At 49.0% G+C, this 144,179-nt stretch overlaps 1 protein-coding gene across 1 annotated transcript; it reads right to left on the bottom strand.

The window, feature by feature from the left end:
• Positions 1-27,868: 27,868 nt before the first annotated feature.
• On the bottom strand, positions 27,869-78,808 carry KLF13 (Kruppel like factor 13). The gene is made up of 2 exons (XM_039217192.1): positions 77,834-78,808; positions 27,869-33,886 (listed from the first exon to the last, which is right to left on the bottom strand). Exons 1-2 carry the CDS (start codon positions 78,423-78,425, stop codon positions 33,597-33,599), a joined length of 882 nt encoding a protein of 293 aa, XP_039073123.1. The 5' UTR covers positions 78,426-78,808; the 3' UTR covers positions 27,869-33,596.
• Positions 78,809-144,179: the final 65,371 nt, after the last annotated feature.

Here is a 144,179-nt window from a genome sequence, read left to right as displayed (position 1 = left end):
CACTGTGGACTGATGCTACATATCTCTTAGCTTTCCTTCACCTTTTTCTTCATCTTCTTGTCTTTGTGCCCTACGGTCAGGGAAGTTTCTTTGATTACTTTCTCCCATCCTTCTCCTGAGTTCTTCCAATCATATTTTGAATTTCTGTGAACCTTTTCTTGTTCTTTGATTTTTCCTTTCTTTTGCTTCCTGTTCCTGTTTTGTGAATGCAATACCTCCTCAAAAGTCTCTGAAGTGTTAATCATGACTTTTAGATTTACTCATTGCCTTTGTTATCTCTATCTTCCCAGAACAGCTGTTACTTTTGCTCATCGAGGTCCTTCTCTCGTGTGGTGACTGTTTTCCTTGGTTGCCTGTTTACATGTACAAATGAAAGACAAGACTGATGCATATAGACAGCTGGCAAGGCTTCTGTCTGTGGTTCCCGGGCTTGTTTACTCAGCAGGCCTCACCCCTTCCCGAGAAGGCTGGCTTGAGTTCTGCATAGAGGGTGACTCATAGTAGCTGGCAGCCTTCGCTAGAGGGTGCCGGGACTCCTCATCCCACAAAAAGATCCAACTAATGAGGGTTTTACTCAGGTGGGTACTAAGCCTCTTCCCAAGGTCATTTCCAAGTGCAAACACAGCACAGTTGGGTTCTTGGTGGAGCCTGGGGTTAGAGAGAGCAGAGTGCTCTCCCTGCTGTTCCATGGACAATCCTTGTTCCAACTCTTCTCTCCCTGCCACTAAAGCCCCTGGCAGACTCCTATTCTCCAGCTTCAGACTTTGAGCTCACAACTTTTCCAGGTGTTCAGGGAAGCTGACACCTCTACCCAGGCTACCTCCTGCATACATAGTGGGCTGCGGTCTCCTCAACCATGGTTTTTTAATCAATATGATCATGTCTGATTTTTATGTTCTAGAAACCTATGAAAGTCACCAGTTCCCTAATATTTGCCCATGCCCTCATCCTCTTCTCAAGTCTGCTGGGATTATGTGATGTTGCCATTTCCAGAGGTTTTGGAGAAGGGAAGGAAGTGGAAAGATGCTCAATCTGCCCTCTGGACACCTAAGCTCTCTTGTAGTCTCTAAGTACCAGATACAGACAGCTGTCAATGTACTAGCGGTAATGTGTCTCTGTGCAGGAAGCCTCTTCCTTGACAAGATGAGGGCCATCCCGCCACTGAATTGTCTTAGCTTAGCTACAGTATTCTAGTCTCATGAGATTACTTATAAGGACTGGCTAACCTTTGACATGAGAAACATAATTGACTCTAAACACTCTTAAGTAGTGCATGGGAGAGGTCTATCTTTGGCTGTGGGTGAAAAACAGTAGTGACTTTAAAGAGACAGTGATGTACTCAATGTGGGAGGTAGGAAAGTCTTCTAGGGAGGCTGCTATATGTCGAGGTTTAGGCTCTATCTCTCCCATGCTTTGCTATGTGTGGCTCCCACTCCTAGATCACCACATGGTTCAAGGGGACAGCTCCAGCTCTGGGCATCAGGTCCACATTCCAGCCAGCAGAAGGAGAAAGAGGGAAGAAGGGCTCATCCGCTCCTTTTAATAATATTTCCTGGAATGGAAATCACTCATGATGCTGCCACTCACATACCACTGGCCGGAACTGGTCCAGATAGCTATATGCCAAGCTTGACCCTGAGAGTTCCATTATTAAGGAAGGAGCATATATGATGGGGCCAGCTGGGGGCAGGCACCATGTCCTCTCCATGACTTGACTATCCCCATGGGCCTATATACCATGGGCACTCGAGAAGAGAGCAGGCTGACTATCCATGGCTCAGAATGGTCTGCTCAGTCCTCACTCCCTTTTTTCTGGCCTGAATGTTTGTGCCCACCTTCTCCCAGAATTCACATGTTGGAATCCATACACCCAATGCTCTGGTGTTAGGAGGTGAGGCCTTTGGAAGGGGATTCAGTCATCGGGTGAAGGGTGGAGATTCGTACTCGTTAAACTTTTTTTTTAGTTTATTTATTTATTTTTGAGTGAGACAGAGACAGCATGAGTGGAGGAGGAGCAGATAGAGAAGGAAAGAGAGAATTTCAAGCAGGGTCTGCATTGTCATTGTAGAGACTGACGAGGGGCTCAAACTCACAGAACCGCGATATCATGACTTGAGCCAAAACCAAGAGTCAGACACTTAATTGACTGAGACACCCAGGTGCCCCTGGGATTCGTGCTGTCATATAAGAGGCCCTACCAAGCTCTTGAGCTTCCCCCTTCTGCCCCATGAGGCTACCAATAAGAAGTCTGCAGCTCAAAAGAGAACCTTCACCCAAGCAGGCTGACTTCCTGATCTCACACTTCCAGTTTCCAGAAATATGAGAAATAAGTTTCTGTTGTTCACAAGCACCCAGTCTGTGCCAATTTGTTATAGCAGCCAGAATACACTGAGACCCCCATTTGCTGGGCCTTGAAGACCTGTACATTTTCTCTATCTGGAAACAAGAATTCTGGGCCAGAGTTAATGCCCCATTAATTATTTGCTAGACACCCAGCTTCATTGTGGTCCTTGATTTTAAATATATCACCCAACATTACCCAGACCAGAGTGAAAGCTCTTGCCCCACACTGGTTCAGAGTCTCAACGACATTAAAAGAATCGGCACGTATCTGTCCTCGAACATTTCGGGGGTCAAGGGAGTCTGGTGGTTTGAATCGGCAACAGAGCTGTGGAGCGAAAGTCAATAAACAACTTGTTTCCCAAGGCCTTTGTGTAGCCCGCCCTTCCTCTCCTCCGCTTTTCCTGCTGTGTCCCAAAGGACCTGCGCCCTGTGCATCAGTTCTTCTGGAACAAGTTATGGTAACGACGGCTTTGAAAGAAGAAAACAATTCACAAGTGCCCCTGCCGGTCCCTCCAATGCAAACATTTTCCAAAGTATTTTTCCACATTTTTGCATCTCTTGTTTGGATAAATCCCCATTTACTGCTGATGGCTGAGCCAGAACAGTCTACACATCCCAGTGGGAGGGTCTGCCCCAATAGAAAGAATTCCAGACTAATGAGCTGAAGAAATAAGTGCTTGGTGACGTGCGCACAGAGGACACTGAGCCTGCCTTCCCAAGCTCCACCCTGGGCTTCCTGTGGCTGCTACTGCTGGGGAAACAGCTCCTTATCCACTCTGGCAGTCGGGGGAAATGTGACAGTCCTGGATCTGTGTCCTGTGAAAGGTGTTTACTGGGTCCTGCTCCAGATGGGGACATTCAAGCTCAGTCCTCAGTCCTCTCTTCTCCTACATTAAGTCTTCACTCATCCCCTGACTACACTACCTTTCTGGGGCCTTTGTCTTCTGGGGCTGCCTGGGGGACCTGGGTCTGCTGTCTTGGTCCCACCTCATCTCCATGGTGAATGAAGTGTCCCAAGGCACTGGTTTCTCCCCTTCCATTCCCCTCTAAGTAGTGCTTCCGTGGGAGGGGTCACAGCCAATCCCCAGTCCCTACTTAAACCTCCTCCTTTCAGAGGATGGCAGAGGTACATCTTTGGGCACCATGGTCCCTCCCACAGGGAGGCTGAGTACTGGCCCAGGGGGTTGAGAGGCTGGGGAGTAACAGAGCCAGGAATAAAACGTGTACTCCGGCTCACAGCCTGGCCATCTTGCTCTGCCCTGCTGCTAGCCTTAAGCATAATTGTCCTCAAGGAAACTGCCAGTGCTGAGAGGTCAGAGGCTATGTCTGGACTTTCTGCATATTCCCCACCACTGGAGCCATCACTGCTCACCTGCCTTTCACCTCTCCTCTGGGGTGAATTGCATTTTCCAAAGTTAGCAACAAATGGGATCTTGAACCAACTGAACCTTTGATCTTTGTACAACCAGCTCTGACCATCCTCCTGCAGAGTGGCAAGGGCTATGTCCCCTCCTCCTTAATCCAAGGAGGGTGCCACTCTGGGGTAAGCGATGCTATTTGACTTCTGAGGTCAGGTCACAAATGACAAGACAATTTCTGCCTGGCCCTCTTGGGACTCTCCACTTTGAAAAAAAATTTTAGTGTTTGTATATTTTTTGAAAGAGAGAGAGACAGAGTGAGAGTGGGAGTGGAGGGCAGAGAGAGAGAGGGAGACACAGAATCCGAAAAAGGCTCCAGTGTCTGAGTTGTCAGCACAGAGCTTGATACGGGTCTCAAACTCACAAACCCTGCGATCATGACCTGAGCTGAAGTCAGACACTTAACTGACTGAGCCATCCAGGCACCCCTGGACTCTCTGCTTTGAAATGCAGCTACCATGCTGTAGAAAGGCCAAAGCTGCACAGAGGCTACATGGAAGTTTCTCACAACACTCCACGTCAGCATGTGAGGAGGTGACCCTTCAAGTGACCAGACCCAACCCCAGGAGTCCCCTCAGGCTTGGAGTCCTCCCAGTGAGATCCCAGATGCTGTGAACAGATTCTAGCTTTCCTTGTTGTTGTCTTTCCCAGATCCTAATGCTCAGGAGCATAATAAAATGATCTAAGCTGCTATGTTTGGGGTAACTCATTATCAGCAACAGTAAGTGCATCCTTTCTCTGATAGAAACATCACACTTCCTGTCTCCTCAAAGTCATACGTGGCCATGCAACTTGCTGTGAGCAATGCATTCTGAGTGGAAATGATGTGTGACAGCATTTCATTACTTGGCTTCATTCTTTGCCTGCTCTTCTGGAAGACATGGAGATGCTGCCTCTGGTTCACATTGGACATAGGGCAGGAGGAAAACAAAAGCTTTTTGTTTTCAACCACTGAGATATGGGGGTTGTTTGTCACCACATCATATTGCATCCTGACTGATACACACACTGTTCCAGATGCAGTTGTCTGGCTCAGAGGAGATGATGGCTTATGGACTGAACACTTCGACTCCAGTGTCCTGGTCCCCTACTTGTGCTGTTTCATGGCTTTCCCATCAAATTTAGGGAAGATTCTCTCAATGCAGGGATTACCCTTTTTTACTTTTCCAGAAGCTCTTCAGTGCCAGAAGAACATGCTCTGACCAGACCCAGGACAAGCTGGGCTCACCCCAGTTCTGGTCCAGACCCTGAAGACAGTGGCCTCAAACATGAGGGACATCTGGGTTCAGAGGAGCAGACCGAGTTTGACCATGCAGCCAGAAGAAGGATAGGGACCTGGAAACTAGAGAGATAGGTGTAGGTCCTTGCACTGCCTCCTGGTGGTGTGGCCTTGGGCAAGTCCTCTGTTTATGAGCCTCAGTTCCTTCATTTGTAAAATGGCATGATAACATCAGTGTCTTGGTCTGTTCGGGCTGCTGTAATAGGATACCATAAATTGGTGACTTTTAAACAACAATACAGATCTTCCCTCACTTAAGATGAGATAACATCCCAGTAAACCCATCATAAGTTGAAAATATCTTATGTCCAAGGGGTGCTTGGGTGGCTCAGTTGGTTGAACATCCAACTTTGGCTCAGGTCATGATCTTGTGGTTCATGAGTTCAAGCCCCACATTGGGATTCTCTCTCCCTCTCTCTTTTCCCCTCCCCCACCCATTCTCTCTCTCTCTCTCTCTCTCACACACACACACACACACACACACACAAACACACACAAAGAAGTAAACACTAAAAAAAACTTAAGTCAAAAATACGTTTAATACACCTAATCTACTAAACATTATAACTAGCCTAGCATACCTTAAATGTGCTCAGAACACTTCCATTAGCTTACATTTGTGCAAAATCATCTTACGCAAAGCCTAGTTATAACAACGTGTTGACTACCTCATATAATTTGCTGATTACTGTACTGAAGGTGAAGAACAGACAGGTTGTGGGTATGTGGGTTGTTTACCCTCGTGATCGCATGGCTGACCGGGAGCCGTGGTCCCTGCCACCACCCTGCATCACAGGAGAGCAGCATACTGCAGATTGCTAACCCAGGAAAAGATCAAAATTCAAAGGACGGTTTCTACCAAAAGCATGTTGCTTTTGCACCATCGTAAAGTAAAAAGTAAAGTAAATCAAACCATTGTAAATCAGGCACCTTCTGGATTCATTTCTCACTGTTCTGGATACCAGAAGTTCAAGATGAAGACACCAGAAGATTAAGTATCCAATGAGAGTTCTCTTCTTGTTTCATAGACAAGTGTCTTCTCACTGTGTCCTCACATGGTGGAAAGGATGTGGGAGTTCTCTGGGGTCTCCTTTACAGGGGCACTAATCTCACTCACGAGGGTTCCATTTTCATGGCCCAGTCACTTCCTAAAGGCCCTACTTCCTAATGCCATCATGTTAGGGGGTTAGGATTTTGACATATGAATTTAGGGAGGACACAAACACTCAGACCATAACATAATGTCTTGCCCTTGCAGGGTTATTATTAAGGGGATCAAATTCCCATGGGAAGGGCCCTGCCCAAGTCAACAGCACAGGTAGCATCATTCAATGGCAGCCATTGTTCCTGAACATGTGTTTTTACACACAGCATACACTATCACATCCAGAAGGAAAGGTATAGGTCCCAACGACACAGTCCAAACAGGCAGCCCATTAATTACCTCCTTCACCTCTCCAGACCCATTCCTTGTCTCACTCAGGCAAGCTTGGATGGGCCAACTCCTTGTCCCCAAGGGACCTCCCTGTGTAGGTGGGCAACACATTCAAATGACTCTTTCTATCTGGAATGACTGGCAGATGAGTGACTTAGTGAAAAGAGCATAACTGCAGGATAAAAGATAATGTCTCTTCATTTTCCAAGGTCAGGCTTTAGACTGATTACAGCACCTCCTTCAAAAAGGTCACACAGCGGTGTCAGTAAGGTAATGGCAACATATGCTGCTAAGGGCTCAGGCTGTAATATTGGAGCCAGTTCATCCTCCTTTCTTGCACGTGTCATATCCACTAAATCCAGCCATTGGTCCCTTCACAGTGTGGTCAACATCCAACAACTATCACACACACACACACCACCACACACACTGCCTAAGGACATCTCCACATCTTCCCAATAATCACCTCCTGCCTGGTCTCCTGCTTCCCCCTTCCCCACCTCTCCTTTCTCCACAAAGCAAAGTGATCCATTTAAAACCCAAGCTGGGGCCTCTGGCATGTTTCCCAAATCCACCAAGCAACTCTCCAATTCTCAGCAAACATCAACTGGATGTATGTCCCACAAATTTAACTCAATTCAAATATAACCTATCTGGAGACAGCATTAGATCCCACAGGTTAGGGGTTCAAGCCCACAAGACAGGTCCCTACTTCAAACACCAGTTACTGTTACAGACACAGATTGTCATCTGTGCTTGTGACCACCTGGCTGTAAATCAGAGTTCTCACAACCTCCTTCTTGGTTCAATTAATTTGCTAGAGCAGCTCAGAGAACTCCAAGAGTACTTACTTACAGTCCCAGTTTATTATAGAGAATACAGATGAAAAACCAGATAAAGACCCTCCTAAGATCTGGAAGGGTCTCCAGTGCAGGCGCTTCTGTCTCTAAGGAACTGGGGTATGCCACCCTCTCTACATGTGGAGGTATTCACTGACCTGGAAGCTCATCAAAACTCGCTGTTCAAGAGGTTTTATGGAGCTTAATCTCCAGCCCCCCATCATTCTCCTTCCCAGAGGTCAGTGAGAGGGACTGAAAGTTCCAACTTTCTAATTCTTCGGTCTCTCTAGTGATCAGCCCTATAGTGCAACCACACAGGGGTCCCACCCTAAGTCATCTCATTAGCATAAACTCAGGTGTGTTCAAATAACAGAAGACTCTCCTATCACTCAGGAAATTCCAAGGGTTTTAGGAGTTTTGTGCTAAGAGCCAGGGACAAGACCAAATATGTTTCTTCTTATACCACAGTGCCCGCCACTCCTCTGCTCTCCTCCAGCCTTGGGCCTAGGAGCTGTCTTGCCCACACCTCCATCTCAAGACCTTGCCTTTACCCTTCTCTCTGCCTGGAAACTCTTCTCCTGGATATCTGTAAGTCCCATTAATTTAGCTTTCTCAGATGTTTATTTAAATGTCCTTGTTCCAGGAGGGCTTCCTGGTTAACCCGTTTAAACCTGCAGACCACCCCTTCCACTTGGGGGCCCCTTCCCTTCATTACTGTTATCTATTTATCACTATCCCACCTGACACACAATCAGGTGTTTATTGCCCCTCACCCAATTAAAATCCAAGGCAGCCGGGTGGCTCAGTCAGTTAAGCGTGTCAACTCTTGACTTCGGCTCAGGTCAATGGTCTCATGGTTTCTGAGTTCAAGCCCCACATCAGGCTCTGTGTTGACAGTGTTGACAGTGTAAATCCTGTTTGGGATTCTCTCTTTCTTTCTTTCTCTCTGTCCCGCCCCTGCTCGCTTGCTAGCGAGCAAAATGAATGAGTAAAATAAAATGAATAAATGAATAAAATAAACTTTAGAAAAACAAAATGAAATAAAATCCAAGCACGAAAGTGAAGGCAAGGCTTCATCTTCATCTGTTCCACTATCCCCACTCTGGCGATTCCTGGGAGTCAATTTATGGGGGATGCCCTTTCCCATGGATAAATGTCAGGCAGGGGGACAGGGGGGTGAAGATGGCATGACAGAATAGGACCCAGCCCCTGGCAGACACATGAGAACCACTTGCTGCAGCTTCTTTGGGTGCACTTGGACCCAGCCTGGAGGTCTGAGTCACCCTTTCACCCTTCTCATGGCCAACACAATGGAAAGCCCTTGGGTGAGAGTCAGAAACAGAGTTCAAAGGGGATCACTAAAGCTGTGAAGGGTCATCCAACAAAGGGGCCCTGGAGCCGACAGGGCACAGCTCCCACACTTCCACCCAGTGTGGAAGAAGGCTTGAAACTCAGAGCCAGGCTCTCACCTTCTCCCTGGCAGACCTGGGCAAGACATGTGTGAGACAGAACAGGCCTGAGGCCCCCATGAGCACAAAGGGCTCCTGGGCCACAGGACCCTGCCTGGCAGCGGTAGGTGCCGCTGTGCCCTGCAGCAGCCCCACCCTAGCGCACCCACCCATGGTGAGCCAGCTCTGACTCAGACTGTCCTGCACCCAGCCCACGGATGGGGGTTGGATGGTTTTAGGCACTCTTGGGCCCATCTTGGGATAGAGGGGGCAGGCCCAGGCCTGGACCAAGAGCAGTGGGTGTCAAGGAACCCCCAGAGGCTAGCTTAGCACCTGCATGGGCCTGATGGCTCCAGGAAGCCAAGGGGATTATCTGGTGGTTTGGCACAGTTGACCCCAGAAAATGCAGGGATGCAGATACCCCGCCAGGTGATTTTCCACCCCCGCCCCCTCTCCCCATCAACCCTTGGCTCCTGGGGACCTGCCAGGCTGAGAGGCCCCTTCTATTTCCAAGAGATCTCAGTTCCCTTCAGAGGGGTGTTGGATAAGCATGGCTGAGGGGGTCTTAGCTCCACCTCTGACCGGTGTTGTCCTCCTCCAGGCAGTCTGCATCATCCTCTCCAGAAAGGCAGTGAGGGGGACCTTGGACTCTGCCAGGGACACAAAGGGCCCTGGGGCTAGGATGAGCCTGGTCCTCCCCATTCAGTCTCCAGGGAAAACCTCACTGAGGATGCAGCCCCACCCAGCGGGCAGATCAAAGAGAGCCGTGTGGGCGAGTTCAGTGGGGCTGGCCCAGCGCTTCCAGGCCTGGCTGCCCAGTTGTCCGCCCACAGGGCGCCTGTGGCTACCCTGGCCAGGAGGGGAGAGGGGTACTGTGGTGAGGTCCGCCCTCCTGCTTCTTAGCTCCGCAGCTCTGGGGCCTGGGCCTCTTGCCTAGTCCCTCCAGGGCTGGGGTCTTGCTCCAAAGTCAGTCCTGACATAGCACTGCATCCCCGAAGCAAAGGTGGCTCAGAGGAACCTGTTACTGAGCCCTGGGGACATGGGGCAGCTCCCTTATGGATGGGGCCCAGAGGCCGGTCAGACCTTACTCCAGGGCCTTCCTGGCTGGCAGTCAGGCACCTACATGGGGAGATGGACAACAGCACTGAACATGTCCCTGGAATAGACACTGAACTTGAGCCTGGGAGCATATAGTGGGGTTGGTCCCACAACAGAGCTGTCATGACTCCCACCAGCCACTACACACAGAAGCCAAGAACTGGCTTTGCCTTGGAGGTTTTTCCCTTCCTCTTGTAACATCTGTGAGCAAAGCTCTGTCTCCTTGCAGCCCTGTCCCCTGATGCTTGCTCACTGGGAAGATGCTCTTGTCTGGGAGGGCTGGGATCCCACAGCTTATGGGGGGAGGGAGGGAGCATGGAAAACACCACAATTAGGCCCCACCTCAAGCACGGTGTGCTTTGTGATGGGAACCTGTCCAGGCAAAGGCCTTATCTGAGAGATCTGGCAAATTACTGGGTAGCCATCTGAATGGAGCCTGAGCACAGACGTGCGTGCAGCAGGCACCTTATTAGGGTAATTATGAGCTGGCTCCTTGGCCCACCGATACTGTGTAAAATGTAAAATAAACTAAGGGTTGGCCTATAAAGCCACTCCAAGGTAGTGTTTTGCTTGGGAGGAGTGTTTGCCAAAGGTCCTCTGGCTGAGGCACCAGGGAGATATATGAAGAAATGTCAGGGTGGCGGACCCCAAATAGAGCAGAGAGATCTGCAGACCCAAAACCAGCCTACAAACTGTGCAAACCCCTCCCCCACTTCCTTATCTGTAAAGTTCATCCCTCCACATACATGATGAGCCAGGAATTCCTGGCCACTGGGTTTGGTTGATAATGACAATGTTACTAATACAACTGGCTTTGCACTCTACACAGATTAGCTCATTTAATCCTTGAGGCAAACCCATCCTCTTTTCACAGATGGGGAAACTGAGGCCCAGAGAGGTTAAGGAGCTTGCTGACAACAGTCAGAGCCCAGAACCAAGAAGCAGCCCCAGTCCTAAAGGGCAACCAGGCCTAAGAATTTCTCAGAACAGATAAGCCTGTGGGATGTTGCATCCTGGGGACACTAGCGCCACTCCCTGAGGACCAGTCCCCAAGGGCAGGCTCGTGGGCAGCTCCTAGGTCTGTCAACTGGCAGCCAGCACTGGGAGTCACTGGGAGGGGGGATGCCAGGCCCAGTCCCCAGATGGTGAGTGCTGGGCTGTGGGGCAGGTCGGTAGGCAGGCCTGCTGCCAGACACTCCAAGTCAGGTAATCATACTGGGCACTCGGCCCACCACTGCCCCACATGATCACACCAGCCCCCACCTCCCTCAACACCCTCTCTTGAATTTGAAAAATTCAAGCCACTTGGGAAATGACCCTTGGGGCTGTCCCCTGTGGTGTCAAAAGAAAAATAAGGACATGAAGAAGATAGGTGTCCACTGGGCCCATGGGGGCAAGGAAGGGACCCTGTACCACCCTCTTCCCCAAAGCTTCCATGACCCACCAAGATTCTACATCCAGTCACCTGCTCCCTTTTCCTTCCCAGCACACAATGCCACACTCACAGGCCTGGTGGCTCAGAACCTCCAAGGCTCAGCCTGTCCCTTGATGCCTATGCACTCCCCATGGGCCCCAAAGCTTGGAGGACAGAGATAACTGGGTCTTATCCACACCCACAGCAGGGCCCAGTCAGGATGAGACAGGACCAAACACACAAGGTCAAGGGCCCCTCCCTTGGAGGCCACCAGGAGTCATTCTAAAACTCTAAGTCCTTCCCCAAGGTCCCTGCATCTCCTGTATTCCCTCCACCCCACAGGCCTAGGGTCTTTTATGAAAAGGAGCAGGGAGAGCCTGGGTGGCTCAGTTAGTTAAGTGTGGACTTTGGCTCAGGCCATGATCTTGAGGTTCATGAGTTAGAGACCTGCACTGGGCTCTGTGCTGACAGCTGGGACCTGGAGCCTGCTTGAGACTCTGTGTGTGTCTCTCTCTCTGCCCCTCCCCCACTCATGTGCACAAGCGCTCTCTCTCTCTCTCTTTCTCTCTCAAAAATAAACACTAAAAGCAAGCAAGCAAGCAAGCAAGCAAGCAGGAAGGAAGGAAGGAAGGAAGAAAAGGAGGGAGCATATCAAGTTCTAAATTGGACCTAAGGGCCTTACCTGGCTTTACTCATCTCTTTTCATTCCTCTTTCCATTCAGTGAAAAGAACAAGAGGGCACAGCCTTTCTTTAGTGACCTGTTCTCAGAGTATAGTCAGGACCTACAGCCACAGCAGGCTTGGGAAATACTTGGGTTCTCCCTAGATTTCCTGGGTCAGAAACCCTGGGAGTGGGGCCAGTACTAGGTTTTTAACAAGCCCTCCAGGGGGGTTTGGGGCAGCTACAGTGTGAGAGCTCCTTGCTAACAGCTTCCCTCTTCCACTCTCAGACACCACCACCCCCACTGATTGCCTCAATTGGTTCTTCCTGACTGGGAGCCCAGAGCCCCAAAAGGCTTCTTTAGAGATAATACCTCCTCAGGCTCCTCTTAGCTCTTTTTGTCTAAAAACCACACACTGGCTGATGCCTGAAACTCTAATCTTTCTGAATGTCCCTCTCACCAATGGTGGGACTGGGACAGGTGGGAGGCTTGACGGTCAGATCCCCTCCTTAGCTCACAGGCTGAAAGCCCCTGTCCCATGGTGGTCACCTTCCAACGAGGCCAGAGGCTTCCAGATCTGTCTCAGTGTCTGATCTACTTTCTTCAAAGGCAGTGCTAAGCATCTGAGTGAGGAAAGAATAGAACATTGTGCAAGCCCAGCCTGCCTGAGAGATAAAGAACAGAAAGGAAGTGCAGAGGTGGAGGTGGCTTTCACAGTAAGGCACCTGGACCCCAAGAAGCCACCATAGCCTGCCATGACACCCTAACTGTCCGTCCACTGTCCCAGTTAACAGAGTCAGAACTGATGGGGTGCTCTTTCATGGCCCACTCCTGACTCCTGGCCAATGGAGGGAGGTGTGCTCACCCTGCCTCCCGTCAGCTTCCCAGACTGCAAATATGAGCTGAGTTACATAGGGGGCAGGAGCCCCCAGGAGCTGCCTTACCCACTCCCCAAATCTCAGGGCTAGAGCTCTGCACGTCCCTTTCTCAGCCCCACCTGGTAGTGTATCAGACACTGCCTCAGGCCCTCAGAAGGCATCTATATATATACTTGACATTCTGATTGAGGACACATGAACATCAGAGACAAGAGACAAAAAAATGTTAGACAGCAGGAAAAGGAAAAGAAGATACAGTGACTACCAGTACAGGGGGCTCCCCCAGACTGGGTGGTGAGGGGTATCTGCCAAAGAGAAGAAAGTTAAGAAGGAGTTGGTGGGTGCAGGAAGAGGAAGCGTCCAGCAACACACAGCAGCTAGTACAATCTCTAGATGGCAGCCTCTCAGTGATTCCAGAGACACTTGGGAGGCCAAAGAGGCTGGTTGGGGGTGGGAGGGGACGCAGGAGACAGAGAGCCAGAGAGAGTGGCAGGACCAGTGTGCAGAGCTAGGGTTTTCTCTGAGGGTGGCAGTAACAAATCCAAGGGATTAAGCAGGGGTCACACTTTTAAATGGTCCCTCTGGTTGTGGTGGAGATAGATTTAAGACTGACCACAGTAGACAAAACTACTCTGGTCCTGGAACAGGCAGCCCTGTCACCCTGGGGACCCCCCTGGGCTCCCGTGGGCCAAAGCAGTGAAAGGAATTCTCCCAGAGCCCTTTGCCCCACTCTAATGCAATGGGACATTTGTTTTATATCTTCAAAGGGCACATTTTGTTAATAAAATTCAGAGCTTTCTTTATTTAAAAATTAAAATATTAATACTCAATTTTACAAAGTCCCAGATATAAAGGGACTAGTTCTTCCGCCAGCTTTTAAATTCTCTTACTAAACTGCTTATTTTATACATAAACCTCGCAAATTTTAGTCGTCACTTTGTGGAGGAAGGGCTTTGATTTATGTTTGGCCGATCCACATCTTTTGTTAATTACACTTCTTTACATGTATTAAACTACATTTCTGCATTTAATTTTAATTTGATTTTAAGTACTTCAATTGTATAATGGGAAAAAAAAAAAACCTTCCCAAGTACTTAAGTACAATTTTACAAATCTAATATATTAAAATATACTCACATTCTCTGAGTATTCCAATACTGCATAAGAACTTAGATTTCTGGTTAAAAATCTCAAGTCTAAATTAATTACTCAATTATGGCTTTAAATTCTAATTAGAAAGTTGGCCTGTGAGTCTAACAGCCCAGATTATCTTAAACATGACGAATGCTGGAAAAACCAAAAGCATATGTTTAAACAATATTAAAATTGTGGGTTTCCTTCTCGTAGACATTTGAATCGACAATTCTACACTTTTGTCATCCAAAATAATATTAGAGTTATCTTTCTAAGGAATATCAGGTTGTGTTCTTGGCTAGCAAAACATTTATTGTCAGGAGAGGCCCTGCCTGGTGCCCAACTGCCTGGCAGGCTGGGCCTGACCTATGATTGCTCTTCCAAACCCTTGTCCAATCTGGCAGAGAGCCAGTCTTCCCAATCAAGTCCCCAGACACGAGTCACCTGCCACCTAATTCCTGTCTCTATTCACAGATGTTTGCAGTCCCCACCCTCCTGACTTCATACTTGTATCCAACTGGTCTATGTATTATTTCATTCAGTTCTGGATTCTTTTCCAGGTCATCCTATACGTTAGTAGGTATTTAAATGGTATCTGGCTGACTATCCCCCGGTGACACCTGACTGCTGCTGTTCGATAATGTTGTCCTTTGTGTCCTGGCCATCTTTGCCTAACCAGACTATAGTGGTTTCCCTAACCAGTCAGGTAGACTGTGCTGTTTGGTGGTCCCAGCTCATCCCAGATAGATTTCCAGCAGCACAGACAGGATGACAGGGGTGTCCCAGCCCCCTTCTATGAATCTGGAGTATCTGTCTGTGTGGGAAGCAAGCCCCAGCCATGAGCACCCCCAGAACCAGTCTCCCAGTAACAACCCTACTCACCCACTCACCCAACCTAGGATATTCAGAGATGGACAATAAGAAGTGTTGGTGAGGATGCAGAGTAACTGGAAATCTCATTCACTGCTGGTGGAAATGTGAAATGGTACAGATGGAAAACAAGTCTGGTAATTCCTCAAATGGTTAAACACAGGATTACCACATGACCTAGCAATTCTACTCCTAGGTAGACCTAATAGGGCATATGTCCACACAAAAACTTGTACATGAATGTTCAAAGAAGCATCATTCATGATAGTCATAAAATAGAAACAACCCAAATGTTCATCAACTGATGAATGGATTTTAAAAAGTGGTATATCCATTCATAAAAAGGAATGAGTACAGGGGCCCTTGGGTGGCTCGGCTGGTTAAGCATCCGGCTTTGGCTCAGGTCATGATCTCACAGTTCATGGGTTCGAGCCCTGTGTCAGGCTCTGTGCTGACAGCTCTGAGCCCGGAGCCTGCTTCGGATTCTGTGTCTCTCCCTCTCTCTGCTCCTGTCCCACTTGCCATCTGTCTCTCTCTGTCTCTCAAAAATGAACAAACATTAAAAACATTCTTTTAAAGGAATGAAGTACTGATATGCCTTATAAAATGGATGAACCTTGAAAATAGTATGTTAAGTAAAAGAAACCAGACCAAAAATGCCATATATTATGTGGTTCCATCACATGAAATATTCAGAATAGGCAAATCTAAAGAGACAGAAGGTAGATTAGTGGTTACTTATGGCTGGAGGGGAGTGGGGTAAGAACTAAAGGGTATATTTTAAGGTAATGAAAATGTTCTAAAATTGACTGTGGGGATTATCTCTGAATATACCAAAATTCATTGAATTGTATCCATGAAGTGGGTGAATTGTATGATATATGAATTATATCTCAATAAAACTGTTGTAGCAAAAAATGTGTGCCCAGAGAAATCTTGTTTCCTTTGTTTTCCCTCTGCCTATATCCACAGGACTTCTTTTTGCAAAAGTAAGTGAAGTGTGTGTGTATATATATATATATATACATTTTTAATGTCCCCTACTTTCTTATAAAAGTAGTAATGTCTTATTTTTTTATTATAGTTTATTGTCAAATTGGTTTCCACATAACACCCAGTGCTCATCCCAACAAGTGCCCTCCTCCAAAAAAGTAGTAGCATCCTATATGTACAATTTGGCACCTTACCTTTTTTTTTTTTTTAACTTAACAGCATACCCTAATGCCGACTGTTTCCGTGTCTGTCTTTTCGATGGGTGCACAGGACTTAGTGGTGGGAGTGTCATGCACCACTAGGAACACCCATGACCTACCTGTTGCTCCGTCTCTGTCCTGGTAGTTCCCTGGGGGAGGCTCCAGGTGCACTTGAGTGCTCTTTGGTGGCTGTTATGCACTGCCACGCCCTCCAGCTACATAGCTGGTCCTTGCCGCCTCCAGCTTCTCCCCTGTAAACTGGCTATTGTGGGAGCCAAACAAGTTGATACTGGACAGAGACGTAGAACAGTGTCTGGGACATAATGACCATGATTTAAGTGGGAACTCTTATTATCATTACCCTCACCTTCAAGGCCAAGCAAGCCAATGTCTGGCTGGAAAGCTCTGCCTGCCACCTGGCACAATGCCTCCTCTTTGCTCTTTGAGGGCAAAGGCAGCTGCAACCTCACCCCTGAGTACAGTGGGGGCTGAGTACAGTAAAAGGGGGAGACAAGTAAGGGCATGAGGAGAGGCCTTCAGATGGAGGAACAAAGGGTGGGGATAGTCTAAGTGCATCCTCCTTTGGTCAGAGTGATTCTGGGAGGGGCTGAGATTGATGCGGCAGGTGTGCTCCCCTCATTAGAAGCGTTTGCGCAGAGGCCTGCGCAAAGTGAAAAGCAAACCTTGGTATCTGAGTCAGAAATTTCAAGAGGCCCCAGGCAGGGCTGACTTGCTGTACGCCAGACTCTGTAGGGAAGCCTGAGTGGTTCCAGCAGGTTAGGGGCAAGCAGGAAGGTAGAGGCGAGGCAGAGCTCTGGGAGAGGCACGTGCCAAGTCAAGTAGGGTCTGGCTCCATGTGAGTGGGAAGGGAAGCCACCTTCAGGCTCTCATCAGAAACAGATCCATCCATCTGCCTCTAGAGTTGTAAGGCTCCCGGGGGTTGGGGGGTAGTTGGGGCATAAGTTGTATGTAGCTTGTCAGTGGTGGCTGCTCTTTTAGTCCAGGGAGAAGATGGGGTCTGGAGCCAGAGTGGCCTCTGAGGAGGTGCCACAAAGCCTTCAGAGAAAGATCTGCTTTGATGGTGGGGCCAACAGAATTTGCATCCATCCATTTCCATGTGAAGCAGGGTTTCGCTGGGCCCTGGGCATGTATCCAGAGTTGTTAGCACAAGCCTATGTCTGCTTGCAGAGACCTCCTGAAAGTTTTGGCTGATGGGGCGTGGACAGTAAGAGGGGTGAGACAGGAAATGTGTGTGGATCTGCAGATGGGGCTCTAGGCCCAGTTCCCACCTGAACCATGTCTGGGGTTGACACAGAGCCTACATTGTTAAAATAACATGAACAGGGGCACGTAGGTGGCTCAGTTAGTTAAGTGTCCAACTTCAGTTCAGGTCATGATCTCACAGTTTGTGGGTTTGAGCCCCATGTCAGGCTCTGTGCTGACAGCTCAGAGCCTGGAACCTGCTTCATGGATTCTGTCTCCCTCTCTCTCTGCCCCTTCCCCGCTCATACTCTGTCTCTCCCTCTCTCAAAAATAAATAAAACATTTTTTAAAAATGTAAATAACATGAACAGACTCCACTGAATTTCCAAAATGACACCTGTCTACGTCACTCTGTTTTCTGGCCCACCTATGGGTCCTCGCCAAGACACCCTTGGGGATCTTCTGGAAACTATGGCCTCAAGGGCTCCAGAACATAGAGGAAGGAGTCTCATGGGGTGAAACAGAGAAGCAATGAACCAAAGGGCAGAAATGAGGGATCAGAAGAGACAGAGTCATTGGGATGCCTCTGCAGACCTCTCAAGGAGGGCAAGGGACATGTAGTCATGGACCAGAGAAACCTGGGGATTCTGGGTACAGAATTGGGGAGAAGCCTGGGGCCACTGTCCTCACAGATGGAGCATGACAAGACCTCTAAAGGGCTCCAGGCTCAGCCCCTCACTCCCTGTGGCCACAGCCATGTATGTGGCCTGCAGAACCTCTCAGTGTGCCTTCTGTAAATATGGATGGAGCCTCCTCTCCCTGTCTCTGGGGATTGTCATCAGCATTAAATGAGCTCATGTGAATAAAAGCACCTTAAAATTACAAAGTGCACAGAAGAATGCAAGTTATGATTATTGGCACTATTTCCTGAGACTATGGCATCATTTTTCTATCACATAATAGTGTGTGTGCATGTGTGTGTGTGTTCCAGAGCAGATTATATTCTCAGAACCAGAGGGCTGAAAGAAATACAGGGGGGTTAGAAATAGAAACTGTAGCAGCAAAGGCAGCATTTAGGAGTCCTTGGGCAAAAGCTGAGCGCGGAAGCCAAAGGGGGCTTCCCGGAGGGCAAAGGGCAACGTCAGAGGTCCACCCCTTCCTGGTCTGGAAGTGGGCAGATAGTGCGGGGGTGGACTGGGGAGCTCCTGGGGACACAGGATGCAGCGGGAGGATTCAGACGCAGTGGAGACGCTGTGGGTGCCTGTATGAACGTCTGGTGTTGGAGGCCAACAGGTGTGGCGGGAGCTTGAGACAACACGGAATGTCATCTCACATGGAGCTCAGTGGAGCTATGAAGGAAAGCAGAGCTTCTGGAGGGGTGCACAGTGACGGGCGGGGTCTGGTTAAGAGGGAGAGGCCGGATGTGAGCACCCAGCCTCGGTGAAAAAGCCTCCCTGACTCTAGCCCTGTTGTCACACGACCTGGCACTTTGACACCGTCAACCCACACAGAATCCCGAACCTTCTTGGTTTCTAGAGAAAACCCTCTCACTGGGAGCAGTTCATGAATTTCAGGAATTTACTGGAGCCTTGGGAAGCAAGGGCTCCTCGCCCGGCCCCTCTCACCTCCCTCCCTCCCACACCTCTTCTCCCCTCTCCCTGAAGGTTTCTAGGAGTCCCTGAAGGCTGGGACAGTGCAGTGTTCCAGTGCCTCAACCCACAGCCCCGCCCACAGCCCCGCCCACAGCCCCTAAAGCCCCGCCCAAAGCTTCACCCATAGCTCCGCTGACTGCACTCGCAGCTCCGCCCACAGTCCCCACAGCCCTCACAGCCTCCACAGCCCTGCCCACAGCTCCGCCCACCGCCCTCTAAGCCCCGCCCACCGCCCGCCCCACAACACCCACAACCCTCACATCCTCTGCAGCCCTGCCCACAGCCCGGCCCACAACTCCGCCCACAGTTCTCCACCTCCCCGCCTATAACTCCACCCTACAGTCTCCAAAATTTCCCCAGAGTTCCCCCTACAGACCCACCCCACTGCCTCCTACGGCCCCACCCTACATTACCCCCCAGGCCAAACCACAGCCCCATCTTGCAGTCTCCCACAGCCCTCTACCTAGTACGGGAGGCTCAGGCGATGAGAATCCGACATCCTTTCCCGCTTTGGTAGCCTAGTAAGCGTCAAGACAAGGTGCTTCGAGCTGAGGGGGCCTGGGCACTGCCTGCGGAGAGGGATGCCAGGGAGGGCTGGAGAAGGACAGGAGTGTGGTATGGGTCTCAGAGGATGTGTGAGATTTGACTAAGCTCGGAGAGCAGACCAGGAGATAAGAGGGATAATCCAGGACAGAAAAAAAAAAAAAAAGAGAGAGATAAGAGATACAGAAAGCTGACTCTGTAAGTCTACCTTCAACTGCTATGAAACAAAAAAGGAGAGAACATGAGTTGAGGAAAATTAGCAACAAAATATTAGAAGAAAACATTTCCAGTTCTAAAGAGACACATGGGACAGAGGATGAAGGAAAAATGACCTGCCCTGAGAGATATCTGTATGAAAGCACGAAACAACAGGGAGTAGGAAAAGGTTGCAAACAGGCTAAAAGTAAAAGGTTTGCTGCAAAGGAGTGAGTATCACAATGGCTCAGACTCACATCCCATCAGTAGCAATGGATGTAAGAAGACACTTGGGAAGTAATTTTGAACCTAGTTTTCTATACTTGACCAAATTACCACTCAGAGTATGAGACAGAATAAATATATCTTCACACCTCCAAGGACTCAAAAATATATAAACACCTCACAAATATCTTCCTTGGACAGTTACTTGAGGACATATGCAGCAAAGTGAGAAAGAAAACCAAGAAAGAAAAAGACATGGCCTTTGGAGTATAGAGTCACCCTCCCTGGGGCAGTAGAAGGAGTCCCAGGTAACAGTTCTGCAGAGAGTCAGGGAGCAAGCAGCCAAATTGGGGCAGGAGAAGGGGTCAGGCTAAGGAGGAGGTCTTGGGAACAAAACAGTGGTAAAATCGACGCTACGGCAGAGGCACCTTATTAGTTTGTTAACAAGAAGGAAGAAAGGTAATTAAAAACAACGGAGGAGGGGCGCCTGGGTGGCTCAGTCAGTTAAGGGCCTGACTTCAGCTCAGGTCATGATCTCATGGCTTGGGAGTTAGAGCCCTACATGGGGCTCTCTACTGTCAGCTCAGAGCCTGCTTAGTATCCTCTTTTCCCCTCTCTCTCTGCCCCTACCCCGCTTGGTGCTCGCTTGCTTTCTCTCTCTCTCTCTCAAAAATATATAAGCATTTTTTTAAAAAGCTACAGATGAAAAAATGTACATAATGAAATTAAGTTTCAACTATAAAGCAAACTAAAAAGAGATATGATTTTAAGCTACTTATGGAACAAAGTGTGTTCACCCCATTTGCCCTGGATGCTAAGAATATCCTTCTGTAGGCTCACAGAGAAGGAAACGTCCCTTGCCCAGGGCCTGGCTGTGCAGTGAGTGACACGTGACACAGAAATGCTCACCGCCCTGGCCGGTAGAGGCTCCTGCAGCTGCACCACCTGAATCCACCTTTACTGAACCGTTTGCAGGAGTACATGACTGAGGGGCAGAGAGGGGCAAGAAGGGTGGATGGTAAGGGCTGTGGGACCCTCACCTTCCAGAAAGGGAAGTAGCGACATGGGGGGGGCCAAAGGTAGGGTAGCATCCATGAGAGATAAACAGAATTTTGTAAAGCTTCCTAGGGAACCTAGAGTTCAAACACTCCTCATCATGTAAGCACAGCGTGGATAGATGTAATTAATCAATCCTGTTTCATATCAGGAAGCCAGTATATTTCGCAAATGCTCATAAATCACAAAGCAGGACAGACAAGCATTTCATTGAGGCTTACGGGAATAAATAACAAGATATTTTAAAAGAGAAATGATTAAAAAAAAAGGAGTGAGCCCTGGGGTGGTGGAACCTTTGGTGGGCGGGGCCTAGAGGTGGGTGGGGAGCCGGAGGGGAGAGATTATTTTATCACTAGATTTCCTGGTATTTGTTTTTTAACCTTGTTCATATGTATTACTTTGATTAAAATTTGTAAATGTTAAAAGTGAAACCAATGATTGAATAACTTCCAAAGTCCTTGAACACCATGACTCAACACTCCATAAAGCAAAGTAAACATATTTTGCTGTTTTACTGGCACTTTCTCAATTAGTTTTACAACCATCACCAAATGTATACAGAGCATGTCTTCCTTACTCTACTGTATACATGAAGGAAAAAAAAAGTTCCAAACATTTACCTAAGGGTACAGTGCCAGCTGGGGTGAGGAATAATGAGCCCCCCCAGACCCCCCAGATGGCACCTCCAGGTACCAGAGCAGGTAACCTGGACCCTTCCCTGCACTCAGGGCCTGCATCCTTCCATAGTCTCAGATCAATGAACACTTCTCTCCTTTCAGAGGCTTCCTATGGAGGAGCTCACCTCCTCCCCTCCCCCCCCCCCCCCCCCCCCCCCCCCCCCCCCCCCCCGACCCCACCGCTTCCCTCTGACTGGAGCAGTTCTATTTTTATTTCTTGTGTTGTACAGCTTCTGTCCCAGACAGCAGTCATGCTCCTGGTGCCAGGCTTTGCCCAGCATAGGGGGTAGCCCAAAGCCATCACAGCACACTTCAGGGTGCACATTGCAGGGATGGCCCTCAGGCCTGCCTGGACAAGCCCAGATGCAGGAATGAAATCCTTGGGCCATGTAAAATTGTGGAGCATTTCGCACCTACAGCAAATGTGGAGAAAGAAAAAAACAACCCCTGTAGCTCCCACCACCTAGCAGGTACAGGTGAAGCCCTCTGAGCCACCTGCCCTGACTTCCCCATCATGGCTCTGCACACATGGCTTATGGGGATGGATGCATGAGGACCATGTGTCATTGCCGTGTGTTTCCAAGTGCTCACAAGCATGTCACTCTATGGCAGTGCTTTGTTTTTGCAGTTTGCTTTCTTTAGGCAGCTCTGCTTTTGGGTAAGTTTGATGCACTGGGTTCTGCATTGCACCTTTGCACAGTTGTGCAGACAGCTGCTGGGCACGTCCTTCCTCGCGTGGATGCGTGTTTAGGAGCCCTTGAGGTATGTTTTGCTCTCCATAAGGTCACAGTCATGGACGCTAGTGGACATCTCCTGGGGGGCCGGAAGTGAGCATCCCAGCTTACCTTTGGCAAGCTCTTAGCCTCACAAAAGTGCTATGGTGGTTTTTAATTACTAAAGTTATGCCTGAGTGGGTTTGAAAACTTAAAAAAGAAACAAAAATAAGTAAAGAAAAATAATTTGTGATTTCTACTACTTAAACATAAAACTGTTTGAGCTTTGTCTCTTACCAGTAATTTTTCTATGCATTTATATATGCACACAATATATATAGCTGTAGAGAAAAATTTTTAAATAACATGTAATTATACCTTACAAACTTTTGTAGTCTACCTTTTTTTACTTAATATTATATTGGATACTGGAGATAGTAAATGTCATATAGTTCATTTAAGCCAATCCCCTATTTCTATTTATGCTATTTTTTTTTAATGTTTTGTTTATTTCTAGGAGAGAGAGAGAGAGAGAGACAGCGTGAGCAGGGGAGGGTCAGAGAGAGAGGGAGTCACAGACTGAAACAGGCTCCAGGCTCTGAGCTGGCAGTCAGCACAGAGCCNTGTTTATTTCTAGGAGAGAGAGAGAGAGAGAGACAGCGTGAGCAGGGGAGGGTCAGAGAGAGAGGGAGTCACAGACTGAAACAGGCTCCAGGCTCTGAGCTGGCAGTCAGCACAGAGCCCGACGCGGGGCTCGAACCCACGAACCGCGCGCGAGATCATGACCTAAGCGAAAGTCGGACGCTTAACCGACTAAGCCACCCAGGCGCCCCTATTTATGCTATTTTAAACATTTTGGTGTTTTTAACAGATAGTTTTCTTTTAAGTGTTTTATTACTTAGTATTTGCTGCATTCACAAGTGTGAATGGAAGTGTAATAGAAGTGTGAGTTTTGACCGCCCCGTCCCCACCCTGGCATGTGCTGGTCATTGCTGACATTGGCCGTGTGTATCTCACAGGGTGCTGCACCCCTCGCAGTAGAGGCACCCTCCCTCTTCGATGAGGGGTTTATGCTTCCATTACAGTCAAGGTTCAAGCACTAGCAGCCAGTCTCCCCAAGGTGAAAGGTTCATATAAGCAATTCCCTGGACCGTGGTTGGGAGAGAGCTACAGAGCCCCGGATGGAGCCATTCTCCTTGCTCTGGGTGTCCTGCCCTAGCTGGCCTGCGCTCAGTCTCAGCTAACCTTCCAGAATGTGCTTATAGTTAGAAAGGGTAGGAGACAGACAAAAGACAGGGCATAGCTTACTTTCATCAGAGCCAGTATTCAGTAACCATTTTCCAAAAGCAATAATAAATCAATAAGCAGATCTCATGGGGTGGCTCTGCATGCTGATGACTCCTCTGAGGAGGAAGCCTATTGATTACGCAAATCATATTGATATTTATTGTTGATGCTCACCCAGTGCTCCTGGGGATCTAATAAATAACTCACTGCCCTGCTGTGAGGCTGGGAATAAAAACACTATGACAGGGTAACAGAGACGGGAGCAGAGAAGCAGACTAAATCCCTGAGTACGATTTCCCCAGGCCTCACACTGCCATGGAGCCCGTTTGTCACTGAGGCCCATCTGTCTCCGGTGTGGGAAGTGGATAGTTACCGCTGTGTAGGAGGCTTCCGTGGGGAAAGGGATCTGCTTGGCTGCGGGGAGGGCCCTAACGAGGCCTGAGCCTCCTCACTGCTGGCTACTTGGAGGCTGCTAGTGGGAGTGGAGGCCAGGCCTGAGCGAGTGCACTGTCTGGGCACAGGCACACTTCTGGCTGACTTGGTGCCTGACATTTGGGGCCTCCATGTGAACTTCACAACAAGCGTGTGGCCCCGGGCCAAGCCTGTTTCCCCACTGAGGAAGGCGAGGCTCAGAGAAGGAACTCTCTAGGGCTGTTCAGGCAGTGTGTTCAGAACTGAAAGCTGGGTCTGGCTGTGTCTGGTGCAGAGACTCAGCCTCACTCTGAGTGAGATGGCTACGAGAGGGTCAATAGCTTTTTAATTTTTATTTATTTATTTTTTAATGTTTATTATATTTTTGAGAGGGAGAGCATGTGCAAGTTGGGGAGGGGCAGAGAGAGAGAAAGAGAGGGAGACAGAGAATCTGAAGCAGGCTCCAGGCTCCAAGATGTCAACAGAGAGCCCAATGTGGGGCTCAAAATCATGGACAGTGAGATCATGACCTGAGCCGAAGTAAGACACGCAAAGACTGAGCCACCCAGGTGCCCTGCTTTTTCAAAAAGAACTCCAGTGCAGTGACTAATATTTTCATTGTTATTATTTCTACTTTTCAGAGCTGACAATTGAAGGAAAATACTGTGAAGGGCTACAAAATGCAAGTGGCAGAAGTCCAGTCCAATTTAATTTACTGTGTGACTGCAGGGTTCTCCCACCACGTGGGAGTCCGTCAGGCCCAGAGTTTCTCACTCTGCTCTCCCTTGGCTCAGAGCAGGTGTAGGAAGGCTGTGAGGATTGGGCAGGTGGGAAGATTATCCCAGATTTGCCAGGTGGACCTGCTGTAGTCAAAAGGCCCTTATAAGAGGGAAGCTGGGGGGGGTCAAAGAGGAGAGAAGTTGCTGTGCTGTTGGCTTTGAAGATGGAGGCAGGGGCCAAGAGTCAAGGCATATGTAGGTAACAAATCAAGAAACAGATGCTCCAGAGGGAACCAGTCTTGCTGACGCCTTGAGTTTAGCCAGATCAGATTCATTTCAGATTTCTGACATCCAGAGGTATGATGAGCAGAGGAGAGAATAGATACGTGTTGCCTTAAGCCACTGTTTGTAGTGATTTGTCAAGGCAGTAATAGGAAACTAACACAGGCCCTATGCTTCCAACACCATCTCCATCAAAACCTGCCTGTCCTGTGTACCACTGCTGTGCAATCTCTGACCTGTGACAGTGGCAAAGTAAGTGTGGAGGTAGTCGCCGGGCCAGGAGTAGCCAGGTGCCATCACCAGACTAAACCATTTTCCTCTCAGCAGGCCTTAGGACTGATGCTAATGGTGGGAATTTTATCATGGGATATGTGAGGTTTGATTAGGGGGTACTGAGCCATGCAGGTCCTCAGAATCAATTATGCAGTCTAATATGTTATTCGAGGCCCTCTGTAGTCAAGACCATCCCACCAAACACCAGCCCACACCCCCAACATGACTGACAAGGCCACAAAGAGATAGTTTCAGAGATTTATGTCTCAGTGGGTCCCCCTGGAAAATACTGCGGTCTTAGTTTTGCCTACTAACCAGGCTCCCATACAGAATCCTTTTACCGGCATTTGTGGCCAGTAGCATTTCAGCCTCTGCTTGAATACCTCCAGCAGTAGGGTGGTCACTGCTTATAGGCCAGCGCCAAATGATGGTACGTTCCTGTAGTTTGTGAGCCTTGGCCAGCATCTGCCCTTTGACAATGTCTCAACCAGATGCCACCCCCCACCTGCTCAAAGACAGCACTGTCTGGTTACTCCAAGGCTCTGTGTCCCCTGAGACCTGCTGCAGGTCAGCGCCCGCCAGCCACAGGCTGGATTTCCTGCAGATTCGATGTGGTAAGATGGGGCTGTCTTCTCTGATATAGGCACACATCATCTTGCTGGCTATGATTGGGGACTTGCTGTCCTCCTACTGGCCTGAACATGCTATTTTGAATTCTCACCCTGTTATCCAATAACTTTACTACATTCCCATCTAGGTGCAAATCCTCCCCAACACTGCATGCTTCACCTAACTGACTTTGTAATGCAAGGTCCTGATAAAAAAGCAGAAGGTGTTGGGCAAGGAGTGTGTCTGAGGGCTGACCACTGTGTAACACCCGGTCCCTGCTCAGTTCTGATATCCTATTATCACAGACCCTCCCCCCAACACTGCTTATGTGCTGTTTATGCCACATGCACTACTGCACTTTTTTTTTTTTAAGTTTATTTATTTTTCGGGGAGGGGAGGGGCAGGCAGGAGCAGGCAGAGAGAGAGACAGAGTCCCAAGCAGGCTTTGTGCTGTCAGCATAGAGCCTGACGCAGGGCTCAGTCTCAGGAACCATGAGATCATGACCTAGGCCGAAATCAAGAGTTAGTCACTCACTAATGCATCGGTTTTTTAAATACCAGGAAAGCCTATTGCTTGAATGTTTTTTTCCTTCTATGCTACTGGGTACCTCTTAAGGTCTCAGGACACCCCTAGGGCTTGAGATGGAGGCTTTCTGAATGCCAGGCCCCATTTTCTGGAAAGGAACACCAGAAGGAACCCAAAACTTCTTGCAAACCTCAGCAGCAATGTCACAACCCATGGCTGCATTCGCCCCACCCTGTCAATAGTTATAAAGCATTTGGGCTCCTCTCAACACACAACTATTTATGGAAGTGGATCTATCCAGCTTGCTGCAATCAGGGAGTTCCTGAGCAAAAAGGAAAGGTCTGACCCACCTTCCAGGGAAAATCCTCCAACCAAGACTGGACTCTGCCTCAGCACTAAAAGTCTTTTGCTTGAAAACAGGCCCTTGTTTTACTGACAGGTGCCATTCACTTCACAGCCCCTCCTCCTAATCTATGCTGCAGGGAAGATTTTATCAGGAAATGCCTGGCAATGTAGATGCAGCTTTAGAAAAAATCACCTTTAATTGACTGCAGTGTTTTTCATTTTTATATTTTCCCTTTCTTTGTGTTTTCATATGCTCTCTAAACAGTAGGCGATCACGTAAGAATCAGGCACAGACGTGGATGCTGTGCTGGATGAGCACCTGGCTGGGGGCAGCGAAGGCAGGGCAGCACGTGCACCTTCCCTCCATGCTCTGCAGGCACAGGCCTGGGACCAGCCCATCTCTTCCCACGAGCTACAGGCTTTATACTGCCTGCTGTGGAAATGCCCTGATTTGGGGGTTGGGGTGAAGGAGCAGCCAGGGGGTGCTTAATGATCACAGGAGACTTGAACGAGCTCTGGTATCAACACACATCATGCCAGGCCTCAGTCCCCCAGTCCTGGCACTTGAGGCAGCATGTTTGGGGTCCGTGCCCACAGCCAACCTCAGGGTCTTCCATGGCTGCAAACAGGTTGCTCTTTGGACCCTGGGCAGAGGGGCAAGGGGAGCAGGCATGCATTTGGCCGAGTGACAGTGTAGTCTGACAGACTTTCAGACCCTCCCAGGGTGATTGGAATTGAGAAATGGGGCCGCTGCCCTTGGGGAGCAGGTATTTATGGGGGGGGGGTTCTAGGGACAAGCACTATGCCCTGCTCAGGAACCTGTCATCACTACCTCACTGAGGTCCACCTTTCTCCTTGATGCCCTTAAGGATAGAATTGTCAGGTTGAGCTTTTTGTGGGGGAGGGAGAAGAGCTGAGGGGTGGAAATGTGACAATCTGAAATAGGCCTGGGTAGGTGGGAGGGGATAGCCAGAGGGGCACCCACTTTCTGCAAAGCCTTCTATTCTGTAAAAGGCCTACAAAATTCAGAGTTGGTTACTGCCCCTAAGGCAATTATATATAGCTGCTGGAGTTGGTCCATTTTGGTCCCTCCCCTCTCCCACCCCGGGCCTCTCCAAGGAACCAGCTCTGGCAAATAAAATAATGAATCATAAATTTTATTTCAAAATGTAAACGTCACTAAACATGCATACACGTTAAAACAATAAAATTTACAATTTAGTTAATTTTTTTTCTTTTTGCATAGGACATCATTACAATATAGAATCTATGCCATACAAAATACATACAAAGTTTTATCCGAGCAAGCCAAGGCCAGATTGGGAACTGTACAACTGTAATACTTCACTGTAGTGATCCAGGAAAGATGAAACGTGGCCTTCGGAAGCATGGTGTGGTGCTGGTTAAAAAGAAAAAAAAAAAGTTCCTACAGAAAAGGAAAATGTGTGCTCCATGGAAATGGTCTTGGACCCTTGGATTCTGCCTTGGGATTTTGGCAAATGATTCCAGAGAAGCTCCATCAATGGCTTTGAATGGGGAAGGGGTCATTTGTGTGGGTCTGGGGGTGGCTGACTCATGCACCCAACACACCCACACAAGCTATTCCTGGCTCTGCGGGAACCACAGCAAGCCCCAGGCCCCACAATGCATAGCTCGTGCTGACGCTGTTGAGCCCTTGGGATCCTCGGCACTAGGCACATGGGCTCCCCAGGCTGAGACTAAGGGGTGAAGCCACCCACCCACCATAGGCACCCTGACCAGGAATGGCCGCCACACTGCTCCCCAGGTGGTTTCTGAGCCACCCTGGGAAATGACCCTCTCAACCCACACAGAGGGCAGGCTGGGGAGGGATCCGGCCAGTACACTGAGCCCTTGTGCTCTGAGTGGGAAGGACAATCTTTAGCCAGACCTGTGGCTGTCTAGTAGGCATTCAGCTCAAGTACTTGGTGGGTTTCTAAATGAGAGCATACAGCATCCTGTCAACATGTCACTAGGAAGCTTCCCCTGAGCCCTGGTCCTGCGGTCCACTCCCCTCCCATCCTGCTCATCTTTAAATAAAGTAGTAAGGTTTTAAAGCTGCATGAGAAGGGGAGAGGCTAGGCAGGGCCAGCAGGATGCACTGCCAAGTCCAACGTTGCTACAGGGGGTCAGTAGAAACCAAGAAACCACGTTATGGCCCCTCTACCCTCATGGATCCGAGGCTCACAGCTCCCACCACCAAATCCAATCTTCTAACCAAGGAGGGACGGGACAGTGAGTGGGGGAAGGGCCTCGCCCTAAATGATGCTCAGGCATTTATCAGTAGTAAGCTGGATTGCACACCCAAATTCTGGTACAAAATTCTCTGGAATGTGTCTTGGACAAACTTTTGAAACCTAGCCCTCAGAATGAGGAATATCAGTCATAAGAACTGGCTCTTCCCAGGGCAACCCTGCATTCAGAAAGTGTTAGCCCACACCTTCCATTTTAGCTTTGGAAAATACAGCCACCAGAATCGCATATGGAATCTTTGGATAGCAAAAAGATGTGGGTGACCTACAAAGCATTTCTTACTGGTCTCAATGTGACCGACACATCAGACCCTTTAAACCTTCCAGCACTGTTTTGACTTAATGACTTTTTAAAAACGGGTTTAAAAAAAATCAGTAATATCTGTCAGAAGTCAAAATAATCAGGAGGCCTGGTAAACAAGCCCAAACCAGGAGTCAAAAACAGGGGATGCTATTGCTCAGATCACGCTTTCCTGTTAGGTGGCACTCCCGCTTGCTACGGCTGAGGATGAAGTCCCCAGGGAGTGCTCGGACCCTGTGTGGTCCACCTTAGCACCTGCTTCTGGCAAGAGAGGAGGCTGGGTCTTCTGAAGACTCTGGGCTGGGCAGCAGAAGGCTCAAATGGAGACCCCAGTTCTGCCACACTCCTCTTGGGACCCTAGAAAGCCACCAGCTCTCTCTTCATGTCCCAGCAAGTGGGCTGTGGGCCACCTGTGGCCCATCTGTCCCTATCTCTGAATCACCTTCCACTGGTCTGAGCTGTGACCCAGGGCACGGTGAGATCTGGGGACCCCACTGCCACTGATGTTTGCACCTGAAGGCTGCACCATGGCGAATCCTGCACCTGCCCGGTTGCATGGCCTCAGAATAAAGGGTGGGGGGTGTCCTGCACCTCAAAGTGCCGTAAGTGGGGGTGTGGTGGGATGCAGGTAGGGCACCTCCAGGACTACATTCCCATCAAGGGCATCACTGCCTGTTCCTCCATAGCACCCTACAGAAGAGGACCTGGGGCCCTTTGTGGAAATGGCTGTGTTCATCTGTTTCTTTCTGGATGGCTATGGATTCAGTGGGCATATGGGGAGTCAACAACTGGTCCCCTAACATGGCTGATGCAAAGAGGGGTTTCCTTATTTGGGACATGAGCTAAACACCAGCCCCCTGATGGTTGAGTCCAGGGTCCCTTTCAGGACTTTTTGGAGGGAAACTCTTCCTTTGTTTAGGCATCCTTCATTTTGAGATCTCTGCCCCCTTGGCCTTTGAGAACAAGTCTGCTACAAAATAAAGGTTTGTGTTTTCACTATTATTTCTAGGAGTCCTATGGGTTCCTCAATCACACTGAAGCGGCAAGCATGGCCATAAACCAGAAAAATGAAAGACCCTGAAATAGACCCAGGCTGGGAAGACATTCTACATTTCAGAAGAAAATGCAGGCTGTTTCAGGAGGGTCTGCCCCTTTCAGTGGGGGCCCAAGGGGGCCAGCTTTCCCAGGCCCACTGGCCCCTTCCACAAGCGCTCATTTCATGATGAGGAGATGCCAGTGAGAGCCCATTTAAACCTTGCCGAGGTTCATGGAGTTTTCCCACCCTTCAAGTGAGATGAATTTTAGCCCCAGATGAGTCGGCATGGTCCCACTGGAGCCCCAGGCCAAGTGCCCAGGGGTGCCAGGCGGGAATTCCCTCCAGGTGCCCTAAGTCAGTACAGGCCTGGCCCCTAACAGAAGGACCGCACCCTGCCATTAGACCAGCACCACTTTGGGAATGAAGACACTCTCATTTGCCAAAAATAGCCAATGCCTGCATATTTCTGTTTTAAGGCAATGTTACCCTTCCATCTATCCGACGGAACAGCCCTGGGTCATTTAGAGGAAAAATTAAATTAAGTGCTCTCTTTGGAAACAGCAAACACCCGCTTTCCCTCCCCCACCCCCCACCCCACCTCTAAAACAAACCAGCTCTTCTTTTATTCCAAGATGACTGGGTTTAGAGTCCTTACTCCCCTTCCTATGTGCAGACAGATGTGGGGTTAGAAACCCTCCTTCTGAGATGCCAGCAGGCAGATCACAAGGAGACTCCTGGCTCCTCCAGAGGACAGCACTGTGTGGCCTCCCAGAGACCCACAGCCCCCTCTCCCTGCCTTCGGGGACCCGTGGACGGTGAGCACACCAAAGGACTTTGGAATAAAATTCCTGAACCTGGAATGTGAGTTCCTGAGACATGAAATGTATTCAGAGTGTGGCTTTCTATGCCTCACACGGAAACAACTTTGGGAAGGGCCTCCGAAGGCCTTCCGGGCCTCACTTTGGAACTGGGCAGGAGGATTTTTCACACTGAGCACTCAGGGTGCTCCTCTGTCCAGGTCTCTACAGGATACTCCACCCTCTCTCCCAGACCAAATGCAAGCAGGCAGCCCAAGTGGGGCCTGGCAGCCAGGGCAGTGAGCTCTACATCTGACCCCCTGGCTCTGCTTGGCTTCCATTCACAGCAAGAACAACACTACTGCCCAACCTGGTACCTAACATGCTACTCGGAAGCCACCACCATGCCATCCGTCAATCCCAGATGACACACAGTGGAGTCAGAAAGGGGCACCCAAGTGCTGCCGACAGCAGACTGCCACCCTTGTGGTCACTATGGACAGAGGGTGCCAGTCCAAAGCAGCGGCCATGGGCTGTGAGCACCAGCCAGGCCTGGGTCTGCAGCTTCTCTGTGTTGCACCCCATGCTGTGACAGGATGGGGGTGGAAGCAGGGTGGCCACAACCAAGGCACTCTGGGCCCAGGAAGCCCATCTACAGCCCTCTGAGGTCCCAAGGGTCATTCCTCCTCACCAAAATGAGCCGAGGTCTCTGCAAGATACCCCAAGTCCACCCCAAACCCACCCCCCCAACACACACACACACGCACGCACGCACGCACACACACACTGTCCTGAGGGCTTGTATTTACAGGCCCCAAATCTCAGGAGGAAGGGAAGGGTGGTGCCTGGGCAGCACTCAAGTGGAACCTCCAAATGTCTGCTGAGGCACGCCATGCGGGAGCCCAGCCTGACCGCTTCACCAGGGCTCAAGGTTAGGGCTCCAGGAGAAACTGCTCAGCTCTCTGCTCTCCCTCTCCTAGTAGAAGAACACTGGCGATGGAGTCCCTGGAGCCCTAATGCACCACAGGCAGAGTGTGGGCCGAGGCCTCCCAGGCAGAGGGGAGAAACGGGAGGAAAGGGAGAAGTCCAGGGGGTGCAAAGCTCATGGAGAAGCTGGAGGTTTGCTAATTCTGAGCTGGGAACACGGTGGGTCTGAGCAAAGTATTTCCCACAACTTTCCGTCTGGTGTTCCCTGGGGAGCAAACAGAATGCACGTTCTCCGACAGCATTTCCCATAACATCTGCTTCACCACTCCCAAAAAGTTCCAAGTCACAATGTTCCGGTCTCTTGCTACAGAACTGTCTCTGTGAAGCACCGAGTGCTGCCACATGCACGGCCATACACATGGGGCCTCTGGCAAGGTGGCCCAACAACCTTCCCCACTGCTTCCAACAAAGGTGTCTTGATAGCAGGGCGGGTCCAGGAGAACACAGGAACTGGAGGCACCAGAGACACTTTCAGACATCTTTGAAGAACACCAGGATTCCCAGCCTCTATTTTCCAGTCAGAGAACATGATAAGAGTGAGAGGTCCCCATGTACCTTCTGCAGGACACAGACTAGCCGGTGTCCCTGTGCAGAGCATGCGACTCAGGCAGGCCAAGGGTGGGGCAGGTGTGACCCAGCTCCTGTCGCATCGGACCTCGGATGGTGCTTGCTGGCTGGGGCTTGCACTTCTGCTCCCAGTGCAGAGAGGCCCAGAGAGAGGCTCCTGGAGGCAAGGACAGGGAGACTTGTACGGCCCTGCAGAAGATGGGCGCCTCTGTGGTCTCCCCAGGTGGAGTGCTTCTTTTGCCCGGCACAGCTTAAGGCATCCCTCTGAATCATCTATGTCCTGAGCCCGGCCGGGCTGCTGGGGCAGAGGCTGGTGGCAGGGAGACTCGGGGCCCCCTGCTGAGGAATCTAGCCTGGAAGCAAATGTCAGTGACCACGTCCACCCAGAACTGACTGATGGACTAACCCACAGGCCAGACGCTGAGCTCCACCTGCATTGCTCGGCTGTAGTCCCCAGTGTGTTCCCGAACCTAACAGAAAACTCCAGAGTGCAAATCTATGTACAGAATAAGGCGGCAGGAAGGGGGTGTCCTCACTGACCTCGTGGAACATGTCCATCCCTGAGAAAGGGGGGAGGGGCTCAACACCACTGAATCTCACCTTCGTGGGTATGTCTATTGTGCAATTTGTGGATGATGTTTTTTGAAAATTTTTTGTTTTTTTTTTTTTACAAATTTGACACCTGAGGTGAAGAAAATTGTCTGTTGTGTTGTTGTTATTGACTCCAGAAAGTTCTTTCTTTCTTGTTACAAAAGGAAAAGACACGGCATCACGAAAGGAAGGGCGAGCTTCTGCTCATGGCTGTAGTAGGGGCAGAGGGTCCTCAGCCTGCCCGGGGTAGGCGGGGCCCGCGGAGGGGAGGGCGGGGCCCCGCGGAGGGGTGGGCGGGGCTGTGCTGCAGCGGCCAGAGCTCAGGGCGAGCTGGCCGGGCTGATGGTGGGGCTGCTGGCGTCCGAGCGGCTGTAGTCGCTGAGGGAGCCGGTCCGCGAACCCCCGCTGCGCCGCTGCAGCATGCCCGGGTGGAAGTTGGCGTGACGGCGCGCGTGCTTCGTCAGGTGGTCGCTGCGCATGAAGCGCTTCTCGCAGATGGGGCAGCTGAACTTCTTCTCACCCGTGTGCGTACGGTAGTGCCGGGCCAGCTCGTCGGAGCGCGCAAACTTCTTGTTGCAGTCCTGCCAGCTACAGGCGAAGGGCCTCTCACCTGCGGGGCGACAGGGGAGAGCATCAGTCCGATCCCGGCCCTGCCCTCCACGCGGCCTGCTCCTCCCCACCCTAACTGCCTCCCCTCCTTCTCCACCGGACTGTGACCAACCCATCGGGGCAAACATCTGCCATGCTGGTGCTCTCCAGCCAGAACCGGAGGAAGGCAGCAGACATCTCCCAGGATGAAATGGCAGCTTCTCAGTAACTGTGGTAGCAGGGCCCAAGGCCCAAGGCGGTGGCAATCCCAAGCACACGGCAGTCAATGCCCCCCAATAGCCTGTGCAGCCACCCTTGGCCCTAGCCCGAGGGGAGCTCAGGCCCATCTTCAGTCCCTGAGATTAGGAATCAGGAGTAAAGGGTCTACCGCCCAGGGAGGACTTGCAGGCCTACCAGGGTCCAGCTGCCTCACACTGGGGTAAGGGAGCCGCACTCTAGAGCCCCACACCCTCGCAGGGCCAAGAGACAATTCCCAACCCTGAGTGCTCTACCACTATTCGGATCCTCCTTCATCAATCACAGGAGGAACCTGGACGAGGCAATTTGCTTCTCATATTGCTCTGTCTCTTACAGACGTTCCAGTGTGGCCAACAGGCAACAGCCAGGAGAGCAAGAGGCTGCAACAGGCTCTTGCAGACCCAAACACAGTGACAGACAAGGGTGGATACCCAAAACACTCCTTGAGAGGGGAAATAACAAAGGTAGACTTCAATGAGGACCTCACCCCCTCCCATCCCTCAGAGCAAGGAATAGGCCATCATTTATCCAGGCAAACTCTGAACCACACACAAAAAAAATGACATAAACTGCTCAGGGAGAACCAGCAGGAGCTCCTGGTACCCCAGAATACAGCCCTTATGATACTGGGCATGGCCACAGAGCCACTCTTTCCATTCTGTCTCTCCCCCTCCCCCTCCTCCCTGGCCCTAAAGCCTTTAGCTAGTCCTTGAAGCTGGCCCACCTGTGCCCCGTAGAGGAAATCCATGCCACCCACCCTAAATGAGCCCATCAAATTTAAATATAAACAAACACTCAAGGATGGCCAGGTGGCCAAGGAAAACCAGCAGTGCAAAAGGGAAAGGCCAAGAGCAATAAAACAAAGCTGACTCCAGAGGAAAAAGAGTAAAGCCAGGAGACAGAAGAGAATGTCAACCTAAAAATTCAAATTAGTATTCTGAGAAAATTTTCAGACAAAATTTCATGCATAAAGTGAACACAATACCATCAAAAGGAAGTTCAGAGAACAAAAATGGTGTTTAGAAATTGAGAGTATTATTGCCCACATAAAAATTTCATAGAAAAGCTGGAAATATACTGAAGGAAATATCCCAGAAAAATGGAACATCAAAAAAGCTCTGAAAATATGTGAATGTTGTAGTGTTCTCTGCCTCCTAGTAATGCTGGAACTAAGAGCTATGCGTGGCTGTATTGTTCTTACTGATTTTATAGGGGTTTTTCGGGGAGGGGGAGGGTATGGGAGGGATTCAAAACCAAGACAGCAAACCATCATTTCCCAAAACTATCTGATAGTTACAAATGATAGTTCAGAGTTACAGGGAATCAATCCTAGGGGTGCAATATATTTAAATAATTTATGTTCATTAGAAAAAAGAAAAGAAGATGGGGCGCCTGGGTGGCTTAGTCGGTTAAGCGTCCAACTTTCGCTTAGGTCATGATCTCGCGGTTCGTGGGTTCGAGCCCCGCGTCGGGCTCTGTGCTGACTGCCAGCTCAGAGCCTGGAGCCTGTTTCAGAGTCTGTATCTCCCTCTCTCTCTGACCCTCCCCTGCTCATGCTGTCTCTCTCTCTCTCCTAGAAATAAATAAAAAATATTTAAAAAAAAAAAAGAAGAAAATGGAAGAGAGTAAATTACCAAAGAGACAAGAAAATAGTATCTGTCAGAATCAAAAAACAGAAGAATAACATGGAAAGGGCTGGCAGAGACGTGGGAAGGGTAGTAAGTAAAGGCTCCTGCTGCAAGAATTTCTGCAACGCTGCAAGAATTTCTTCAATGTCAGAACACTGGGTAAAATGAAGAGAGCACAAAACTTATTAGAAAGAGGTGAGAAGCAAACACCAAATCATCCATGAGGGAATACCAAAATTATTCTAAATCACACTGGATGCTAGATGACAAAGAAACAGGGTCTTCCAAGTTTACCTCTCAAACTCCAGCAAAAAGAGGAAAAAGAAAAGAAAAGAAAAAACAAGAAGTCAGAGAAGTTAGTGAAAAATGAAAGGGTGTCACAGGACATCAGTAAGGCAGAGACCTGGGGGCCACAGAGGCAGGATTCACAGGGGGATAGTTCCAAGAAGAAGGTGAATTCCATGCATCAGAGAGTATGATCAAGAGGATGAATAAACTTCAGGACATGGTGAAGGTACATCATTCTTTGGTTAAAAGAAAAAAGATAGGCAATTAAAAACTCCAGGAAAAATAGAAGACATGCCAGAAAACTGGGATCTAAATTTGAAGCAAACTAAAGTGCTACAAGATATGAGCCATCAGGGAAGAGTTCTGAGCCAAACATTATTCTATGGCTTTTTGTATGTTATATTTATCTTTCACAACAACTCCAGGAGGCAGCAGGAGGGAATGAAATCCTACTATGGGCCCTGACATATGGAAGCAATCCTTACACAGTCATGGTCATGTGAACTCTAGCACTAGTTGTCAGTATTTAGAATCAATGTTATAGACATAGCCCATACAACTGACTCATAGCCCCAGTAGAGAATGTGAATTTAAAAGATATGCACAGTCAAAGGAAATTTCTAAATGAGGTTAAAGTTATAAGGATAATCAACAACAAAAAATTAAAATAATAATAAACCCATCAGTTCAGGAGGAGGTGGGGGCAGGAGTAGGAATAAATTTCATGGCAGGGAGATAACAGATTGTATATAAATCTGATACATCAAGGAACAGTAAGAAAAAAACCAAAAAACATATAATTTATTTATGGCAGTAACTATCAAGACAACTAAAATCAGAGCAGTGTTGCTCTGTGGGAAGTGAGGCCACATTGGGAACAGAATTTTTTATTGTTGTAAGCTCTTCTGTGTTACCTGTCTTTTTAGAATTGAATACATTGTTAATTGGTTCTGGGGTGGGGGGGAATCTTGTCAACAAAAAAGTTTGAGAAATGCTACATGCTAAATCCAGTCTAGGAACTTCACAATGCACACTGGTCATTAAATGTTTGGAAAGATCCAGCATTAAACACAACAGTTTCATTTTCACGTGACTAGGTGCTGAGTTCAAGAGCTTGGTGTGCCATGTGTGACAGATGAGGCTTAGACCTGTCCTCATAATGTATTCATGTGTGTGGCCTCAGATAAGCACCCCATTGCCTATGGTGGGGTAAAGAGTGCCCTCCAAAAAGATGTCCCAGGCCTAATCCCTTGAACCTGTGATCTTATTTGGAAAATAAAATTTGGATCTTATTATTTGGAAAAAGGGTCTTTGTAGATACAATTAAGGTAAGGGTCTTGAAATGAGATCACAAATGTCCTTTAGAAAAGAGGAGAAAGGGAAAGGACACAGAATAGAGGGCCAAACGATGACAGAGGAAGGGATTGGAGTGATGCATCTATAAGCCAAGAAACTCCAAAGATCGTAGGGCAGACCCCAGAAGCTAAGAGAGAAGCATGAAATGGATTCCATCTCCCACCCCCACCCACCCCATTTTGCTCCACCCCCAGAGCCTTCAGAAGGAAAAGAGGTAGGCAAGGTAGTGAGGTATAAACACCTTGATCTTAGACTTCTGCCCTCCAAAACAGTGAGAGAGTGCATTTCTGTTGTTTTAAGCCACCCAGTGTACGGTAATTTGTTATGGTAGCCATAGGAAATGAATATACTGCCACATCCTCATAGTGGAGTACACATGGTGACTCCATGGGCTCACATACAACCAGACCTTGGCACTGTGCCTGACATATGCCTAATGCTACCTGTGAAATGTTAGCTATTATTATTGCTCTTATCCACTAGTTTTCACACCTGTGTCTTCACAAATTTAGGCCCGTGGTGGGAGTAGGGGAGGACCAATACAAATTCAGACTCACCCTTGCTTTCTAGTAAGCCCTGGGCCCTCATTGGGAGCTTATCCTTTATGTTTGCAGCTCTGGGAAGCATGTGAGGGGTACAATTATAGACAGGTTACAATGTTCTATGGGCCACAGAAAACTGTAGCATCCAACAGGATGGGATGCTGGGACCAGGTAGCCCGGAGTGGCAGAAGGCAAGGAAAGTCTAGCATCACCCCTAGGCCAGCACACAGCTCTTGATCCATCTGGGTATCAGGAGCTCGGCATTTTTATTGAGCACAGACTTGCTGTCTGGCCCTGGGGACAGGGTCTTTAAGCAGACAGAGTCCCTCCTGTTCTATCCTTAAAAAAAATTTTTTTTTAATGTTTATTTATTACTGAGAGACAGAGAGACACAGAATCTGAAACAGGCTCCGGCCTCTGAGCTGTCAGCACAGAGCCCAACACAGGGCTTGAACTCACAGACCACAACATCATGACCTGAGCCGAAGTCGGACTCCTAACTGACTGCCACACAGGCACCACTCCCCCCACCCCCAGCCCCATTCCGTCCTTTATACCTCTGTCAGCCCATTCCAGGAGGGCAGATGGCAATAAACAGATGAATAAAACACTTAGAAGTTATGATTCATATTGGCTAGGAGTAGCACCAGGGTTTGGCTGGGCTGGCCTCTACATGGTGACATTCAAGCAGCACCCAGGAGGCTGATGAGGAGCAGCCAGAAGAATCGAGAACAGATGGGGGAAAGGTAGCCTGGACAGGGAGACAGAATCACCCACAGTGGCATGCATACTTGTAGTGAGGGACCAAAAATGTATTTGTTTATGTGGGTTATATCTACTGATATTTATCATGTTAGAAATTAAAACTGAAAACCAATTTAAACAAGCACACATTCTTGTAGCTGTCAGGGAGATGTCATCACACACATGTAGCTTCTGGAATATTCCATCATATTCTTTTTGAGAGAATAAGGGACAAATAATGTTATTATTTTGAAAATAGTTTTGACCTCGTGGCCTCCTGGAAGTGTCTCAGATACCTACAGGTGTCTCTGGGCCGAGTGAGTATACCAGGGAGTGGACCCAGGATGGAGTGGGGGCCCAGCAGGGAGTTGGCCCCACCGGACTAAATGAACCGTAGCTTCCCTCCTGTTGGGCTCAAATTCTGCATCTGCCACCTCTTGGCCATGTGACACGGAGACACAGCAGTACCATAGGGCCACCACAAGGAGAGTGCTCAGTCTAGCTCGGAAGTGACACTAGCCCTCAAAGGGCAGGAAACCTGATCAGGGATTCCAAAACCCGGAAGGGAGCTCAGTCCGCATGCAGCATCCTGCCTGGTGCCCAAGGCTGGGATGGGCCCACTCCAGTCCCCCTGCCCTCACTTTCCAAAGAAGACAGGGCTGCAGCTGTGGGACAGAATGGTGAGAGGGCCTTGGGAGAGGGAGGGAGAGTGAGAGCAAAGGGGTAGAGGTCAGGTCTTGTGGGGTACAGGGTGCACAGGGAGGGGGTGAAGGAAGCTGGGTGGGAAAAGGCTGGGGTCACTGTAGGGAGCTGGGGAGTGGCCAGGGTGCAAGTGGCAGGACTTTGAGACAGGGATAATTGGTCAGTATAGGGCGGGGTGCTGCTGGTGCACGGTGAGGGGGGCAGCTGGGCGGCGGGGGCGCCTGGGCCAAGGGCTCACGGGGTACAGGGCGGGGGTTACATAAATGTTCCTTGGCGCCGCAATGAGGCTGTGAGAGCGATTGCCTCATCTTATCAGGAACACTGCGTCCCACATGCTCCTCTTGCCCAAGCCACAGGCCTGGGCTGGGACAGTATGTTCCTCCCAGAAGCCGCAAGAGGCCAGGCTGAGAGCACAGGGGCTTTCCTCCGACCCAAGCCCCTGATGGAGCACCCAGCCCAGGGCCTGCCCCCTGCCCCCTTCCCAGCAGCCGCACCTGCACATGCAGCTTGAGAAGTGTGCATGTTCCAGCTCAGGCTCTGAGCCATCAAGAGACTCCCTCCTGCTCTGACCCCTGTCCAAAGGACATGCTCCCAATTATCTCAATTGCACCAATGAGTTTGGGCCAGACTGCAAGCTCTCATAGGTGAGTAGGTCTCTCCTGGCTCCAACAGCATCTGCACACGGCAGTTGTCAGCTGTGAGCCTCTTGTGGGCAGTCCTGGGGGGCCTTTTGCATTGCTCCCAGTACCTCACACAGAGCAGGATCCAGAACAATGTCTGTAGACTAGCGCCTCTTCTGCCTGTGGCAGTAAGTGCCCTCCCCTGTTGGCCCCCTTGGCCTCCTTCTGGCTCTTCTCAACTCAGGCTGGCTGTACCAGCCAAGGCTCTAGGAAGCCTGGCTGAGCTCCCCTCTGTGGAAGAAGGGAGGGGACCATCTCTGGACAGGGGGACCCTGGGAAAAAGGGTAGATGGATCCATCAACTTAACAGGGGTGCCTAAGATCACATGACCAGACCTCAGTGAGCACAAGGAATCCACATGGGTGTGTGCCTGGAGAGCGATGGTGAAGGGCAGGTCTGGTCAGAGAGACAGAGGGAGGCTTCCACAGAGATGCACCTTTTCCCAGGCTCCCAGGCTGCAGTACCCCGGTCCTGGAAGGAATGGGCTGTGACTCATCAATAGATAGCTGTGTTCTGTGGCCCTTGGCATGGGGCCAATTCCAGCTCCCCCCACCTCAAGACTGCCATGTTTTTCGCTCCAGGGAGTCCCTCCTGTTCAACCTCCCATTCTGGGACAGCTTGGGAGATGGCCAACCACTGGGGCCAATCAGCTGCCAGCCTCCAAGGAAACCCAGGCCAATAGGCAGCTTCGGGGTCAATAGAAAGGCCTGTTCCCATTATGGAAAACAGACTTCCTTTCTTTAGGAGGCCACTGGCTATTCCACTGGTACTGAAAATGCCCCTGGTTTATAGACCCACATGAAGCTGACATGTGGATGCCCTTTCCTAGGAAGCTTCAGCTGTAAGCGCTTACCAGCTATGGTGCAAGTGGAGGAGGTGAAGCCCCACTCAGTGGGGACCCCTCTTGTCCTAGGACTCTGCCTGTAGCCAAAGGGGCTTTCTGCATGGAAGCAGCCCCTGCACCCCCCACCCCCACCACCTGCACTCCTACTCATTTGTTGATGGCTTCAGGGGTTGCCATCTCGCCTGTTTCTACTGTAAGGGTTAAGTGGGAGCACATACATGCTCAAAGGAGATATACCACTATTACCAATTGGGGGGTTGCTCCTAGGCTCCTGAGATCCTCGGGCAGGGGGCTCTCCTGAGCAAGTCAGTGGCAAATGACACGTTAGAGCCCCACACCACTTTGTGTTCATCTTTGCTGGAACAGCCACAGCCAGGGTCTTGCCCCTGACCCAGGTCACTCTGGTCTCGTGCTACCGTTATGGGCACACAGGTGTTGTTGATCACCTGCTACCTTATACTCCTGCACAAGCAGAGGGGAGATGGCACCTGGCTGTGTAGCAACACACAGCCTTGGGGGCACAGTTCAAACAAAATCTGCCTTCCTACAATAGATGCAAGTATATTTTTGAGGTACACATTTTAGGTACTGTTTTGCTTTATTTTGGAATAGGAGAACTTGATCCTAAAATTCATACAGAAAAACAAATAAATAGAAACAGCTAGGAAAACTCTCAAAAAAGAATACTGTGAGGGTACCAGACTGCCAGGCATTCAATATACTGCCACAGAAGCTGAAAACTGACGGATGGGGAGGGGCGGCCAGAACTAGACCCAAAAACAGTGGTAAACACGCTTAGCACAAACTGCCACCTCAGATGGGCGGAGGGGAGAAAGTCCAAAAAATGTGTAAGGACAACTAAGTCCTTTCTGGAAAGAAAGTAAGGACCATGCTAGGATATAAGTTCTTTCAAGGAATCAAAGTCCAGTAGCCATAAGTGAAAAGACTGAGAAGTCTGACTACAAAAGTATAAAATACTTCTCCATGGATAAAGCGACCATAAGCAAAGGCAAAAGATAAATGACAATCTAAGAAAAAAATATTTGCAGTTCATATCACAAAGGCCTAACCTCCAATATAGAATAAGAACGCAGAAATTAAAAGGAAAAAACCAACACCCAATAGAAATATGGGCAAAGGCCATTAGGCAGTTGATCAAAAGAAAACACAAATGACTCTCAAACATCTGAAAAGATGCTCAACCTCACTCATCAGGGAGCAAATACCAACAAAACCACACTGAAATCCTACTTTTTACCTGTCAGAGAGCAAGGACGCAGGAACGAGCACTCCCACACTTCGCCAGTGGAAGTACAAAGTACCCCAACCCCTCCAGAGGGTGACGTGGTGAAGCTGACCCCAATTACAAATGTGTGCAACCTCTGACCCCACAAAACAACTTTTGGGAACCTACTCTATAGACACACCTGCACACCTAGAAAATGGGAAATGTGTCTGGTCATTCAATGCAGCAAAAGCTTCAAAACAATTCCTGTCCTCTGGCTGGGGCCCGTGAAATAAGTTATGGAACTCCCACATGATGGAACACTATGAAAAAGAAGTAGAACGGGTTTTCTGAACAGATGCAGAGAGACCTCTAAGGCGGTACTGTTGAGGGAGGAAAGCAAAGCTCTGAGCAGAAGCAACGGTGAGTGTACACGTGTGCATTTGTGTGCAGAAAGGTCCTCTGGGAGAATACAGAGACTACCTGGGGACAGAGGGCTGGAAGGACTAGGGAGGGGGTGCCTTGAAAACTGCATAAATCTCCTGGATTTCAAAACACGCAAATGTATTTACCTATTCAAAGAAGTAAAAACAAGAATCCATAGCAAACTAGGAAATGTTTGCCACAAATAATGCAAATTTTTTTAAATGTTTTATTTATTGTTAAGAGAGGGCATGAGTAAAGGAGGGGCAGAGAGAGAGAGGGAGAGAGAGAATCCCAAGCCAACTCCACACTGTCAGTACAGAGCCCAACAGGGGGCTCGAACTCCCAAACCCAGAGATCGTGACCTGAGCTGAAGTTAGACATTCAACAAATGAGCCACCCAGGTGCCTCAATAATGCATATTTTAAAACAGGAGCTGAAGGAACAACCCTGTGCGAGTTCCTGGCCAGACTCATTCACACCACATGTGGTCGTGCATGAGCCTCAGCACATTCCGAATACAATCCCCAGAGCTTCCCTTAAAATAGTCTCCTTAGAATGGGGGAGGGGGCAGGGGAGCTCCTTGGAATATGAGAAATTCAAAAATAGCAATGAAGTCCAATCTACCTTTCTGGAGGGTGCTCCTGGGACAGGACCTCCAGGGCTTGAGACCCCAGGTCACTCTGCAAAATTATTTTGCTGGAGGGCGCTCCCTCATCAATGGTTTGACAGACAAGGCAAGGGAGAAGAATCTGATGACAGCAGCAGATCCAGAGCTGTAACTCTAAGTGCTAGAGGCTGCTTCAGGCTCCTATTTACCATGCTCCTGTCGTAACTATCCCTGGGTCTGCCCTCACAGGACTGAGGAGAACCAGCCTCGGTGGCAGGGCCAGGCGCTGGCTGCTGGTGAGGTGCTGCCAGGTGAGTTCGTCCAGCTGTCAGGACAAAGACCACAAGTTCAAGGCAGGAGAATCAGTCCCCTCTGCCAGGGACTGGTAAGGAGGTGGGAACTAGGGAACGGCTGCAGGCCGTTCTTTGAACTCTTTGAAGAGTTTTTCTCTTGGACCAATAGAAAGGAAAAGGAAGGGAGGGAAGAAAGACAGAGGGCCAGGCACGGGTGGGGTGGGGGAAGTGGGCACAGTACAGAAAAGCCTCCGGCAGGCTGTGCCGGGCTGTGACGTGTCTGGGGTGGCACCAGTCATTGATGGCCACATGGGGAGGTCCGCAGAGACTCATAGAGAAGCCAAATTGCTCCTAGACACAGACAAGCCTTCCGCCAACCTGAGGCTGCCTGCACTACCCAGTCCCCAAAGAAATGAAAATCATCAAGGTCAGCCAGGGCCCCTGGGAGAGGGCATGGAGCAGAGCAAACGACCCCCTTCCTGCAGCCATCTGCCAGCATGCACAACCAGCTACCTACTCTGTACCCCAGGGCCCCATGCCCACACCCAGGGCTCTCTAGGCAACAAGGGAGGGGCCCTTCACTTTGGCAACCATTCTGTCCACTTCCTCTTCCTGTATTCCCCCTCCCCCAGTCTTCATTTCCTCACTCCCATCCTCTCCCCTTTGCCCCCTAGGGGTGGTCCTGCTGGCAGGGCCCCAGCCTGGCCCCAGCTGCCCTGGTGGTGGGCACAGTCCACAGTGCAGACATCTGCAAGCACAGAGCTTTGCAGGGATGCAGCCTTTACTATTGGCATGCGCAAGCTCATGTGACTCTACCATGAGGGACAGGAAGGTATCAAGATCTCAGATATGGGGACTAAAGATGGACAGTCAACATGACCTCACCAAGGCCACCCTCCCAGAATGGCTGGCCCTCCCAGTCCAGATTTCACTTAGAAGAGGACATTCTCACAGCCTCTCCCCACCATGGAATAGGAAATGCTCTGACAAGCTGCCCAAGTTGACCTCGGCCATTAGCATCCCGAGAGGTAAGAGCCCAAAAGGGACCGTCAAAGCCAAGGGCCCATCTCATAGATAAAGGCACTAAGGCTCAGCACATACACTGTAAGGTGCCACCCTCGTCACCTTGGGGCCTCCAGCTTCCCAGGGAAAGGAGCTTCCCAGCAGCACCCCTGGCCCAGTTAAGCTGCACTGGCCACTCTGCCTGCTGGGGACCTTGGCAGGCAGTCACCAGTCCCTCTGCGGCACGTGGCCACACCTAACGTGTGAAGAGCTGGGCAGCTCCTTTCCAAGAGGCCCTGCCTGCCTGCCTGTCTGAGGTCTGAGCACAATGAGGCAGTACGTGGCCCCTGGGGAGCATGCGCTCATCTCCAGACCCAGCACACACCTGGCCCGCTCCAGGTACTCAGAGCAGGGGGCCATTTCCTTCAGGGGAAAAACATCACAAGTTTTCAAACAGAATATAGCAAAACAATGTATTTGTCAGAGTTGGTTTCATAAAGCAAATAAATCAGAATAAAAATAAGTAAGTCATTTTTCTATAGTCCTAAAATGCTTTTAGTTTTTGAAGGAACTAATGAAGGGGGGAAAAAACCCAGTCACTGACCTACCTTTTCTAGAACAGCTGAAGAGCACTGAGGAACTGCTCCAGACATGCCAGGAGTAGCCTCTCCTTCAGTAGCCCAGGTCACCAGACCCCAGCAGAGCCTCAGTCACTTGGACAATTTATACCCAGTGTTTTTCAGGAACACTCTTTTATTCAAAAGAACCACTTGCAGAGAACAGGCTACTGGAACAGTAAGCCAGAGGACTTGCTCCTCAGGAAACTGGAGTTCCTGGCCTGGCCATCTCCCCACCTGGAGAAACCCAGGCTGTTGTGGAGAAAGAGCATTTCCAGGGCCTTTTGAGGCTCAGGATACCAAGGCCAGCCCCTTCCCTGTCACAAGGCCTGCCCACCACTTCTCGGAGCCTGTCTCTTCCTCCTCACAATCTGCTTAGTACTCAGCCCTGATCCTATGTCCTTCTCCAGCCTGGCCTAGAACAGGTCACTAAGGGAGCTGACCCTGAGGACACCAGCCAGGGAGAAAAGCAGACACCACTCTGCATTCCAACCCCCACAGTCCCCCAGAGTAACCCTACTTCAACAGCTCTGCAGGGGGACGCTATGATCCAACGCTACCTGGGTCAGCCTGATGCCAAGGGAGGGCTCGTGATAGCTGGGGCAAGCTGCCCACCCCTGAGGTAGGGTGTGGGAGACTAGGTGCTCCTTGGTGTTACCCCTCATGTGTTGAGGTTAGGAAAGCAGACAAAGGAAGGGTTGGCATGGAGGCTGCCTGCCTGATCCTCTCTAGAGTCTCATAAGTCACAGACAGGGGCCCACTTATACATAGTCTCATTCCAACCAAGAAAACAGACCTCAGAGCAGCTAAGCCCCTCTGTCCCAATGCCTGTAGGAAATGCGCATGCCTCAGAGCCAGAGCTGCAGGAAGGAAACACAGCCATTATCTTGGGAAGACAGGATTCACATGTGACTGTCCTTTCTGCATTCCTACACTTTTCAACTGAGCTGCTGTTTGCTATCAGAAAGGGTACAGTATGTTATCTCACGAAGTCGAATGTATACACATCTATCTATACATGTGTATTTATGGATATAGATGACAAACTTCTATTCTGAAATAATAATGGCTCACCCAAAGCCCAGCTCACTAACTGGGCCCACTACTATAGAACCCAGCACCTCAGGCCTCTGGTGAGGGAGTAGCACTAAGTTACACGCATGGGTGCACGTGCCCGGAAAGGTCAAAAGACCACATGCCAGAAATTTCATAAAGGTGTTTTCCCCCCTTTTGCTAAGGGTTACAAAACACATTTGAAAATTTCCGTTCCCAACGTCCCATGTAGAACAGCAATAATAAAATACTAATGATTTCTGCCAGCAGGCAGCCAGAAGCCACCCCAGACAAGAGCTCTAGAGGTCTCCTATCCACTTCACACACACACATGCACACACACACATATTCTCCTGAAGGGACATACAGAGAGATCAACTCCCACCGCCAAATACTTCCAGATCTTGGACTGCAAAAGTCGTCCAGGTGAGCCAATGTGATGAATGGATTCATGTGACACGACCCCAAAGAACAGACATGTCCATTTCTTTCCCCTCTATTCTGATGGTCACATCACAATGTGTCTCCAAGGGAACCCAGGAGCGCCTTCCCTGAGCTGAACAGAGTGACTCATGTCAAGCTCCTTGACCACCTTTTCCTTTGCAATCTCAAAGGGAGCATTCCCCTGCTCCGAAGGTAAGAGGGCTGTCACCAGTCCTGTTCTGGGAGTATGCGATCTACTGCACACAGGCCCTGTCAAGCTGTTGACAGCCCAGGAATAACATTTCAGTTGTTCTTTTCAGAGATTTTCTTAAACTACAAGGACATGAATCTGGAATCCACAATTAAAGATTCAGGCCTATTTACTTGATAAAAATGTTCATTTGAGGCTGACCACAAGTTAAAGGAAGCTCATATTTAGAATATGTAAAGAACTCTTAAATCTCAACAATAAGCAAACATCTGATTTTAAAAATGAACAAAGGATCTGAACTCAACCAAACAAGTTGTTGCAGATGGCAAACAACTATGTGAACAGATGCTCAATGTTGTCATTAAGGAAATGCAAAGTAAAACAATGAGGAGGCACCATACATTTATGAGAATTCCCCAAATTCTCCAAAACCGACAATACTAAAAGCTAGTGGAGCAACTGGAACTCTCTTTCACTTCTGGCAAGAATGTGGTGCAATCATTTTATAAGACGGTTGACAGTTTCTTATAAAGTTAAATAGAGACTCACTCTACAACCAAGCAACCCCAGCCCTAGGCATCTAGCAAGTGAGCTGAAAAGCCATCCACAAATGTTTATAGCAGATTTATTCATAATCAGTGAAATCCACAAGTAGGCACTTTCTACAGGTAAATGGATAAACAAGTTGTGGTATATCCATACAATGGAAGACTACTCAGTGATGACAAGAAAGGAGCTATTGATTCACAAACACAAAAATGGTTGAATCTTAAACGCATTTTGCAAAGTCAAAGAAGCTAGACCCAGAAGTCTATATATTATATGAATCCATTGATACGACATTCTGCCAAAGGCAGAACTGTAAGAAACACAACAGGGATTGTCGGAGTTGGGGAAATCAGGAAATGGCTGACCTCAAAGGAGAATTTTTAGAGTAATGGAACTGTCCTGCCTGGTCCTGGAGTGGTGGATACAAGACTGCACTTGTTAAAACCCAGAGAACAGCTTATCGCAGATTATACTTTAACGTATGATTATACTTTAACGTATGCAAACTTTGAGCATGTAAAGGAGGTTGGGGGATCCCGAACAGAATACACCCTGTGACAACAGATTCTGACCACATTACAAATGTATGACATGGCCTCTCGGAAGCGGGTAGGGAAAAGCAGCTGACCTAAGTCATTTGGGAAAACAGTGTTTTGACTGGAAACTGAAAGATCTACAGACAAAAGCAACTGTACTTAAGCTCTAATTTCTCACGAAAGAAACAATTATGAAACTGCTTTGCTTGAATGCTGGGACTGTGACCACATGGTGGATGGTAGGAGCCGGTGTCTCACTGTTGGGAGACAGAGGTTATAGATCAGCAGGGGAAGGTGGGAATGAGTCCTTCCTGATGGGCTGCCCCACAGACTGAGATATCAGTGTAATGTGTGCTTAGCTCAATGTGCACATAGAGGGCCACATGGAGAAATTATTAAAGGTATGTGTGTGTAAATGGGCTGGGACACAGACATGTTTCCTGGTTCTGTCCACTGGGAGGGGCTAGAAGCAGTGACACCCCAAGAGCAGAAAGCACACCCAGATCTTGGTTTCTAAATACCATTTCCAATAAAAGAAGTCAAGTCTCCTTAGAGAAATGGCTGATTCTAGGACTAGAGCTGGAAAAATACAAGATGAACTTGACTTATCTTATTAATGCCAGAAACTAAGGAGGTACACAAAAAAACAAAATGATGGGGATGTGTCAAAGGGACACAGGAGCTAACCTGATAAGAGTTCCTGCCAACATTGAACCAACTGAGCAACAAAATATCAGTGGTAATCACGTGGATAATGTTCTTCTACTGATATGACGTGATGAGAAAGGCACTTCACCTCTGGTATTTCTCCCCAAAAGCCATAAACCCAGTGTAATCATGAGAAAAACATCAGACAAATGGAAACAGAGGGACAATCTACAAAATATCTGGCCACAACCCCTCAAAACTATGAAGGTCATGGAAAACAACGAAAGTCTAAGAAACACCACAAGGAACCTGAGAAGGCATGACAACTATAATACAGGAAATAAATCAGAGAAAACCTATTTCACTCAATTGTTGTGATCGCTACAGCAGTGACCACGTAGTTCATTTCTAAGTAATAAGTCAAAACTTCTTAGCCACTACAAAGGGCTGATACAGCCTCACTTGTTGGAGAACAAAGTAAATGCTTAACAAAGTACATGATTTCTGAGGTTCTTCAAGTACTTCGGGAGCACCGGCTCATACAGTGGTCACCTTTGCCAGCTGGACACTTCTTGGATCAATGCTCGCCCACCTTGAGGACAAATGCACAGGAGTCGCCCACCAACTGCAACAGTAACAGCAAAGTGCTAGCTTGTCCAGCACCCATTCTCTCTGTCTTCTTTCCCCAGAGAACATGACTTCAGTTCGCAGCAACAATGCACTAGGTAAAAATGGTTTCTTTCTGACTCCCTTGCAGCTAGGATTGGCTTTGTAAACTGACCGTGGCCAAATGAGCTCTGGATAAGCTACTGGATAGGCCTCGTCCTGATAAAGAGGACCATGTGCACGCTGCCCTTCTTCCAGCATGGAGAATGTTGCAAGGTTGTAGGAGAGGCAGCTGTCATGATATGATGGGTGGAAAGCACAGCCTAATTCACATGTCAACAATGACTAAAGAGAAAGAGATCATGAGCCTCCATCTCTGACGGCATCCCAGAGCTGCCACACTGGCCCTGGATATCTACTTTGGGACCTGTACGCAGAGAAAAAGAAACCTAAAGCTACCAACCTTAGGTTTAGATTTTCTTCTTCCCCTGGGCAACTGTCGTCTTGTGAGTTGTATTCAGTTGCTTCAGGATTGTAGCTCTGGCTGTAATTCCTGGATAACACTGTTGGATAATAACCAAAGGGGGACACTGGCAGCTGGAGGAACTGGACAATTTGGCCCATGCAGAGGTAGGAGGTGGGAAGGGATTCTCCTGCTGATGAGGGAGGTCCTCATCTTCCCCTCTCATCTCTCCCTGGACCTCCCTCCACTGGCCCACACGCCAAACAGGAACTCTGGATAAAGATAGCAGATCACCACCTTACCATGCCCAGATCACTCTAAAATGAAAGGAAAGGCATTTTAAAGGACTAAGTGAAAGGGAAAAGAGAAAACAATAGTAATTTGGAGGCTGGAAATTAGAGAGATGGTGGAGAAAGCAAAGCATGCTACCCTGTACAATGTGACCTCCCACAGGCTGGCAGTGGAGAGATACTGGGGCTAACAGAGGGGGCACCTGAATGTTAAAGAAGCACATTACAGCCTTTTGTCTACTTCATACACAGCTGCCTGCCTTACCTGTACCTGTCAAAGAACAATTTACTGTCTCATTGGGTAAGGGAAGACAGGGGATCTGGACTGGAGACCACAGACATGGCTCAGAGCAGGGCTGCCTCCTGAATGGGGACCTGAGAACAGCTCACTTACTGCATGCCATCACTCTCAGCCTTCTCCCTACCCAGTCCTCCGAGGCCATGCAGCCAAGACAACATCCCCAGGTAGGGATGGAAAGTCCCCGAGCCCATCTGTGCACCAGGCACCAAGGGTCATCAGACAGAAGAGCTTCTGACCTGGACGGTTGGGCAAGAAATCCAAATCAGCAAGCAGAAAAGGCAATGCAGAGGACGCAGAGGCTATGTGATACGCGGAGGAAACTTCCAGAGTTGTCGGTCATCCTCGGTGGTAAGACACAGCATCCATGAAGTAAGGACAGGATGCTTCTTATAAAAAAGAGATCCAAAAACCTGAGTCCGAAAGTAAAGACACAACAGGGGAATATGGCAGAGGTCAGGGTTGAGAGAACACTAAGAGAGTCTCACAGAAAACAGAGCGAAAGACAAGTAAGTGGATCATAGGAGGAAAAGGGAAGGGAAGGATCAGCCAACTGTTCCAGCTCCAGATAAAAGGAACCCAGAGAGCCCCAAGAGTACAGAAGGTGGGCCATCATCCAAACTACATGCAATAACGAGTCCCAGAAGCAGAGGGCATTTGTGGCCACACTGAAGGGCCCACTGTGGGACACAGGGCCTTGGACCCAGCACTTCTGCCACAACTCATTAGGCTAGGAGTAAGACTTTTTTAGACATGGAGGTCTCCACCACAGGGCCTTCTTTGCCTTCACCAGAAGGCAGAGGCATGGGATCAAGGAAACAGGGCCTCAAAAATGTGTGTGGGGAGGGGGTGTCAGGACAACAGCAATGGCTAGTCCGGGAAGCTGCTAAAGGTCTGGAGAGGAGACCTCCACACCAGTGAGAGCCGCATGGCTACAGGGTATGGGGACAAGTCAAGGATGACACACTGAGAAAACCAAGCAAAAGGAAATATTAATTCTATGGAAAAGAAACATGTGACACCAGGGTCACCGTCATTAGCATTCAGTTAGTCGGAGTCATCTGTAAACACTGAATCCTGCTGACCTAATGCAAAATACCCGACTCTCCTGGGGGTGGCCAGAGGTGGGACAGGGTGACAGGGACCTCACTTCTCATTTGCCACCATGGGAAGTCAATACATGATGTTCAAAGCTGAAGCACAGAGCAGGGATCTCATGACCACGCAGGGGAGAGCGAGGACGGTAAATACCAAAAGAGGCAACTAACTGAAGAAGCCAACAGCGGCCACTGCTGGGAGAGGGAACATGAGAGCAGGGCACAGCCAGGCCCCTCTTCATCACAATAAAATGCACAGAATGATTTGGTCCTTAGGCTACATGTGTTACTTGGTGTATTACTCTAATATTTTTAAAATTATTTTTAATGTTTTTATTTATTTTTTAGGGGGTTAGGAATAAGTGGTAGAAGGGCAGAGAAGGGGAGACACAGAATCCAAGCAGGCTCCAGCCTCTGAGCTGTCAGCACAGAGCCTGACATGGGGTTTGAACTCGTGAACCACAAGATTATGACCTGAGGCAAAGTCGGACTCCTAACAGACTGAGCCACCCAGGTGCCCCGAATATTTTTTTAAATGATTTACAAAATGGGATAGATCTAACATCTGTGGCAGCCAAGCATTTCAGTGGAGAACCACCTTGCTATCCCCATCACCCCTTCAGAAGCCGTGGGAGGGTGTGGGCTGTTGGCATCCAAGGGGTGTGGGTGTAACACCTGCTTTGCTCCTCCCCATCCCCTTGCACCAGAGGAAAGCCCTTCTTAGGTAGCTGGGCCTCCTCCTTCCCTACTGTGTTACCCTAATAGCACTTTTGTTTATCTTTGTTGCTGTCGCTTTTGATTTTGATAAAAACCTGTGTCCAAAACCGTTCAGCCCTGGGTAACTTCTTCTGCCTGCAATGAAGCACCCGTGTAGGGGTGTGGCCTGCACCACTTCCCAAGTCTAACAAATGGTCTGGGGTGACTTTAGGCTATGGCTTTCTTTATTTCATGTTTAATTAGCACTATTCTAGCATTAGACACATTGGACTTCCATTTAATAACGTGTGGCACTGAAATATTAATAGATAAAATGATACGTGTCTCGGATTTCCTTGAAAACAATGGGAAGGATGGAGGGGCTACTAGAGCTGTGGACGTTTGTTACATGCTCCTCTCAACCGAGGTGTCCACCTGACGCTCTCCCTACTGTACAGACGTGGGGTGCAACCACATGCCTTAGGTCCAGCCTGGAGGCCGCTCTGCTCGATGGATTTTATCCCGCCTCTGGCTCTCCTGAGGCTGCTCTCTGCCCGACCTCCCGTGGGCAGGTTGACGCCCTGCAGGCCTGGCCAGCACCCCGGACTCGCCACTGTCATTGGTGCACACAGGTCCTGTGTTGGCTCCCACGGCTGGCAGAGCACAGTGCACCAGGGTGGGGACTGGGCCTGGTCTGGGCCCTCCAGCCTGACGCTGTCTCCTGGGCCCCACCGTGGCCAAGATCCATGTCTGACCCGAGACTGTGCATGTCCACTTGCTCCTGGAGTCCTGGAATTCTGGGAGCCTGACTCTCAGGGGTCTGTGAGCTATGCAGGGCTGCACAGGTATTTTTTCCAAGAAGCAGCCTGGTTTCTGTTTAAAAGGAGAAACATTAAGATAAGAGTTCTTCTTCTCTTCTGCATGTTAGCACCCTGTGGGTGTTGGGTTCTTAGTGAGAAAGAGGTTCGGGGAAGGGACGTCAGGCTGTCCGAGGGCTCCCACCCACCAGGGGTGAGGAAGGCCGGCTACATGGAACTGCCCTGCGCAAGCTGCCAGATCACTGTGGGAACTCTGGCCACAAACACCACAGCCCCCCTTCCCGGCAGCTATTCTTGGTCTGTGTCTCCCTTTGGTGGGGGGGGGGGAGGGGGGTGGAGGATAAGGGTGGAAATGATCAGAAGCTAAAATTAGCAAACGGCAAACAATTGAGGCCAGGAATCTGAGGTCAGCTGAGGATAACGGTTTGTTTTTTGCGGCCCTGAGGTGGTTTGAGCAATAAAGGGAATTGAAAATGAAAACAAATCTGGAAGCAGCCCAACCCCTGCCGGGACCAAGGCAGACACTGGGTCAGCTGGGGGTAGACCAGGCCAGATGGCAGGGACTTTGCTCAGCCCAGGACCCTTCCAGGGCTCCCCGCCTCCCATGGGACTTCCTGCTAGTTCCCTGTGAGCTGGTCTTCTACAGCCAGAATAACCTACAGCTGTGAGTTACAGAGGTTCCGAGGGTTCCCCAGGCTCTAGTCTGGTTCTGAATTCCACTCCTGAGAGGGCTGGCATGAGCAGCTGTAACAACTCCTCCCCCCATCCCCCACCCCCCCAGCAACTGTGCCGTGTAACCAAGGCCACCAGCCCCTGCTCTGGTCCTGTGGGTACTCCCCTTTTAACATGACCCAGCAAAACTGCCTAAATCACCAAGCAGGCAATCAAGCCCAAGGAGGGTCTGTGACATGCTGGGTCACATGACCACCAAACAGTGGAGCCACCCTGAGCCCAGTTCCCTGCCCGGTGCCTCTGCCCCACTTTCTCCAACCTTCTTCCTCTGGAAGGCCCACCTACACACTTAGGGGAGGCACCAACAGAGTCCCTGGCCACAGCAAGGCGTGGCTGTGAGGCCAGGGCCCTGGGCCCCAAGTCCAAGGGACACAGCAGTTTTAACTCCTGGCTGCCCCAAGGTGAGCCAGCTGCAGGATGGTCGCAGAGAGACAAGGGGAGGATGGCCCAGCCTCAATGCCACTCCATGGTCAGGGGCTGCCTTCCCCCAGAACTCCCAAGTAGCCAGTCTGGAGGTCCACTGCCCAGTGGTTCTGGGATTCTATCTTGATGCTCAAAGCAAAACCAGGACCTGGAAACAATGTCCTCCCTTAACTCCTAGGATACTCAGCTTGGCTGTGTGATGCACAGGACTTAAAACAGCCTTTGACTAAAGCACACAGGAGCCTAGAGACACCCTGGCCCTGAGGATGGGGCTCCTGTCCATAGGACAGAGCAGCTACCCAGAGGCTCTTCCATGGGGCTGGACCACGGGCTGGAGCCACACCCAGCGGCACCACTGCAAATGTGTGCTAATCTCAACATCACCAAAGCTGCCACCAGACCTGTTCCCAGGCCACACCTAGGCCAGGCAGGACTCACATGGCTTGTGTTTGACCAGGCCTTCCTCACTGATGGGTCAGAATAACATTCTACTGTGGGGACTGGCCTGAGCTGCGTTTATATTGCCAGTAAGCTCTGACCAGAGCCCAGCTGGCCACCATCCTGGCCGCCAGGTTGTATATACTGAGCAGGGCCAAGGATGCAGGGAACCAGGGGATCTCGAGGGGCAGTATCAAAGTTCAGGGCTGCCTTTTCTTATCTTGTCCCTCAGGGCACATGCAGGGCCCCAGGCAGATCCTGGAGCTAAGTGGAGGGACAGAATCCTCTGGGCGTGGCTGGAGCCCTAAAGATGAGAAATGCTCCCACAGGTACCTTCCCAGGCTGGACACTACTGTAGGAAAAACTCACTCTTCCCTGACTAGATCTCAAGGCCCTTGGTGTCTAAAGCCACACCATACACCCTACAAAAGGCCAGGTAGAAGAGCCAGTCAGCACCTCAGGGATGTGATCATGATGAAACGTTACCATGGAAGAAAAGTGCGAGTCATAAGAGGACTTCCATGAAGCAATCCAAGTCTTTTTTTTTTTTTTTTTTTTAAGACAGAGAAAGAGGGCACAAGTGAGCAAGGGGCAGAGAGAGAGAGAGAGAGCAAGAGAGAAGGAGGGAGGGAGGGAAGGAGAGAGAAAAGCGGTGCTCACCAGGGGCTCATGTTTTTACCTGAAGTGGGGCTTGTGCTCACCAGAAGCAGGGCTCAGAGCTCACCTGATGTGGGACTCATCAAATGTGAGATCATGACCTGAGCCGAAGTCAGATGCTTCACGACTGAGCCACCTAGGCGCCCCAATCCTGAGTCTTATACTAAATACATACAGAGGCAAAAATGTTGACGGTGGTGCAATTAAAGTTATTGATATTCCTTTTTGTTAATCTTTGTCTTAATACTTTTCTGTTCCCCAAATCCTCTTTCATGAACATGCTCAACTTTTACAATCGGAAATGAAAATGAACACACTGCACTCAAAGCTGTCCCTCAGCAAGCCTACTTCTTATGAGAAACAGGAACACACACCAGACCCCCTTCCAGAGCAATAAAGCCCAGTCCATTCTATGGGTAGGGCATGCATTTTCTGACTGTTGTCTAGACCCAACTCAGAAGCTGTCACTGGTCCAGGGGTGGTGGATTTCGGTCATCTGGAAAGGCAAGTCATTCCTGGAGACACTGTGGGATTCCCCACTTGGATGTCCACCAATATCCCCATCCAGTGTCCTGATTCTCATCGTCACCACCATGTCATCACAGGAAGGCCATGACAAGCTAGCTGTAGCCCCAAAAGTACTCAGGGCCTTGGGTGTCAGCCTGGCCACGGGGCCTCCTCTGAAGCCCGCCTAGAGGGCTGTACCCAGACCAAAGTCACCCTGTGGATCCTTTGATGTCAGACCAAAGGTCGCCTTACACGCTAAACCGCACTTTCTAAACACTGTGTGGGTGAAACAGGTGCAAAGCACTAGGCCCTGGGCCTCATTTACCCCACATCCTGGGGGACACAGTTCCTTACACCTCAAGTTTAAGCATCTGATGAAAACAGAACCCAAGGGGAGTGTCCCTGCCTGGAACCTCATACACTCCACCCTGAGATCTGTAATGAGATGAAGTTCCCATTGGTCCCCCTGTGGCTGAGGCAGAGGAGCCCAGGGCAGGTTCTGGCCTGGCTCCACCCCCTCTTCTACCCTCCCCCAAGCCAGGATCCCTGGGCCCTAGAAGCCCACTCCCCCACTGTGACTTGGGCAGACTCTTCCCTTTCCAAGCTTGTAATTTGCATATTGGCTTGAAAACAGAGACCACAAGCCACACCACCCTCCATGTTCTGGGAGGTCAGGGGAATTCTCTGCAGGGCTTCACTTGGTGGAGAAGAGCCACATCACCCACAGAAATGTTCACAAATTCTGTGAGAGCTTCTTGGAGGACTTGGCAATTTCAGCAACTCTTTGAGTACTTCTGGTTCAGCCAAGGACACATGGCTGATCACTTGTTCTACCGTCTAGCTTCATGTGGAATTCCAGGGACATCTGAACTCATCTGTTTTTTGTTAATTCGTGCCCAACTTTGCACTGCCAGGAGGGGTACTGGAAGTTGTGAGTACCCCCCCACACACACACACCCTGGGGAGCGAGGCATGAAGGCACCTCAAACACCCAAGGACCCCTGCTCCTCATTCCTAACTCCCATCCTTCTGACCCACATTCAGCCCCCAGAGGCCTGGTGGCCACCCATTTCCTCCTCACCACCAGCACGCTCACATAGGAAGAGGCCTGTGGAAGTATCAGAGGTGAAGCAGCTGAGCAGAGGCTGGACACTGCCAACGCCTGGTTGGGGCCTGGAGACTCAGGTCCAGGATCAGGCACAGCAAGGGGCAAGTGCACTTTGGATTCCTGGTCCCCATGATCGTTCACTATTAAGCCCACAAAAGAGCCCCCCCCACCCCTGCAGCCCAGCAGGGCACATGCTTTCGAAGTGGGCCAGGCTAGTGGGTGGCCCAGCCGCTGTCAGCACATCCCCAGTTGGACCATTCCCAGCTCTGGGAAAACAACGCCAAAGCCAGGACCTGCCCAAATCAAGAAAGCATTGGGCAGCATTTCTACGTTCCCTGGGATTCCTCCAAATGGAATTACAGTCACAGACCATGACTGTCCAAACTCAGGCATGAAAAGCCCCTGCAAGTGGGGGCAGTGGGCCCACAGGGAATACAGCATCCCGCCCCACCCACATCTGTGTTCCTTGGTTCCATTGGGCCTCCACAAATGGCCCTGGACAATGCCAGCACCAACATTGGTGGCTGAGGGTGTACACCAGGGCCCAAGGCACAAGGGCCTGGCATGCAGTCTAAGCCCTGGGCTCCCAGAAACAAAGTTGGTAGTGTCGGGTACAGGCAGGCTGTGCACCATTCTCATGGTCGGCCATGTCGCAGGTGCCAGGAGGGGCTTTCTGGAGCTGGTGTCTGTGAACTACAGGTTCACTGGCGGTGAGAACAGGGCTGAGCAACAGTGCTCATACATGGAGGTAAACCCATGTACGCTGCTTACAGCTTACAGCTCTTTTCTTTGAGCTCTTCTATATTTTCTGAATTGTTGCAGTTCATGTATCACTTTCAATAAAGATATGTGTGCGTGTATGTGCCATACATGACATTTTTCTTCCCAGAAAGCACTCAGGTTGGGTTGACACATCCCAACCCTTGGGTTCCACTGTCACTTCTACACAAAGTCAAATTCAAGAAACTAGCAGGAGCTGCCCGCCACTCAGGTCTGCTTCTGCTGCATGCTCTTTCTTTTCTACACTTGACCGCTCCTGTGGTCATCCTGACAAGAGCTAAGCAGCATGTCCCACATGCCAGTCCGGTGCATTTTCCACCTTCTCCACCAACAGGAAAGGCTGAGGTGGGTCCTACCTTTGGAGATAGATGACAGGTGCCCAGAATGAGCAGAAAGAAGCTGCCAGAGTTGAGGCAGATCCTCCAGGGTTGGTCAAGAAGGTGAGGTGGGAGATAATCACACAGGAGACAACAGACATGACCTTTGGAAACACCACTTTCCTCCTGACATGCAGGCCATCCTCAGGAAAGGTAGGGCAGATGTTGGCCTGAGGAATGTGCAGTCTGGGAGAAGCCAACAAATGCTTGAATGTTCCACCAAAGCAGCCCACAGAGGGGACATGCACACAGCCACAGGGCCCAGAAGCCAGGGGACATGGAAGGGCAGGACAGGCCAGACACTGTGACACCCACTTTCTTCTTCCCTTGGTTTCCCAATCATGTGGCCTTCCCGTCTCTTCTCCCCTCTTCTGGTGCTTCCCCTGCCCAACGCAGACCCCAGGGGTGAAGCGCTGCCCCAGGACATCTCTCCCCACTGTCTCTCAGGAGCCGCACAATTCTATCTCCATGCCCCGAAGCTGGTCTCTCATTGCCCTGCAGATGGGCCCCCAGACTTCCCACAGACTTGTCCTTTGCTACCCAGACTCTGTCACGCTCCCCACCCCCACCCCAATAAGGGGTCAGCTCCTCTCTGCTCCCACACTGCCCATGGTCAACTTCCACACCACCACCTCAACACAAGCCTTGCTCAGAGCTTTGAAAAGACCAGCCCTCCACCCACAAACACGAGGGACACTTCCAAGTCAGTCCAGCCTGGTCTCAGAGAAAGCAGCCACCTGGTGTCCCTGGACTCCCAGGCAGTTTCCAGACTCCACTACAGAAGCCTTCTCCTCAGACTTGGTGCTGCCGGCACAGCTCAGCAGTGGGTCCAAACCCCAATTCCTTGCCTAACCAACCTAGTTTCTTGAGCCTGCAAATCCTCCTACCTACTGAGCTTGGTGCCCTGACCCAGACCTAATCCCACCACAGACCCAGCTGAAGGCCAGTAGCCAAGGGACCGGATAGTCCTACCCAAAGCCCCTCCTGTGCCTGACCCCCCCAGGCTGCCCCTCTCCCCTGGTATCCACCCAAATCACCACTCCAGTCTGACCTCCCTGACTTCAGCTGGCTGCTGACCCCCAACTCTAACTGCATTCGGGAGGGTGGTACAGAGTGGAGGACAGGGTGGGCCAAGCCCAACTACTGAGGCCTGGCATTTCCCTGTCTAGAAACTGAATGGTTTTGAGGCACAGGTGGTGTTTTCATTTCTTCTTCCAGTTGAAGATGATGCCTTTGCAAGAGAAAAGAAGGTACGGAAGTGAACCACTGTGACAAAGCAGGTCATTGCCTCATGGGAGGCCCGCCCCAGAGCAGAGGCTGTGGTTGGGGGAGAGGCAGCAGGAGTCTTTGTGCCCCTGGCGTGGGAGCCCCTGAGACCCTGAGAGGCCAGGGGACCATCTAGGACAGGAGGAGAAGGAAGAGAAAGGAAAGGTGGCAGTGGGTCACCAGCAGAACAGGGGTGTGGGGGCACCAGGCTCAGGGCCCGTGGGAGACGAGACAGAGCCACACTGTGACTGGGGGATGGCCAGAGCAGGACCAGGTGTGCAGGCTTCCCTCTGCATGAGGGATGACCCAGGCTCGCACAGTGAGGGGCCCACAGCTCTGCTCATGAGTCAGGGGGATGGGGAGAGAAAGCTCCAAGTTTCAGAGAAATGAAGAGGGTGTTATCTGGAACCACAGATGGGTGATCTTCCCAGAAACAACAGAGTCGAGATCATCAATCTGGGGTTCTATGCAGAACAGGCCTGGATTCCTATGGGGACAGCCTGGAGACTCATGAGGGGCAGTGGGTGCATGTGCCAGGACTGGGGCTCATGCTAGGCACACATGGCTACTCAGGTATCATATCCCTTTCTGCACACAAGCTCCATCTGAACTCTGGGGAAGGTCATGAGAAATGTCTGCCCTTTGATAGTCTTCCTTTAGAACTGGGATCAGAGCATGTTTATCAGAATGTTGTTATTGTCAGTGCCTGAGAACTTTACCCATGGGGTGGCAGAAGTGATGAGCTGGTAGGAGTGTGGGGGTGGGGAGCCACCAGAGCCCCAAGGAGGTCAGCCCATTATAAATGGGTGGTGCAAACAGGATTTCATGTGGCTAAAGACATTTGAAGATTTCCACCAGGTCGGCTGAGCAGACACTCTGGGTCAGAAGTGGGCACTGGCCCAGAACTGCTGTGGGCAGTCCTGTGACAGAGAAGTTACTACCCACCCCCAGCTGTGGAGACAGCGGACTGGCACCACTGGGCACAGCAGCCTCAGGCTGTGGGAGACCCAGCATGGCATCAATGCGATGATGCCCCCAGGCACAGCACGCCCATCTGGGGACATCAGGGTGCTGCTAGTCACTAGAGAAAGGCAGCCACAGGAGCAGCTCACCTCTTTGGCTCTCCTCACACTCGTTGAGGTGCTTCCTTTCACTTCCTGCATGTCTACTCATCACATGCTGCTAGACACACAGTGCTCACTCAGGTCTAGATCTGCCCCAACCGCCAGTGCTTTCTGAGAAGGCATCTGAAGAGGGAAAGACCTGACTGAGTGGGATAGGGGGAGCACCCACGGTGAAGGAAGGGCTGGAGTGAGGGACACAGACACCCCCCAGCCCACCCCACCCCCTGCCCCAGCCCAGGGCAACATGTGAGAATGAGGTTGTATGGCACTGGCCTCACAGACACCAAGTCTTCAAGGGGCAGAACCAGCCAGAGCCAAGACCCTTGCGGCATTCAGGAAATGAGTGACAAAACCCCATGTCCCACATCCCCCACCCTGACACTGTCTGCTGACACCCCACAAATGCAGCTTTACATACCAGTCCAGTATGGGCCACTGGCAGGGCCCACCCCACCCCACACCTGTCAGCCTACTGCCTTGACCCCTGGCCACCTTCTCTCTCCCCTCTTGAGAGCCTAGTGCTTCTCAGCCATCCTGCACAGTGGGTTGAGTGAGATCCTCCTGCCCACTGTCTCTTGACCTTGTGTGCCTCCTGTCTGCCACACTCTGCCCCATGCTCTGGCCAGGGTCTCATCACTACCTCTGCCTGTTGGACCCCATGGAGCCCCAACCTAATCACCCTTGATTAGAGCCTGGGCAGCCAGGGTGACACCCTCTGAAAAGCAACAGGTCACTGACCACAGACCCCAGAGCCTGCCACAGACCTTGATGGCCCAACTCCTTGGCCCAGCCCCAAGGGTTAGCCTGTACCTAGCCTGTGGCCTTGAGGGCTGACCTCCATTCATCTCACTTCCTTCCCCTCCAAGTCACTTAGGTACAGAAGCAGGACCCTATGCTAGCCTTGGGACAACACAGCGAATCCCACTGGGGACTGTCTTCAGGGTCGTGGAGTGCCCAGGAGTGCTCAGTGACAGAAGGCTCCACAGCCCAAACCCGTCCAGTGCCAGCCAGAAATCCTCCCCAGCTCTATCCTACACTGGAATCCATGGGATTTGGATGAAAGAAAGATTCTACTACTTTCAGGAGGAAAACAAACAAACAAACAACAACAATAACAAAAACCAACCTGTAAACTCAAGGACCAGAACTCATTCCCCACATTCTTGGGACAAATCCTGTGACCACCATGTTTGGCCCTGGGGTAGGGTATGGAATGACAGCACAGACTCCAGGAGCTCTCCCTTCTCACTGGTAGGAATAGGTCCCCTCAGGCCAGGCTCCTGAGAAGGGGGTGACCCCTCACTCCACTCCAGTCCATGACAATGGGGCAAGGGCTGAAGACCCCACAAGGGAAAGGTCACCAGCTAGGGTACCGAGGAAACATGTTTGGTGAGTGCCAGGGCTGCTGCTGGTTCCTGGCCTTGGTCCTAGCACCCCCAATCCGCTCCCTGGAACCTCTGCCAATTGGATGCTTAGAAAATTCTGAGCCACGGCCCACTTCAGGTGTCAACGGCCTGAAAGTTCGGGCGAAGGCAGTGATGAAGACACTCAGGAGACGCTTCTGCTGACAACAGCCCTGCTGCAAGGGAGGGTGAGACCAGGTTCAGGCGGCCATCAGGACAGACCTGGGGTGCCCCCATCAGCACAGGCAGGGCTGGGAGAGTAAGTCTCGACCCTGCAGTTGGAGTGACAGGTTCCGGACTTTGCAGGCACAAGGCACTGAGCTGAGGTAGTTGGGGAAGTGTTGCTGAGTATTTGCCCAAAGGAGTTGGGGAGCGTCTTAGTTTGTTCAGGCTGGCACAAAATACCTCCAACAGGGTAGCTTACAAACAGCATAAATGTACTTCTCATAGTCTTGGAGGACAAGAAGTCCAAGATCAAGGCTCCAGCATGGTCGAGTTCTGGTGGGGGCCCTCTTCCAGGTTCATAACTGGTGCCTTCCCACTGTGTCCTTAGAAGGAAGAAGGGGGCAAGGGAGTTCTCAGGAGCCTCTTTTATAAGGGCACTAATCCATTCATGAGGGCTCATGACCTAATCACTTCCCAAAAGCCCTACCTCCAAATATCAATACATTGGGCATTAGAATTTTAACCTAAGAATCTGGGGGGTGGGAGGGAACAAACATTTGAACAACAGCATTCCCCAAGGTCGATGTCATCCCAGAGAGCCATCTATTTGTGCCACAAGTATTTACTGAACAGGCATGAACCTTTCACTCTGCTCCGTGTGACTTTCCTCACTGGGACGAGATGCACTGTTACACAAAAATGCAGCCACAGGAAAAGGAGGTGCAGAGGGGGCAGTGATGAGATAGTCCCCCAATGAAGATACATTAAAGCAGAATGACTGTGTGGAGCACCCTGGAGCTGGGCAGGGGCTGCAGAGGGGTGACTCTGCCCTCCAGAAAAACTGAGAAGACAGACACCTCTGGCCTTCCCAAGCTGATTCAGGAACCTGGTGACACCAATTCTGTGCCTGGGAGCCCAAGGCATCCTTGGGCTTTCTGCCTTGGGCCTTTGCATGGCTATCTTCAATACAGTCACGGCAGTCCAGAGTCAGAACCTCCAAAAACCCAGAGCACCCAGGGCTGGCCAGCTCTCGACAACAGGCTGTAAGCAGGATGTCTCCCAGGCCATTTTCACGTAGTTGGAAACTGTACCCTAACATATGAAACCCAGTTTACCCCACTGTGGCCCAGGATGCAGCTAGCACAGGTGAGCACATGCCCTGCCAGGGCCCTTGAGCACCCAGGCCACCTACTGGCTGCAATGCCTTCCCATGCTGGGCCCCACAGGAAGCTGGACAGCTCTCTGGCCTCCTTGCCTTCTCCACACAGGTGAGCACCCTGCAGGCAATCTCCCTGGTCAGCTAGGTGCTGCCTGAGATAGCGCAGGCGGCAGAGGCCAGATGAGCCACCACCTCTACTGGAGGTTACACCCATCCAGCCTTTCTGCACAGACAGCCCTGGCTTCTGCCCCTCCATTCCCATCAGAAGGGCAGGGGACGTGCCTATCTCTGCATGTTGAAGGGCACCAAAAGGTGGCCACCACAGACCCCGCCATAGCTTCTCCCCGGGTGACACTGAGCAAACAGCTGTAGCAGCTGCACCAGAACCCAAGGGGCCTGTGCAGGCCTGCAGGTGTGCCCAGCTCAGGGGTTTCCACAGCCCACTCGCTTAGAGCTGAAATGGGAGGTGGCGCACTTGGCCACTCGAGCAAGAGACAGAAACAGCACAGGCCCTTGGTGGCGTCGCCTGTCTGAGCAGAAGGGGCTGGTCCTTGGGAGAATGGGGAGTCCCTGTCCCCACCCAATGTTCACAGATAACCTGTGGATGCCAGGAGAGAACAAGGAAGGCCACACTAGTGCCCAGGTGTCATCTCAGAACAGATGTCCTCAGCCTTTATATTCATTCAAAATATTCACCTCAGACCACACAGGAAGCATCTTGATGCCAAACACATTCACACGAAGATGAAAAGTGAGCAGGAAAGGGGTATGAAACTGTGGTCCGACAGCTGAAAAGCTGGCCTCAAAAACACTTTCAAGCTTCCCTTTAGGAAACAATTCTCCTATCTGTGAACATAAAATTGCTGCCCCAAAAAAGAAAAAAAAAAAAAGAAAGAAAGAAAGAGGGGAAAAGAAATCCACAGATGGCCCAAAGCTCATGAAAGCAATTACTCCTGCAAACAAGCAGCAGAATGAGTGCTAAAACCAGAGGAGCCCAGGAAAGTTACAAAAATAGCAAATGTGAGTCCTGAGTGGGATTCCCTGGCTGTGCGCGTTCCCGTCTAAGCAGCTCTGACAGCAGAACCAGGCTCCACTTGAAGGAGCCGCTAGGTATGTTGGGTGAAGCAAGTTCCACGGCAAGCAGGATTTCCGCTGCCCTCAGACTTGAGAGCTAGGCTGCAGGGTACAGAACTCAGTCATCCTGCTTCTGGAAGTCTCCCCCTGAGCACAGCTGGACTCAGAGTCCTCCCAGTCAGGTGGAGTCACCTTAAGGCTGTCTGACACTGCAGTGGGGAGATGCTACAAGGCCAGTCCGCCTCAGGCAGGCGGGCACATTCCAGAACTGCTCTGATGACCAGTGACAAGGTCTTCCACCTCAAGGTTCTCATTCAGCTGCTTCTGCTCTTTAAAAGGCGTGAGGCCAGGTAAAGCTGGCTGGGGCCTGGGAGGGCTCCGTTACTAGTTACTAGGTAACAAATGAGGCTCACCTGAAGGGGGACCCGCCGCCTGAGCACAGCTCCCCAAGCAGCAGGTCTCCATAGCAACAAGATGCTCAAGGAACCTGGCATCTGCACACCTTTCTGAGGCCGGCTCCTGCTTCATCCCCCCACAACCCAAGATGGGCATTTTATGGACTGGGGCGCAGCGGCTGGGGCGCGGCTGGGGCATGGCTGGGGCCACACGGCCCGGTGAGGATCACCTCACATGCGGTGCCAGAGGGTGGGGGCATGAGCTGGCACCTACTTCAAAAAAGTAGTTCTAAATGGTCTGTTGTTTGCTTTGGTTCTTTTCGTTTGTTTGTTTGTTTGTTTCTTCAAAAGAGAAGGCAGCAAAAACGTTTATTCAGGTGCCCATGAGCTTCACTGCAGTGAGTGAAATTCTGCTCCTGCAGGTTAAACACACAGACACTAACCACGCAGACACCCCACCCCCACACAACACAGATGCATACACCACACATTCATACTCCACACACTCCACTCACACATAGGCTCCTCCTCTCCTCAGGTCAGCACGCCCCGACCTGCTTTACAGATAAGAACCCTGGCCAGCTCAATCTGTTCTCACTCCAAAGCCTGGAGTCCTCATCAACATTCCATTTAGTCCCTCTGTTTAAATGACAAAGCATAATCAGGCAAAAAGGAACTTCTCTGATAAAAACATTGAGAGGCTCCCTCAGGAGCTGACAGTAACACCAAGCACACAAACTTCCCAGCTGGAAGAAGAGGGCAGTGGGATGGGGCTCCCAAGTCCAAAGCGCAAATTGTTAGTCAGGACTGTCAAAGGGTACAGAGGCACTGGATTTCTGACAAAACTCCCAAATGGATTAGGGCTTTGGACTGTCAACATTCTTCAATACCATTTCAGTACCTTTGTATTTTTTCTCCAATATTATAAAAAAAGTAAAATTCTTCACACACACAAAAATTCTATTTCTGTATAGATCCTTGAAAAAGTTCTCTTACAAAGGGAGAAAAGGATGACAGGAAGGCTTCTCAGTGACCAGGTAGGGAGGCTGCCCAGCAACTGACAGAAAAATCTGGAAAAGCTGAAAGGTGCAGTGCATGAACAGAGACTCACCACAAATAAATGCAACACATACAGACATTTCCTTCAGTTTGGGGTTAGTGGACTCTCCCCCCATGGAATGGCAACAGCCCCCTGCAGGGAAATGCTTTCGACACAGGTATACACAGAGAGTTGGCCATTGAGGGGCCAGAGGGCAGCAGGGCCCAAGACAGCAAGAATTCATCCTGTGTGGGGGAAGGGGACCAGATGCCCTGTGTGCCCAGGATGAAGAAGGGACCCTGGATACAGGCCTGGGCGTTAACTGCAGAGCAGCTCAAAGGACACACCACCAGCCAAGGCCACCTGGATCACCTCTACTGATAAAATGAATAAAGTCAGCTTTCAGCTTTCCCATGTACTCACCTGGCTCCTCACTGAGGGCAGCTGACTGCACTGGGTAATAGACAAGGATGGAGCTGAGAGGCCCAGGTAAAGGGCAAGGCCTGTGGAGAATCTGCTACTGAGTTTCACTGGCAGCCAGGCACCCCCCAGGGCCCTGTGTGGCTGGGACCTGCTCACGGCACTCCCTGAGATAGCCAGCGAGGTGGCAGGAGGCTACCCCACCTGGCACATCCAGCACAAGCTACCCACATATGGGCAGTTACTGTTTAACAGCAAACACACCGAAGCGTCACCTTGTACTGAGATGTAAAACTAGCTCACACCTTGGCCTCCCAGGAGAATCTGGCATCGGGTGGAGGGAGCACTACTTAGGCTCGGAAAGACTTACCGGTCTCTCAGAGGACTTCCAGAAGCTCCAGTTATGGGGATCTGAACACCCCAAGATAAGAGAAGCATCTGCCCCCAATTTTCCATGGAACGTAATCAACCTCAAAGCCAGTACAATGTTGGTTCGGTGTTTACATAAGTGCCCCCAGTGCCTGGACCCTTGCCAGCTGGCACGGCTGTCGGCAGTGGGGGCCCTCTGTGTCACCCCCACCCTGCCTCGCCGGGGACTTGCCATAGTCTAAAAGAGAAACTCAATGAATCACTGGAAGAAATGTTCTTCCTGTGAAGGGAATATAAGTGTTTATTAAGAAATTGTAGGAACCAGGTCAGGCATTTTGGTATCTTAGTCACTCCAGCTAATTAAAGACAAAATCAAAACAGAACGCCATCCCAGAAACTTGAGACAATGAGAACTTCTCTTGCCACAAGCACTTTGAGCCCCAGCTCCACCCGTTGCCAAGGTGACCCAGTGTTTACCTCACATTGTGTAGGAGGAGGCTGACTGACCAGGAACAGCCCACCAGGCTACCTCTCAGGGAAAGGCTGCCAAGGCATCCCAGGGGGTGAAAGGAGGAAGCCACAGCCGTCTCACAGGGGCCCTGAGCTCAGCCTGGGCCACAGCATAAAGGACAGGTGTCTTCATTGGCTCTCCTCAAGTCCCTGGGGCCCTACTCCCCCAGCACACCCTCCTGCCTAAGTCTCGTGGGCTGGAAACCCCCGATGGCAGGTTAAAAATGTGCTTAGTCCTAGGGTGCAAGGAGGGAGAGTAGACGGGGGAAGGGGAAGGGGAGAGAGAAAAGGAAAGGGGCAAGAGAAGGGGGAAGAGGGAGGGGAAAAGTAGGGAAGGGGAGGTGTAAGGAGAAGAGAAAGGAGGAGGAAGAGATGGAGTATGAGAAGTGAGGGCACACCAGGTCGCACACTCAGCTGGGTAGGCAAAGAGCTTCCATGCACCTGGCCTCATCCAGGCCCCCATACCAGACTGTCTGCCCCAGCAGAAAAGGTCAAGGGCAGAATGGCTTGAGAAGGAGAACTCCACAAGGGACCTGGAATGCACCCCCTCCAGCTTGGCTCCTGGGTCCCCATTCTACCCAGCACACATACTCCCTCCTTCTGTGCTCTTGCAAGGCCCTGGCTTCGATGTGATACAGCCCCACTGGGGGCCATGAAGACAAATCCATCCCTGCTGCAGCCTGTGCCACCTGGCCAGATGCCTTGTGACTGGCTTACTTCCAAAGGAGCAATCTCCTGGGCTTTGGGGACGGCTGACAGCACGCGCGCTCACACACGCACACATACACACACACGCACACACACAAACACACAGGCACACACATAAATATCTGTCTTCTGAGGCCATGGTACAGTACTAAATGTGGGAAAAGGGGGCCTGAGTATGGGAAGGAGTCTCTGCTCAGATTCAGGGAGATCAGGGAAAGGGAAATGAAAGTGTAAGTTTTTCAAAGGCTAAAGTTAGTACACTTTAGAATGAGGCAACCCTTCCAAAGCAAAATGCTAACATGTAACACCCACCGATCATTAAGGAAGAACAGTTTCAAATCAGAACCTACAAGAAGCCGAGGCTGAATTACCTTCCAGCCCCAAAGACCTACCAGCAACTCAGGACAACCACCTGTCCATCACGAGGGCAGTAGGAGGCCTCCCATCGCCAACCCTGGCCCCACTCTCAACAAAGAAGGCATGGCATAAAATGCTGATACTACATCTCCTCATGATAAAAGACACCATCCTGAAAAGCTCCTTGGACCCTCCTCTTAACCCCAGATGCCTAAGGCCAATTAGCAAAGTAATGTTAGAAAGCAGGACATGCCACATAAGCAGCCAGAAAGGTACACTCTGGAAAAGACCAGGAAACCTTGGGAAACTGTCCTTAACACACAGGGCTGCATCCAGGAGCCGGAGTCCCTTCTGGGTCCCCACAGGCTGCTATGAGGGGCTGCCTCCTCCACACACCATTCAGAGATAAAAATGGCAACTGATGAATAAGCACAGGGAAATCCAGAGTGCAAAGCCACCGGAGGGAGCAGGCAAGATCTCTGTGATAGGATGGAGAGGACCAGTAAATGGTGCCTCCAGGGCCCAGGTCTCCACCTACCCTGCCACCCGCCATCCAGTACTCCACCTACCCTGCCACCCACCATGGAGGCGTGGGGGTGGAAGGAGACACAGGGACACGGGGACCACAATGAGCAGTGGGCAAACCAGACGTGGCCCGTCACGGGAATGAGGCCAACAGGCAGTAAGGAAGGGAAGCAGACAGCACAGTGTAAACTAAGACAACAGACTGCTAAGTAGCCAGAATGTCCATCACTTGTTACAACGGCAACTATGTAATCAACTCACGTTTATTATTTCTTCTCCAATGAAAATATGTTGGAGTTTGTTACCGATAAGATGTCTGAGGTGCACCCATGGTGCTAACCCCCAGTTCCCAGACCCTTCCCCTAATCCCAGACATGGTCTTAAACAACTAGCCTGGTCAATGGCCCAGGTCAAACATCACTCGATGCCAAGGACACACCTGGGTGCCTGGGCCCCTACTCCTCTCCCTTAAAGGGCTGCCCTCTAAGGCTCAAGTCTGCGTCTTCTGTTTCCTCTCTCCCAATACTTCCTTACAAAAACCTCTATTCTTGATCTGCCATTAACTTCTATCTCTAGCCTCAAACCAAGTTCCCTTTACCCTTTGTGTGTGTGTGAGGGAGTATTTATATAAGAGAGTTAAAGACAAGTGAAAAAGCTCAGAGGGGGAGTGTACAAAGTCCTACACATACGCAAGGAGAATGGCCTCAGGTCTACTTAACACAGACTGTCAGGAGGCCCCAACTGGGCCCTTGACCACCAGCCAAGCTGCCTGGCCATCACCTTGCTAATACCCCTTCAGGTCTGTGTGGTGGTCATGGTTAGGGGGCAGGAAGTCTCCTGAGCTCCTGTAAGCCCACTTTATCCTCTCCCCATTCCCAAGCTTCCTTCCAACTGGCCCATATTTGCAGGAGACAGCCATGTGCCAGAACTCCACCTTCAGAAGCTCCTGGGACAGAAGCCCAACACAGTCACTGAACAATGTGCTCTCTGGTGATTTTTAATTTGAGCCCCTATTTCTTGCAAAGCTCTTCCACGATGTTCCCGGGGCTCTAGCTCCAAGGAGATGAGTTTGCACCCTGTGTTCAAGGGACCATGGGTCACCCACCCAGGCAGGGAAAACCACGCCCATGTGGCAGCAGCACAGGGACATTTAATCTGAGGCATCAAGCCCCAGCGCTTTTCCAAACAGGTCACCTTGGGACAGACTGGCCAATCGCCACGGAGTGTGGCCAAGTTCCTGGTTAGCAAGTGTTTTTGTGTGATGAACTTCAAAAAAGGAGAACAATAAACAGATGCCCCCACCCCCAACACACACACCCCAAAATAAAAACCAGTACCCTGTGTTCTGTTTGTCCAGAATGATGTTAGTTAAAACCATGGACTGGTCAAGGCTGCTCCCCCCGACCATGGCACACGACATCCAACAGCAAACAGTGATGGGGCCCAGGCCCTAGGGCAGGAGGGGAATGAGAGCTGAGTGGAAGGCAGGCACACCAGTGCCGGGGCACTGAGGGGCAAGGGGGATGGCAGGGCAGATGACCAACCTCTTTACCATGGCCTAGTTTCAGCTGGGGGAACTAAGCCTCCAATAAGCCTGACTTGCACAGAGCTGATTCACAGATATTGGAAGACAGGATTGAGATCAAAGTGAATAAATGAACCAGAATCACAGGTCCTGGAACATAAACACGTTCCAGGCTTGGATGCAACAACATACCAAATAGTATATTTACGTGTGTGTGTGTGTGTAAGCGTAGCCAAATGGCAGAGCTTTTGGTTGGGTGAGGATTTCTCTTTCTTACATCAAGTGCCTAGTGTCAAGTCACTGCCAACAGAGTAAAAAGTTAGCATTCGAGTCTCCATTATATTGACCTAGAGCAGGGGCCAAGGCTTTCCAGGCTCAGGGTCCCCCCAGAGGCCATGGTAGCCAACCCCTACCCCCCATCCTTGTCCCATTATAGCAGTTGCTTCTCAACTGCCAAGTTGGAGACAACACTTCAAACTGTATTTCTATTTTGATGGGAAGTTAACTTCTCAAGAAAATAATCCCATTTGGCACTATGAAAGGGAAGTAAAACAGGCTCAGGTGTGTGGACTTAGATCAATATTTGTTTTCTTCTGGAAAGCACGTAGAGACCCACCAAGACCCTAAGGGTATCACTGGCTGCAGGCCAACTCCCACCCCCACCCCCACGCCTAGGGGATGGGTCACCTGTGGCCACAGAGCCAGGGAGGGCTAACAAAAAAAAAAAAAAAAGGCTATAAATACCGTCTGGAAAGATTTTCATTCAAAATAAAATCAGGGTGTGTTGTTTGTTTGGGAAGGGAGCTCCTAAGACTAGGCTGAGCTTTCCTTTGACTATAAAAGGACTTCCAACAGCAGGACCCAGAAATGCCAGCACATGTCCAGTCAATGGACTTGTCCAGTCAGAAGATGAAGCAGAAACCTACCAGGTGGACTACAGAAGGGGGCTGAGAAAAGGTGAGCAGACACTACACCTGCACCAATGTAACACCTGGCTATACACACAGGACCAGCAGCACCCTAATCCTCCAAAAACCCAGTCTCAGCGTGTCACCCTACCTACCGGTTACTTACTATCAAGAGGAGAATGTCCCTTTATAGTGAAGAGGCCTAGCAGACGCCACCTTAACCACGTATGTGATCCAGCAATCAGACAACCTGACCACATGGGCCCCCGCTGTGGTGCGTGCAAGTGCCCAACATTACATGACCTGTGTCATATTTTTTACCAAAAACTGTTTAAGCTAAGTCTAATTAGGGGGAAGCAATCTGACGAATCCAGACTGTGGGATGTTCTACAAGTCCCTAAAATGGATCCCTAAAATGCCAATACAACAAAAGGCCAAAAGATTGTCCCAGACTAAAGGAAACTAAAGAGACAGTCCAACCATATGCAATGTGTGATGAACTGGATTCCAGATCCTATATGGGACATTTTGGCGATCATTAGACAAAGTGAATATGGACTGTATGTTATATAATATGTACTATTTAAAGAAAGAGGAGAGACAGGTAACAGAAAATACAGCATTTAGAGAAAGGAGAAAGGGAAATAAGGATAAGAAAAATGTGACAAAATATTTAACTGAGTCTAGGGGAATGTATAAGTGTTCACTGTATTACTCCCTTAACATTTCACAGTAAGAATTTGTGGGGGGAGCAATGTGCTAGGGACAGGCAGATTTCTAAATACCAGGAGGCACCTGTCCTCCCCTGGAACACAGGTCCAGGCAGGAAGAGCAGCCAGGCACAGCGGGCAGACCCAAACTCAGAAATATGGCTGCCCAGGCACGAACCTCAGGTCCCCCCACTCATTTGCTGTGTGACCGTAGGCATATTCCTTAACCCATCTGGGCCCTAGCATCATTATTGAAGACTAGTAATAACAACAGTACCTATTTCATAGGATCCTGTGAAGATTAAAAAGCTTACCAGATACAGCCCCTCTGGAAAACAGTGTGGAGGTTCCTCAGGAAACTAACAATAGAACTCCCTTATGACCCAGCAATAGCACTGCTAGGAATTTACCCAAGGGATACAGAAATGCTGAGGCATAGGAGCACATGTACCCCAATGTTCATAGCAGCACTCTCCACAATAGCTAAAACATGGAAAGAGCCTAAGTGTCCATCAACAGATGAATGGATCAAGAAGATGTGGTTTATCTATACCATGGAATACTACATGGCAATGAGAAACAATGAAATCTGGCCATGTGTAGCAACATGGATGGACCTTGAGGGTGTTATGCTGAGCGAAATAAGTCAGGCAGAGAAGGACAAATACCATATGTTTGCACGTATAGGAGGATTAGGAGGAACTTGACGGAGGACCAAGGGGGAGAAGAAGGGCGGAAATGGTGGGGGAAAGGGAGAGAGGCAAACCATGAGAGACTCTTGAATGCTGACAAAAACTGAGGACTGATGGATGTGGGGGGGAGGGGGGAATGGGCATGGAGGAGGGCACTTTGGGGATGAGCACTGAGTGTTATGTAGAAACTAATTTGACAATAAACTATTTGTAAAAAAAAATAAAATAAAAATAAATATTCAGATAAACAAAAAAAAAAAAAAAAAAAAAGCTTACCAGAAATGAATGCACACAGAACGATGCCTGCCCCTAGCAAGCAGCCTGCTATTAGATACAGCAGAGAGCTGAGTGCATCATCCCTGAAGTTTTCATTTCAAAAACGAGTTTAACTGCTTTCTTAAAGCACAAACCAGACACACTTTAATTGTCCCCTCCTACATCAAGACTGCCGTTACCAATGTTGGTTATTACAGAATGCAGGCCTCAGGGACTACTGAGGAGGACTACAGGCCCCTCCACAAACAGCCCCACGTCTGTTCCAGAGCTATTTGGTTTGGTTGGGTTTCTTGACTTATGTATTTAGATACACGTGCATACACACACGTATACATATTAATAACTTGTTGGTTTATTTCCTTCCTCGGTTGTAGCTGCTATCTTATCTCCCCCTTCCCCTTTTGACTTGCTACATCTAGGAACCCAACGACCAACTCAGTTCAGAATAAGGTCAAAGCAAACAGGCCCTAACAGTGTTGGGGCTGTCTTGAGCTCATTTCAGCGAGGAGACTTTACAGCACCAACTCTGAAGGGGTGAGGTTGTCTTCCAGGTTTGAAGCCCCCCACACACATGGAACCTCTGGTTAAGTCAAGTGTGGTCCTGTCAGTTTGCTCACGCGGGAGGGTCCCCAGGTCTCTTTTAGCCAGGGGAGGAAGGGTTTCAAAGGGCATCACATCAGCCCCTCCCCCAGTGCCAACAAGCCAGGAGGCACTGTGGAGTGGGAGGGCACAGCTGACTGCTGCAGGGGCTGAGCTCTCACCCAAGCTAGGCTGCAGGGTAAGCCAAGTAAAGATGGCAGGAGAGGGGCACTTGGGTGGCTCAGTCGGTTTAGCGTCCGACTTTGGCTCAGGTCATGATCTCAGTTTGTGAGTTCGAGCCTCACATCTGCGTCTCTGCTGTCAGCACAGAGCCCTCTTTGGATCCTCTGTGTCCCTCTCGCTCTCTGTCTCCTCCCCTCCTCTGAATCTCCTTTCTCTCTCTCTCTCAAAATAAGTAAATAAAATTAAAAAAAAAAAAAAAAAAAGATGGCAGGAGAGCCGGTCATGATGCGTTAGAGAGTAATGGTGGTTTTAGTGTTGTTTTAAGTGTTCTCAATATGATGATCTCACATGTTCAAAAGGAGAAGTGGAAGAAGTAAAGAAAGAAAGAAAAACAAACGCAGCAACACAGCAGGAACCTCAGTACTGGGGAGACCGAGACCTCCATCTATTTCCTTTAAAAACGTAATGTGCTATATTTCCTTTAAAAACATAATGTGTCTTTTAAGTTAACATGGTAACTCCACAATGCATGTAAGTGCTGTCTATACTACTATCAATAACACTGCCAGGTCTCAATCTTACAGAAATGACAGCTCCTTTACACCAACACACATACCAGTTTCCAACACCGCAGGCACATAACGATAAAAAATGAGAAGGCAACGTAGTTATCCTTTCAACAGGCGAGAGGCTAAACAAGTTACGGTATAGCCACGCAGCCACACCTGGGAATACCACGCAGCCCAGAGAAAGACCGAAGGTGCCTTGTTAAACAAGCACACAGAACCAAAGCCTGTGGTAGAATGTATTTGCTAGGACCCTACATGTGTATTTTCCAGATGTCTGTGTGTATGCACAAGCATGCGTACACGCAAATCCATTAAAAGGGTCTGTAAAGGGACACACCAACAGGAGGTGACAGTGGTCAGCCAGAGGAGGGGAAGGCTGGCACATTCTGCCTACAAACTTCTGCATTGTTTGAAGTTTCACAACTGACCTACTGACAGCCTGGGACTGTGAGGGAGCAGGGATGGGAACCGCCAGCCTGGATGTGTCCCGAACAAAGTGCTGGCCCTCTGCCAGCATGGCTTTGCCCTGGGTGAAGGAGATCCTCACCACTCACTCTCTGACAGGCTGCCTGTCCAAGGCAGTTGTACCAGGGAGCACGTTCAAGAGATCTCGGGGAGGAATGTGGTTAGAAACCAGGCTTTACAACCAGAGTATGTGTTGGGGGATGGGACCTAAATACCCTGCCCCAACAATCTCACTCATGATCAACTCCCTTGTTCAGTGGCTAAATAAACTTCAAACTAACCCCACCCAAATTATTACAGGAAATGACTGAGAGAATGCAATCTTACTCTACTTCCACCCCCAAAGAGGGGACCAGGTGACCAGGAATGTCTCTCTCTGGATGTCTGCAGGAGGGAGGGGCCATACACAGCACAGTGCCCCCCTTCCCAGCCAGGCCCCCAGAGCCGCTGAAATGGGCCCAGCCCAGGCAGGATACAATTGGATGTTTTAGCTCCTGGTGCTGCAGGGAAAACAGGGCAGAGGCTTTCTGAAAACAATTCTTTGTGGGAACAAATAGGTAGGAATGTATTCAAGGCATCTCTGCCAAGAAAGACTGAGTGGCCATTCTGCTGGGGACCAGCCAAGCCCCACCACTCCAGACAACAAGCAGGAATCTCCTGGTGAAGGACCTGGCTTGCTCAGGGGGAAGATTTGCCCTCAGAAAGCTCTAAGTCCTTGAATGTTCACATCAAAGCCCTTCAGCCTCCAAGAAAGCACGTTCCTGATATTGCTATTCCCCAAGGCAAGACTTATTAGCAAATTCCCAGATTTAGGCTGGAAGGTCTGATTAACTAAACAATAAGTGCCTTAAAAAAAAAAAAAACCAGCTTGAGTTGCAAAAATGTTAGTGTCTTTGTTTGATCACGCGTTTGCTATAACATCAACAATTACCTAAATGTGACCAGGGTAATCAGTCCTCAGGACACTGCCACACAACTAAGCAGGCCAGGCAGCTCTGGGAGATCCTGGCTCAGGGAAGTCCAGGTCTTCTCAGAGTCAATGCTGAGACTTGTACTTCCCAAAGGGTTCTCAAGCACACAGCCTCATTTCCCACAGACCTTCCAAGTAGTCAGGCGAGACATCACCAAGTTGCAGGGAGGTCTGGGGACCTGTCCTTGGTCACAGAGCTAGACAAGAGCAATTTGTGAACTGCCTTCTTGGCTAAAGTGGTTTTGATATTCACCTTCTGCCATGAAATTGCTATAGGTGGGTGAGTTGTGGTGGTGGTGGTGGCTCCCAATGAAGTAGAGGGCCTGGCATGACCTGAACCGTTGCCAGCAGAGATACACACCCCAACCCCCAGAAAGCTGCTGGAAGCCCACAAACCAAACCACAGCTACCTCAGAACCAGGGGCTGCTGCTCAGGTTTTCCCAGGATAGCCTGGCCCCTTGGTCACCCACCATGGCCTGTGGGCTACCTTTGTCTCCTCAATGAACACTAGTTAACTGCGTTCTGCACATTTGGGGGCAGGCTGGAAACGGGCTCCCTAGATGTGCATTCCATCAGACGCTGAACCAGACTCCCTCCAGACGCGGGTTCTTGGTTCATAATCAGATTAACCTGGGGCACCTCTTAAACTGTAGTGTTTGGCAGAAGGTCAGTATTTGGAGCCTGGAAATTTACATCTCCTCCATCTGCTCCAGAGGTAGGGCCTCAAGTTTCTGCACACCTGGAGGGCAAGCCTGGTTGCCTGCTCTTAGAAACAGCATACTGCAGTCAGTGTGTGGGTTCCATCCTCTTCTGCTTGCTTCGCGTTTCAAAGAGACTGGGTTCCACCCCACTGCGGGAGGCCTGAGTTCCCACTGCCTCTGAGCAATCCTCTAGCCAAAGGGCCCGCTCAGGGGCACTACATCCTGGATCGGGTTGGGGGCTGGGAGAGCTTATCCTCCAGCTAAGGCCCCTATCCAAGCCTGCTTGGTCCGTGACAGCCAGCCCCAGCCCTCGCCCAGCCAGCCCCCGCCCAGCCAGCCCCTTCACAATTCTCGAGCCCGACTAGCGGGTTGAAAGCCACAGTTAAACTGGCTACAAAGAGTTTCCTATCCTTAAATTACCTGTCCAGTACTGGCCTCGCCCCGCCAAGTCGGTCCTCGAGCCACGCCCCATGCACTACCCCCGCCCCCGTAAACTGGGTGCTCCAGGATCCGAACCTAGTTTGGCCCCTCCTCCACGGCCACACCCACCCTGGCAGTAACGTTCCCAAACTGAACCAAACCCCCACACTAACCCCACCTCCATCTAGGTCCAAACACCCTTAATTCTGACCAAGAATAAGTAGAATGGCCCCGCCCTCATCCTCGATTCCCACCACCTGCCGCGTTATTTGGGACGGCCACAGCAAGGAACCAAAACCGCGGGGGCAGCCTCTGAGGTAAAGGTTTGTCTGAGATCCGCTGGCCTTGACACCTGCGGACCTCGATACAGCTCAGTTCCAAATTTACCAGAAGGGGGTCTTTCAGCTCTAGGGTAACAAGAGGTCAGAGTCTATTTAAAACTGTTTTTTTAACCTGCTCCAAATGTGAAAGAATTAAGTGTACCAGAAGAGTTAACGAGAACCCAGAGGAAATACACAATTCTTTCAGCCAAACTGAAAAAGAAAGGTTGCCGTCCCTGAAAACACAGTTCCCACCTTTGTGTTTAAAAAAAGAAAAACAACTACGAGGTCACGGGTCCGAGCGAAGGGAAGGGCTGCCCAGGGGTCGGGGGACAGGCGATGGTCCGCTGAGGCCGCCCGTCCCCGTGCTGGTGCCGCCCGCACGCATCCGGCACCCGGCAGGTAACAGCAGAGCCGGGAAGACGGAGGCGCACACGGACCGGCAGAGAACAGGGCGCTTCTTTCTGGGGAAAGCGCCCCCATGCCGAGGAGCCCCCGCCGGTCGGGCGCGCCCCCGCCGGCCGGATGGGCGGGGCTCCCACAAAGAGCCTCGGGCGGAGAACCGGGGCCGCCCCCAGCGTCGGCCGCCGCTGGCTCTGGTTTGGACAAATTAAACCTTAGAGCGCTGGAAAAATTACAGGAAGAGGAGAGCGAAGAATGTGCCGAGTGGCTGGAGGGAGCCCTGTCCCCGCGTGAACTTCGCCCGCCGCTCGCCCGGGCCGGGGCGGGTCCCTCCCATCCCGAGCGCGCGCCCAGCCGGCGGGGGAGGGGCCGGTAGGGGAGGGGCCGGGCGAGGGCACCCTCCCTCCCCCGCGGCCCCCGGGCGCCCCCGCCGTCTGTCTCCCCGAGCAGCGAGCGCAGCCCCCACCCAGCTCCCTCGCACCTGCCCGCACCGCCCCCCGGCCTCCGCGGGGTCTACGCCCGCAGCCCAGATGACGACATCCGCCCCCGCGGCCCCGCCCGAGAGTGCCCGGGGAGGGGGCGTGCCCGGCGGGGGCGCGGTCGCCGGGCGGGCGCCAGCTCCCAGCTCCCGGACCCGCCTCGCTCGGCGCGCGGGGTCGGCCGCGGGACCGTGTGGCGGGGGGAAGGGGCGAGGCCCCGACCGTTCCCGGCCCCACCGCCCCTAGCGCCCGGCCGGCGGCTCCGGGGGCGTGGTCCGGTGGCTTATGCTGTCCCCGTCCGCGCGCTCGGGGCGCCCGGGCGGCCCTACTGACCTGTGTGAGTTCTCAGGTGCGCCTTGAGGTGCGAGGATTTCCCGTAAACTTTCTCGCAGCCCGCGTAGTGGCACTTGTGCTTTCTCTGCGGGGATTCGAGGTCGACGCGACTTCGGCCCCGCCGGCCCCTTTGTCTGAGGCCGGGTTCGCCGCTCCCCGCCGGCCCTGGCTCCCGCTCGGGCTCCAGCCCCGCCTCGAGCTCGGCCTCGGGCTCGCTCCACGCGGGGCTGAGGGGCGCGGCCGCCGCACCTTCACCGCCGGGGCAGACGGGCTCCGGGGCGGGGGGCGGCGCAGGCGGCAGGCGGCAGGGGGTCCTCGCCTTCCGGGCCGCGGCGCCCTCTCTGCGCTCCGCCGGGGCGGGCGCCGGCGCTTGCTGGTTGAGGTCCGCCAGGATCCGCGCCACCACGAAGAGCGAGGCGCTGTCCTTGCCGTCGCGGCGCTCCTCGACGCGGGGCAGCGTGGCGGCGACAGCGGCGGCCGCGCCCTCGGGTCCGGGCTCCGGCCCTTCCCGCGGCCCGTGCACGACCGCGCGGCTCGACATGGACACGAGGCACTCGGCGGCGAAGTGGTCCACATAGGCGGCGGCTGCCATGCTGCGGGTTCCGGCCGGCGGGCCGGCGGCACTGCTGGTTGCTGCGAGTCGTCAGCGGCGCATCCGCACCCACGGCCTCCGGAGAGCGGGCGGGGGGCGGGGGCGCGGCGCGCCCTCTCCGCGGGCTGGGCTGGGCGCGCAGCCGCCTCTGCCGTCACCCGCGCGGCTCCGCGTCCGCAAGGCGCCCGCCCGGCCGGGCACCAAAGAGTGAGTGCATGGGGGGCGCGGGCCCGTGGGGTCCCCGCGCGGCGTCAGGGGCGGCCTGTCCTAAGGATGCCTAGCAGCCACGTTAGGGACTACCTCGCCAAGTCGCGGCCGCAGCCTCGCCGCGCATTGTGGCAGGCGGGACAGCCGCCGTGCGCGCCGCGGCTCGGTGTGGGCGGCCCGGCCCCGGGGGTGGGCGGAGCCGGGGCCACATCTGGACCCGACGTCAGCCCCCAGCCACATCCTGGCGGCGCAGGTTACAGGCGGCGGCGGCCGCGGGGAACTGCGCGCGCGGAGGGGGCGGGGATCCCAGAGCGCGCACCGTCAGGATACAGCGGTCGCGCGCCCGCGCCTGGGGAGAGGGCGTGGCCTGCGGCAGGGGCGGATGCCGTTGGTTCGTAGGTGGGCGGCCGGACCAATCCGAGCCGCAAGAGGGACCGGCCCGGCCTCGGGGCCTACCCTCGCCAATGGGCGTGCCCTCTTGGCCCGGGGGAGGAGGAGCGGAAATTTGAGCCGGGAGCCGGGCACGCTGACGCAGGACGTCCGAGGGCGGCGGGCCGGGGCGTGGCTGCGCGGGGGCCGCTCCCCGCCCCCCACCCCCAGGAGCGGGGAGCCCGCGGGGCATTTTCCTGCCAGTGCGTCTGTATGGTGACTGCCTGGAACCCCCGCGTGGAAGCGAGCGCTCGGCAGGGCGTCCCATTGTCCCTCCTTCCCCGCCTGTGAGGGCCGCCAGGGATGGGTGCGCCTTGGCGAGGCTCGCCTCTTCTCTTTCCTTCCAGAGCCGGGAGGCGTGTCTGCCCAGGCTGGGCGCGAGGCCGCAGGCCTGGCCTGGGGGCGGAAAAACTCCTCGTGCACCCTGCGGCGAGAGGGTTCCTGGGTGGCCGCGTCTCGGGATGCACGTCGTTCGCCCCCTCCGTGCTCTTTCTCTCTTAAACTCCGAGCTATGGTGCGGCCAGGCTGGGAGCGAGGTCACGGGTGGGGCGGGGCCTCTCCTGTAGGAAGGACCGGCCGCTCCCCAGACTGGTCCCGGGCGGCTGGGGACCCGGAGGGGACCGCGCTGAGGGTGAGCCCAGGTCCGCCGAAACCGACCTGGCCCCAGACTGGCGGTTAAGCTGACAACGTGGGTGACGTGCCCACCGCGTCCTGTGCTTGCTGGAGTGAACTACGTGCTGGTGCAGTCGGCGCCGCTGTTTAGGGAACGCGGGGCCCCTTCCTCCTCCCCGCCCCAGGCCTGCAGCCAACTTCTCTAGGCTGCCCCTCTCCCACCGCAGTGAAGGCTTCAAACGCCACCAGCTGCGAGGACCCCGCCCACCGCGCCCCACCCACCCACGGTCTGGCCCTCCCGAAGGAAATACTCTGCTGCGCCCCACCCGTGCGCACTCCTTGCCCTGGCCCTGCCAATTTGCCCTTGACTTTCACCGTCGCCCCCATCCTCCTCCCCTCGGCCCCACTGTTCTCAAGCCTAGGCCATCACTGGAGAAACCAGTACATAACTTCCTACTGCCTCAGAATCAGAATCGAGAGCAGCCACCCTGCTCCGGACCCTTGCAGGCAGCCCCTGAACCACAAGACCGAGGCCTGGGACTGCAGTCGCTAGGAGGTTCCCCTTAAAGGACGTTCGCACGTGTCAGCCAACAGCGGGTGAAGGCAGCCCAGGCACTCAAACCCTGTGTACCTGAGAAGAGGGGCGGGTGGGGCAAGGTCATCTTGAGCACAAATTAAGAACAACCATTTCTCGCCAAATTATTTTTGGGGCCTGGGTTGAAAAAACTTTCCAGGTAACGAAGAAAGAACTGAGACAGACATTCTCTGTTTTATGTTACGGTGAACGGCAAACTGGCGTGGACGACTGAGCACCCTGGGCGTCTGTAACCGAAACCCTACACTTCCCTCTCACTGATCAATTTGGTGCGCCCTGGGAAGACTATAGGGGGAGGGGAGAGGGGTGTGCTGGGATGGGCTCTGGAAGGGCATCTGGGTCAAGTCCCTCCAACAGGGTCTTTTCTTGGCAGGAAGTAATCATTCTGCCAGGCAGATTGTGTTGATGACATTTAAGAGATTTGTGTCCTGACCAAATAATGATTCAGAATGTTCCTCTAGTCCCACCACATGTCACAGTCAGTCACTTCGTTAAGGATGGAGCTGGCCCTATACCGACTTACCAGCACCCATCCCCTCTCTGTCCCTCTCCAGCCAGGGGGATTCTGTCCAGTTTTTGAGGTACCACGTCTCTCTGGTTTCTCTATGACCCTTGCTGACCTTGCACCCCAGCCGGCACACACTCCGGCCGTCCTCCCGCAAGTATGCACACTGTTCTAGGCATTGGGCCACAGCTATGGTCAAGACACCTGCCCTGGGTGAGGGGAAGCCATCCTGGGTCAAGGGTCCTCCGTGCTGACACACACCCCACCCCCATGCATAGCCTAAAGCAGTCCCTAGGCCTCTCCTGGAGTGCCCAGTGCAGCCTCCCAAAGGGATTCAGCTTCCACTGTGCCCTGTGGCATTCTGGATGCAAAACTCAGGGAATTGGCTGGCTTCTCAGGTATTTGATCATTGTTCACTGAAAGCCTCAGACCCTGCAGCCTTTACCATGTAGAAGTATCTTCCAGTATCCAGAGATACATTTCTCTTCCTCAGAGCTAGGGGTCCATGTTTTTCTTGCTAAATAGGATTTTGGCAGATGTAACTCATGTATAGACAAGGATGAGTGGGGATCAAGTGTCAGACGAAAGGAACAGAATGTACAAAAGCAGAGTAGGGAAGATCAGATGAGAACAAGTAGATGTGGGGAGACATGTCTGGGAAGTAAAGAGGTTAAAGACTGAAAAGGTGGCTGGGTTTTCTGGTAAAGGTGGTGGACTGACTCTAACTTCTGAAACAACAGCAGGTTTCTTCGTTGTAAGACAGAAGTTGGCAAGGACCGGGAGAGCAAGGGAGGATGTAACAACAACACAATTTTTTAATCTAAAATCCTTAGCAGACCAGAGTACATGAAAATCTCAAAATGATAGCCAGGAAAGAAAGCCAAGAACAAACTGGAATCTCCAGAAGTTTCACGAAACGGGTAGCACCAGGCACCTCTGGACATGACTGTGAATGAGGAGCTAAAATAAGAATAAGGCTGGGGCGCCTGGGGGGGCTCAGTGGGTTAAGCATCTGACTTCCTCTCAGGTCATGATCTCATGGTTTGTGGCTTTGAGCCCCACATCAGGCTCTGTGCTGACAGCTCAGAGCCTGGAGCCTGCTTCAGATTCTGTGTCTCTCTTTCTCTCTTTGCCCCTCCCCCATTCATGCTCTGTTTCTCTCTGTCTCAATAATAAATAAACATAAAAAATTTTAAAGAATAAGGCTGAAAGACTGATTAAGAAGAATTGAGTTCCCCAGGTCCCCTCCCTAATTCTGTGTGACCTACCCTGTCCTGACAAAATGCTGGATTATTATTATCTAAAGAACGTAAAAGGGAGCATCTTGGTTGGGAGACACTAGGCACAACTGACAGCTTATGAACAAAGAGATTAAATAAACATGTAAATACTGGATACTGAGACCAAAGTCTGCCGCATTTTGGGGATTTCAGATTACAGGAGCCAGGAGACAAAGGGTCTTTTCTGGGGCATCAGATCAGGCCAAGGGGAACACCTAAACTTTCTGATATCTATGGTTGTCCAACTAAGCCAGAACACCCAAAGGAAAGGCTACTGTTAATGAGCCCCACGCATGTGTACAAGAGTTTCTAATCAGTCTTTCACAGACCGCCAAAGCTGACCTGGCATCTCAGGAAAGCCTTGCATCATAAAATCTAAAGCCCCAGTGGAATTTCTGTAAAGCAACTTGGAAGAAACAGAGACTAACAGAGAGAAGTACACGTTAACATAAGTACTAGTAATGTCATCAGAGAAGTTAAGATATCACAACCCATGAAGGCAGGATACATATAAAGAAACATTCAGAGAACTGTTCAGAGAAATAAGCAAAAACATCTCTTGGAAGTTGAAAATAAGATATCAGAAAGGAAAAAAAAACCTTCAAGAGTGGGAATGAAAAGCACAGTTGAGGAAATCCTTGTGAAAATAGAACAAAAAAGAACCCCCAAAATTGGAAATAGAGAAAAAAAATTAGAAGACCATACAGTTCCTGTATGCTAACTAAACTGGATGCAAATTTTAAAAATAATAATAATAATAATAAAAGACCATGCAGAAAGTCCATTGATCAAATAATAGGAACCCCAAAAGAATGATCAAAGAAAACACAGGGAGTGGGCAGAGTCATCAACAAATTAATCCAAGAAAAGTCTTCACTACTGAAGAATGTGTATTGAAAGAATGCACAGGGAGCCCAGCACAGTGGGAAAAAATAGCCCTACCCCAAAGCAGATCTCTGTTGAAATTCAGAATAATGGGGACAGAAAGTATCCTGACAATAGAAGCAGCTCACATAGAGACTGTCAGGAGTCAGAATGGCTGTGGGCTTCTCCATAAGTAGAAGTGAGAAGGCAATGGGCAAAGCCTTGGGAAATCTAAAGTAAAATTATCTTTGTCTTCATCCAGAAAAAGGACAAACCAAGTGTTTTCAGATGCACGAGATCTCCATGCCTCCTTTCTCATTGTAGGAAGCTACCAGTGATAACAATTCTTCCAAAATGAAGACTTCAACTAATGAAGAAGGACACATGCAGTCCAGGAAGCAGGCAATCCCCACAGGAGGGAGGAGAGGCACAGAGAGCTACCAGGCCAAGCTGGAACAGATCAGAAGCTCTGGGGACATCTCTTCACAAGGTAAAAGAGAATCCATGTAGCAGTCAGGAGAGGCTGGGCTGGGCTGCAGTGCAAGCAACCTGCAAATCTCCAAGGCTTATTTCTCACCATGCTGTGAGTCCATAGTGAGGCACTCAGGGACAGGTAGGCTGATGAATCAGCCTCTGTCTAGAACAGCATCATGGCAGACTGAGATTGACAGTGAGAGCACTGACCCAGACGTGTCACTCATGCTTCTTTCCCACACACAAAATCTACTGTCCCCCACCCTAAGTGGGCCTGACCCATTTAAAAAAATTTTTTTAATGTTTTATTTATTTCTGAGAGAGAGAGAGAGATAGAGAGAGAGAGAGGGACAGTGTGAGCAGGGGAGGGGCAGAGAGAGAGGGAGACACAGAATCCGAAGCAGGCTCCAGGCTCTGAGCTGTCAGCACAGAGCCTGACGCAGGGCTCGAACCCATGAACCGTGAGATCATGACCTGAGCCAAAGTCGGACACTTAACCAACTGAGCCACCCAGGTGCCCCTTTAAGAGCATTTTAAATCTGGATCTGGAGGTCAAGGATAGGGAAATCCAAAAAATGAAAGGGTTTCGAGGTGAAGGAGACTCTGCAGGGTCCAGTTCCATAAGAGACTCAGTGGTTTTCTCATGTGTGTGGTTCATGTGTCTGGCTCATTTGGTTCTTCTTAGTCTAGAAACCTATGACCTGAAGATAAGTTGTCTGTACCCTGCATAACCACCCCACCACTAGCTCCAATACGCAATCCCAATGCACAGCGGTAGAAAGGAACAGGATAACACAACAAACAGCCTAATTCATAAAGCAGAGGAGTGGGGGAGGCCCAGTAGATGGTGTCCATAGCAATCCTAAACTCTGGCTAGGCAGATATTTTCTCCTACTCCAGAGTGAGGATATTCCTGGAATCATCCCAATCCCACTGTCTGGGAAGGCCTGGCTAGTCACTGCTCTTTGGAGTCCTGCTTTACCCTTAGGGGTTTTCTTCATCATCATCTTCCTCTTCTGCACTGATGTGGGGTGGGGCATTGGAAATACACCTTCCTTGGGGGCTAGGCAATTCCCAGCCCACTTCCATCTGTAGAAGGTTGGAGATTAAGGGTAATCATAAATTCCATCCACAAAGTCTATCAGTCCTTGTACCTGGTTTCTTTGGCACTACTAGTTTCTCTCAAAAATGTAGTTGATTTCTCTTCTTTTTATTCTTAAACTATTATATTTTGAGAATATTTTCTCCTTTTTAAATTATTTTTATGTTTGTTTATTTTTGAGACAGAGAGAAACACAGCATGAGTGGAGGAGAGGCAGAGAGAGAGGGAGACACAGAATCTGAAGCAGGCTCAAGGCTCTGGGCTGTTAGCACAAAGCCTCACGTGAGGCTTGAACCCACAAACTGTGAGATCATAACCTGAGCCAAAGTCCAACACTTAACTGACTGAGCCACCCAGGTGCCCTGAGAATATTTTCAACAGAACATTGATGTAAACATGAGAAGAAAAGAAATATAGTCTATGCCTGTCATTTAAAAATAGAACAGATGTGAGAGGCATTTTAGATATGATTTAAAATACGTAGCTCTAGAGCAAACAGTTATGTTTTTACCATTTTAATCCATATAAAAACACAATTGATGGCTACATGTCTCTTTGGTAAAAATATTATAACCAAGGAAGAATTTGAAATGTTCTGCAATGACAATAAAAAAGTAACTGTAGATGGTGTATTTATACAGCATAAGATGCATATTTAAAGGCTTTTAAATGTTTGTTTATTTTTGAGAGAGAGACAGAACATGAGCAGAGGAGGAGACAGAATCTGAAGCAGGCTCCGAGCTGTCAGCACAAAGCCCAACATAGGGCTCAAACTCAGGAACCACAAGATCATGACCTGAGCTAAAGTTGGATGGTTAACCAAGTGAGCCACCCAGGTGGTCCTAAAGGTTTTCGAATGCCTTAAGACCTGAGAACACTAAAGATACAGAGGGACATTATCACCGTCAAAGTCGTAGTTCTGTAAATGTTATTTCTCCATGGTTTCACTAAGGTGTATGAATATTTTAATTTTTATTTCTTCCTGCTGTGTCCTCCTTATCTGTGGTGTGTCTCATGACTGTTCTGGACAGTCTCTTGTAGTAGCTTTCCTCGGCTACTTAGATACCCCTGGTCAACACTTGGGTACATTGAGTGGCCTGGCAGCTGGGACTCCACAGCTGAGGCATTCAGACACACATCAAAAGGCTGAACTTCATAGGCACCTGGGTGGTTCAGTTGGTTAAGCGTCCAACTTTAGCTCAGGTCATGGTTTCCTAGTTCATGAGTTCAAACCCTGTGTCTGGCTCTGTGCTGACAGCTCAGAGCCTGGATTCTGTATCTCCCTTTCTCTCTTCCCTGCTCTGTCTCTGTCTCTCTCAATAATAAATAAACATTAAAAATAAAAAAAAACTAAAGTCTGAACTTCATTGATTTTTTAAAGATAAAAATGTTCTCATTTTAAATATGACTAACTGATTAAATTAAATGTAGTTAACTTCTTACCTAATCTATTTGATTCCAGTTAGCTTCTTTGTTGATAGCTGCTTTCACAGTTCTTTTTAATACATGCTTTTCTCTCTCAACTTAATTGCAGGTCCTTTGAGCCTCTTGATCTTTGACTGACGGTAGAATGACACCCTTAAGTCTCTTTTCCCTGGTTCTTCCAAGTTATCCCTGGTGGCAACTTAACAAATATCCTACCATTGGATACATGATGGCCAACACTTAAGCAGATGCTACAAATATTTTTTGTTGCAGCAGCAATGCCTCAAGGGTTGGCTGGGGAACTACTCTGGTGGGTGATCACCCTCACCCCAGCATCCAGATTAGTGGGGCAGCCATTCTCTGGAACATTGACAATCCCTTCTGTTCATAATGGTCATAAGGACCATCCTACCCAGGGAGCCAGGTGCAGACTCACCATGTCCCCAGAAGGCAAGGAGCTGAGCTATTCAGCGAAGCATTAATAGTTTCCACAAAACCTGTGACTTCTACAAAATGTGACTTCTGAGGCTATTGAGAAAAGTGACAGAGAGTTTGGGGTTGACTTAATGGTTAGCAGATAGAAAGCTAAATGAACAGAAAAGAAGACAATACAGAGCTCCAAAGAAAACAAAAAGAAAGTCTATTGTAGTTGATCGCTTGGGCTCAGTTACAGGGGACGTTTTCATAATGAAAGTAACAAACATGGAGCACTGATCTAATTAACTGTGTACGTTACTATAGTGGGGCCTTTTGAGGAGTGCACGTGGGCACAGGAGGCAAGACAAAAGGAAGCTATGCCCACATCTACATATGGGGAGATAACCAACAGCACCCCAAACTGAAACTCCAAGAGGTAGCAATGTGATCATGCTGTGGTAGATGGAGTTCCAAGATGGCCCCAACATTCCAGCCCCTAGTCTACACATACCTCCTCCCATGTAGTCAAACACTGATGCAGGTATTTCTGTGAAGGCATTCTATAGCTGTGATTAAGGCCCAAATTGGCCGACTTTAAGTTGGGGATGTTATCTGGCGGGCCTGACCCAGTCACATGACTCCTTTCATCTGGGTCTAGAAGTCAGAGATGAAGGTCAGAGAGGAAGCATGAGAGGGATTTGAGGTGGGGGATATTTTGTGTTGCTGATATAGAGGAGAGGCTGTGTGGCAAGGAACCTGGGTGGCTGTGAGTGGCCTCCAGATGACAGCCAACTGGAACTGGGGACCTCATCCCTATGACCATAAAGAAAAGAGTTCAAACACAATCATGTGAACTTGCAAGAGAGCCCTGGGCTCCAGAGGAGACTATGGCCTGGGTGATACCTTGATTTTAGCCTCATGAGAACCTGAGCAGAAAACCCAGCTGCACCATCCCTGGGCTTCTGACCTATAGACCTGCCAGATCATACATGGATGGTTAAAGCTGCTAAGCTTGTGGTAATTTGTTACACGGTAGAAAACTCATAGACATCCCATCTGAGTTACAGAAATCATCAGGGAAAAGAGGCAAGAGGGATTGCCTCTGGGCTGGGGTAAGGAAGGAAGGGAAGTTGAAGGCTGCTGTGTTTCATAACAAACCCCGCACCTTTAAAGTATCCACATGTATAACTTTGTTGTAAAGAATAATCACAGTTAAAAGATGTATCAGAGACTACTAGCACCCAGCTGCTACAGACTGAATGCTTGTGTTCCTCCCTGCCAAATTCATATGTTGAAATCTACCCCCCACCCACACCCCATGGGAAGGTAGTAGAAGTCTGGGCCTTTGGGAGATGATTAGATCATGAGGGTGGAGCCCCTGTGAATGGGATTAGCGCCCTTACAAAAGAGACCCCAGAGAGCTCCTTTGCCCCTTCTGTGTTGTGAGGACACAGTGCTTTGTGAAGTTCCTATCTGTGAACCAGGAAGTGGGTTCTCACAAGACATCAAACAGACTAAGACACCGACAAGATCCATCTCCAATTTCTATTGCAGTGCCTGACCATGTTCCCCACACCCCTGTGCCATTGACCAGGTAACCGAGTTCTCCGTGTGGGAGTGGGAGTGGAGGGCTATGGGGTTGCCTCTGTACTGGGGCTTTTAAGAGAGTGGGTTTCTGTCCTGCCTGTTCTCTTTCCCCAACTGCCAACTGGATGATTATGGAAGGAAAGCCCTTGGAGATGATGGAGCCCCCAAGTAGAAGAGGCCAGAACCCAGAAATTGGGCCAAAAGTGCTTTCCTGGATGGCCACTATATTTGAGCCACAACAATTCAGGGCCCACCTATTACTGGAGTTTAGCTCACCTTAGCTAATATAAAAGTGGAAGTGAGAGCAAGGGATGGAGAAAAAACAAGAAAACAAGGTGTAGGACAAAGGGGGCTTGGTCCCAGGCAAAGCGAGCATTGTGCTTTGTTCTACTGTGTTATTCTCTAGGGTTGACTTCTTGGCACAGCCAGGATGTGGGGTGCCAGCTCTGGGCATCATCTTCTTTACTCCTCCTTCCCACGGCAGGTACTGCCTCTAAGTTCTGCATCTACTCACGGGTCCTGGCCTGAAGCCAGGCTGAGGGTGGCTGGGGTTTATCCAAGACCATCTCATGATACCCTGATGCCTGGTGCCTGGTCCTCATAGAAGGCAAAGTGTCCTCTTCATCCAGCCCAGGGGCAACTAGTAGGCTCTCACCTGCCCCTGTCTCCTGACTTAATCACAGCATCATAAAGAATTGCTTGCCCCAAGGAGGACTTTGACTCCGAGGGTTTGCAGCCCTCAAGTCTGACCATTTCAGAGTTGGATGGTTGGATGAGAAACTTCTGACCAAAACCCTCATCACAGTCACTGATGGCATAATGAGTGAAAAGGAAAACAAGCCATTCTCTGTTGTATGACTTGGGGGCGGGGTAGAAAACCCTTTTCATGTGCCATTTCCCAGTGGTCCTGGAGTACAAAATAATTCATCAGGTCCTAAATGATGAAAGCTGACTTCACATCTGGTGCACGCTTACATGGTGAAAGATTAAAACCAGAAATGCTTCTGAGACCAGCCCTCGAAAGACCGAAGAGATATCTACAGTGTCTGCAACAAATGTAGGAGGAAAGCATGTTAAAATGATGGATGGTCCCTTCCAGGCTTACTGGAGCAGATGGCTCCCACTCCTAAACATGGCAACTGACATGGGATCCCGCTTTCCTTCCCGATAATCTGGGAGGATCTCTGTTTGCCATGATAATTGCCTGTTTTGTGTGCCTCTTCCCAATCTCACCCCTTGGTCACCTGCTACTCATAATTTGTGATTGTCTCCCTGGGTAGGTGCTCAGGATCAAATGCTGCGTTTCCTCCTTTTGACTTAACTCTGAGATTCCTGCCAAACCTCGGTCAGTAATAAGCCCCAAACTTTGGGAACACTTTAAGAGAGCCCCTGATCCATTGACACACGTGGAAATGCTATAAGGAAGGTGCCATTTCTTCCCATTTCACGGGTAAGAAATCTGAGCCTCAGTCAGCCTAAGAGACTTCCCCCAGGCCATACACAGCAAGATGCAGAGCCTAGCTGGGATTTTTTCCCCTTCACGTTGGTGCCTCCATTCCCCTTCCTAGCCAGGTAATTAACGTGGGGATTTATCAAATCAATTAAATCAGAGCAAGGCTGGTACATTCTGGACTCTGATGGAAATCCTGTCTAATGAGTATTCCCATTAATGGGATTGAGAGGATTTGCAATGGACAATATAGGATAAGACTGTCTTTAATTCTTGGCTGTTTGCATGTAGGACTTAGTGAAGAACGGAAGGATGGTGAGGTTTAGCTGATAGTATACAAATACTATCAGAAGTATTCTTAAAAGAATTAAGAAGTATTCTTAAGTATTAAGTATAATAAAAGAAGCAGTGTTCTTTTATGTTAGTGCCCAAGATAATATTACTTAGGCATCATAAAATCACAGAAAGGGGGGCTGGAAACAGTCTGCTGGGTCATGCCCACCTGATTCACAGTCAGGGGAGCTTTTTAGTATGGGCACATGGGGTCTGTTGTCACCTTCATGGGGGTGGGGAGGGCAGGGAACATCCATCCATCCATTGTCCACACCTGCCACACCTGTTGGCTTTCTGGGCTTTGGGTTTCCTATGTAGGATAGTGTACCAAAGAGAGTCAGTAGTGATCACACCTGGTTTTTTAGTTAAATTAGTTGATTTAAAATATTTTCAAAATGTTGTATGAGTTGGTTCTTTCTGTGCAAGTCTCTTTGAACTGGAGCTTCTGGATCTGATATTTGGTATGAAACTTCTTTCACAGGTAAAGCAGAGGGCTGTACAACCAGGGCTATATTGATTTTCCAAGAAAAGAAAAAAAAAGAAATGTTTTCTGCTCCCAAGGAAAAGGAAAGAAGTTGAAAATGAATTAGTTTTAATCTCATCACAGGTAACTCAAGGACAGCCAAGAGGCTGCCATCTCTGACTGGAAATCATTTCCCAGAAGTCCATAAGTAGTTTCAGGAAATTGCTGACTAGGGGCTCTCTGAGCGGTCGGCCTTGGGTCTGGTGGGTGACCATGAGGGAGTCCCTCTGAAGGCTCCTCTCCAAGTGGAGCAGGAGGCCCCAGCCCTGAGCTAGCCGTGGGGTCACTTACTGGAAGTGCTCTACTCCACCTGCCTGCTGTGACCAGTGCCTCAGGTACCTTAGGAAACAGGTGCCCATTGAATGGGGGAATTCTTCAGCCACATTCTGTTGTCTCCTTGAAGTCCCTCCTTGATGACTGTTATCTACCTATGTGTCATTATGAAGCAGTAACTCTGGGACTGAGAAGGCTTGACTCTCACTCTGTAGTCTGGACCCCCAGGCTGGCCGAGAGTGGGATAGACAGGTGGGCAGCCCATTTTTTGCAGACCCATTCAGGAGGTGAACACATGCTTCCAGCCACAGCACCCCCACCGTGTGCTGGTGACACAGAGGTCCAGATGGTGTGGGAGCTGCTACTGCCCTTGAGGGGAGGCCTGTAGAATTATCCAGGAGGGACCAAGATGCCCTGAGCCTCCAGGACACTGACCAGCTAAAGGGGGCAACAGACATTGTTGCAATAGCACAAGGCAGTTTTAAATATTGCTACAGTGTTGTTGCGGTTTTCTTTTCTTTTCTTTTCTTTTTTTTTTTCAATGGCCTCAAAGTTTTTGATACTTCTCCCATTGGATCCAGGCAGCTCTTGACTGCTTTAACGCATATGGTAGAGAGAAAGGGAAGGTATGTGTAAAAGGCAGCCAGCTTCCACCCAGTTCTCCTGAAGGGTACTTTCATGTGCTCCCTCTTGGAGCCCTGAGCTTCCATAGGAGAAATCCAGCTGCCCTGACCTGGATTGGGATCCCCACCGCAGTTTCAGGCATGTCAGTGAAGAAGCATCTGGGCAGCGGACCCTCAGGTCCTCCAAGCCTTCTAGACCTTCTAGCTGAGGCCCCAAGCATCAGTGAAGCAGAAACAAACCTTCCCTTCCAGGACCCATCAAAATTCTTAATCCACAAAAGCAACAGTTGTTGCTTTAGGGCATTGTGTTGGGGGTTGTTTGTCACATGGCAATGGCAAACAGAACAAACATAGTTTCTTTAAACCAAGAAATGACTGGCCTAGTGCTCAAAGAAAAATGATCTCTCTCAATCCTGGGAGGACCGAGGATGGGAGTCTTAGGTCTGAGGACTGGTCTCTATGGGTCAGCTAATCAAGGGGACTTACTCTATGTTTGACTGATGGACTCACCTGAGACTTCCCTGGTGTTCATAGCTGTCTGGTAGGTGCACTCAGGGACCCCAAGTGGCATGCTCCCTGCCTTCTCAGAGCCTTCTCTGACATGATGGGTGAAGGCTGTTCTGGACACTCCCCTCCATGCCACCCTTCTGTCTGGCACACGACGCATTTGGGGTCCTTGCAGCCCAGCCTTGTTCTCAGGAGAGGGACTGGGGACTATGGCCATCCTAGGCCTGGCCCCTCTGACACATCCTCCAAAATTGCACATTTCCACAGCTTCCTTATTATAACATTATTTAATCTGAAAAACACTGAAAGCCTGATCATTGCTGTTTTCTCCAGGGAAAGAAACTTTGCTCGTTTCTGCTATCTCTTCCATGTACAGACCAGTTTTTTCTATTTACTCGTTGTGATGGCCATTGCTAATCATTACTGTGTCGATCAGCTATTGCTACATAACAAGATATCCCCAAACTCAAAGGTTCAAAAGAACAATAAACATTTACTGTGATTCATAGTGTGTGTGGATTTGGGAATGGCTAAGCTGGGGGAGTCTGGTTTGGGGTCTCTCTCATGAGTCTGCAGTCATGATATTGGCTGGGACTGCAGTCATCCAAAGGCCTGATTGGGGATGGAGAATCTGCTTCTTGCTGGTTCGCTCACGTGGCCAACAGCTGTTTGTGGGAAGCCTCCATTCCTTTTCACTTGGTCTTTTCCATGGAGTTGCTGGAGTGTCCCTACCACATAGCAGCTGGCTTCCCCGGCCTAGAGTAAGAGATCTAGAGAGAGACCCAAGTGTCAGCTATCCTTTTTCTGACCTAGCCTCAGAAGCCACATAGTATCACTTCTGCTACTAATCATTGGCTCTTCTGAGACTTGCTATGTATGGCCCATAGCATTCAAAGTGGGGAGAAGAGTGGGGATTAAGCTCTACCTTTGGAAAGAAGAAATGTCCAAAAATTTGGAGACATATTTGGAAAACACCATTCAGTGTCCATTATCCTCTCTTTCTACAATTTTATGCTAAGCAGTGAGATACCTAGCTAAAAGATTACATTTCTAAGCCTCCCCTGAAGCAAATGGAGATTAGTGAGATATAAGCAGAAGTTGTTGGGTGAGGCTTGCCAAAAGCTTTTTAAGAATGGGAAGAAACAGCTGGCATTAGCCCTATGCCTCTTCCTCTTGTTGACTGCTTGAGATACAAATGTGATGGCTAGTTCTGCAGTGGCCATTTTGTGAATATGCAGCAATCCCATATGACTGGAAGGCATATGCTAAAAACCAAAGGAAAAACTGAATGGAGCCTGAGTCCCTAGTGACATCATGAAAACTCCCATAACTGACTTGAACTGTCTAACACTGAACTTCTTTTACAGGGATGGGAACTAGTAGTTCTTGATATTTATACCAGATTTACTAACAGATGAACACAGATCCTAACTGATAAATTTATCATTGTTCTTTCTTCCAACCTAGCTTGCATAGGACTCATCATTGTATATCTGGATCCTCTTCCTACATAATGTTCTTTGGCAAATGGGCTGGTTTTCTGGTTGTCTGTAAGTTAAGTTCTTGAAGGAATGGATTGACAACAATCCATTTGGACACCACCTCTCATGTCAGACTCAGTCATAGGCCTGATGAGGATGGGGAACTTTGGGGATTGGTCCCACTCTTGATCCAGCTGCCTGTGGCCTGTGGGGATAGGTAGCATTGTGCTGATGTCTGCCTAGAGAAGAGGGCTTGGGGTGAGCAGGGAGAGGCTGTGCTCCATTGTGGAGACAGAGGCTGCATGAGGGGTGCTCTGAGTCTCCCAGCATGTGAAAGGTCTGGGTCTGTTGCAGCAGGAAACCCAAGTCATTTAACAAACCAGGTCATCTGCATCACATACAGCATCTCTGATCTCTGAGAGCCCATTTCCTGGTGGTATTTCAGCTCTTCCCACCCTGGTCAGCCAGAACACGTATCTCCTGCTCAGCCATCCTGGAACATAAGAACTACAGTCAGGAGTCCTGAGGCACATCTCTACCACACCATCCCTTTGTGGAAACATATTTGAAATAGAAGATACCATCGCTCCATAAAAACCACCCAAGACGTAGTGGCTACAATAGCAATTGTACTTCGTTTTGTTCACAAGTCTGTAATTTGAGCAAGACTTGGAGAGGTTGGCTCATCACTGCTCCATGCTGAGTCAGGGGGCACTCCTCAGCCTGGAAGTGGAAGTCATGGCATTTCTATGGCCAGGCATCCAGACATCACACAGCAACTCTTTCCACCATCATCTGTGGGTTGCGGAAGTCAGAAAGGCTAACCCAGATTCAAGAGGAGGAGACAAGGACTCCACTTCCTGATGGGGAAGTAGGAAGGTTCTAGAAGAGTGTGTGGGGTGGGAGATATTATTGTGGCATTCTTTAGGAAATGTAACCTGCCACAGAAAGTGTGCCTGATGCCCTTCATTGCTAAAGCTGGATTTTATTGCAGTACATAGTACATTGGAGAGGCCTGAAATGCTATGGCTCAATCCCCCTTCCTTCCTTTCAGGAAGCCTAAGTTCTTTTTGAGAAAGATAGATATTATTTTTTCTTTTTAAAGATAAGCTATAATTTCACAAGTGTCAAGGTGAGATATTTGCCCCCAACAGAGCCATGAGCATTGTTGAGCTGGGCCCATCAGGGAAGGGATTTCTGTGGCTCAAGAATTCACTCCTGGGGCACCTGTGTGGCTGAGTCAGTTAAGCATCCAACTTTGGCTCAGGTTATGATCTCACAGTTCATGGGTTCGAGCCCCATGTTGGGCTCTGTGCTGACAGCTCAGAGCCTGGAGCCTGCTTCAGATTCTGTATCTCTCTCTCTCTCTGACCCTCCCCTGCTCACACTGTCTCTCAGAAATAAATAAAACATTGAAAAAAAAAAAAAGAATTCACTTTTAAGATTGCAACCAAGGCCACTTCCTAGAGAGATGTGTTGAAAGTGACCCCAACTCAGAGCCTTACTGCACCCTAGATCTGTCCCCCCAAGGGTCTCTGATGATGAGACAGAGAAAAATTCCTAAAATCTCTTGCTTTCCCAGCCTTCTCTGTAGCTGGGCATGCCTCATGATGATGTTTGGACCAATTGGATCTTCAGGACTGATGGAGAGAAATACCATGTCCAAGAAGCTCCCATACAAGGAGAGGTGAACCCTCGCTGCCTCCATTCTCCCAGCACCCACCGCCCATGACCCAGAGCCTTGCTGCCACTTTAGAAGCTGCCACAAGTTCTGAAGAGCACTCCTACCCATCCTGCTACTTACCTCTGGGCTGCTTTTATAAGAGGAAATGGAGATCTTCCCTTCCTAAAGGAGGCTGTATTGGGTTTTCTGGAACCAGATATGGCCTCTCTGCAAGGAGGCAGTAAGCAGAGCCCTCAAAGGCCTTGGTTGGGGGCCTGTGGTGGGAAGACGTGGGGACGAGGTGGGGGAAACAAGTCCTGGGGAAGGACCGCAATTGGGTTAACGTCCTTAGAAGAAGAGGAAGACATTGGAGGCAGTTCTTTTTGACTCTCAATACCATGTGAGGACATAGCAAGAAGGTGGCTATCTATAAGCCAAGAAGAGACTTCTCAGCAGACTCCTCGATCTTGAACTTCTAGCCTCCAGAACTGTGACAGATAAACGTCAAATAAACACCCAGGCTGTGGTGTTTTGTTACAGCAGTCAGAGCTGACGGAGATGGCCTGCGATGCTGGAATCATGATCCTATTGCAATGGGGGAACCAACCCTGACAGGCATCGTGGGCCACACTAAGGCCACATCCAGGGCCTAGGTTAGAGCCCTGTTCAGATTTCCAGCTCAGTTTATAAGTTAGAAATGCCTTGGGCTGCAAGTAACAGAACCCAGCCAACAATCACTGAAACAAATGGACATGTCCCGTAATAAGATATCAGGAAGTAGGCCTTCCCAGGGCTGTGGGAAGGGGCTCAAGGACACTGACAAGGACCCAGCTCCATCCTTAAAGTGTGGGTGTTCTGTTCTACAGACATCGGCAACAGCTCCAGTCTGCAGTTAGGGCTAGAAGCTGGGGGAGGTTGTGGAGGGTGCTGGGAGCATATGACTTGTATATGCTCTGTGCAGCAACTTTCCCAGAAGACTTCTGCTTCACTTTACTTGGCCACGCCAGCAACAGGGGAGACTGAGGAAGCATGTCTCTGACTTCCGCATTCTTGTGGTGGAAGGCAGCTTGGGACAGGGGCCGAAGATGCCCAGTGTCGACCACCCCCAGCATCTCATTACAGATCCTGCTTTCTGATTCAGAGTGTTTGCCAACTTGGGACAGTCTGGGGGAACTCATTCAAAGTTGCAGTGCCCTGTAAGGTTTGATTGGCTACCTAACAAATGAGCATGCTCTGATGGGTGGGTGTTTATGTTCTTGGTGGGGAGAGGTAGAGGGTGCAGTGTTCCTAATTCCCTACCTCCAGCCTGCCTCAGATGCTGCAGGGTTTTCCTGATGAGGACGGCTAGCCTCTTTGTCACAGCGCAGCAAGGGCATGGGATCTTCAAACTCACCATGGGCTTGGTAGAGGGAGCTGTGACTGCACAGAGCCTTCTTACAGGTGGGATGGGGGATCCCCTGCATCTAAAGGGAGCACATCCTGAGGTTCTTCTTCCTCCAGCTGTGCAGCATGGTTCTATCTTCTCCTCCTGAGATGAGTGATCCTGCACAGGATTACCCTAAAGCAGGCTGTGGCTTTGAGGGAAGCCCCCAAACTACACAGTTGTTTCCTGGTTCAAGGCACTGCCCCGCCCACCCCATGGGGACTCTAGGGGATGCCGGCCCCTCATGTGCTCTTAATGTCCTATAGGTTTACCCTGTGGTTTATCTATGCTGCTCATATCCTGTTAAGACCTTACCTGCCACCCACTGTGTGGTGTGTGCATCTAGGGCCAGTGTAAACCTGGCATCTTCAGGTTAAGCTGGAGACACATAGTTAAACATCTCTCCTGAAAGCCAGAGAAGCCTGCAGCGTTCTCATGTGGAGTACAGTCGTACAGTTAATTTAGATCTGTGAGTGTTGGCTGATTGTAGACACTGAGGTGTGGCTTCTAGGCTAAGTACCCAGGGTACCAAAATGCAGAAGGAACTCATGGCTAGGATGTAGGACTCTGTGCAGAGAGAAGACCTCAGAGCTTGGCAGTTGCAAGAAGTGGTATCCAGGGAGGCTGATGTATGTGCACGGCTGGGTGGGATCATGGGAGTTTGCGGGTCAGTCAGGGGTAAAAGCAACCCAAGATGGGCAAGGTGTGCTCAGGGGTGGGGAGGCTCCACCCGGCAGAGGGCAGTGCTCCAGGAGGCAGGTGATGTCTCCCACGGCAGGGGCCCCGACAAGCTTGGCAAGGGCAGATGGTCATGTGCTGGGGGAGCCCCTCACTCAGGCAAGAGTCAGTGTGCTGGCCCAGACGCTAGATGCCATGCAGGGCTACAGAGGAGGTGTAGGAGGGAGAAAGAAGGTTGAGATACTCAGAAAGGGAAAGGGGATGGGGCAGCTGGGTGGCTCAGTCGGTTGAGGATCTGACTCTTGATTTCAGATCAGGTCACGATCCCAGGGTTGGAGGATCGAGGCCCAAGTCAGGCTCTGTGCTGAGTTTGGAGCCTGCTTAAGATTCTCTCTGTCTCTTTCTCTCTCTTCCTCTGCCCCTCTCCCCCTCATGCTCTCTCTCAAATTTAAAAAAAAAGGGGGGGGGAAGTGAGGGGTTGGAGAAGCCTCTGGGATAGCCAAGAAGGACAAACCTTGAAGGGATGGGTCCTTCAAACCTCAGCTCTGCTGTGTGATGCTGGGAGGCCTAGTGAACCTCTCTGAGTCTGCTTCCCCATTTGAACAGTGCAAAAAACACCTGTTGCAAGTGGAACTGAAAAATGTAGTATTTCAGTGTGGGTAGAGCACCCACCCGGTGGCAGGTGCATGTGGCATGGCAGTTATCTTCCCTCCTTCACGTCTGGGGTCACCGTTAGTCACCAGGTGACCTGGAGACCTCATTTTATCAGGTCTTTCCCTCCACAGTACTCTGGGTGAGACCCCAGGCCTCTGGGTCTGACCATGGCCATGGCCGGGTCCTTGGCAAGGGCAGCATTTGCACTGAGGAGCCTCGAGGCCCCTGGGCGGCAGCACAGGGAGCAGCTGCTGGCAGCTGCTGGCAGCTGCCGCGTGCCCCACAATGTGGCTTTTGTGAGCTGGGGTGGCAGTGGAGCCCGGGAACGACCTATGCTGGGGAACAATTCCCGAGGCTCGCCCTGCGGAGCCCAGAGTTCTCAACAAAGCAGCCTAGAGTGACTGCAGTGAAGCTGTGGGCAATTGCTTTTGTTATGCAAATGAAGGAGGAGGTTCCCAGCAATCTCTCCCCTCTGCACAGCTAACCGTTTTGTGATGCAGATGAAGGAAGGTCTCCAGCCTGCCACCCTCCCTCAGTCTGAGGCTGTGTGTTCCTGGTATCAGAATTTGCCCCGCTTTCCCCCTCTGTCCTCCCTGCTAGGCTTCTTGAGCACTGCTCACACTATGCCTGGCCAGGACGGGGCTCTCTTGGGGACTCTCAGTCCAACCGGGAGGTGACAAGACCAGAGGAATGAAGCAGAGGTAGAAGGACTTTGCCTCAAATTATGCAACCAGCCAGGAAGAATGAGACCCGGCAGCTGGGAGAGGCCCCTTGGAGCAGGCATTGCTCAGACTGAGCTGGCCAGGCTAGGGACAGTGTCTGGGGCAGAGGGACTGTGTGCACCCAGGCCCCAAGGAGGAGCACCTCCAAAGGAAGACTGGCTGGTGTGAGAAAGACTCATCCACGGACTCATGGACACATGGAACTTGAATGGAGCCTGCCCAAAAGCCACACACTACAATGATTTAGCAAATTTCCAAATTTCTCTGAGCCTCAGTTTCCTCATCTGTAAAATGAAGAGAGGAATCACCTCTGTCAGAGGGCTATGGAAAGGTGGATGAGCTAATTTAGATGCAACGTTGAGTCTGTGCTGGGCACATAACAGACCTGCAATGGGTAACAACAATGGACAACAATTTGGCAATATTTACCAAGCTCAGAAGTGCGTAAGCTCATTCCTCAATAAAGCTACTTCTAGGAATTTAGTCTGCAAATACTCTCACATGCGCAAAATGACATATGCTCAAGGTTATTCTTCGAAGATGTGTAGCAGCCAGAGATTGGAAACAGCTCAAGTGTCCATTGTGGGGGTTGGTTCAGGAGATTATGGTCTATCTGAGAGGGACTTGCCCTGAGCAGCACAGAAAGGTCCCCTGGCTCTAAGCCCCCTCACCTCTACCCTGCCTCCATGCTCAGCCTCTCACCAGGGCTCCGCAGCAGCTCACAGTGCCTACCTCCCTAATCAGGGAAAAGTTAAGTGAAGATTTCCAACTGGGCTTGGAAATCTTCAGCTGAAACGAGAATGGGGGTGTTCTCTTGTACCGACTGCACAGGAGCTGGGTGGGGTATGCTAGCACCCTGCTCAGCACCTTAGGAAAGGAGTGGGGCTGAATGTGGCTCCGCTGGGCCCCAGGATGAGGGAGGGTGTATGTGCCAGGAAGAGTGGTGGGCAGGGCCAGGGTGGTGGCTGTTCACACACCTGGAGGCAGACATTCACCCCTGCAGAAACGGAAGGTCTTGGATCGAGGTGGTGCACGCGGCCCAGCAGTGATGGAATAACACAACCGGTCACCATAGCAACAACCAGCAGTTGTAATTTGCAGAAGGCAGGCAGCCCCCAAGGCTCCAGAGAAAGCTACAGCCCCCCTACAGAGCTGCCTTGGGGCAATACCTCTGTAACCCTAGGTGTGCACGTGGCCGGCCGTGTGACTCCCCGGGGGCCTCAATCTCCCCACCTGTAAAATGAGGATCTGACCTGTGACACACGTGCACCTCTGTGCCGGGAGGAGAGGCTGAGTGAAAGGCTGGGAGCAGAGCATGCTTTAGAGCAGGCACAGGGCTCTACTGACGCAAAGGCTGTTAGCCTCCCACGGCAGGCCCAGAGAGACAGCTTTGTCCCTTTTCTGTTCCCTGTTGCCCTCATTAGAGTCAGCTGTGTGCAGCCCTGAATTTCTGCCACCAAAGTATCTTCCAGATAAATAAATGATGACTATAGAAGAGGAGGAAGGCAGATGGCATTTCCATAGGGCAGGAGGCTGCACGGGAGGGCCTCTGCAGAGGACAGGTGTGGGTCCCCTGCCTTCCACGCTCCTTTCTCCTGCCCCTCTCCCCCAGTCTTTCCCGATTTGAAACTGCAAAGTCATTCCCTGTCTCCTCCGGAAGGCACCACTCAGACCACTGGCCTTGCCCCGTGGCATGAAGCCAACCTCTTGGGGGACATCAATAGCTGTGCTGGGTGGGCTGTGCTCAACGGCTTTCAGGCCTGTCCCTGCTGGGAAGGGCAGCACAGATGATCTCTGACCTCTGCGTGTGGCAACCTTGGCCCCGTGGGCAGCCCCTCCTCTGTCCCCTGTCCAGGATGCACAAGGCTCCTTTTTCCCTGTTGAGACTGGCCTGTAAATCAATACAGGGGTCAGGAGGAGGCAAAGGTAGTGGGGGCCACATGGAGGGGAGGTGCATGTAAGCCTCTGTGAGCACTTCCTTCCTCCTGCCATGCCTGCATGGAGGGTGGGCCAGACTGGCTCCAAGCAGTGGTCTCCCTGTGCCCCTTTCCCCACCGCTGTCTCACCAACATCTCCCTACTTACTCATCAGGTCTGGGAGGGCTTCTGTACTTGTCCCCACTTCCCTTCAAACCCCACTGTCTCCACCTTGTTACACTCACATAAGTGCTAAGGGCTGGAATTAGGAAGGGCTGGGCACAGGTCATCAGAAGCTTAGTTCTCCAACTAGGAGCAGGAGGGCAGGGTAGGTGAGCCACACTGAGTATGCAACAGTGACTACTTTTAAAGCACCTTTAAGAAACAGTTAAAAACAGGGGTGCCTGGATAGCTCAGACGGTTAAGAATCTGGCTTTGGCTCAGGTTGTGGTCTCGAGGTTTGTGAGTTCGAGGCTCGTGTCAGGCTCTGTGCTGACAGCTCAGAGTCTGGAGCCTGCTTCAAATTCTGTGTCTCCCTCTCTCTCTGCCCCTCCCCTCTTTGTGCTCTGTGTCTCTCTGTCTCTCAAAAACCGAATAAACATTAAAAACTTTTTAAAAAATAAATAATAGAACAAACACAGGAGTATTATAGATAACATTGAAACCCCATGTGACATTCTAGGTAAAATGACATCTTATGCAGGTGGCTTAGCAGGATGCCCTCTCTTGGATCTTATTAGCTCTCGGTTGTTTGGGGGGCATGGGATTGTGGAAAAGGCTGATATCCGCCACCCCCATGGTGTAAATTGGTGTCCCCATGTCTTTCACAGACACCTGTGCTAGCACATAATCACCAGTCACTGCAGGAATAGTTTTGTCTCCTGACAAGGGATTTCAGGGTTGGGCAGAGCAGTTTTGAGTCACAAGGGTCTGCAGGAGCCTGAGGTTACCTGCCTATTCTCTGACGCCCCTCTTCTAGCCAGGTGGGCAAGGTGCGGGGTTCTGGGTCACTGGCATAACCCAGCCCTCAGCACAATGATTCCGTGGCTCAGTTTAAGGTGCCAGTGCTGCCCACAGTTGTGTTTGGGGTATGGTCTCTCTTTCTTTTTAAGTTTATTTATTTATTTTGAGAGAGAGTGCAAGTGGGAGAGGGGCAGAGAGAGAGAGAGAGAGAGAGAGAGAGAGAATCCTAAGCAGGCTCTCCACTGTCAGTGCAAAGCCTGATGTGGAGATTGAACTCACAAACTGTGAGATCATGGCCTGAGCCGAAGTCAGATGCTTAACTTACTGAGCCACCCAGCCACCTGGGTGATGGTCTGGGATATGGTCTCTTTATGCTGTACAGCAACTCCAAAAAACATCCCCCATGGTCTTAAACAAACCAAGAATATCTGTCTCGGCCTTAATGACAGAAATATTGTGAGAAATTAAGCATCTGTCATTCAGGTGGTAGACTATTTTTTTAGACTCTATTTTAGAGTCTAATTCTGTTGAAGGATTATGTTTCTTTCATCCTAAATGCCCCCTGTCAGTGTGCTCCTACGGCACTTTGAAGCTTTTGGGACAAGCGTGCCCCCTCTCCTGGCCTCAGTGGCTTTGTCTGAGATTCAAGGGGACAGGCTCAGCTAGATGCTCAGAGCTCAGCATGTCCAGCTAGTCTCAGAGAATTTCCTCCATTTCGTGGTGTCTCCCCCCTACCCTCAGCTTCTGTCACCCACCTAGGTCCTAGGGCTAACGGTGCTCAGGCCTTCTGCGATTAGCCTTGGCAGTGGGTGTTGTAGAGGGAGCAAGGTGCTGGAGGCCTCTTCACTAGTGTCTGACACAGGAAGCCCTGGGACCCCACGGCAACAAGACCCACAAACAAGTAGACTGCATCTCACCTCTGGGCCAGAAGCTGAGCAACAACACCAACCCAGAACCAGGCTGAGGAGGCTGTGACCACCTGGCACATGGCCCAGCCACCCTGAGGCAGGTCAAGAGCCTGTCCTTCCACGGCCTCCTTGCCCACCCCCTCCTGGCCAGTGGCCTGGCTGCCTCACACTCCCAGAGAATATCCAGAATATCCTACTGGCCTAGGAATCTTTGTACCTTGAGTGCTTTGTGCATGATTTTGTTTTTCTCCCCCAGCAGAGAGGTGACCTCTGCCCCCTCTGGCCGCTTCTGAACTGCTGGCCTCACCCCTTCCTTTGGACTTCAGGTACATGAGTGGCCATCCTGGCACCCTAACTCCCTGTCTCTGGGGAAGAGTCAGGGAGTCCTGCTCTGCAGAAGCTCATTCCTGGTGAGTGGTACTCAGGGCTCAGTTGGGGAACATGGAGTAACCCTCCAGCAAGACGGCACATTGCACTTTGCACAAAGCACCATTTCTTCCAGCCCTCGCACACCCTGTTCCGTGGTCTGCACAAATGACACACCCCCTGAACATCCGTTTTCTTTTCCTGGGTGCTCTCTCTGCCCCTCCCCCCCACTTTCCCAGCAACCTGCAGTCACTTATGGCTGTTTTCATTCATTTGCCCACCGGGCCTTCCTACAAAGCTGTGAATTTCTTGTGGGCCGAACTGGGCCCAAGGGTCCCAGCAAAGAGCTCACAGCATCTGGGGAGGGCCTGCCCACTGCCTCTACCCCACAGTCCCTCCCTCCCCGCAGTCAAGTACACAGAAAGACCAGACTGGGCAGTGGGGGCGAGGGGAATGATTTCCAAGCCCAGAAGCTGTTCTTCACCTACCTTTTCCTGATTAGGGAAGTAACCATTGTGTGTTCCTGTGGAGCCCTGGTGAGAGACTGGTCAGGGGCCCTCAGAGCTGGCCTGCGATGCTCTGGGCAAGTCCTTCTCAGTAACCACTCCCACCCATTTATCCACAGAACTGGAATGGGTTAAAATCTTGGGAGAATCAAGCCCAGTTGGAAAGGCCTTTTAGCATTTTTTAAAAAAGCTTAATGCAAATCCAACTCAAAGAGGAAACAAACGTATCTGAGAGTATTTTTTCTTAAATTAAGTTTGACACGTTGCTACATCATTCGAAAAGAAGAAGGAAAACAGACACCCCCCCTGCACTTGTTTCTTAAATACTTCAGTAAATGAAAAGCAATGTTCCCGCTAGGCCTTTCTAGGGAGAACCCCCTGCTCTAGATGTTTCCTCCAAACCGCCTAATCTGGTAGGGGCCAGACTTGGGCCTGGTGGGTCTGGAAGCCATTCAAGTCCCTGTGGACCCATGTTACCGCGGTGTCTCTGGCTGCAGGGTCCCAGAAGGATTCTGCGGCTGGGCAGCTGTGGCACGTAGGCTGTCCCCTCCTGTCCACACAGAGCAGCCACCCCCACCAGGCGGGGATGGTCGGGGCCTTCTGGCTGAGGGGACTTTGCCTCTCCCAGAGCAGGCTGAGTTGCTCAGGTGAGAAGCACCCCGCTTCCTCCCAATGCTCTACTTAAATAGGCAGCTATGAAGAGTTCCCCCGGCACCACCTCGTCCTCCAAACTAGGAACTGAGGAGGGCTCTTCCTGCCCTGGGTTGTAGCACATCCTGGCTCCCAACTCTGGCCCGATTCCCACACTCTGCCTCCCACAGGCTGGAGGGGAGCAGGCTGTGCACAAGGCATGTGTGTTGGAGGCTGATGAGGGTGGAGGTGGGAGGGAGGACATTCACCTTCCCTGCTGGGCACACACATCATCTATACCTTGTTCGGTGAATCAGTCACAAGCGAGGAACCGCAGTAAGTCAATATTTTGCCTAGTCCAGAGGGGAGAAGGCCGTGGGCGGAGGAAACCCCCCTCCCACCCCAGTGCTGGCTTCTGGAAACTCTGTGGCATCTCACACCCAGGGGCCCCCACAGGGGACCGACTGCCCACCACCTGGTCACAAGCAAGGCCCCAGCTGGCCCCAGCCGGCCCCAGCCAGTGCTGTACTGTGAGCATTTGGGGGCCTCATGAGACAAAATTATTTTTGAAAAGGGATGAAAATAGGATTGGCAACATTTTGTCAATTAAGGGTGTTATCACAAGACACCCTCTTTCTCCTACAATCATTTCATTAAAAAAAGATGACTTCTCATCTGAAAAAAAAAAAAACCTGATATTAAAAAACCAGATACATTCAGGGGCGCCTGGGTGGCTCAGTTTGTTAAGCACCTGACTCTTGATTTAGGCTATGGTCATGATCTCACAGCTTGTGGCTTGAAGCCCCCCCATCAGGCTCTGCACTGACAGTAGAGCCTGCTTGAGAGTCTCCCCTTCTCTCTGCCCCTTCCCTGCTCGCACTGTCTCTCTCAAAATAAATAAATAAGTAAGTAAACAAACAAACAAACAAACAAACAAAACAAAAAGCAAAACCCAGATACATTCAGCTTTATAAAAATTGACCAGGCTGCCCTTGTTTTCTCATTTTATCCGAGACTCTGTTGGGGGCCTCAGAGGCAGGCCGAGTTGATCCCCCCGAGAGGCCTAGTGATGCCAGGTGGCCCTAGAGGCCCTGCCAGTTGGGGGACTGATGGCCAGGCTTTTGTTGCATGTTGCCTCTTCCCCACACACAGCCCCCAGGGTCCCAGGTGTCATCAGAAGCATCAGCCCAGGTGTTTCCTGGAGACCCCCCCCCCCCCCCCCCCCCCCCCCGTCCACACTGGTTTCTCCTGGGACATCCCCTTCACCCGTGTCTCGGGAACGCCCTTTACGCCCATCTCTNGGACTCCACGGAGGAGGACAGCTTTCAGTGGATGAGCAGGGTGCTGCAGGCCCCCCCCCCCCCCCCGGCCCAGGGCCCTGGAGGGCTGGGCAGGGTGCATTGTCTCTCCCAGGCATCTCTGGCCTCCATGGCTGTCACTGCCGGCCGACCAGGGCTGCCCCATACACGCAGGGAGTATTCTGAGCCAGCTGCCAACACAAAGCTGCTTTGTGGGCCTCGCCTGGCGGGCAAGCACGTGACCCTAGAGGGTGGGCGTGGGGCCGGACGGGCGTGCCCCATCGCCTTCCTTCTGATCAGGACTCTGCATCCTCACATCTGACCCCACACAGCTGGAGCCTCGCCAGGCAGGGTTTGGGGGACCATGGAAACAGGAGAAAACACAGAGTTGTAAAACAAGAGAAAGCTTCTTGTCCAGGGTGCTCTGCTAAAAACTGAGCTCCTTCTGGGGTCTCCTGGGCACCTCAGACCTGACTGTACCCCAGCCTCATCCTTTTATCTCTGACACTGGCTCCTTCTCCCTGAGAGGGCCTCTGAGTCCAGCATTCTCAGAGCCTTGGCCCGAAGGCACAAAGAGGGGCTGTAGGGTCACCTAGCTAAGAGCCCAGGGCCTGCCCCCAGCTGGGGCTCCCACACTCCGTGTTCCTTCAGTCCACAAGTTGTTGTGACACAAGGCCTCCAGCCTGGGCCACACTTGGCTGCCAGGAGGAAAGGGAGCCCCGGAACTCAGGGCTCCAGCCACTCAGCGGTAACCCCCCAGGAGTGTGGCTTTGACACATAAAAGAGCAAGAATGCTCTGCCCATGTCCATGGACTCCTTTCCTGAGCCCACAAATCTGTTCAAGACTTTCACAAGCTGAAAACCAAACAATAAAAAATATCCAAACAAAGCAGAGGCTTTTCCCGGGACCCGGTGCGTGTATGCCCACCAATGTGTTCCTCTCCTTCCCAAACTCTGGACTAATGGGGAAACAGGGGGTGTAGTGAGCCATGTGCTACAAAATGGAACGTCACACTATTTAAAAATACATACGGGGCCACCGTGGTGGCTCAGTCCATTAAGCATCTGACTTCGGCTCAGGACATGATGTCCCCCATTGGTGAGTTTGAGCCCTGTATCAGGCTCTGTGCTGACAGCTCTGAGCTGCTGTGAACTCTGTGTCTCCCTCTCTCTGCCCCTCTCTTGCTCATACTCTGTCTCTGTCTCAAAAATAAATAAGCATTAATAAATAAATAAATATATACATACAAAGGCCCAAAAAGAATGTAGAAATCATACACCCTCCAGTTGTTTCCCTAGAAAGTTCCATCCTGGTGAAGGGACTACCATCCTCCTCCTGGCCCTGGCCAGACCCCAAGATGACCCTCTAGAGTCCTCTCTCCCCTCCCTACATCTCTTTGTCATATACTATACAAAGGCCACTGCTATACTCGGGGCCCACAAGACAAGCCCTGGTCCAGAACCTTCCTTCAGCTGTGACCCTCCCCACAGGTCCAGGGTCTGTAGGCCCAGAGGACATGCTCACTCAGAGCCTGTGTCCCTTCTAGGCCCTGGAGCAGGCACCGGGCACCTGGGGGTTCCCTGCTAAATGCCCCCACCTGCTTCCAGGCTTTCATGAGTCTCCCCAGGGTCTCTTCTCTATAGGTGTGCACACCTGTGGGCCCGGGCTTTCCAGTGAAGGGAGAGGTATGCTGGGCAGGGAGTGGAAGCAAAGGGAACAGGTGGGCAAGGGGCCAGGGCTGCTTCCTTGGGCTTATAAGATGCTACATTGAGCCTGGCCTGTGGTTGTGAAGATGTGCATGTGTGTATCAAGGTGAACGGATAGAAAGGATTTCAACAATGTATCTGGCTTCACCCATCACTTTCCCACATTAGGATGGGGTGGACTCCCTGATGGTCTGCCCTGCAGGCATAAAGAGTACCTTGGCCCTCTAGCTCTCAGATCCGTCTCCTCCACTGGCATTGCCGCCTGAGCTGGGGGCCCCTGTGCTTCACCCCCTTCTTCCACTGATGCTAACACAGAGGTCAAGCCCTGCTCCTCGCCTGAGGCTTTGCATGCTGACAGAGCAGCTCTAGAGAGGAGGAACCTCTGGACTTGGTCCCCACCCCTGCACCCTCCTTGTTCAAGGCATATGAGCTTCTCTTGGTGGTCCTCACCCCATGCCCTTGCACTCCCCACCCCCACCAGGTTTGAGAAGTGACCTTCCCTCTTTGTCCCCACCACTCCCTTCTCCCCACCCCTGGAGGGCACAATGGGTTGCTCACCCCTCAACATTCCCCCTTTCCTTGCTCTTTGAAGTCTATTTTGATTCAGGCCCTTTTCCTCTCTCCAATGACTCAGGGATCAGTCCTGCTGGATCATGGCCAGCCATTCTAGCCTCATCCCCCTTGCCAGGGGCTGGTGACCTGTCCTACCAATGATATGTGAGCAAAAGTCTGCTGGGAATCCCTGGGCAAGGTTTCCTCTCTGATAAAATAGACTCACGGGAAGAAATGGTCTAGCACGGTCTGCTGGACTTTACCATGTCAGGATGGCACATCTCTTACCAGCTGAGGGTAAAGCCATACCCTAAGGAGGGCTCTGCCTGGCATATGGCACTTGCTGCTGTCCTTGCCTCTCCCTGCACTTCCTGCCATGAGCTGGTCTGTTCTGTCTGCTCTATCTTGCTTGAGTCTAGGGCTTTGCCACTCACAGCCATGTGCACCTTCCGGCCCCTGCTAAGTCTCCTTGGGCCCTCCCAGGGTCAGCCACCATGTTACACTCAGCACCCCACAATGTGTTTCTGAAGGTGGGGGTCATCTCTTACCAGGCCCTGCCCTCCCCTACCCCTGCCCTTACCTACTGGCTACAGACCAGATGCATCCAATAGTGTTCAACAGAGTTGGTTGAAACAATGCATTTCTTATAAAACGTCCATGGGTGAACCTGCCTGTTTTGTTGTGCAATATCCTTAAGGTCCATGTGGTATTAGATTTCTGAACTAGGAAAACATTTCTCCCTCCCTGGAGATTAATTAACAGCTTCTATTACAGGCCTACGGTCTCTTATGCACAGTTCCAGAAATCTAAATATTTCTGAAAACCAAGACTTTTTCCATAAGTTAGTGGCAAATTCATTTGGTGACCAAACCTGGCCAGGTCAGATATAAGGATAATTAAAGTCTTACAGTGACTCTTCATATATTTTATCATAAATAAAGTGAATATGGTTGGTAATGGGCTATAGCCCTGGATCCTGTTAAAGTATTACTTAATATAGAGTATATACACATTACTAATGGTTTAAAATTCAAATGTTCTGAATTCAGAAAAACATCCTCCCCCCAGGGCTTTTGATAAGGAGTCATGGGACTGTGTTAGAAAGCGAGAGCTTTGGAATACACTTTATTTTCCTTTATCTGCTCTGGCTACCAAGAAAGTCAAATTTAAATAATCAGACTTATTCACAGCAACTAGCCTTTGTCTAAAGTTGCTTAGTACAGGTATTCTGTTCTTCTATAACGTGGCTTTAAAAAACTATCTGAACAATATAGTTATCTTGAATTTGTATCTTTTATGTTAGCTGGCTTCACATTATTATTTTAAAAGTGAAAGGAGTATAAATTTATTACGAATGAGTGAATCCAGAGGATTCTGTGGACTAATGGGACAGATGGTCTCTAATGTCCCTGTCTGTCATTCTGCCTTCTAGGGGGTATGGACGGGGATGGGGCTGACATGATTATGGATTCTCTCTGTGCCTCACCACATGCCCAAGGGAGACAACAGACACTCCCCAGCCATTCCTGCTGACCTCCATCCTTGGTGGCTTCCCAGTCAACCCACCCCCTGCTCTTTACATACATGCAGCCACCACCCAGATGCAGAGACAGCCCACTGAGATCAATACAGCAGACAGCTTGCTCGCAGATTTGCACTGTTGTCAAGTTTCTCTCGAATTCTTCCACCAGATCCATCCTACTGGGGAACCTCAAAAATAATGTTTGTACATGCCCTATATTAGGAGTCAATTTTTATTTTGTTTTATTTTATTTTATTTTATTATTTTTTTGAGAAAGAGAGAGAGAGAGAGACAGAGTATGAGCATGGGTGGGGGGTGGGGGGCAGAGAGAGAGGGAGACACAGAATCCAAAACAGGCTCTGGGCTCTAAACTGTAAGCACAGAGTCTGATGCAGGGCTCAAACTCATGAGCCGTGACATAATGACCTGAGCCGAAGTCAGATACTTATCCAACTGAGTCACCTAGGTTCCCCTAGGAGTCAATTTTCATATAAAATTATTTGTGTGGATATATAGATAATAGAGTGCATGTGCTTATTTACTACTTTACTACAATAGTAATGAGGGCAGTTGCTAAATGATAGGGATTATGGGTGATTTTTTTTTTACTTTCCTTTATATTCTAAATTTTCAATGATGAGCATTACTTTTGTAATAACAATAATAAACAAAAGTTTGTTTTTAATCCCCTTTGCAAATACTATTAGAGAGCAGTTTCTTGGGATATGGCAGCTTTTTGTTAACCAAAATCTTCATTGGATCTTCATTCATGAAGCCATTTCACACGGAGAGGCTAGAAATCTATCTTAAAATGCAATCCAACAGCATAAAAATTGACTGTAGTCAAGTTTCTGAGACTGTGTCCTTTATCAGATGACATTTGAAAAAACTGACTAGAGCTTTGTCGACATGATGTCAAAGCAGTCAGATAATTCAATAATTCCAATGGAAATAAGCAGGCTTTCTCTTCCTGACATGATAGAGCAACTGGCAGCAGATGAGCCTTCCTGCTGTAAACACACTGAAAACTGGGGGGGGAATATGAAATGACTACTTGCAGATATTGGACAACAGGCAAGGTAGCTATGTGATCCCGCAGAGAAGCTAAACAAATAACAGGAGCCCTATAATCCACCCGGCTTCCTGCCTGCAGGCATTTACTGGACCCCAGGACAGAGAGGGGACCCCAGCAGAGAACAGCAGTCTCATTGAGCTGAGAAGACAAAATTGTGGTTTGGGGAGGCTGAAGAAGCCAGACGTTGTGGTGGTAGAGAACTTGATAGGGGGGATCCAGGAAGAAGAGGGGTTCCGTAACCTGTATATAAGGTCCCTTTGAGTCTTAGGATGAACACTAATATGACCTGCACAAGGTGAGATGGGACTGAACAGAGAACAAGTTCAGGTTACCATGTAGGTATTGCAGTGGCCAGAGCTCACATGGGCTTAGGAGGCACTTCAGCTCTGACAGCCAGGGTGGGGTGTCCTCACTGACCACCAAATTAAATCCATAGAGACCCCAGATGGCCCCATCTTAAGAATACAGCTGAAATGACCCTGGGTTAAAGCTTAACAAAGTTTAAAAACAAACCTTGAAAGGGTCAAGTTGGACTAAAAGGAATTAAATGCTTGTCAGAACAAAATGTAACACTTTGTAAAGCAAGACAACAAAATCCAGGAAACTCAGGAATATAATAATCTCAAGTCCAGCATTAAATAAAAATTATTAGTCATGCAAAAAGGTGGTGAAATATAACCCATAACCGAAAGGAAAAGGAGTCAATATTAACAGACCAAGAAATAACAGAGATGAGGGAATTAGAAGTCAGTAATGTTTAAAAAGCTCTTATAAACATATTCAAGGATTTAAAGAAAAATGAAAACATAATGAGAGGAGACACTGAAATCATAAAAAGATAGAAATAAATGGAAACTCTAGAGTTGAGAAAATATGATATCTGAAATGAAAAATTCATGGGTGGAGGTTCCTGATCTGGGGCAGATGGAACACTTACATTTTGCCGTGTCTCTCCACTGAATGAAACTAAGATTCCTGGACAGAATGCATGGAACAATCACCTGGGGACTCTGAAAAGTAAATGGAGGCAGACAGAAGAATGAGGCCAGAATCTGAGGTGCCAAGAAAATTTGTGGTAGGCTGCCTATTTATTTTTCCTTCATTACTGCCCAGCCTCAACTCAAAGGCACCCCAAAACGTGGAAGGGCACAGTGAGTGGAGACAAAAACAGCTCCAAGAGAAACCCTCTCTTCTTATTCTAAAGAGCAGGAAAGGGGACTCCTGTCAGAGGGTGAGGACACCATGGTCATCTTTCTGTTTTCTCCTTCCCCAGCCCTAAGCAGTAATGTGGCAATAGTAATAACAATGGCAGTGGCTGTAGGGAGAGTGCCTCTTTTGGAGGTGAAACCTTCTTTCTGACCAGGAGAGCTGTGGTGCCAAAGAATGCGGGACAAAGTCTTATCGTTTCTTCTTTCTCCTATAGATCAGTCCAGGATGCTGTTGCAGTCACAGGAAGTGTGCATCAGAGTGGGAAACCAAACTCTGGCTTTCTGGCTACCAGATGAGCAAGGAAGACTCCAGGGGTCTGAAGATAATGGGGAGGAAGGAGCTCAAGAAAGCAATCCCGAAGAGTTATGTATGAATTCCTAGTTTACCTCTGAGCTGTATGTGCATGGATCTGTCTCTAAACATGCTTTAAGGGCTGAGCTAAAAGGTAGACCACCACCCAGATCCTTCACAGGATGATGTGAAGGATATATAGGTAGAGTAAATCCAAATAGCACTGCAAATTTTGAATACTGAGTTGGCTTTGGAACTACAGTCCACAGAAGATGGGTCAGAACTTGCAGTCTGAATCTAACCAGGTCAATGGTCTGCTAAAACAAAAATATCAACATTCTCTTTAGTATTTAAACAAGACACAGAGTCATATAACATAATATTCAAAATGTCCAGGACATAACACGCACTGCTTTGTATTGAAGAACCAGAAAAATCTCAACCTGCAATGAAAAAGGCAACCAAAACACATCAACCCTGAAATGACAGAGATGTTGGAATTATCAAAGACTTAAAGCAGCTATTATCATCATGCTTCAATAAGTGAGAAGAAATTCCCGTGAGTTAAAAGGAAGACAGAAAATTTCAGCAAAGAAATAGAAAATATAAACAAAAACCAAATGAAAATTTTATTTATTTTATTTTTTTATTTTTTTTTATTTATTTCTAGAAGAGAGGGAGAGAGAGACAGCATGAGCAGGGGAGCGTCAGAGAGAGAGGGAGTCACAGACTGAAACAGGCTCCAGGCTCTGAGCTGGCAGTCAGCACAGAGCCCAACGCGGGGCTCGAACCCACGAACCGCGAGATCATAACCTAAGCGAAAGTTGGACGCTTAACCGACTAAGCCACCCAGGCGCCCCTAAATGAAAATTTTAGAACTAAAAGCTATAATAAGTGAAATTTAAAATTCAGTGGGTGGGCTCAATGTCAGAATGAAGAACAGAGGAAGGAGTCAGTAAACATAAAGATAGAAAAGTAGTAATAATTTAATCTGAACAACAGGAAACATTAATAAACAGAGCATCAGGATTCTGTGGGGTAATATCAAAAGATATAACTTTTGTACTAGTAGAGTTTCAGAAGAAGATAAAGACTGTGATACTGAAATAATATTTGAAAAAATACTGGCTGAAAACTTCCCAAATTTGACGTAAGATATAAACACACAGATTCAAGAATCTCAGTGAACCCCAAGAAGATGAACTCAAACAAATCCATGACTAAAACATCATAATCCAAGTGCTAAATATAGATGAAAAAAGTCTCTAACGCATCCAGAGAAAAATGACACCTTAAATAGGGGCACAAGAAATTGAATAACAGTGGATTTCTCATCAGAAACTATAGAGAATAGAAGGATGTGGTACAACATCTTTATAATACTGAAAGAAAGGGGGAAAAATACTATCTACCTAGAATTCCATATTCAGTGAACATATCCTTCAAGAATGAAAGTAAAATAAAACCACTGTAAAGGAAAGCTAAGAAAAGTTATTACCAGGAGACCTCTAAAAAAAGAAAAGAATCTGAAGGAATTATTTTAGATGAGAGGGAAATGATGCTGGGGAAAACTGGAAGGATAAAAAATAAGGAAAAACACAGAAGTAACAAATATCTGAGTAAATGTAACAGTCTACTTTGATTTCCTTAAATTCTTTGAAATATGCATGGCCACTGAATACAAAGGGTAACACTGTCTGATGGGATTTGTAATGTATGCAGATGTAATACATATGACAATTACAGCATTAAGAGAGAAGGATAAAGAGAACTATATGATGGCAAGATTTTAATATTTCACTCAGAGTGATAAAATATTAATTCTATGTAGCTTTTGAAAAGTTAAGAATGTGTATTGTAATACATAGTGCAACCACTTTAAAAACTTGAAAGAGATAGAGTAAAAAAGTCAAAAATTAAAATGAAATGTTACATACTAAAATATATTCAAATAATCCAAATGAAAGAAGAAAAGGAGAAACATCAAAATGAAAAACAAAGGGAACAAACAAAATAAATAATGAAATAGTAGGCCTACATACAAACTTATCAAAAATTCCATTAAATGTAAATGATCTAAATGCACAAATTAAAAGGATGGAAAAAAAACCAAGAACCAATTATATGCTGCCAATAAGAAACCCTTTTTAATATGATGCTATATTAAGATAAAAGTAAAAGGAAGCAAAGTGACATACCATGCAAACACTAATAATACAATTGGAATGGATATATCAAATACCAGAAAACGTAGACCTCACAGCAATGATAAAAGGCCATTCTACCAAGAAAATATGAGACTTAACTATGTATGCATCTAACAAGAGAGCTTTGAATAAATGAAGCAAAAAATAATAAAACTGAAAGAAGAAATGGATACATGCAACTATAATTTAAGATTTCAACACTCCTCTCTCAATAATCAATAAAACCAGTAGAACAGAAAATCGGTAAGGATTTAGAAGAATGGAACATCACTATTTACCAAAGAGATCTAAATGGCATTTATAGAATACTCCATCCAACAATATCAGAACACAATTTTTAAAGAATGTTTATTTATTTTTGAGAGAGAGAGAGAGAGAGCATGAGCATGAGCATGGGACGGGCAGAGAGAGAGGGAGACACAAAATCCAGCTCTGAGCTGTTGGCACAGAGCCTGATGTGAGGCTCGAACCCACAAATGGTAAGATCATGACCTGAGCCAGTCAGAGGCTTAACTGACTGAGCCACCCAGGCACCCCAAATTGTTTCTTTTTTTTCCTTTTTATTTTTCCTGAAACAGTTTATTGTCAAGTTGATTTCCATATAACACCCAGTGCTCATCCCAACAAGTGCCCTCCTCCATGCCCATCACCCCCCTTCCCCTCTCCCTCACCCCCCATCAGCCCTCAGTTTGTTCTCAGCATTCAAGAGTCTCTCATTGTTTAAGTGCACTTGGAATATTCACCAAAATAGATCATGTCCTGTGTCATAAAACAATCTTAACAAATTTAAAAGAATTTAAATCATTCAAAACATAGTCTCTGACAATAATGGAGTTAAGCTGGAAATCAACAACAAAAGGTAACTGGAAAATCAACAAACACTTAAAAATTAACACTTCTAAATAATCCATGTGACAAAAATGTCTCAAGGGAAATTAGAAAAATATTGTTAAAAGAAGCTGAGGGGCTGGGGCGCCTGGGTGGCTTAGTCGGTTAAGCGTCCGACTTTCGCTTAGGTCATGATCTCGCGGTTCGTGGGTTCGAGCCCCGCATCGGGCTCTGTGCTGACTGCCAGCTCAGAGCCTGGAGCCTGTTTCAGTCTGTGACTCCCTCTCTCTCTGACCCTCCCCTGTTCACGCCATGTGTCTCTCTCTCTCCTAGAAATAAATAAAAATATAAAAAAAAAAAAAAAAAGAAGCTGAGGGGCACCTGTGTGGCTCAGTTGGTTAGGTGTTTGAGACTTGATCTCAGCTCAGGTCTTGATCTTGGGGTTGGGAGTTCAAACCACACATTGGGCTTCATGCTGGGTGTGAAGCCTACTTTAAAAAAAAAGGAAAAAAGAAATTTAAAATACATATTTCCAAATTTGGAGGATAAACCTAAAGCCCTGGTTAGAGGAAATTGTTTAGCACTTCATGCTTTTATTAGAAAAGAAAAAACTTTATATAAACATCCTGAATTTCTACCTTCATAAAGTGATAAAGTAGAGCAAAACATATGAAAAGCAAGAAAGAAAATAAAGAGGAGAAATCAGTGAAATTGAAAACAGAAAAATAATAGAGAAATCAATAAAACAGAAGGATTCTTCTTTAAACAGGTCAATAAAATTCATTAGCCTCTAGCCAAACTCTCTCTCTCTCTCAAACACACATACAGAGAGTGAGAGAGTATAAATAACCCATATCAGTACTTAAAAGGGCATCTCACTACAATACACTCCCCACAAACATTAACAGGTTAAGAGAATTCTACAAACAGAGATCTATACACATAAATTTGATAATTTAGATGAAATGAACCAAATCTTTGAAAGCTACAAACTACCAAAATCCACCCAAGAAAAAACAGACAATCTGAATAGTTCTAAGTCTTTTGAGGAAATTGAATTTGCATTAAAAATATTTTTTTGGAAAAGAAATCTTCAGATACAAAATGAAATTTTGAATTTCATTGGTAAATTCTACTAACCAATTACAGAAGAAATAACAAGTGTTAAATAATCTCTTGCCAAAAGAAAAATATAATAGGAGGAAAAACTTCTCAGCTCAATTTATAAGGCTAATATTACCTTGATACTAAAACCAAACAATAGTACAGGAAAAGAAAACTACAGATAATCTCAAGAAATATTGACAAAAGGAATCCAGAAGTATATTTTTGAAATCACCTCATGCCCAAGAGGGTTTATCTCAGGAGTACAAGGCTAGTTCAATATCTGAAAATCAATCAATACAATTTGCCATACTAACATACTAAAGAAGAAAAACTATGTGATCATATCAATTGATGCAGAAAATGTTATAAAATCTCTAACATCCATTTATGAATAAAAGAAGTTTCCACAAATTAGCAGTAGAAGGGAACTTCCTTGATTTTATAAAGGACATCTATAAAAAATCTATAACTAGCATCATATTTAATGATAAAAGACTGAATTCAGTCTCTTCAGATCAGGAACAAGGCAAAGATATCTGCTCTTACCACTCCTATTCAACATTGTACTGGAACTTGTAGTCAGTGCAATTAGGGAAGAAAAAGAAATAAAAGCATACAGATTTTATAATAAGACATAAAACTGTCCCTACCCACAGGCAGCATGTTTATCTTTGGACAAAATTTTAATGAATATGTAAAAGAGATCCTGGAACTAATAAATTAGTTTTGCAGGATTTCAGGATAAAACACTAACATCTAAAAAGCAATTGTAGGGGCGCCTGGGTGGCTTAGTCAGTTAAGCGTCCGACTTTCGCTTAGGTCATGATCTCGCGGTTCGTGGGTTCGAGCCCCGCGTCGGGCTCTGTGCTGACTGCCAGCTCAGAGCCTGGAGCCTGTTTCAGAATCTGTGACTCCTTCTCTCTCTGACCCTCCCCTGCTCACGCTGTCTCTCTCTCTCTCCTAGAAATAAATAAAACATTAAAAAAATTAAAAATAAATAAAAAGCAATTGTATTTTTTTATGTAGTAGCAATGAACAATTAATCAAAATTTAAAAATGAAATGAAATATGTACTATAAATATAACAAAACATATTCATATCTGTATGCTGAAAAAATAAAATATTAGTGAAAGAAATAAAACATATCTATATATAGGTATATAAAGATATGCCATGCTTATGAATTGCAAACTCAATAATATAGTTTATATGTGAATTTTCCCAGAATTGAGCTATAGATTCAATACCATTCCAACAAAAAACCCAACAAGTCTTTATTTTTGCATATATACACAAATTAATTCTAAAATTTATATAGAGGGACACCTGGGTGGCTCAGTTGGTTAAGCGTCCGACTTCGGCTCAGGTCATGATCTCATGGTTCGTGGGTTCAAGCCCTGCATTGGGCTCTGTGCTGACGGCTAGCTCAGAGCCTGGAGCCTGTTTCAGATTCTGTGTCTCCCTCTCTCTGACCCTCCCCTGCTCATGCTCTCTGTCTCTCAGAAATAAATAAAACATTTTAAAAATTAAAAAAAAATTTATATAGAAAGGAAAACAAGCTAGAATACTCAAAAGAATTTTGAAAAAAGAATAACATTCAAGGATGTACACTAGTCAGCTTTGAGACTTACTGTATAGATATAGCAGTCATGATAGTATGTTATTGGTGAAAGGATAGGCACGTAGATCAATGGAATAGGTTGGGGAGTCCAGAAATAAACCAACATAAAAAAAATTTGGCCAATTGATTTTCTAAATTATTTCTCAATTTTAAAACTTGAGATATAAATCAAATACCATAAAATCCTCCATTTTAAAGTGTCATTACAAGGTGTGCAAATATCATCACTATTTTGTTCCAGAACTTAAAAAAAATTTTTTTTTAATGTTTATTTCTGAGCAAGCAACCGTGCACACGAGAGAAACAGACAGAGTATGAGCAGGGGAAGGGTAGAGAGTGAGGGAGACACAGAATCCAAAGCAGGCTCCAGGCTCTGAGCTGTCAGCACGGAGCCTGACGTGGGACTCGAACTCAGAAACCGTGAGATCATGACCTAAGCTGAAGTCGGATGCTTAACTGACTGAGCCACCCAGGTGCCCCCAGAACATTTTCATCATCCCTAAAAACTCCTGCACCCTTTAGCAATGACTCCCCATTCCCTCATTCATCAGTCCCTGGAAACCACAAATTTCCTTTCTGTCTCTATGGATATGTCTATTCTGGACATTTCATGTAAATGGAAACATTTATGTATTATTATAATTTATGCATTTATGTACTATTATAATACATAATACATAGACTAGACTCTTTTGAGACTGATTTCTTTAACTTAGTTGAATTTTTTTGAGATTCATCCATGTTGTCATTTGTATCAGTACTTCAGCCATTGTATAAATATACCACATTTCGTGTATTCATTCATCAGCTGGTGGACATTTGGGTTATTTCTACTTTGGCTATTTGAATAATGTTGCTATAAACATTGATGTACAAATTTTTGTGTGGATATATATTTTCACTTTTTCTTGGGATTATATTTATGAGTGGAATTGCTGGATTATTTGATAACTATGTTTAACTGTTTGAGAAACTGTCAGACAATTCTCTAAAACAGATGCACCATTTCACACTCACTAGCAGTATATGAATAATACTGCAAAATCTTTGCCACTATTTGTTCTTATTTGTGTGGGATGGGATTATAATCTCTTTAGTGGGCATAAAGTGGCATCTTATTGTGGTCTTGGTTTACATATCCCTGATGGCTAATGATGTTGAGTATTTTTTTCTTGTTTCTATTAATAATTTGCATGTATTTCATATATTTGCCTATTTGGGAAAATGTTCAAATCCTTTGCACATAGTTTAATTAACTGAGTTTCTATTTTTTTTTTTAATGTTTATTTCTTTTGAGAGAGAGAGAGCACAAGCAGAGAAGGGGCAGAGAGAGAGGGAGAGAGAATCCGAAGGAGGCTCCACAGAGCCCAACACAGGGCTCAGTCTCATGACCATGAGATCATGACCTGCGCCAAAATCAAGAGTCAGATGCTTAACTGACTGAACCACCCATGTGCTCCTAATTAATTGAGTTTCTTTTGGTTGTTGGGCTGTAAGAGTATATGATATACACAATCTGCCTAGTTGACACTTATCAGATATATGATGCACAAAGTTTTCTCTAATTCTGTGGGCTGTCTTTTCCCTTTGTGATAGTGTCCTATGAAACACAAAAGTTTTTTTAAATTTTGATAAAGTCCAGTTTTTCTTTTATCACTTGTGCTTTAGGTGTTGTCATATCTAAGAAACCATTGTCTAATCCAAGGTGATAGAAATTTATATCTATGTTTTCTTCCAAAAGTTTGATAATTTTAGTTTTGATAATTTAGATCTTTGATACATTTTTAGTTAATTTTTGTAAATGGTATGAGATAGGGGTGTAAATTCATTCTTATACATGTGAATATCCAGCTGTCTCAGCACATTCACTCAAAAAACTATTATTTCCCAGCTAAGTTGTCTTGGAGTCCTTGTTGAACGTGAATCGCTCTTAAATGTATAGGCTTATTTCTGGACTATCAATTCTATTTCATTAATCTGTGCACCTATCACTATTCCAGGCCCGCATAGTGTTCGTTACTAGCTTTGTAATAAGTTCTGAAATTCCCTCAACTTTGCTCTTCTTTATTAAAGTTGTTTTATCTACTTTGGGTCTCTTATATTTCCCTGTGAATTTTAGGACCAGCTCATCAGTTTCTGCAGAAAAACTAGTTGGGATTTTGATAATGATTGTGATGAATCTGCAGATCAGTCTGGAGAGTATTGCCATCTTAACAATTTTAAGTCTTCCAATCAATGAGTATGTGATATCTCTCCACTTATATAGGTCTTCTTTAATTTCTTCCATTGGTATTTGTAGTTTTCAGTGAAGAAATATTGCACTTCTATCATTAAATCTACTCCTAAGTATTTTTGACATAATAAGTTGAATTGTTTTATTAACTTTTTTTTTGGTAGTGTAAAGGAATGCAATTGATTTTGTATATTGATCTTGTATTCTACAAACTTGCTGAGGTCATTATTAGCTGTAATAGTTTTTAATGTATTCCTTATGATTTTCTATATGCAAGACCATGCGCAAATAAAGATAGTTTTACTTTTTCTTTTCAATCTGGATGTCTTTTTTTTCTTTTCCTGATTAATTTCCTCGGCTAGAATCCAGATTATAATGTTGAGGACAAGTGGTCAGAGTATACATCCTTATTTTGTGCCTCATCTTAGGAGTAAAGTATCCAGTCTTTCATCATTAAGTGTGATGTTAGCTGTAGGTTTTTAATAGATATTCTTTATCAGTAGAGGAAATTTTCTTATATTCCTAGTTTGTTGAGTGGTTTCTTTTTTTAATCATGAAAAGGTATTAGATTTCATCAAATTCTACTTCTTTATCTGTTGAGATCATGTGAATTTTGTCTTTTATTCTATTAATATAGTATACAATATAATATTTATATATACACTAATTGATTCTTATATGTTGGACCAAACTTGCATCCCTGGAATAAGTCCAATTTTGTCATGGTGCAAAATTTTTTTACATGTTGCTACTTTGGGTTTATTAGTATTTTGTTAAGAATGTTTTGCAAATATATTCATAAGGGAAATTGATCTACATTTTATTTTCTTGTGAGATCTTTGGTTTTGAAACCAGAGTAACCTTGGCCTCATAGAATGAGTTGTAAAGTGTTTCTCATCTATTACTTAGACAACTTTGTAAAAGATTGCTATTAATTTTCTTTAAATGTTTGGTAGAGTTCACTAGTGAAACCACTGGGTCCTGGGCCTTTCTTTGTGGGAGGTATTTTTGATTACCAGTTCAATCTCCCCACTTGTTATAAGCAAGTCTATACAGATTTTCTTTTTCTTATTACATTCTTATTTCTTATTCTTAAGACATCAAGAGTTGGTGTCTTTCTAGTAACTTTTCTATTTCATTTACATTATTTAATTCATTGGCATGCAATTGTTCATATTATTTCCTTATAATCCTTTTTATATGATAATAAAGTCTCTTTTCACTCTTGACTCATTTGAATTCTTTTTTTTTGCAGCTTATCTAAAAGTGTGTTGATTTTGTTCATCTTTTCAAAGAATCAATCCACTTGTGGTTTTCTGTATTGTTTTTCTATTCTCTATTTCATTTATTTCAGCTCTAGTCTTTATTATTTCTTTCCTCTTCTTGATTCATGTTTAGTTTTCTCTTCTTTTCCTACTTAATTAAGTTCAGGTTTTATAACTTGAGATCTTTCTTCTTCTTAAATATAGGTATTTACAGCTATAAATTTTCCTCTAAACTCTGATTTCATTGCATTCACAAGTTTGGGCAGTGCTTTCTTTCATTTGATTGATCTCAAAGTATTTTCTGACATTCTTTCTGATTTCTTTTTTGACTCTTTGGTTATTTAAGAATGTTTTTTTTTCATATTTTTGTGATTTTATCAAATTTTCTTCCAAATATTTTCTGACAAGTGTGCAAAGGCAATTCAGTGAAGAAAGAATAGTGGTTTTAACAAATGGTAATGCACCAATTGGACATTCATATACACAAAAATAAACCTGAACTTAACCCTTACATGTTATACATTTTTAAATAATTTTTTTTATTTTAGGGAGAAATAGCATGTGCAAGCAAGGGAGAGGAGCAGAAGGAGAGAGAGAGACAGACAGAGAGAGAGAGAGACAGACAGAGAGAGAGAATCTTAAGCAGGATCCATGCTGAGCCATGGGGCTGGATCCCATGACCTTGGGATTATGATAGGAGCCAAAATCAAAAGTCAGATGCTCAACAGACTGAGCCACCCAGGCACCCCATTAAAAACATTTTTTTTTATTTCGACATTGATCATGTATCTAAATGTAAACTATAATGCTATAAGCTTTTTAGTTGTAAACTTAAGAGAACATCTCCATAACCTGTTGTTTAGGCAGAAAGTCTCAGACTTGACACCAAAATATAATACATTAAAAACTATAGAAATTGGAGTTCACCAAAATTTAAAACATTTACTCTATACAAGGCACTTAAAATTTTGTCCTTTCTAAACTATCCTCAGTCCTTTCTGCATCAGGCATTTCAATCATTAAATCTATTCAATTTAGAACTTAATTGTAAACTCCCAAGTTGTTCTCCAACTTGTGTGTCATTTTTCCCAGTTACCCTACTCAATGACTGAACCAAACAGTGGCTTGAGATGACTTCCCAGAGCCACCCTACATGAATATACAGCCTAAATAAAAATAAGGTCTCACTATTTTCAGTCAGCTTCAAGACAATTTTCCCATGGTCCATTTTCAAGAGGTTGCCACCTCCAGGCTCTGCCTCTACATAAAGTCTTGAGTTGTCCCAGTTTCTTCTAGACTGGATGTCTTAGAGGACATGGCATGGAGTACTGAAGGGCATTATTCAGAGAGTGAAAAGACAAGCTACCTAAGGATAGAAGATATTGTAAATGACATATCTGACATATATCTAGAATATATAAAGAACCCTCAAAACTCAACATTAAGAAACCAACAAACAGTCCAGGTTTTAAAAATGGGCAATACCAAGTATTGGTAAGGAAGCAGAGCAATAGGGACACTAGTGAGAATGTGAAGTGGGTCAACTACTGTGAAAAACAGTCTAGCATATTTATATAAATTTAATCTTTACATTTACCATATGATCCAGCAATGCCACTTGTAAGTATTTTCTCCAGAGAAGAAAAACTTATGTTTACACCTATACACAAATATCTATAGCAGGTGTTTTTCATAGTTACCAAAAACTGCAAACAACCAAATGTCCTTCAGTACATGAATGGGTAAGCATCTGTACAGTGGAATTCTTCTCACTTAAAAAGTAGAATTAGTGGGGTGCTTGGGTGGCTCAGTCATTTAAGTGTTCAACTTCAGCTTGAGTCATGATCTCAAGGTTCATGAGTTGGAAACCACATAAGGCTCTGTACTGACAGTGCAGAGCCTGGGGCTCACTTTGAGCTCTGTGTCTCCCTCTTTCTCTGCCCTTCCCCTGTTCATTCTCTCTCTCTCTCTCTCTCTCAAAATTAAAAAAAACATTAAAGAAAAAAAGGTAGAATTACTGATACTTGCAACAACATTATTGACCTCAAAGGCATTATGCTGGGTGAAAGAAAACAGTGTCAAATGTTATGTACTGTGTGATTCTATTTGTATGGCATTCTAGAAATGACAAAACTATGGTAAAGAGTACAGATTAGGGGTTTCAGGGGGTTAGGTGTGTGTAGAGTGGGTGGGGCGAGGGAAAGTCTTGTTACAAAAGGCTGGACAAGGGAGTCTGGGGGGAGACGGAACTTTTCTGTATTCTGATTGAGGTGGTGGTTACATGACCCTATACATGTATTAAAACTCATAGGACTGTACACCAAAGAAAGAAAAGCTTTTTTAAAAAATTGAATATTAATTTAAAAATTCAATATAAATCTGGGACACCTGGTGGGTCAGTCAGTTGAGCATCTGACTTTGGCTCAGGTCATGACCTTGTGTTCATGGGTTCAAGCTCTGCATCAGGGTCTGTGCTGACAGCTTAGAGCCTGGAGCCTGCTTTGGAACCTGTGTCTCCTTCTCTCTCTGTCCCTCCCCTGCTAGCTCTCTGTCTCTCAAAAAATAAAATAAACATTAAAATTTTTTTTAAAAAAATCAATATAAATCTGAAAAATAAATACTGGATGGTCTTACCAGAAGATGAGACACATCAGAAGAAAAGGCAGTTAATCTGAAGAAGTTACTAGAAGTATCTAGATTAAAGCACAGAGAGAAAAATGGTTGAAGAAAAGAAACAGTCTCAGTATCATGGGGTGAAACTTATCTCTAATTGAAGTCCTTAAAGAGAGCATGGGCAGACAAAATCTAGAGGAAAGGCTAAAGGCATTTTGAATTTGATAAAAAATATAAACACATAAATCTGAAGAGTGCAATGAAATCTAGGAAGAATCAATCCAAAACAAATCACAGCAAAGATTTTTTTTTAATTTTTAAATATTTTATTTATTTCTGAGAGAGAGAAAGAGAGACAGCGTGAGCAGGGGAGGGTCAGAGAGAGAGGGAGACACAGAATCTGAAGCAGGCTTCAGGCTCTGAGCTAGCTGTCAGCACAGAGACCGACACGGGGTTCGAACCCACGAAGAACCCACGAACCATGAGATCATGACCCGAGCCCAAGTCGGACGCTTAACCGACTGAGCCACCCAGGCATCCCTCAGCAAAGATTATTGTATTCAAATCACTAAAAATCTGTGATGAAGAGAAAATCTTAAAATTAGCCAGCAAAAAAGACACATTACATATGAAGAAAAAAATAATAATTACCATCAGAAACAATGAAGAGCGGAAGACACTCAAAGGGATGTCTTTAAAGTGCTGGGGAGGAGGGAGCTGTTCACTTTTGGTATTTAGAATATTTCAAAAGAAAATTGGCTGTTTACAGCAACAACAATATCAATATATAAGGAGATTTATTACTTATGTGAAAGTCTTATATATGAAAACAATAGGGTGGAAAGATAATAAGATAACAAAGAATAGAAGGGAAAATGAAAGTATTCAGTTGTAAGGTTTACATCTTATGTGAGTAAGTGTAATACTATTTGCTAATTTAACGATGGATTTTGTAAATTTAAAGCAAAATTTGTAATTTTGTAATTTAGGGGCGCTTGGGTGGCTCAGTCGGTTAAGCGACCAATTTCAGCTCAGGTCATGATCTCCGGTTAGTGGGTTCCAGCCCCACGTCGGGCTCTGTGCTGACAGCTAGCTCAGAGCCTGGAGCCTGTTTCAGATTCTGTATCTCCCTCTCTCTCTGATCCTCCCCTGCTCATTCTGTCTCTCTCTCTCTATCTCTCTCTCTCTCAGAAATAAATAAAACATTAAAAAATAAATAAAGCAACTAGTAAAATGATAAGGTAACAGATAATACCAGTAAGCCAATAGAGGAGATAAATATGGAGTATTTAAAAACATAGAATTCAAAAATGATAAGAAAAGAAAAAAATGAACAAATGGGCAAAACCACTGAGACCACTTGGGTTTCTCTCTCCCCCTCTCTCTCTGCCCCTCCCCCACTGGTATGCAGGCATGCACTTGTGCTCTCTCCTCTCTCTCTCAGAACAATAAACTTTTTTTTTTAAAGGCAATTCAGTTTAAATAAGTCCATAAAGGTGCAGTTTAAATAAGTCCATAAAGGTGGGGCCCTAATCTAATTGGACCTTATAAGAAGAGAGAGACACCACAGTTCTCTCACTCCCTCTCTTCATGTGCATGGAAGCAAGACTATGTGAGAACACAGAAAGAAGGCAGCCATCAGCAAGTCAAGAAGAGAGGCTTCACCAGAAACCAGACCCTGTTGGACCTTGATTTTGGACTTTCCAATCTCCAGAATAAATTTCTGTTGCCTAAGCCACCCAGTCTATAATATCTGTTACACCGGCCAGAACCAACTAAGGCACTATGTATATGCACATATTAAGAAAGCTTCAAAATACACAAGGCAAAAACATAACTGAAAAGAGAAGTAGACAAATCCATTATTATAGTGGGATATTTCAACATATGATAAATAGAAAATTAGTAAGGATATGGAAAACTTGGACAACACTATCAACTAACTTGACCTAATTGACATTTAACCCCACAACTGCAAGCGGTACATTATTTTCATGCACTTGTGGGGCATTCACCAAAATGGATCTTATGCTAGATCATAAATCTCAACACACTTAAAAGAGTGGAATTAAAGGTGTCTGGATATTCCCCACATATTTGGAAATTAAACAAAATCCTAGAAATTCCATGAGTCAAGGAAAAAACAATGAGAGTTAGAAAGTCTTTTGAATGGCATGACAATGAAAATACAACCCTAGGAAAAATCTCAGGATATAGTTAAATAGTGTTTAGAGGGAAACTTATGGCTTTACATACTTGTACAGAAAGGAGAAAGGTGGGTAACAGCCATGTTTGAGAGGCATGAAGGCAGCATGTTAGCAGGCAGAGCAGCATAGCAGGGGATCAGGCACAGGGTCCTGAGCAAACAAAGGGAGCCAGAGAAATAAGTCAATGCCTTGTGGGGGAGCGGGAGTTGGAGGCGTGAGCATCTCCACCTCCAGAGAATTCCCTTGACTGCACTTTCTGCCTGAAAATGGAGTCATGCTTTGTTGTGCTCCCCACCACCCAAATGCCCAGCCTGGCTGGTGCTGGGAAAGGGAGGTTAGATCTGATGTGGAATGGACAGCTGAGACCTGGAGGTGAAGGGGCTCCACCATCCAGCCCCAGAGTCTGTCTGAATCCCCACAGCCTCCCTCCTGGAACTGACTACCTCAGCTTTCCCCTTCTCGTGTCTCTGAGTGGGGGCAGGACGGGTTGCTGTGTTCTGACCTCCCAGTGAAATCTGAATAATTGATGCCCCAGTCTAATGTTTCACCCAATTGTCATAAAGCAAGAAACACAAGCCCAGTGTGTAGCAAATGAGGCTGTGGACAAAGGGCTGTTTTCATTGCCCCCTTTCCCCCCGGCCTCCAGCACATGATCTGTGACAATCGTCCTGTGTTCTCCCACCCCTCCCCAAGGGAGCTGAGAGAGGGATTATCGGGAGGTAGCTCCCCCAGGACGAGGAGGAGGGCTGCCTCCCTGCCCCCACCTTGGCGTGTGTCATCTGGAGCGAGTGCCCAGCTGTTGCTGGATACCCACTTGGCACCACCTTCTCTCTGCTGAGGGCTGCTGGGAGGCTCTATAAATACAAAGCTCTCACCCAAACAAACAGTGCCAATGGGTCCCCAGGGGCCTTCATGCCTCACATGCTGGGGTGGGTGAGTATATGGGGAAAGAAGTGGGGGGACATCCTAGGGACTCCCTGAGCTCCAGGCACAAGGTAGACAGCCTAACCTTGTGTAGATTTCTGGTGCTCAGGAGGCTAGGATTCATTTGTCACACCCCGAGGGGGAAAAACAAAAGCACAATAAATTAACTCTCAACACGCGGTTCCATGAGTAGGGAACAGGTGACAATCAGACTTCTTCTGAGCTGGCACCCAAGGCCATGACAGCATGTCTAGGCCACCATGGGGACTGCATGGGGGAGTTGACTCTGGTCACTTTCGGAACTGCTGGAACAGAGCTGGTGGGGTACCATGCGGCTGTGTTCCCTGTAAGGTTTCCCAAATCACTCATATGTAATATCTTGGAAAAATCACAGAAATCGTTGGTTAGCTCAAGTGAAACCCCGCCTCACCTCCCATCTCCCCAAGTGAACAGGAGCAGGCCCTGAAGTCATTTGTAGGTCTGGGAGCACTTTTTCCTGATGAAGGTAATTTAGCGGAAGTTAAGGTGAGATGCCCTGGCCGAGTGTCAGGAACGAGCTGGCCACACATGGCAGCTTGCAGACCAGGCTTGGGTTAAGGTAGCAAGAAAAAACATGCAGATCTGAGGGCAGGCTCCAGGATTTGCAGGCCCCACCCAAAATAAAAGGGCATGAACCTTTGTTCAAAAAACAAGGGAAAGTGCTGTCCTTTCTTCCACAGTCTCTCTCTTAACCTGACATCGTTTTTGAAGTTTTCTATTTAATACCACACTCCTTTGGGCTCAGGGATACTTGTAGGGGGAATACAGACCCCATGCTCCCCACCATGTGGCCTAGGTCACTGAGCACTGGGCAGGGGAGTAGGCAGAATCTGCCCCCCCCCCACATATGCTCCATGATCCCATTGACTTTACTTACAATACACAAATCCAAGGATAAAAATACTAAGAATTTTAGATTGTGACAGTGGAGTGCTGAACCCCAAGCACAGCCCCCTTTCTGAGCGCCAGGATCTGTGTGCTGCTGGCTACATGTTGAGCTTTCTCTGTGTCTGCAAGGGTCTTCCTCCCTCCTTTCTAAGACAACTGGAGTGCTGGGCACCCTGCCTGGGGGGCTGTTGCAAAACTGGAGGGTCTAGGTCAAGTCTTCCCCCTAGGTGGCCTGAAGCAGCAACACCAGTGCAAAGAATCAGATTCTGAGGCAGAGGGAAAGCAGTGTTGAGCTGAAGTGGTGGATAGGGTGCCGAGCCCAGACCAGCTCCCTTCTTCAGAGTCCACTCTCACCCACAGGTACAGGACCACTAATGATTCACAGCCAAGTCCCTCTTTGGGCATTGTCTTTACCTAAGATAATGCCTCCCAGGAGCCAATGATCTCCTGATGCTGCTGGTACAAAAGCCAACCTCCTTCTTCCATTTGGGACAGCACTGGGGGCTCCAGTACTCCTGCAGGATCTGCTGAGGTCTCTGGCGTAATGCCACCTTGGGTCCTTCTCACCCTCTGCCCAGTCCTACTCTCCTTACTTCATTCCACTTTCCTGGTGTGTCTCCCAGGAAGAAGACCCTAAATGGGATCACTCGCCAACAGCTGGCACCGAAGATCACAAGTACTAGGTGGAGCATGCTGTAGCCAAGGGGTGGTTGCCTTTTCACAGGAGTGGGACACTGAGGCATTTCAGGAAATAGGACCTGCCAGCCAATGGAAGAGAACTAAGAGTGTAAGGGTAAGAAAACATAGACATTAATCTCTTTGACATCAGCCATAGAAACCTTTTTCTGGATATGTCTCCTTTGGCAAGGGAAACAAAAGCAAAATTAAGCTATTGGGACTACATGGAAATTAAAAGCGTTTGCACGATGAAACAAACAATCAACAGAACAAAAAGACAGACTACTAAATGGGAGAAGATATTTGCAAATGCCATATCTGATAAGGAATTAATAATCCAGAACATATAAAGAACTTATATAGTCCAACACCAAAAAACCGCAAGTGATTCAAATAAACAATAAGCAGAGGACATGAACAGACATTTTTCCAGAGAAGACATACAGATGGCCAACAGACACATGAAAAGATGCTCAACATCACTGATCATCAGGGAAATACAAATCAGAACCACAATGAAGTATTACTCCACACCTGTCAGAAAGGCTAAAATCAACAACACAAGAAACAACAGGTGTTGGCAAGGATGTGGGGAAAAAGGAGCCCTCTTACACTGTTGGTGGGAATGCAAGCTGGTGTTTCCACTGTGGAAAACAGTATGGATGTTCCATTAAAAAATTAAAAATAGAATCACCATATGATCCAGTAATTCCACTACTGGCTATTTACCCAAAGAAAATGAAAACACTAACTCGAAAAGATATATGTACCCCTATGTTTATTGCAGCATGATTTACAATAGTCAAGATGTGAAAGCAGCCCAAGTGAGATAGGGAAACAGTCTAAGTGTCCATCAACAGATGAATGGATAAAGAAGAAGTAGTGTGTATATACAATGGAATATTACTCAGCCCTAAAAAAGAATGAAATCTTGCCATTTGCAATGATGCGGCTGGAGCTAGAGTGTACTATGCTAAGCAAAATAGGTCAAAGACAAACACCATATGATTTCACTTATATGTGTAGTTCAAGAAACAAAATGAACAAGGAAAAAATAAACAAACAGACTCAACTCTAGAAAACAAACTAATGGTTACCAGAGGGGAGGTGGGTGGGGGATGGGTGAAATAGATGATGGGGATTAGAAAGTGCACTTGTCATGATGAGCACTGAGTGATGTACAGAAGTGTTGAATCACAAAAACTAATACACCCAAAACTAATATAACTATGTTAATTATACTTGGATTTAAAAAAAAACCTTCTTTCCAGTAAACTAATAATTATATATTATGAAAAATTGTCCTTTCTTACTAGTCTTGGAGCAGTGTATGTGCATGCGCTCTCACCCTCTCTCTCTCAATAATAAAAAAGAAATACAATATAAGAAAAAAGAGAAAGATAAGAGAGGTAAGAATGTAGGGTTGGGAGGGCCAGACTGCTCTGAATACCGCTGATTGTAGAAGAGTCAATGACAGACCAATTCAACCCAAAATGTGAAAGCCAGAGGACTTCCCTAGAGCATTCTGGGGGATCCTAACTCCTGACAGAGGTCTAAAGGAGAGGCAGACAGTGAAGAAGACACTGTTGAAGAAGAAGTCTCAGAAGTTTCTCATAGTCTGGTGGAGTTCTTAACCTTGATGGGTGTCCTTTGCAAGGTCAGGGCCATGGGACTCTGAGACCTGGAGTGAGGAGGTCTATGTAGGTTCACATGAGAACCTTCCACTTCAGATACCTGTGAACACATGGGCATCCCCTTGGTAGGTGGTTGTGCTCCCCACCCCCACTCCCATCCTGCTGGAAGATCACACAATGGACCCAAGCTTGGCAGGTGTCTAACAAGAGAATGTTTGCTCCTTCAGGATCTACCTCCACACTCCCTCTGGGCAGCCTGCCTTGCAGGGTTAAATCCTAGTGCAAGCCGACTGGGGAGCTGTGGAGGGGAGGGATTTTCTCAGTGTTTTGGTTTTGTTTTGTTTTTTACTGTGGGAAAATACATACAACATAAAGTTACCATCGTAACCATTTTTAAGTACAGAGTTCAGCGGCATTAAGTACATTCCCGTTGTTGTGCAACCATCTCCACCATCATCTCCAGAACGCTCTTCGTCTTGCAAAACCGACACTCTGCCCCCATGAAAGAGTAACTTCCCACTATCCCCTCTTCCCAGTCCCTGGAAATCCCCATTCCACTTTCTGTCTCTATCAATTTGACTACTCTAGTGCCTCGTATAAGTGGGATCATATGCTATTTGCCCTTTTGTGTCTGGCTTATTTCACTTAGCATAATGTCCTCAGGGTTCACTCATGTTGTAGCAGGTGTCAGAATGGGAGAGGAGAGGTTTGATGCCAAAGGGGCTACAGGCTCAGGCGGGACTTGGCAGGCTGATGGAGGGTGCCTGGGACTGGGTTCTGCGGGCACAGAAGCAAGGAGGGCAGAACACAGGATAGAGGGGAAGCCCATCAATCTCTAGATCATGGAACGTCACACCCTGCCTTCAGAATGTGAGAAAATACATTTGTTGTTTAAATCAACAAGTCTGTGCTATTCTGTTATGGCAGCTTGAGCAGAATGATACAATGGGCTATACAAACCTTATCATTTATTTTTTAATTAAAAATGTTTATTTGTGGTTTTTTTCGAGAGAGAGAGAGAGAGACAGAGCATGAGCAGGGGAGGGGGGAGAGAGAGAGAGAGAGAGAGAGAGAGAGAGAGAACCTGAAGCAGGATCCAGGCTCTGAGCTGTCAGCACAGAGCCGAACGCGGGGCTTGAATTCACGAAACGTGAGATCATGACCTGAGCCGATGTCGGTGCTTAACTGAGCCACCCAGGAGCCTCCAAACCTCACTATTTAGAGCTCCAATGCCAGAGGCTGTGTCAGATGCTGCCTCTGGGATAGAGCAGATTAATACGGTTCAGGGATGTGGCATTAGGCACCTGACTGGGAGCACCATCTTTTCCATCCTCGCAGAAAAGGGGATCAAAAGCAGATTAAATTCATGTTGGGGGGACAACAGCACACATTAATCCACAGGGGCTTGTGTTGTCTGCTCATTTCATGAACGGACCATTCAGGTACATTGAATCCTGGCCTCCAGGCTTGTCAAAAATGATTCAGTAGTTTTTGACTGGTATAAGAAATGGGATAAAATTAAAAGCCACTGAAGCCAAGGTGTTGGAGGGAGGCTCCAGAGAGGAGAGATATGCCTGGGCCACAGGAGGGTGAAGGGCTCCAGACAGGCTTGTCCACTAGAGTCAGCTACAGGAATCCAGGGTCTGGGGAGAGGAAAGGGCTCTGGAGAAAGTCACCATGTGTGATTCTGAGCACTCACAGTAGGCACCCTGGTCTGGCAGAGGTCCCAGGCCTGGTAGAGATGGGATCGCTTTGCAGATCAACTGGACAGACCTCAGGAAGTTTCAGCGACAGGCTTGGCTGGGGCAGTGGTGCAGGTGCCTCAGGGCTGTGAGCATTCTGGCCCTACACTCAGGCCCTTGAAACCCTCCTTCCACTCTGGGGGTCCATTCAGTCACCACTCCTTCCAAAGGGCAACTCCAAAGCCAGATATGAAGATAATAAAAATGCTTCCACCTTGCTCCTTTGGGAACCGATCCAGAGGAGGAAGTGAACATGTGGCCTCCTCCCCAAATGACAGGCCAGTCCCCAACCTCCAGGCCATGTGACTCTGAGAAATGGGCGGTGATGAGGTCAACCATAGAGCCACTCCTCCACCTGCCCCCTCTCCCCCAGCTCCTGAACATGCTCCTTACTGGTAAGAGACACAGAGCGAGGAGGGGCTGTGATCCACTCGCATCACTTGTCAGCTGCATCAGCCCCGGGAGTGACGTGTGCCTCGGTCTCCTGCACCCTGCCCACAGATGCTCTTGGGTACTTCCAAGGGTGCCCACTGGCTTCCTGCTAGGCCTCTGGCTGGTGCCCCACCTTCTAAAGTGCAGTGAGGAGCAGAAAGCATCCAGCCTTTATCTGCCAGGCCCATGAGGACCGTGGAGAAGCCTGGTCCCCCATTTCAGGGCTGGGTACGGTGTAAGGCCTCACGGCCACCCGGAGCCAGGAAAGACCAGGCAGGGGCAGATAGAGGGCAGAGCTGCAAACTCTTAAACAGCTGCCTTGCAAGTGGAGGGCTCCAGGCACTTGACATGCTGTGCACTTCACATACCTTTCTGTTTGTTTTACAAGGAGATCTTTCAAAGATTTGAGGAAAGATTAGAAGACTGAATAAAGCCATATTTCCTTAATGTCAGCTTTTGCCCTTTTGCACCTTGGTGTAAAGGTCATTTGTCTGAAAGATTTAGGAAGCTATGTGGACCTGTTTTCTCAGCTGTGTTCTGGACACTTAAGGCTACAGGGGGCTGTATTGGGCAGAGAGCAGATCACTGAAGCAGATGAATCTTTGTGGCCCGAGCCATCTCTGGAAAGAACAGGCCTAGTGTGATGGAAGGAGAGTCACACACCCAAGCATTCACAGGGAGAGACTCCCTTGCCCTGGGCATCCCTGGGGGTGGAATTAGGGGTTTTTGTACAAAGGACATAAGTGTGATCCCAGATATGCAAAAGGGGGACAGGACTTGCTCGGAGTAGGGGGGCCCGCACAGGCCTTGGCCCAGCAATCAGTGTTGGCTGAGAGTCCTCTTCCCTCTCTGAGAGCACGTGCATCAGGGTGTGGGACCACCCCACTTACTTCTCCTCTAAGGTATTTTATGGGTCTGACCAGGCATAGGAGGTGGAGGCAGTTCCAGCCCTGTGGAAACTCAGGATGGCGGCCTGGTCCATCTCATGGGGTAGGGGTGGGATGGGCGGATCCCAATCCCTGGTTGGAGGCCACCAGCCTCATCTCCTGGGAGGGTTGTGTAACTTCTGTCAATCGAAGTTTTCTGGTTTAGAAAGTGAGATTACAATCACATGTCCTCCCCCCTCCCCCACGACAGACATTTTGTGAGGAGGAAGCAGGGGAAGAAAGGCAAACCTCTCTGCTGCTGTACCAGAGACCAGATTCAGTCTGTGTGAAGCTGCCCAGACCCCATGAATGGGCCCCCCTGGAGGTCATGGTCAGAGTGTGCAGGTTTTGGGGAAGCCTCCTCCACAGAATAGCCCAGTGCACTCGGGGCTTGAAAGGACCATCTGTTGAGGCTTACAGCTTGAGACAAGGAGGCAAGTCAGGACCCGTGTGGCCTCCCAAGAGAAGATAGAGCCCCAGGCCAGCCAGCAGAAGCTCCTCTGAGAATAGCATCGATCCAGCCTGGTTCTGAACCCAAAACAGTCTCCTCCCCTTGGGGCAGGAGCACCACGGTGGCCTGTCTGCACTCACACGCAGATTCTTAGACTGAGATGAAGCTTCTACTACAGCATGCAACTCCCAGCTCCTTTTCCCATCAGGGCAAGGACATGGCAGAAACCTCGGGGCTTCTCTGGAAACTACCAGAGCCAAGGAGGGAGGAAGTCCTGGGGCAGGAAGCATGGGACCCCAGAGACCCAGCCACACCCAAGCCCTTTACAGCCTGGATCCTGCCCAGACCTCTACCAAAAGCCACCCCTTTCCTAATATTGTAGTTTATTTAATTTTTTTCCCTTTAATTGCCAGTAACATACCAGTCTTCTGCAGAAGCTTCCCAAAGACTACCCTTTTACATCTCCAATTCTAAGCTCTTTGGCCTGGCAGTAAGGTCTCTTACCATCTGGGCCTGCCTGGCTCTGCCAAACTGTCACCTCTCCCTGTCCCCGCACCTGCTCTGTGTTGGCTGGTCTCTGCACTGCTGCTGTACCTCTTAGCCCTGTACTCTCAGAGCTCCTGTTAGTGCTGGGCTCCTGAAAAGAGATGGGAATCACAGATGCAGCCCCAGCCTCTCAAGCTATGTACCCCCCCCCCCACTTGTGGAGTCCCACTAGGGCCTCCAAACTGCCACAGTGTCCTCCAAACTGCTCATGGCATTACTATTAGCTCCATTTTGCACTTAAAGTTTCTGTCTTTTTTAATATATATTTATTTTTGAGAGAGAGAGAGACAGAGTGCAAGCAGGGGAGGGGCAAAGAGAGAGGGAGACAAATAATCTGAAGCAGGCTCTGGGCTCTGAGCTCTCAGCACAGAGCCCAATGTGGGGCCTGAACCCTGGAACTGCAAGATTATGCTCTGAGCCAAAGTTGGACATTTAACCTGATTAAGCCACCCAGGCACCTCTGCACTTGAAGTTTCTGAAGCCAAGAAGGCTGGAGTTCAGATTGAAACCTAGGCTACCCAGGGCCTTCCTGGTGGCCCAGAGCAGTGAGCAGCCCATCTGTCCCTTGCTTTCAGGCCATCTGGGCCACATTTAAGCCTCCTGACCAAGCTTTACAACCTGGACAGAGTTCAGCGTGCCTCAGTTTTGTTCTCCTGTCAAATGCTGAACTCCGGTTAGGGAAGCAGAGACAGGCAGGCTGGGGCCCTCTACTTCCCCACACCATGGTGAGCTAGCTGAACACCTCCCTGTGTGGCAGAAGTGAAGAGAACCAGGAGAAGGGCAGGGCAAGGGGTTTCAAAGAGGGCTCTTTCACCATTTGGTACAACAGATGCCTGAGCCAGGCACACAGTAGGTGCTTTAATATCCATGTAACAGATCATAGCCAGGAGAAGCATGACCAACTCCAGGCTCCATGTGGCCACAGAGGGTGAAATGTCCAACCCAGTCTAGAATCTTCTTACCTATTTTTTCACAACTCTATTGCCTGAGCATCAGCACTGTCTCTGCTCTGGGGACACTTTGGACATTTCCCCACTGCGTGCTTTCTGGAGCCAGCTTTTGCCCCTGTACTAGCCTGTCATACTGAGCAGGGCCTTGGCCTTAGCCAGATTACAAATCAATTTCCTCAGCAGCCTGCTATCCCAAGAATTAAGAACCTCTAAGTTTGTTTGTAGATGTGGCTGTAGTTCTGAACACCAATTCTCCACACTGAAATGGTTTTAGTGTCTCCTGGGGATGGACAAACAAATGTCCTGCTCCCACCAAGTTCAAGTCCCAATGTGAGATCCCTGCCCCATACAGAGTCCTATCCACTCTAGGAATTTCACAGTACCATCATGTGGGGAACCAGATGAAGGGGGCCATCTCTCTCAAGGTCCCAGCACTCAGTGGAACTGGTGAGTTCAAGAGTGCTCCTGCCTATTCTGACCGCGTGAAGTCTCCATGCACAGGAAATACAAGTGTACTCTTTATGAGCATTTGGAAGATTAAAATACAGCTGCCTTGGAGGGAGAAAAATAAAGAAATAAAAAAAGTTGCCTTGGATATCAAATGATCACAATCAGAATAGGACTCTGCTCACACAGTCCCTGAGAGTTCCCTTCTAAGTCACAGACTTGAGGAGGTGAATGCCTTGGACTGTGGTGTCTGCACGTGTGCCCAGAGATGTCTTCAGGTGATGAGAAGAAAGAGGGCATCCCTGGAGGCCTGTCTTCTCACCCCCAACACAAGCCCTTCCTTCTACCAGCCTTCTCCTCATCAGCACATACCTCCTGAGTCCCAGGGTGCATCCCAGTCTCTCCAAGGTCTGTGAGGACCTTGGGTACCGGGAGTGGAGGCTTGGAACTCAGAAATTGCAGCTTTGGGCCACACACAGAGAGGCTGGGTGATGAGCTGAGTCCAGGGTGCACCCACGACACTGGCTTACTGATCCTCCACCCTTGCCTCTTCCAGAAGCCTCTCTCCGCCTGGACTCCTTCAGGCCAAGGGACTCAGTGCGAGGGCCTCTTCCCTGTGCTGCCCAGACCACAGTCAACCCCTACATAGTATCTATTCTGCTGGGTGGAGAATTTCAAGGTGAAAACAGGCCCATCGAGTTGAACTGGCGACTGCTGCACTAGCAGTGGCAAGAACTACATTTCTCAGACTCTCTTGTAGTGGGTGTCTGGTTAAATGCTGCCAGTGGGAAGCCCTGGAAGGAGGTGACAAGGTGGGAAACAGGGAGAAGCCACTTCACCACTAGCCACAGCTCCAGTGGCGGCAATGGGTGACAGTGACAGTAGCCACAACAGCATGAGTAACAGAAGGGTGGGTGGGCTGTGTGGTGCCTGCTCAGGGCTGAGCTGGCACCTCCAGGTGCAGAACAGAAGCAGCTCCAGATCCCTGGGCGACATCTTCTTTGCCTATTTGCATCCCCTTCCCCTCCCCCGTCCCACCCAGCCTGTCCAATACTTGTATCACCAATGCCTGGTGCTAAATCTCCTCTACTTAGAATAACTGGAGTGGTTTATGGTTTGCTGGCTGGAAATCAACTGGCAACAGAGCTGTTTGCCAAATAGGTGTCTCCAGGTCTGGGCCACTGCTGGCTCCCGGCTGTCCTTGCCGTCACCATACCCTGGGCCTTTCCTCTTTCCTCTTTTCCTTGGAAAAGCTTGGAGCTGGACCACATCGCTTTTCCTCACCCCAGTCTGAACCATTTTTCCATGGCCCACCCCAAGGCCCTCTCAAAGCACAAACTCACCCCAGCTTGGGAGGCCCTTGGTCAGTGGGGAGGACCCCAGTCTGTGACAGGCTTCCTGGAGTCTGTCTGGGGTCTGAGTCTAAGGCCCCAGTGCTTGCACGTCTCCAGCCTCCTGGAGACACCAGAGCTCCCCCAACTTCAACATGGCATGTGCTTACATTGTTCTGGTCCTTTTCCCAAACTCCTCTCCCCTGGTTTCTGGGAAACTCTATGCCCATTTTCCTGCTTCTTCTCCTTGTCCCCCAACTCATCCCTTTTCCTCACAGTCTCTTCCTGATTAGAACATCAAGGTCAGAGTGTGGCCCTCAGAGTTGCTACTTCTTCTTCACTGATGACAGCATTCTCTGCAAGGTGACTGGCAACCTTTTCCATACTCCCAGGGGCTTAAAGGACACTACCTGACTGACCCCAAATGCTTTTTGCATATCGTTGCATGGTCCACCACCCCAAACAATGATCCATCATTTCTTGTGATTCTTTGAGCTGCGAGAGACACACAGAATTGACTGAGATCACTTGTTTGACTGCATTCAGTTGGCGTTGGCAGCCAGGATGGGCTGGGAGGTCCAAGAAGACTTCCTTCACCTCTCTAGTGCCTTGGTGGTTCTCTGTGTTGCCTGTGTACATGGTTAGCTTGGGCTGCCTCACAGCATGGCAGCCTCAGAGCAGTTGGACTTCTCATGGGATTTGGGAAGGTATGTGTGTGTGCCCTGGGGAGCTGAGGGAGTAGGCAGGACTGCAGGTAAAAAGAGAAAGTGCTGTTTCCTCAATGCCTGTCCTAGCAGGGGGCCCACACTGTATTCTCAGGAGGCCCAATCTAATGCAGGTGCCTGGGACAGTGCTCTCTGAGCTCTCTCCTGATCCCATGGGTTCCCACCCTTCACAACAATGATGGGAACAACAGTGCCTGGAAGACGACCAGCAAGCAGAGCCAGTGCCCCCCACCCAAAGGGGAGAAAAAACACAGGTAACCATGCAGCAGAGGTGCCAAAGACTGTCTTTGACCAGAGTCTAGCCAAGCTCCCCTGAGTCCACTTCTCAACTAGGCCCCTACTTTGGCCTATAAAAACTGACTGCCAGCACAAACCATTTTGTCCATTCTCCCTCCTTGCCTGTCCCCACATACTAAGAGACTTGAACAAACACTAGCACAGTTTCTAACAACCCTGGTCACTTCCCTAGGATGATAACTCCAAACCTTCAAGTTTCTGTCCCAGAAAGCTCTGGCTTTTCTTTTGGCTGTTTGTTCCAGCCAAAACTTGGTGACAGGCAGATAGGCCCCTGAACTCCCTCTTAGAGCCGTTACTTCAGAAATTTTGCAATTATAACTCCTTTCTTTGCCCTTTGAGAGGTAAATTGTGCCATCCAGATCTGTCTCTCAGAAATGCAAGCATTCAAGAGCTAACTCTCCTTCCCAGTCCAATCCTGAGGGAGAGAAGGGCCTAACCCGGGTGGGAGGGTGCCGTGCTCTAACATGCACCGCTCTCTCCCATCATAAAGACGTAAGAAGGTCCTCTTCCTCTGGATGAGCACCAGCTAACAAACCTAAGTGGCCAAGTCCCTCTTACCAGCACACTCCAGCCTTTAAATCATCTCCTGCCTTTCATTTCTGGGAAGTTGAGTTTAAGTTCACTCTGGACCCTCTTGCCCCTTGCAATAGTTATTGTGAAATAGAGTCTCTCTTACTGCTGTAACCAGTGTCCAGCTTTGTTTATCTCTGCCCGAGGCAAGAGAGCAGGACTGGGGTCTCACTTTCAAGGTTACCTGCGTATGTTGCAGGTAAGGCTTGGGCAATCTAGGTTGTTTGGATGCCACCATGCCTGTTTTCAAGGAGCCTCTCTAAGGATTAGTGACACATTAGAATGCTGTTTTGTCATTTGTGGTGGGCACAGAACCGAAGGCGTCAGGGTGCATCTAGTCTCTAGATGCATGCTTTCCTGAGCCTCTTTGAGCTTGGCCTCACTGAGGCACAGTAAACCACAGACTGCAGGGCTCTCACATTTTACAAAATGTTTCCAAGATTGAAGTGCAATTTTCCAATTAATATGCAATTTTGACCTGTGTGTGTGCTGACAGAAAACCTTTTCAGGGCTAGAATCTACTGCTCCAGGACCAGTGATTATCCTTCTGGACTGGTCTGGACAGGGTCTGTAACTCTGGGCATGTCTAGGTAGGGCCAAGTTCATAGGCGCAGCAGCCATATTCAAGACAAATGTATGTGTGAGCTTGGTGGACCCCTCTCTCTCCCCCCCAACTCCTCCAGGGGCTTCAGCATTAAGGTGCAGAGTAGAGAAGCCTTAAGGTGCCGGTGCTGGTGAGAACAGAGGCAGGGCTCAATCAGAGCAAACTGGGGTGGGAAGCATGGGGTCACTCCTCTTGTGGACATAGCACAGGTGTCTGCTATCTGAGAAACGGCTGGGGAGCTTGAATGACCTTGGATACTAGATGTACATGTGGTGACATGGATGCTAGCACCACTGGGGTGAGCTCATATGAAGCAGGGACACAGACAGTGCCAGAGGAGGGAGAGATCCAGGAGTGTGTGCATGTACATGTGTGTAAATCTTGGGGGGGTGTAAGTGTGTATGGGGTACATGATGTATGTGTGTGCCCATGCACATATGCATGTGAGCGTGCATGTTGGGGGGTGTGTGTGTGTGTGTGTGTGTCTGCTTGTGGGGTGGGCACTGGGACTCAACAGTCTGGGAAGGCAAGAAAGGAGGTACACAGGCAGGCAGCAGCTTTGGAAATGTGCACGGCTGGTTTAGTTGCACCTGAGAAATCAAGAGGAGACAGGAGGAGTCCTTGGGGCTGGGGTCCATGAGAACGCCTGGTTCCTCCTTGGGAAGCCTGGAGTTGACCTTCTGGCTCTGTGACAGAGGACGGGCCTTAAACACATGTCCAGCACCCACCACCCCAGTGGCCCCAAGTTCCTGAAATGTAGCGTTTTTAGAACAGGATGGGTTCCAGTCTGGGTGTGAGAATGGACAAGGAGACTGACCAGAAGTCCCCTTCTGGAAGGAGGGGATCCAGAGCTGGGTCAGTAGTACGGCTTTTTCACCCCCATGGTGAAGACTATAGCTCCCCAGGACACAAGATGGTGGACCCCGCACCAAACTGCAAATCCAAGAGGTGTGTCTCTGCTGAAGCGAAAGCAGCTCCTTTCCAGACCTCTTGACTTCTGGACGCACCCTTTGCAGCTGCCTCTCCCCCAACTGCCTGCCTGCAGCGCTCCACAGGATGGCCTGCTCTGTCTCCTTAGGAGGCATGGCTCTGCCCTTGACAGCAGCCTGAGTCCTGGGTGCACCCGAGAGCCCTGTGGTGAAACAGCTGCGTCCCACACCTGGGGGGCTGCTCTACTCTGCTCCTCCACCCCAGCTCCCCCAGCTCAGGGCAGGGGCCTCTGTGTAGGTATCGGTCCGAAGGACAGACTACAGGTGGGGAACCACCAAAGCCCAAGCCCTACTGTCCCTAATCAAAAGACACTCTTCTCTGCCCGCAGGGAATCTTCAGGGGGCTTGAAGACAGTCCCACCTCAGCAAACCTCGCTGGCCTTTAACACAAACAAGCCACCAAGCAGACGGCGAGAAGGCTGAACCCTCAGGCCCAGCTGCAACTTAATTGCATGTTTTTCTCTTCTTGTGGTTTCTCTTTGGGGTTAAGCAATGTTTCAATTCTCAGCATAAACGACCAACCAACCAACCGAGCAGGCCTCTCTCTGAGGTGTCAACACAGTCTAATCGGTGGGGAACCAGAAGGGGGTGTGGTAGGGGACACGAGGGGTCTCTGCGCCAGGCTTTGGGTCGCTGGGCTCCTTCAAAGCCTGTTAGCAGTGAAGGAATGAGAAGCCCCTGGCCCCTGTGTTCCCCAAAGGTGCCTGTATGGAGGGAGAGGCTGGGAAGGAGTGTTCTAGAAAGATTAGGACATAGTGAAAGTCAAATGCAGCAGGCATCACTCCTGGGATAGACATTTATCACCAATCGCATGGTGCTAGTGTCTTGACTGGTGAAGGCCCCTGGGTGTGGGCCAGCAGCCCCTCTCCCATGGCCGGGCTGGGTTGCGCCAGGGGTGCCCCCGTGTCCCAGTTCCCTGGAAGTCAACCCCACCCCAGTTCTTCTAGTTTCTTTTGTCCGTCCCAGAGCACTCCCAGCTGACCCCATTGCCTCCTCTGAGGTCGGCATGCACCACCTGTCGGCTCACTTCGGAGACTCTGGAGGTCACTGTAAGGCCACTTCCCATGAGGCCTCACTGCACTTGCCCCCCAACATCCCCGCCCACTCCCAGGTGTTCGCTGTGGCTGTGCTCTAAGTCAATTCCAACAGCCTCATTCACTTTCTCAGCTTTCTTTACAGTGTGGACAGCCTTGTGACTCTAACCATGGTCTCTGGGGAATCTTTCGCTCTCCTGAAAGGAGCAGAATGAACAGCCCTTGCCACTTACCTACTCATTGACTATGGGCCTAGCCTGCAGCCATCATGGGGAGGAGGGCCCAGAGCATGCTCTAAAACAGTACAGCCTAAACCAGTGTTCCAGCTCTTGTTCTGAGAAGAAAACAGGGGGCTTCCCTAAGCCTCTCTGATGGATGCATTCGTGACTGCTGCTCTGGGCCCTCGGAGCCCCTGGAGTGCAAGGGCTGAGGGCTAGCTTCCTCTGAGTGTGCACAGCTCCCCACCCCCATCCCCCAGAGTGGTGTTTTCTCCTCTGTACCACTGTGGACCTCCAGAAGCCAGTTTCTCATCCTCCCCTCTGCAAAAGGAAAGAGAGAAGATAGGGAAGGCTTTCCAGGTGAAAATCTCCAGCCTCAGCACGAAGACAGAATCTTCTGGATCAGTTACTTTGTCACTAGGCAGGGTGAAGGGCACTTCATGCCCCTTTGAGGGTCTCCTCTCCCCAGTGTCAGACTGGGATGTTGCAGGCTTCTCCTCCCTGCAGGGCTAAGGGGTCCTCACCCCAGTGCTCCCTCCAGGATGGGGTACCCCCTGGAGGCTGGCAAACCATCCTGTGAGCTCCCTGAAGCTGCTCTCCCTCCTTCCCCAGGCAGCCCCAGGGCCGGGACCTCACAGCCACCCTCTCCCTCCTGCTCAAAGCCAGAAAGTTCTGCCTCCTACTTCTCAGCTTTTTCCTTTGGATCCTAAGCCCACAACTAACTTTAAACTTCAGTCTGCCAAGCACACATTTCCTCAAGGCAGCCATAGAAACAGGGAGGAGGAAGGGGCCGCCAGGGAGTGTAGGTGCTGCTCTGGGTGCCAGGGTTGGCCCACACCAGGGCCCTCCTGGGAAGATCGTGTCTGGGCCACAGCGGAACGGAGCGTGTCTGACCCGGCCGTGACTGGGAGCCAGAGTGGGAACGAGAAGAGAGACCAGCTCAGGAAGCGGCAACCACAGTTAGGTTTCGGTTCAGCCAGCATTTGCGGAACCCCAGTGTGGGCCAGGACGAACGCTCAGCACTGGGAGGGCGCCAAGAGGAACGGCTGTAGGGTGGTTGGGGGAGACGCAAAGGATGGCTCCTCGGCAAGCCCACCGCCAGATGGTGAAGGCAGAGTGGGGAGTCTCCAGGCAGGTAATGCTGCTCCCGCAGAGGAAACAGTGCAGAGAGCATGGCAGGCCGGGGGGGCTGCACATGGGGGAGCAGGGAGGCAGGACAGACCCTGGGCCAGAAAAGGGCATGGGTCTGGGCTTATGCATTCCACACGCAGGAACCCTGTCAGGCCTCCAGCTGAGGAGTGACAAGCTAAGGCCAGACGTTCCGGAAGACAACACAGCAGCAGTGGCCTTCCAGTGGGATGGGTGCAGGGCCTTGAGTTGTGGGGTCAGTGCAGCGAAGCCCCTTGAGTGTCACGGGGAATTTTGCAGCTCAAGTCACGAGAGCCAGGATGTAGTGAAAACCTGTAGAGATGCAAACCCAGGCTCTCATGCTCATCCAGTAGTGATGCAGCATACGCCATGGAACAGGTTTTGGGATAAAACATTTTCATGGGCTCCAAGGTCTTCATGCTTTTATGTCAGATTTTCTAAAGAAATTGGGCAATAAAGTCATGCATGATTTAGGCCTTTTGCAAATAACCATTTCTAGCTGGCTTCACCCAAAACAGGAACTTAAGGCAAGAAAACCACGCTGGAGTTTCCAGGAGCCTGAGGGCGGGGTGCAGTGGCCTCTGGAATCAGGGCCTGGAATCACAGCCTGGGGCATTGCAGGATTCAGGGGCCCCTCTGTCTCCCCTCTGGGTTCTCTCTGCATTGGCATAGAGCACCTTTCTCTGTAGGTGGGCAGAGTTTCCATGACTGCAAAGTGAGCTGGGAACCACACCCCTAGGGAGAGGGCTCTGATCGTGCTGGCCTGGGTCAGATGCCCATCCCTGCACAGACCCAGTATGGCTGGTATGGGGGCAAAGCACTCTTTACAGAAGAACTATTTTTTCCCCAAATAAAATCCTTCCTGAAAATGTAAATATGCCAGAGGCATCCCTGAGAGGGGAGACAGATGGCACAGAAGAGCTCAGTGTCCTCCGTGCTTGCTTTCTTCCCTTCATGAACCCAGAAGAAAGCTTCAGAGCCAATTCAAAAAATATACAGATCGGGGCGCCTGGGTAGCTCAGTCAGTTGAGCCTCTGACTCTTGATTTCGACTCAGGTCATGATCTCAGTCATTGAGACTGAGCCTTGCATCCAGCTCTGCACTGGGCATGGAGCCTGCTTAAGATTCTCTCTCTCTCCCTCTCTCTCTCTCCTTCTGCTGGTTGCACGCTCTCTCTCTTTAAGAAAAAAATAATAATAAACAGGTCTTCTCACCCCCAACACAAGCTTCTTCCTCCTACTGGCCTTCTCCTCATCAGCACACACCTCCTGAGTCCCAAGGTGCACCCCAGCCTCTCCAAGGTCTGTGAGGTCCTTGGGTGCCAGGAGTGGAGGCTTGGAACTCAGAAATTGCAGCTTTTGGGGCACCTGGGTGGCTCAGTCGGTTAAGCTTCCGACTTCGGCTCAGGTCATGATCTCATGGTTCATGGGTTCGAGCCCTGCATTGGGCTCTGTGCTAACAGCTAGTTCAGAGCCTGGAGCCTGCTTCAGATTCTGTGTCTCCCTCTCTCTCTGACCCTCCACTGCTCATGCTGTGTCTGTCTCTCGCTCTCTCAGAAATAAATAAAACATTAAAAAATAAAAGTAATCAGCAATTATATTTAAAAAAAAAAAAGAAATTGCAGCTTTGGGCCACACAATGGAGAGGCTGGGTGATGAGCTGGGTCCAGGGTGCACCCACGGCACTGGCTCACTGCTCCTCCACCCTGTCCCTTCCAGAAGCTTCTCTCTGCCTGGACTCCTTCAGGCGGGGGACTCAGTGCAGGGGCCTCCTCCCTGTGCTGCCCAGACCACAATCAGAGGCCCTTGCTTTCCCACTATGAGTGGCCCTGCAGGGCTTTCATATCCCAGCAGTTTTACAGAGGAAACAATTTGCAGAGAAGCCAAAGGGAAAGAAGATAAGTAGTATCTGTGCCTCTGCCATGTGTCAGGTCTCTCAACTATTTTATTAATCCCTACAATAAGCCGTGTCATTATAAATGAGTAACCAGAGCCTGAACTAGGCCAAGTCCACAAGGTCACACAGGTGGTAGATATCAGAGCAGGAAGTTTAAACCAGATCCCCAAGATTGTAAAGCCTTTCTGCAGCTCTGTGTTGTCCAGAGTAGCATAAACTCTCAATGGCAAGTGGAGGCCCAGAAACCTAGGTCTTGGGGCACCTGGGTGGCTCAGTCAGTTAAGCGGCCAACTTCGGTTCAGGTCATGATTTCAGTTCGTGAGTTTGAGTCCCGCATTGGGTTCTGTGCTGACAGTTCTCTCTCTCTGCCCCTCCCTCCTTCCCTCTCTTTCTCTCTCTCTCTCTCTCTCTCTCTCTCTCTCTCTCATTCTC

Source organism: Hyaena hyaena, unplaced genomic scaffold, assembly GCF_003009895.1.
Source record: "Hyaena hyaena isolate Hyena2069 unplaced genomic scaffold, ASM300989v1 scaffold_670, whole genome shotgun sequence".
Lineage (NCBI taxonomy): Eukaryota > Metazoa > Chordata > Mammalia > Carnivora > Hyaenidae > Hyaena > Hyaena hyaena.
Note: the sequence above shows the minus strand (reverse complement) of the source record. Positions and strands in the feature narration are given on the sequence as shown.

Excerpts from the sequence above, each read along its gene's own strand:
- KLF13 (XM_039217192.1), bottom strand. The coding sequence starts at position 78,425 with ATGGCAGCCGCCGCCTATGTGGACCACTTCGCCGCCGAGTGCCTCGTG. Across the intron at positions 33,887-77,833 it reads GCACCTGAGAACTCACACAG|GTGAGAGGCCCTTCGCCTGT; the intron begins GTCAGTAGGGCC and ends GTCGCCCCGCAG.